This window comes from Aythya marila, assembly GCF_965140915.1.
Source record: "Aythya marila genome assembly, chromosome: 2".
Lineage (NCBI taxonomy): Eukaryota > Metazoa > Chordata > Aves > Anseriformes > Anatidae > Aythya > Aythya marila.
In genome coordinates, this window is record NC_139043.1 from 148,563,022 (window position 1) to 148,684,917 (window position 121,896).

Genomic DNA, 121,896 nt, shown 5'->3' on the forward strand with positions numbered 1-121,896 from the left:
ATCATGTCTATTAGGAAGGATTAAGCTACTGCTTCATTTCAAGAAACAATTTTTCAGATCAGATTTTTAACAAAACACTCATTCTTCCTTCAGCTGATCCCATCTTTTAAGCTCTGAAGTCTTCTCTTTTTTTCATTGGAAAATTTCATGTTTCTGTGGGGGAGTTTTGCTTGCATAAGGATCGTACATGTTCAAGTTACTTTTAATTTTTTATGCCATCTTTATGATTAATTATTTATACGCACTTTTTAGAAACTTTCAAGTTGGAGATTACTAATTTAATGAATCTTTTCTTCTCTATATCCCGTTGATAGTGTGTTGTTATGCAGCTCGATACAATGCTTAATGAAGCTACATTTTTTCATTCTAATTAGCTACCATATTTTTAGTAGCCTACAAAATAAAAATGATAAACTGATTTATTTTTCTTAGACAGCAATCAAAACTTCAGTATGTATATTCTAAACTGCTGTTTGCCTTTAAAGCATAAATCAGCTTGTGTCCTTTTTATTTTGTTATCCACAGAATACTTTAATGTGATGGATAACACACAAATTACTTTGAATTTCTGCAGTGTCATATGTTTTGGTAGTGGAAGAAAATTCTGGTTATAACATCAATTTCATGCTAACTGAAAGCATGCATTTACATCTTCCCCACGGCAGTCTCTGTATTGAAAGAGAATATTATCTTACTCTTTTCCCTAAATGGAAGTCACCACAGAACTCAGTACTCTCAAAAACCATTTGCTGATGGGAATTTCTCAGAAAAATAATGTTATTATGAGGAACTAGTCAGTCTGCAGACTGATTAGTTTAAACATTGGGTCCTCAAAGGTTCTGAATTCAAGTTTCTTTATGAAAGAAATCAATCACACATGAATCATTTTTCTGCTAAATCTGAAAATTTTGGATCATTTATAGATACTGCTTCATCACTGTTTTTTCTTTAAAAACTTTGTCCAAGTTGGCTAACAGATTTGAAAGTATGTTATTTATAATTGTAAGTGTCTGAATTGTCATCGATCCACATTTTTTAACTGTTTAGCTAGCGGCAGACTTTAAGGGCTCTCTGACAAAGTCTCCTATTTACTGATAGAAGTTCTAACTCCTTTAATGCCTGGTGAGGAAAAGAACAGCCCAAAACAAGGCTTGCGTTTTATACTGAAATAGTGAAACTTATGGCAAAATAAATAAAATAAGTTGCTGCACAGCCTATTAACAAATCATACAAAAATAAAGTGGCCTAATACTAAATTAATTTATCAGAATGACTTTATATTGTATTGGGATTAGTGGCAAGGTTGTTTTAGTAGTGGTTTGCTGCAAGGGTGGTCTCTGTGAGAAGAATCCAGAAACTGTCCCATGTTAGATAAGGGCCAATTTCAGCCGGCTCCAAAGGGCTGCTGCTGTCCTTACCTCAGCCCTTGAGCCCTTTCCATCATATTTTCTCCCCCTTTCCCTTTGATGAGGAGGAGTGAGAGAGCAGTTGTGGTGGAGCTCAGCTGCCCAGCTGAGTGAAACCACCACAATTATGTAAGAAAATACCATTCCACATAAGGCTGGGTTACTTTTTGACATTAGCAGATCAAATCTAAGAGATTCCTACCCCTGCTACATCTGTGTTCTTCTTAAAACACCTTCATATGGGTATTTGCCTTGAAGTGGGGGTCTGGTCTCTCAGTACAGGAACCTACTGAGTTGCCCAAGCCCATGTTGATGTAAAATGGGCTGGTATACCTGGAGGACTGCCTGGAGTATCAGTGGTGTGATTGGGAAGAGGGAGGAGAGGAGCTCTGCACAGATCACCATGCAGAAAACAATCCCATCGAGAGGTGGTGCTGTATGTTCAGTTTAGGCTGAAACTTTGTTTTATTTGATGCTCAGTGCTGGTTAGGAAAGGGGTGCGAAGCAAGTGCTATCCATGTACAACACAGTTGTTAGAATCAACACACTGAGTTCTTTATAAGAGCATTACAACACTTTGTGCCAAACTGATGCTCAAAATACTCTTTGGCAAAATTCATATCCACTCTGGAGAGACTTGTGCAGTATAAAGTAGATGTCAACTGACTTTAACTTGTACATTATATCATTTGTGGTGAGATGACTGATCTCCTCTCCATGCAGTCTCCTGTATTACAAAATAACCTGGCTGCCCTTTCCTCCTCACCCATGGCCCTGCTCCAGCGGGGACCCTGCCCTGGGCTGCAGCCCCTCAGGAACACCCTGCTCCCACAGGGGCTCCCCATGGCCGAAGCTCCCTCAGGAAATGTCCCCCTGCTGCAGCGTGGGCCCTGCCCTGGGCTGCAGGGTGGAGATCTGCTCCAGTGGGGGCTCTGCAGGGCTGCCGGGGAATCCCTGCTGCCTGTGGGCCTGGAGCCCCTCCTGCCCTCCTCCTCCTGGGGCCTGGGCCCTCTGCTGCTTCTCCCTCGCCCTGGGCCTCCTCCTTGGCCTGTGCCTGCTCCGCCCTTTCGGAAATCTGTTTTCCCCAAGTGCCACCAGCTTGGTGCTGGGCTCAGCTGGGCCCTGCCATGGGGCTGCTGGAGCCACCAGAGAGGCCCTGCAGCTCCCCACCATCACGTGGGCATGGGCACATAGTGCAGTACTGTATGTGCTTCTCCCACCTTCCCTGCACAAATACAAATATGCTCTTAATTATTCAGGTTGTTCAACACTTAGGTCAAATCCTAGGAGTCTGAGAAACTTGAACTCCCATTGCTGCCCCTAGCGGGAGGCATTACTAAATATAGAACTTGCCAAGTGGAAACTAATGAACAAGATGGTTTCTTCACCCCCCTTCATCTTAATCAGATATTGAGAATCAAGATTGACTTCCCAACATGTATGAAATTAAACAGAAAAGACTGCAAATCATCTACAAAAAGAAGCTGATTTAACACACTCTTGATTTAGTATCATATGAAATATTTTCAGATGAGATTAACCTCCTAAAGAACACGTGTGTAACATTTTTCTTCTGTGCCTACTTTAAGATTAGTGTCTACTTTGGACATTTATAAATGTGATTATGATTTCTTTGGTACACTATTTCAAAAAGTATTTTAATTGGTTTATGGAAGTATTCCATTAAAGACAAAATGAAACAGAATGCATTGCAGTGTCTAATTTGTGCTATGAAATATGTTTTCTGTACCTTGTAATGTGCTTGTTTCACAATATGTGCTGTTTCTGGAAAAATTAGTTGTTTTGCTATATTAATCCAGTTTGAGCTGCCACAATTAATATGCAAATTCTCCTAGGCATCAAGATAAATGCTCAGAACTAAGTTGTAAGAAGCAAACTTCCTTCATTTGCGTAGCAGGCTGACCTTGGCTGGTTGACAAACACACCCAGCTGCTCTCTCCCTCCCCTGTCCTGCTGAGGGGGGCTGAATCCAGTCTGCAAAAGGAACACCACAATTCAGAAAAACAGAATGCAAACAAATGAAGGAGGGGTGGACCTCAAAGAACTAAAAAATTATGTAAAATATGAAACTATAAATAATTTAATGTAAAATTATGCTGTGGTGAAAAGCAGGCTGTGTACTAAGTTCTGTGATTATAGACAACTCATGGCAGTTTATTCATGTATTAAAGCTGACAAGCAGATTTTTAGAAATAGAATTTCACATAAGATAAGTCACTGACTGTCATGAATAAAAACTTGACATGAGACATAGGTGTAATCTTTACACTCAAACATCTGCAAAGAAAGAGGAAAAATCTCATGTTTGTTATTATTGTTTAAATCTTACAATAGTTAAACTGCTCATGCTTTGGGAGAAGCAGGAAGAGAAGCAGGACAGATTAATAGGTTTTGAGTGCTTGGATTTGCTGATATGCCATAAGAGACCAGGTTAGTAGGTAGGAGGATATCCAGTTTTTATATCATCAAAAGACCTTGCTCCAGTAAAAGTGCTTTTCATCAGTGGAAGTGAGTGTACTTTATAGGGGATGTAATGTTTATTGACATCATTTCAAATATGGGGAATAGGAGAACAGAAGATGTAGTGTCTTTCCTCTAACCACATGGGGCAGTCATACTCTTGAGTCCCTGCGCATGAAGAATGCGCATTTATGGAAATAATAGTTTAGACAAGCTATATTTTTCTCATAAATTTGCTATAAACTGTTCTGATATGAACTTTGTTTTCTGCAGACACATTTATTAATCATTAAAATATTTTTGCAATCTTATTATGTATGGTGTGTTGTAAGGTAACATAGGAATTAGGCATCAGCGTCTCATTATATCCCTAGAGTTTTTGAGCTATATTTATAACTGAGTTACATTCTGAATTTTAGTAATGGCAAGGGATGTTTTGTATGAATTGAACCATATTGTTATTCTAGTGAGATACTGTCTCACTAAAGGAAAAGCAGAACTGAGTCAGCCCTACTAAAATCAGAATCTATGTCAGGGAGAGGGATAATGTTGTTCCTTAATCATTTTTGAAACTTTAGTTTTCTTCCTTGTGGGCAAAACACAGGGGATTTCAGTCTGTGAAATGCAAATATTTGAAGACCAGTGACTCCTTCCTGCTTTTTGTCCCAGTTCTAAATGTGCCTTATAGCTTGCAGACATGGTCTCCTGTCCATCTCTCCTTGCATTTCTCTTACTCCCACCAAATGTGAGTCTCTAAATGGTGGAAGAAGTACTGTGGCCTTGCAGATGGTCTAGAGACTGAAGCTTTCTGATGGAGATAAAGAAAAGCTTTGGCAGAAACAGTGTAGGTGGGTGATAAAAAAGTGGTACTAATGTTCCCGTAACCCTTTATGTTCTTCTTACCCCAGCTTTGTCTTCCTTGCGTCTGTTCCTGAGACAGAAGTTAGCAGAATATGGGGATCTTCTAGGTAAGGTAATGGAACAGGTCATCTTGAATGCAATCACATAGCATATACATGACAAATGGGGGATCAGGCCCAGTCAGCGTGAATTCTTGAAAGCCAAGTCCTGCCTGACTAACCTCATCTTTTATGACTGGGTGACCCGCCCGGTGGATGAGGGAAAGGCATTTGATGTAGTCTACCTAGGCTTTAGCAAGGCCTTTGACACAGTCCCCCATAGCATTCTCATGAAGAAACCGGCAGCCCATGGCTTGGACAGGTATACTCTTTATCGGGTTAAAAACTGGCTGGACAGTGAGGCCTAGAGAATGGTGGTGAATGGAGTGAAATCCAGAAGGTGACCAGTCACCAGTGGTGTTCCCCAGGAGTCAGTGTTGGGGCCCATCCTCTTCGATATCTTTACTGATGATTTGGTTGAGGGAATTGAGTGCACCCTCAGTAAGTTTGCAGATAATACTAAGTTGGGGGGAAGTATCAGTCTTCTGGAGGGTAGGAGGGTCATGCAGAGGGACCTGGACAGGATGGGTTGATGGGCAGAGGCCAATGGGACAAGGTTCAACATGGCTAAGTGCCGGGTCCTGCACTGTGGCCACAACAACTCCATGCAGCACTATAGGCTTGGGGCAGAGTATCTCGAAAGCTGTGCAGAGGAAAAGGATCTGGGGGGTACTGATTGATGCCTGCCTGAACATGAGCCAGCAGTGTGCCCAGGTGGCCAAGAAGGCCGAGGACATCCTGGCATGTATCAGGAATTGTGTAGACAGCAGGACCAGGGAGGTGATTGTCCCCCTGTGCTCTGCTCTGGTGAGGCTGCACCTTGAGTACTGTGTTCAGCTTTGGGCCCCTCAGTACCAGAAGGACATCAAGGCCGTGGAATGTGTCCAGAGAAGGGCTACAAAGCTGGTGAAAGGCCTGGAGCACAAGTCCTGTGAGGAGTGGCTGAGGGAACTGGGGTTGTTTAGTCTGGAGAACAGGAGGCTCAGGGCAGACCTTAGTGCTCCCTACAGCTACCTGAAAGGCAGACATGGGGAGCTGGGGTCAGCCTCTTCTCACAGGTAACCAGTGATGGGACTAGAGGGAGTGGCCTCAGGTTGCACCAGGGGAGGTTTAGGTTGGAAATGAGGAGACATTTCATTTCAGAAAGAGCAGTCAGGTATTGGAACAGTTGCCCAGGGAGGTGGTGGACTCACCATCCCTGGGGGTGTTCAAGGAAAAGTTGGACGTGGTGCTTAGGGACATGGGTTAGTGGGTGACATTGGTGGTAGGGGGGTGGTTGGACCAGGTGGTCTTGCAGGTCTTTTCCAACCTTTATGATTCTATGATTCTATGAAAACTTAATGAAACATTGGTATGTGAGTTAGTCTCAGAAATGATGAATTGTGAACCACTCATCACTTGTATTCAAATGTCCTGTTCACTTCAGCAAATAATACCAATGGGTCTGTAACTATGTATTTTATAAACATACAATTCTATGATGTAGTTACAGCATTTGTTACCACATCCTTCATTGTGCTGAAACAACTTGTACCTCAGTAGGACTTAGGGGAAAAGCTGTGCAATAGGTGGTCTTTCTGAGCTGTTCATTTTGAATTCAAAGTCACAATATAGCAGCCTCAGTGACATCAGTTCTTGGTCTCAGTTCTGTCCTTACCAGACTGTTTGCCATATTTTCTATGTGGCAACTGTTCAGGTCAGATTTTCATTTCCTATGGCAGTCTCCCAGTTTGTTAGGTATCCTGAGCAAGGCATGGGACAGCAATGTAAGCAGGTTAACTTTCCAGGTAGCTAGCCACCTCAGCCAGGGACATAGCTGGGAGGAGGAGCACAGGCTGAGATGACTGAGAGAGCAGCACTGAGATGTCACAACTAGTCCTGAAGTCCTCCCCCAATTCTTACCTTGTCTCCTGGCTGTTATTTTGTCCCTGCCATAGCTTCACCTGGCTACAATCCTTGTCTATTCTTTGTGGCTTACCTCTTGTGTGAACAAACTGAAGAAAGGTAAAGAAATAATGTAAAAAGCACTACGTAGGATGTGTTTATTTACTGGTATCATGGTCATATATTCTCAGAATTAAAGAAAGCAAGTTTCTAAACTTTTCTGATCAGAAATGTTATCTGTAGAAGAGCATTTCAAATACATGAAGTGTTCTGAGCAAATATTCTTCAAACTCAAGTCAGACATGCAATCACATAAACCCATTCATAATGAATGCTGTGAGAGAATAAATGCAATCTTATATTAAGAAACCATGAAAACCAATCATTTCCACCTGCTTTGGAGAGCCATTTTGAAACTCCCGAACACAAGCCTGAGAGGCTGAAGATAAACTACAGATGGAGTCCTTCAGTTGCTCAGCCTCCTTTGAGAAAATGACTGGTAAAATTAAGGATGAAGTTAAGATAATTGTCAATCAAACAACTGTTTCCTTCTCTCAGTTTTAACTTGCTTCAGATGCAGGTTATTGCCTCTCATTATTCTGATTTGTAAGCAAAGTTGCTTCATGTCACTACACAAGAGTTCCTGGAAAAAAAGAAAATAATAAAAATGTTCCTTCATTTATTTTTATTCTTCCTTGTGCTTTAAGAAGTTTTGCCCTACGCAAGGAAGAAAGAAGATAATTTGTTGCAAGTGAAGTGGAAAGGTATAATTTTATGGACTACTTCTCTCTGGAATGGGACTGATGAGGCAGGCAGTAGCGTCTCTCTTGTCCTGGTACAGCACCATAGCTGCAAGGGAAGAGAGGATTATACAAGCCCATTCCTCTAAAAAGGTCAAATGAGACAAAGTCTTTCCTTCAGGATGGTTTTGATTATGTGACAGCAATGCTTTCAACGTACTCTTCGAAAGAGTGTATAAAGAATACAGGAAATACTGAAATATCTTCTGAACTAATAATAAGTGGATGCAACATGAAAGTTACTGAGTAATCACATCAGAAGTTTGTAATCGGTGACAAAAATCTGTCTAAAGGTAGTCAGAGTAGATGCAGGTCAAGGTAATCTTTTGTATTTTATGATGTACTGGAAAACATTTTACATAGCTTGCTTTTAATCTTTCAATTAAGTATTTTGTTTTAAATATAATAAAAAATTATTTCACACTGTTGCCTTTTACCTAACGATCAGGTACGCAAGTACCAGTTATAAATTAATGGTTGTAGAAGGCTGTAGAAGGATGACATCTGAGACCACAGCCTGCTGGTGTGCAATCTGAGCATGTTTAGACTTCCTGACAGACATCAGATCAGATATTTTTGAACACCATCCAAATTGAGTCCCTGAATTAGGAGATAATGGCATTGCCAGTGTAAATTATACCAAAGATGGCTTAAACTGTAAATGCTTTGATAAGTCTGGTGGTTATCCAGATGAACTATGAGGAGTGCTGACCAACCTGCTCGTGGAGAGGCTAAACCTTGACTGATTTATAAGCAACTCTATCTATAATTGGAAGACTTCTGAAGGTGGTCATAAAACAACTGAAACAGATATGAATTATATCATGGTACAGTATTTTTTGTTCTACCCTTGAGTTTCTCTCCAATACACATCTTGATAGTTGTGACTTGTTTTAAATGACTGATTTCTTCTTCTTCTTTTTCTTTTTTTTTCTTCTTCTTCTTTTTTTTTTTTTTATATACTTTAGCCAATGCAAATTTTAGTATTAGCAAATTTCTCCTTTTACATTAGAATATAGATAAGATCTATTCAGCATAACGTGAAAAGCCAGATGGGTGCAAGACAGAACTTCTATTCTGCCAAGCCTTGTTCCTTGTAAAATCAGATTTTCTGTTTTGAAAAACCATCAGGAGACAGTGCTGTCAGCTGTGATTAATCGTATTAATGCAAAATATCATGGAATTATTTTCCAACAGCAGAGTGAATGTCATCACAGCTTCTGAGGAAGCTATATGATAAACAGAAAAGAGAAGGAGAGACGAGAGGAGGTGAACCTGAAAGTTCTCTCTGCAGACAAGATTTGAGTAATATTTATTTGTAAAAGGAAAATAAATAAGAAATCAGATGATCCCATTTTGATTTTATTATGGAAAATCACCAGGGAGTGACATGGCAAATATATTTGTATATTGATGCCACCGAAGCATTTTAAACAGGCCTTCCCATGATGCTATCAAAGATTTTAATAAGGTCCTGATGAAGAACCTTTAGCTCCCAGCTGACCTGCATTTTTCTACACAGACACTTTTGCCACATTGTATGTTTGCTATTAAAGTCCATTTTGTCTTGGAACCACACATTTTAATGACACATAAAAAAAGCATTGTGCACCTGTAGTATAAATACAGCACTCTGTAAAAGATTTCCCCATTAGGTATCATTTTGTCAGCCAATTCTATCCAATTACCTGAACAATAAAACCATTGTAGTGGGAGGAAATAGATGACTGCTATTAGAATAACCCAGTTATGCTTCCATAAATTAAATGTAAGAAAAGTACATGATATTGCAATAGTTACAACAGCATATACTGCTTCCAGGACTCCTCTGAGATAAAGGAATAGATTTTCACTTACTTAGTTCCTTACCTCTGAGGATTCAAAATATTACATATAAAATCTATATTTGCAAAATAAATAAGTAAATAAATAAATCTGCATTCCTCCTTGCACTGCAGAAACTTGTGAATGAAATCCTTGTTCTGCTGAAAGAAGATTTCAGGAAGATTGTGATTTTTTCTTATATCCAGTCTTATGCTATGGTAGCATCTCCAACTGTACAATATGAAGGATCACAAAATTAAATGCAGTTATTGCTGCAAGAGTCAGGAACTAGATTTGAGGATCAGGCAGAGAAACTCTTTTCATCACTGACTGCTGTGAGAACAGAGTCACAGTATTATTTGAACTCAGCTTCTGCTAACTAGAATTTCTCATATTTATTTATTTATTTATTTTTGCCTTCTTCAATACCATGAAGATTTGGGTATAGAAGATTAAAAACACATGCAAGATCTCTTGCTTCAGAAATTCTGAAATGGAAGCCATTATTTTTTTTTTTTCAAAATAAAGCATTTATTCCTCAGAAAAGTGTTGCCATTGCTGAAATGAAAGTAATTTCCTTCTGTAGGCTATCTCCAAAAAAAAAAAAAAATAAGGAAGCAAATCTATCTTTCATGCTTTCTGTAGAAAGACAATCACAAGGCCAACAGAAAATAGAAGCAAATGGAATATATAAGCAATTTAAAGATGCTTGCTTAATCTCAGTAATTACCTATACAGAAAAGACAGCATTGGTTGAAAAAGGTTATAGATATTTTTGCATTTAAAACTGTAAAGACTTTTCTCAGATGTGCTAAACAGGTTAAAAATGCTATATCTGTTCATCTGTCAGAATTGTACCAAGATAAAGGACAGAATATGGTCAAGCAACTGATATTTTCTACACAGCAGTCATAATGGATGAAAAACTCTGAGCTACATTTTGCTCATTCACATATATGCAGTCTTGCTTACTGCAGTAAACTCCCAAAAGACAAGGCGATGTCAGAAATTGACCCTGTCAGTTATTTTCTGAATATTATTTCTTAAAGTGATTTTAAGTCAGTAATGTCAAAAAGTGGCATTTTAGCACTGTGTTCTGTCACATTTTCTTTTACATTTCCTGTTTTTATTTTTTACTTTTTTTTTTTTTTTTTACTCAGGTTGCATACTATTCTCATTCCTTCACTGTCTCTCTGGGCATCCAGATTAGTTTAAAGAAGTCAGAAGGATCTGAGATTCCACCAGCTCCCACTGAGCAGGGTCAAGGTTCAGGAGATTACGAACCATGCAGTAGGACAAGGGGCTTGGTTGCACAAGTCCTAGATCACTTTGGGCAAAAATAAGGAACTCCGGTGACTAAAGAAAAACGATATGAATGACAGATAGCATCAGGCTAGTGTACTAACAGCAGTCACCTAGCTTTGGAAGTGCTGGCCTTATTGGCTGCCACCTCTTTGATCAGTTTTGGCTGAAAGAATTTTATGTCTTCAGTGTGACACCTCATGTGAATACTTCTCAATGAAGGACATATGGTTTGCAGAACTGGGTTGTACGCACACAGGACCAGCTGGCATACTTTAGAGCAAATCTGAAACTAGTTGATAATCACAGATGTGATGTGGCGATGTGATTGTATGACCCCTTCCCAGGCTGCTGCCTCCAACACAAACTAGATAAAGCAACATCTTTATCACAATTTTGTATTTGTGAACTTGACATACTGATTTAACTAAATGCATTAAAAAAAAAGGGGGGGGGGGGGGGGAAGAACACAAAAAAGGGAAAGCGCCAGGAAAGGGAAAAGGAAAGGGAAAGGGGAAAAGGAAAGGAAAAGGGGAAAAGGAAAGGAAAAGGGGAAGGAAAAAAAGGGAAAGGGAAAGGGAAAGGGAAAGAAATAAGGATGCTGAAGTAGGAAAACTCTCTTTAGTGTATATCTGGTGATGGTGGCTGTTATTCAGCTTTTCAGCCACAGGGCATAATTGAGCTTGGTGGCAGTGGCAATGTGTGTTGGAAATCACAAGAAGGAAGAAGGTAAGAAGGAAGCTGGTGGGATATGACTAAAGAAAAGGATAAGATTATGTGTGCACTGGGCTGGGACGTCCTCTGTTCATGAGGCAAGCAGATGAATTTGGGTGGACTTTTGATGAGGGATACTGGGAGATGTCAGCATGGCACTGGAGGACTCTGAGATACAGAAGGGCAGGAGTCTAGGTCTTCACTTTCTCTTCTCCTCTCCCTTGATCTCCTGTGCTTAGTCCCTCTCTTGCTCAGTTCCCATGGGCTGTGGGATTCCCATGTCTTCCATAACAGACCCTACCTTTTCCTTAGCAACTACTTACATTTACTCACATTTTTTTCAGTAAAGAAGCAACAACATCTACTCCTCTCCACACTTGTTGCTGCAGAGGGAGTAAGAAAGAAAAAAATAGACTTTAGTACTAGGAGACAGAAAGGGACTGGGAAAACACAGGAGATCTTGGGAGTGAGCAGACAGGTATTGGCAGCAAATATTTCCAAATGAGAGCACTTCATACAGCAGTAGCAATGACTGTCTAGACAAATACTCCAAAAAGATTTCTACATCTCGAATTCCATATCCCAAACCCTAATAATTCCTCAGTTCAAATGAGATAGTGTCTTATCTACTCATCTGAAAAAGGCGCTACATAAAGCAAATTAACACATTACATTTTGTGAAGAACACAGACAAGTGTTCTTCAAGCACTATGACAGAAGTCCAAATCGAAATGATGTTTTAAAAGCAAAATCTAAGGAGTAATAAATGCTTCATTGGGACATAACGTTGAACAGCGATGAGCAAACAAATTGAAGAATAGCTTGGTAAACCGTAGTTGTTATGTATTTAAAACATGGCAGAAGTCCAAGTGGAAGCAATAGTGTGTGGTCAGATACCTGTGATGCAAAACTCAGCGCCTCAATCTGAGGGAGCAAAATAAGTAGGCTCACGCCACCTCCTGGCATTTCTTAAATAGAGATTGGTGACTTATTTCCAACATTATAAATTTGCAGAAAAATGGGTTTTCTTCTTCGAGTCATTACATACTTGACATATATGTCTGGAAGAAATGGAAAAAAAAAAAAAGCAAAAAAAAAAAAAAAAAAGCTGGGTCTATGTTGATATTTTCTAAATGGAATCTACTGATTTTTTTTTTTTTTATTTTTTTTTTTCCTTAGCATATTTCAAAATTGACCTAAAAAGATAGGAAGGTTTATAATGATATAAATAATCTGAACAAAATTAATTGACTTAACTGAAGTCAGAAGTGCAGGAACACCTTTATTAAAAAGAAATAAAATTATTTGAGTTCATCCAAGTCATTTCTTAGATAGCTCTGTTCCCAGTATTTCCAGTTAACCAGTACTTTAAAAAGACCAGCTAACAACAGAGGGTTGATGGGATTCATGGGTCTTAAAGTCTATTCCTGACACAGGGGAGGAGGATGACCCTGGGCATTTCAGCCAAGCTCCCATCTCCTAATGCCCCCCTGGTTTTCACCATGCTGCCAACTCCTTCTCGTGGTCCCATTCTCCTCCCTGCATCCATTCTTTGGACTGTTATTCCAGCCCAGGTCTTCTTGCCAAAGTAATGGTAAGACTATTCTTCAGCCTCCTGTCCCTGTCTTCCCATTTCTTAGTCTTGTGCTTCCCCTCGTGCTTAGCCAGCTCTTGCAGGTCCTCCATTTTTTGATTTCTTCTTCTGTCTCTTTTTCATGAAAACTATCAATTCCCTTCAGTCCTCTCATGACTATTATCCCTGCCCACGTTAGTTCCTCTCACTTTAATGAAAAATAGTATCTTTTTAAAAAATTATGTCCTTCAGTTCTTTGACCTCTTCTATTTTGTGTACTGGTTTCTTGCTTTTTTATTATTATTATTTTACACCTAAAAAACATTACATGTTTTACCTTTGCAAAACAGGCATAGATTAACAGTCATTCTTTTAAAATAATACTATTCCTTTAACGGTCTACAAAAAAATGAGAAATGATTTGAGATAGTAAGGGATACATCTATTTAGTTTTGATACTAAATCTTAAAATAGTTAACATTTTACTTCCCTATCATTCTTGTATTTCCTATTACAAAGTGACAGCTCTTTATATTGTAATTTTATGACCATTTTCCCTAAACATACTCCTTCCTATCTTTTTTAAACTTGTTTGGAAGTACTTCTCACATCCTAGAACAGCATGCCAGCTGGCATTAAGTCAGCAGAACTCCATTCATCAAGCTGAGAATCTGATCCACTGTAATATGAAATTAAGTCTTCTATTATTTTTTTTTTTTATTTCTTTCTTTCTTTTCTTCCAACAAAGGCTCTCACCCAGAGGCCTTTTAGAAATTTATTTGGTTATTTCAGTGGATGTGACATGTCTGACAGGGAAATCTTTCTCTGAAAGGCATTAACAGGAAAAGTATAAATAAAATTGTTCTGTGATGGGTAGAATGAGTGAAACCTGATTTCCCACACTGCTATAGTCCCAGCTCCTCCTTTATTTTCATCATGACCCATATATCTCGTAACACTTTCAGTAGTTCCCACCACATTTCCTCGTGACCAGTTGAGAAGACATCAGCATGTGTCAGGCTCAGCTCGAGCTGGCTTACACACAGAGCACATCTGACCAAGGTAGGCCAAGCAACACAAAAAACCACTCTCAGTGAGCTTACTAATTCATTTCACTTTTCTCTAACCATTTACAGATATTTATGAAACTTCCAGAATCATTTTTACTGTAAAACTTCTGCTTGTGGCAATTACGGCTGAAGTTGGGCTGATCGTTCCCATGTTATTAGGGACTGACAGTGTGATTGTGTAAGCCTCAGAAACCAAAGAAAAAGAAACAAAAATAAATTGCATGGAACACAACATGCATTATTTGTTATCAGTACTTTAAATGAAATGGAATAAATGTTCTTTGCAGTGAGACTGGAGCACATTCATTCTTTTCTATAGGGTTTTAATCAATTCTCCAAAATCCAGTTGAGACTGGAAATGGAGAAGAATAATTAGGTTCTATTTTGGGATGTTATGGTAATGAAAAACCTTGACATTAGTCTCCTGTTACACAGCAGAGGGAAGAGAAGGCTTCAAGTGAAGATGTACAGAATATACCAAGGTACATCAGCTCTGAGGAATGGAACGGGAACTTGACTAATATTTAATGTCACTTGGAGTAAGAAGAACTGCAGTGTGATCAATTGGGAGTCATACATCTAGCTAGCTCTCTTACAGGTAACACTTCAGGAACTCAGGGTTTCGCATCCAATATTTAATACATCTCATTGCCACCTACTCCATATTGGAAAAGGTTCTGTACTTCATTCTCCTTCTGCCCCCAGTCAGACAAGCAAATTAAACTTTAATAACTCAGACTTTCTTTAAATATGGTTTTATAAAACCATTTACTTTGTAGAAACGCTACCAATCCCGAAAATAAAATCTATCAAAATTGCTCCAATCTGTAAAAACATTATCAGTGCAAACACTACTAATGCCAAAAGCAAAGCATAAAAACTATGTAATGGTATAATTAGAATGTCTTCTTTTTTTTTTTTTCTTTTTCTTTTTTCTTTTTTTTCTTTTTTTTTCCGGTTTGAGTAAAGTTCTCGTAAAGCAGGTCCTTTGCCTTAAGGACAATTAATGGCCTAAAAACAACCAAGCACCTATACATCGATTATATTATGGACTATTACTGGTCATCAACTCCATACATATCATACAAGAACTTTTCTTACACACATGAGGATTTTGTAGTATTAAGATCTTTAATTCTTAGGTGAAATTTACTCTCCAACTACTTATAGCCATAGTTTTGTAAAGTACTTGGGATTTTGGAGGCAATTTGAAGATTCTTGCTCCAAGACATCTGCAAGACACCAACTTTTCTGACAGCACTGCTCAGCACTTTCTGAGAATTTCTAAAAAAACATAATCATTCCAATCTATTTTTGCTGTCCCCCTGACAGCTGTCTTCCTAGTGAGCAGAGCTGTCACTGAGAACTCTCACTCAAGAAGAGACAGGAAAAAAATCTACCAGGAGCTTGGATGGTTTGGGGGCTGAATTGGCACAAACTCTGCTCTGCTTCCAGGGCTGGTTAATGTCGTCGGTTTGCATCCACTTTGCCTCCTGCCAAAATGAACAATGACAAAGCAAATACCTTATCAAAGGCCCCGAGGATCCGATCTCTGCAATCTACTCTTGGTAGAAACATCTTCTATCATCAGCTGCATTTGGCTGCTCATAAAATATTGCAATTACCACCTGTTTATAGAATCAAACATATACATATGAGATTGGAAAAATACACTACAAAATAAGCATTAAGAAAAATTTAACTGGCAACTGATGATGAAGATAAAATACATCCCAATGAGATGCCCATGAAAGGTTTTCTTTACTTTCGGTTGAGCAAGCCGTGCAGTCATTCCAATAAAACTACTGTTTTGTTGTTGGTGGTGGTTGTTTTTTTCTCTTGGAAGATAAAAATTAATTGCTACAATAGATTTATACAATGTAGTGGTGAGCAGCTGCATATTATTCATCAATTTAGCCTTTGGTTTTGATGTGTACCATATACTTCCTTACATATTTTTCTCTATGTACATTAAAATTAGGGAAACTAAACATTTTAAATATAACTGTATCCTTATACAGGTATAAAAGCAACATAATTTTCTGCCTTTTCTACCTTATACTGCTCTTGGGATAAATTTGGTATTTTATACTTTTTTGTTTCCATTAAAAATCCTTGAAAACAATTCATATTCAGACTGTCTAATGCTTACTAATCATTCCTGTTACCCTTCTGAACCTCCACTGGCATTTTAAACTGAGGTAATTTTTGCTGCTTGCTGCAGACACTGAACCTTTCATTGTACTTTTATGTGAATTTGAAATCTAATGAGAAAACATGTAACTGCAATTACCAAATTACTAGCACAGTTCACATTTTCTTATTACTGGTCATGGAACAGAACGTTGCTGTCTCACATTTTATAAACTTTGAACGTTACAATTCTAAAAGTTGTACATATGTTATGAATATCACTTTAAAAAATAATAAAACTCAGGTTACCTGGGACACAAAGTTCTGGGCACGTACAGATCAATGTATGCAAGAACTTTAGCTTCAGAAGATTTATAAGATGTTCTCAGTAAACCTGGCCAGTGCACTTAGATGTGCACTGAGTGTGCACTGAGTGCACATCTAAGATGAGTGGAAGTAAAATTGAACAGTTTGGCTATAAATTAGCAATACAGCAATTTAATACGCACTTAATTCAACTTCATAATCTTTTTGGATAGTTTGATTATCACTCTAGATGTGGTCAAAGGAAAATGTCAGTCTTTCGCTGACAATGAATGAATCGTAAAATGGCTCGGGTTGGAAGGGACTTTAAATTCACCTTGTTCCAATCCCCCTGCCATGGGCAGCGATGCCACCCACTAGATCAGGTTGCGCAGGACCTCATCCAACCTGGCCTTGAACACCTCCAGGGATGGGGCATCCACAGCTTCTCTGGGCAACCTGTTGCCATCCCTCACCACCCTCTGAGTGAAGAATTTCCTCCTAACATCTAATCTAAATCTCCCCCTTTTTAGCTTAAAACTAAACTAACCTGATCATATCATTATCAGTAAAAAGTTACACTCCATCTTTTTTTATAAGCCCCCTCTAAGTATTGAAGGACTGTAATGAGGTCCTCCCAGAGCTTTCTGTTCAGAACCCCCAAGCCCTTCGCTGCATGGCTGCTCTCAGTGAGTTCTTCTCAGTTGTCCCAGTCTTCTTCTTCCCAGTCTGTATTTCTGTCTGGGATTGCCCCGACCCAGGTGCAGCACCTTGCACTTGGATTTTTTGAACCTCAGTAGGTGTATGTGGACCCACTTCTCAGGCTTGTCCAGGTCCCTGTGCATGGCATCCCTTCCTTCTGTTGTACCACCCAGTTTGGTGTCATCTGCTAACTTGCTGAGGGTGCAGTCGATCCTACTGTCTAGAAGGGTGGCTGGATGCTCTTCTAATGTCCTCACTGAAATTAAAAAAAAAAAGTACTCTACAATTAAATTTTTTATCCATTACATAACACATAATGAAACTCACAGAGACCAGTACATACATATTCACAGACTACAGCTGTTTGCTCTGTTTTGAAATTGAAATAGGAAAACAGTTGTTTTAAACAACAGCACTACAAGTAGGCTAAGGGCTTTATTGAACATTAGTTACTACATGGTTTATACAAAAGTGTCATAAAACATATCATCTCTCTTCTAACAAACCACAATTCCAACAGTGTATTTACTTTATGATTTCGGCTTTCTATGTCTACTTGATATTCATAGATGTTTGTGATCCAGTAAAGCTGGAAGAAAAACATTTTTAAAACCCTCAGAGAATAAAAGATATCACAGACACGCGAGATGTAATGTCTGACAACTGGAACTGTCATTTCAAGTTGTTTTAATGCTTTTTAAAACAAAAGAAAAAGAGAGTAATCAGGACATGTCACTCACTGTGTTACATTTAAAATTGTGAGCGGTAGCTGAATGAGCACCAGCTGATCTTGCTGTTTGTCGCATTCAGACAACTACTAAGGACTAGTAGCTGCACTATTTGTCAGCATCTTCCCGAAACCATATGGCATTACAAGTACATTGGAGCTTGCTCTCCCTTATGTACAGCTAATAGAAAAATAAGGCAAAAATAGCTTGAATGAAGCACTTCAGTAAAGAGATCAGGCTGCCTGTAGCTGATTGTTGGAAGAACAATCTTTGAACTTGAAGGTGCATCTCATATGATGAGTTCAGGCCATGATCATTCACTTATGCTTCTGGCAGATGAAAAATTTATAAGAATTTTCTTCTATACTTCAATATAGAAATCTATTCAAGACAGACTCTTTTTCTTATTATGGTCATCATATTCAGCCCTGTAACTTCAAAACCATGAGCAGCATTTCAGAAATCATATAAACAATTTAAAAGGACCCTTTTAACTCCATCACTTTGTCCCACATTACAATATTTTTTTTTCTTGACAGTTTCCCCAAATTTACCTATTTTGGATACAGCTAAAAACTGTGAGGTATGGAGACATCTCATGTGTCATTTGGCATTTTAGTCATTATTTCCAATTAACATGTGTTACTGATCCTGATCCTGCTTGTATTATTGTTTGAAAAGAAGGAAAACGAATTCAAGCAGTGTAAAAAAAATACAAGTTTTTCTTCAGGATATGTAACATGAGCAGACCTGAAAAAAAAAACACATGAAATTCTGAAGCCAGTAATGTTATTTCAAGGAGAATGGATTAAGAGATTATGCTGCCTTGGATCTGCAGCAGTTTTACATAATTTCTATTTGGGCTATTTGTTATTGTGCGCCTGGATATGTTTGAACACTGGTTTCAGCTGCACTGCGAAAACACAGCTTGTTGGGCCCATCTCCCTCCTGTCTTCCAGCAGCGACTGTTAAGAGGCACGAACACTTAAACCAAACATAACAGCCAGGCCAAGGATCAGCTTTTCTGCCAACACCCCGTTGCAGAGTCCAACTTTGACCTCACTTATTCCCATCTGGGCATGCTACCGCCCTTCTGGACACCACATTTCCTCATGCAACCTCAGGGCTCAGACCCACCACCACGCCAAAACCAAGGTTTTAGCGGCAGCACTGCCAAGAAACCTCTCAGTCAGAGCCTCGCCCTCAAGGCTAGGGCTCATCCTGGCCCCCAAAGCGGACAGGCGTGCCTTCTGAAGCTGCAAACCCCTTTGCCACTGTGAGAAACACTCCATAGCCAATAACTTAGGCTGAGGTGAGGATCTCAGTGAAGTAGTAATTTATTCGTGATTGCAATGGCAGGCACCCCACAAGCAGGAGAGCGCAACTACTAGTTCCAAAACACAGTTTATATACTTTTTGATGACAGGACCCTCCCCTGTTTCCCCACTGAGTGGGTAATCCAGGTTCACAATCTATCTGATGCTTCACAAACAATGCATGGCCTTCAGTAGCCGGCCTGTCAAATTTCAATTTCCTTTTGCCATTTTTACTGTTTGAAGTGGTAATGTTTCCTCACTTATCTGACTTAACACCGTGATTTTCACCTAATTGTCCTAAGGAGTCTGGTTGTCTGCATTTTACAAGGTCACCTGATCAAGCTTTCTTATCACTGTAAGCATATCTCAGTACCACATTCCTTCCTTCTAAACAATGTAACTCTGCAAAAACAACATTTCTATTCCTACACCACCATTGCCTCCTCCCCCTAAGATGGCCGCCACCGCCACCTCCCCCTAACATGGCCGCCACCGCCCCCTTCCCCCGAGGGAAGAGGCGCAGTCACGTGACACAGAGAGCGGGGGAGGTGCCTACGGGGCGTGGGCGGGGCCTCGCTGTGGGGCGGGGACAGGTGCCCCGCTAGCCCCGCCCCCTTTGCCTCCGGGCCGTGGCGAGCCTTTGCCGCAAAGGAGGCTGGGAGTTGTGGTCCCTGGCTGCCTCTCTGCCGAGACTTCGCGCTCCTCAGGCGGCTCCTGGGCGGCGGGCTGCTGAGCAGTCCCAGGGGAATTCCTTCCCCTGCCCCGATCTCTCCGTAGTTGCTCCCGTGAAAAGACCGATGGGCGGGGAGAGGAGAGCAGGGCGGCCAGAAGGACTACATCTCCCGGCGTGCATCGCGCTCCGAGCAACTTAACGCGGGGGGGCTGGGGTGGGGGGGGTGAAAATGGCGGCGGCTAAAGTGAGGAGGAGAGGTGGCTGAGGTGAGTCGGGGCAGCTGCGGAGCGGCTGCTTACCCCGCTGCCACCGCCTGGGCCTGCGCTCCTCGTCCCTTCCCTCTCGCCGCGTCTGGGAGCGGGGAGTCCGGAGCTGGGGGGCTGAGGAAAGGCGGCGGGGAGTGGGTTTGGGGGCTGTGAGGAGATCTGGGGGGCTCTGAGGGGCTGTGAGGGGACCTGGGGGGCTCTGAAGGGAGCTGGGAAGCTCTGAGGAGATCTGGGGAGCTCTGAGGGACTTGGGGGGCTGCCTGGAGGAGGACTGGGAGAGGAGAAACCCCCTCAGCCTGTCCTCCTGTGAGCCCCCTGCTGTGCTGCTTGACCCCTCAGGGGGACCCCCAGCTCCAGGAGGCCTTCTGTGAGGCGATCATACGTTAAAAAACAAAAATATATTTAAAAAAACAAAACAAAACACCAACATCTTTCTGTCAGTAGTCTGGGATGTGCTCAAATATCCCTGTGTTATCAGTCTGCAAGCAGGGAAGGTGTGTGGGGGGTGTGTTTGAGTTTTTCCCACAGTGGTCTCCTTCAGCCGGCCCATAACACATCTCGCTGAGCGTTAATTAAACCCGTGTAACTAACTGTGCAATACAACTATGCTGCCACAGCATTCTTAAAGAGCTTCATCTTCTACTCCAGAGCTGTTACATGCTTTGCTGCTGCTGTCAGGGCCTCTGTCATAGCAGTGCCTGGCAGATTATGGTCATTTTAATGGACAGTCATTACCGGATGGATTTACCAGACTGCTGTACTTACCAGTAAGCGTGCTGCATGGAGCCATACTTAAGATAATTGAGGGGCAGGTTCCCAAATCCTGTTACTGAGAGCTAATTATATTACAACTTTTTTCTTTAAGCTTAATACATGTAGCAAAGTATCCCATCGTACTTCGGGCTGAGATACTAGGAAGGCAAAAAAGCCTTGAGTGGATTATGAGATCTCTGTGCTTTGTTGGCGAATTAGTGGAAAAGCCTGTGGCTGAGAGCCGAGGCTATAATTTCAGTATCAAAATCAAGTTAGCTAGCCCACGTTATACCTTGTAAATCTACAAAAGATGTTTGCCCTGCAAATTGTATAGGAAAGATAAGACCATTCAAAGCTTTGGCAAGGCATGGGCAATCTACTTCCTGAAGTAATGTAATGTACTAAAAATCATTTGAAATGTTTTCTTGAGTAACTTTAGTATTTAAGACATCTTGCCAGAAGACTCATGTATGGATGCTTTTAAAAATGTTGGTAAAATTTTCTTGGGAAGTTGGCAATTTGACTTAAAATCTTGACAGTAGTGCCTTGATGCTTGCAAATGCTTATGCACAGATTTTGTGCAAACTTATTAATAACACTTACAATATTTTTCTAAAAATTGTTAGAATGGAATTAATTTCTGATTCATGAAAAAAAAAAAAAAAGAATTGGAATGTAGCTTGTAATTAATATTTAATTATAAGGTAACTGTTTTAAGTTGTGCATCATGTTATGAAAATGTTTGCAGTTAATGATGAACATTAACATCTCTATTTCTGACCCAGGCTCATTTAGGAGAGAAGAACAAACAAATTTTGTATTAAATATAAGTGGAAGGAGACGTTGCAATATTAATCAGATTCATCAGTTGAACTTCAAGTATAATGAAAGGGAACTGCACTTGTAATTATGGAATCTAAATTGTAAAAAGTACAGGACAGAAACAGCTTTTGTTGGTATCAGCAACTTAACTGCACAGCCTAATTCTGTAATGAAATACTACTTGTAAAATTACTGTGATATTCTCAAACAACTTTGAAGATCTTTGTTTTGATATGTAGAAGCAGATCATGTGCTTTTCAGTTGAAAAAGGAAAAAGTGTTTATTTGATGGATTTTTAAGCCACCGCTGGCTGGCAACATATGTACCAGGGCATAGGAATGGTGCCTTTAACTTTATAAATGAAATGGATATTGGGTTAAACTAGCCTTTGAGAAAGGAGGGAAAGTATTACTCAGGAACACTTATTTAATGTCTCTTGTCCTGAAACCATATACTCAGACTGAATTCTGTAAGGTGAGGCAGGACAAATATCCTTTTAGATATGCCTGTTCAGGTGGGCTCTGGTGGGTGAAATAACAGAGTTGCCGCTTTAACACAGCCAGGTTCATGTGTGGCATTGCTTCTCTTCCTGAGAAAGCTAATTCAAAATCAAGTTAGGTACGTTCATAGAATTGAACTGGGCTATGTAATTCTATCTCAAATTGTGTTTTTGGGAGTTCTGGAAATTGTACTTGGAGCCTAACAGTCTACGTTTAAGAATGAGCATGTGACTTCTTAATGTTGCATCTCATTGGCCATTTGCCAATCCACAAAACTAAACTTTTTGACCAATTTTTCAAATAGAAAACATGAGTGGGTGGGGAAACAAGTGATATAAAAATTTAATGTGCAGTGTGTTTTAAAATTTTCAGCTCATGCCTGCCCAGCCTTCATTGCCTGACTCTCAGAGATGCTTAAACTTGCATTCCCTTTGTCTTAATTTGCAGGAATGGATGGGTGCCCAGCTGACAATGTCATTTTGAATACTCCAAGTTAATTATTTATAGTGTTACATAACCAAGTTAGGTAATGGTGGACTTACCAAAAGAAAATACAGTACCCTAGGTATGCCAGTTTCTGCTTCCTTCCCTGAAACTCAAGGATGTGTTACATTTTTGGAAGCACAGATTTGATTGTGTTGAATTCAGAAGATAACTTGGTTATTAATACTTTTTCTTCCCTCATCCAGCACTTGTGCGTATGAATTTAATTAAAAAAAAGATGTTTATTAAATCAGATTTGGCACAGAACTTTTTTTTTCTTCTTTCTTCTCCACTGGAATAGAGCCATATACTGTAAAATTACTGTTACAGTCTGCCACAGTGAAATATGATTCATGAGATTTTTCCATTTTAGATGTTTTACGGAGATTTTTTTTTCATAAGCCAAACAGGAAAAAAAGTTGACTGCTCTTTAGTTTTCATTTTAGTGCCATTTATGGAATCTTTGGATAATAAGAAATAGCTTCGGCTGTTCTTTAATTTTGTATCTCAGGTTATTTAAAGTAACGACGATAAGTCAAAGGTAAGCACACAAGGGAGGAGATGATCAGGAACAATCAGTAGAACAAAGTGTTTTTTTACTCCTGTGATAAAGCTGCTTCAATCTACTAGAACAATGGATTTCCTTATCCTTGCCAAATTGTTCATGACCTTTTTAAAACTGAACTGAAAGTGTTTGTTAAGAAAAATGACACTTATGTGTCACACAAGTATCGATCTGCCTTTTAATATACAGTGTATTTACATGTAAATACATTGTACTTAATTTTTAGTTGTTTAGAATTACTACTATCCTTAGGAAAGCAAAATAACCTGTAGGCCTTGGCAGAAAACGAGTTATAACTCCTAGTTACCTCTTTTGCAAATCTAGGAGTTGGTTGCGTTGTGTGTATTGTATGGGTATGTAGCCTTAACTTTCCTCTGGTGGTCGGTAAAATATCACAGAATGATGTAGACACGTTAAACACTATTCCCTGTTTAGGAAAACTAAACTATGGCTGCCTTATTGTGGTTTGCTGTGTCTTTTTTAAATTGTAGTTGAGTTCTAGTTCAAAAAATTGTGTTTTTTCTTTTTCCTCTCTTGATCTGTAAAATCTAATTCAGTGACAAAACAGCAAATCAAACTCATAGTGGGAAGCTTCTTATTTTAGTTTAGTTCTGTTCTACCATGTCTATTAGAGGAGCTACTAGCATCAGTGGACTGAACTTTGCTCTATAACTAATCAGTCTGTGATTCAACGCTTTGTTGAGAGGAAATTGTGGATTCTGTTCTGCATTTAAATATCACAGCACCTCCATATTGAATTCTTTGGACCTGTTACATGTCATGAAGTGTTTAAAAAGCAGCGAACTATATAAAAACAAAACCAACAATTTTCTCTTTGAACAGCTGTCTGGAATGTTTAAGCAACTGTCTGGTAATTTCTACATTAACATCTTCTGAAGTTAGTTGACTGACTTAGCAGCAACAGTGGTATTGTACTAGCATAGTGTTTTGAGTTCCTGATTGCTAGTGACAGTCAGCAAAACGCTGAGTCTTTGTCACTTGACTCCCATGAACCTCTTATCAGGCTTTTTGCATTTTTATGTAGTTCTAATATCTCAGTAAATCTGTCTTCTGTAATCTCTCAGCTAAATTCTGTACTGCACTCTAATTCTGCTTTTCCAGGTTACTGCTTAACATCACAATCCACATATTTCTGCTTATCAAATTATGCTGCTTCTCCCTCTGTCCTTGGAGAGGGACGTACAGCTTGATACCAGGACAGGATATTTTAAATAAATTACTTTGAAGCACTGTTTTTAATCATGGTTGCTGTCAGCAAATTGGAACCTTTTGTTGAAATAAGTACACAGTCAAATTTATTTTTAGTAACTATGAACATTGCTTTGGTGTATGATTATTTAAACATACTTGTGACCAAATAAAATGTTTGTTCCAACATTGTCAGTGCCTTCAATAATAATCTTTGTTATATACACCTATAAACAGATACTAGTTGTATTTTTTCCATGTATATTCTTTTTTTTTTTTGAAAGCAATAGCACAGTCTGTTTAACTGAGATTTTTTATTTTTTTTAATTTATAAAAAGGTATGTTTACAAGAAGGTGGTGGTTAATAAAACCAATTATGCTGGTTTAACATCAAAAAAAAAAGATGATTTGCATTTTAATAATAATTGCTTAAACATTATATTAGGGTATGTTTATCCCTAAAAAAAGGTTGTTATAAATTTGTTAATTGCGTAAAAATATGTAATCACATCAAAAATATGCCAAGCAGCCTTTGTTTACAGTAGCTTGCTCTCTGGTCTAAGATCTATCTATTTCTTTTTAATACCAGGAGAAAAATGTACTAGGAAGTCCCACATGGATTTTTAGCATAGCTTTTCTTTGCTATGCTAACAGAAACCTTTCAGAGCCCTTTTAATTAGGTAGTGCTGTCATTTCCATTTGAAGTAGAAGTATCCTGTAAGGCTATACACCATTCAGCACCATAAACAGTGACAGTGGGAAAGGTCATCCCAGTAAACACAAGGAAAATGTTTAATTGGGCATCAGAAGTAAGAACAGAATGACACATTTCAATAACAGATTTCAAGAGCTGGAAAAACCTACATGTAGTCTGGTGAGATGAAATGATATCTGGATTTCTGTGGTAACAGCCTCTGATGTTGGAGCTAAGGAATGTGACTTGGCTCATTTTTTATAAGTTTCTACATATGTCTGGATGCAAATTGTCTAAAGATATTGTCTTGACTTACATTTCTGTTTTCTTTATAGCTTATATTTTGTGAAATTGAAGACAGATTCCTGATTAACAATGCCTGCTAGTAAGTATTGTTGCCTTCAGTACCTTCAGATAATGTTTAAGGGGGGGCTAAAATTCTAACAGAATTAACACGGGGGTAAAAGGGGTTGGAAACAAACAACAACTGATGATCACTTGCAGTCGTTTTAAAAATATTTAAGATCTTCATATTACCCAGCCTCAACCTTTGTAGATCTCAGTGTATTTTTTCTAAAGAAACCTCGTAGTTTCTGATTTGTTTCTGTTCAGTTAGATGTGCACAGTTTAACATTGATAATTTTTATGATTTAAAGTATGTTCTGAAATATTTGTACTCAAAAAGATATTTCAATATAGTGATATCTATCTTTGGCAAATTGCAAGTATTGTTTATAGTAGGTAGAATTGCTGTTTAGTATATAAAGTGATGAGACAAAAATTTTAACATTTCAACAAATCAAATGCGATTTTTGAAGCAGATGTTTCTAAGAATCAAATTCTTATTTACTATGAAGAGTAGCAACTTTCACAAATCAAAAGAAATACCACTAATATTTTTTTTCTAGCTTTTTCTATTGTATACTTAGAAAAATCTGGTGTGGTCTCTAGCAACGTCAGTCTTTGGATAAAGCAAACTGCTTTATCATGAGAATAAAGAGTTCTTCAAAAAGTTACAGTACAGTGGTATTGAGTGTACTTATTTATAGGTTTGTCATGAGTTTCACAAGTGTTTAATTTCATTTGGAAACATTTGAGGATTTTATTTAGCTGACTTAAGATTTGTAATAAACTGTGCCTGCTGGATACTTAAATATCGTACTATAATTGTTGTGTTACATGGTCACACCTCTATGAATGTCTAATCTTTAAGAGTGGTCATATTTTGATATGTAGTACAGTTTGAGCCACTGTAATGTAAAATACTTTAATGTAAGTATTTAGGATTCTTTTAATTTTCTGGTAATAAATAAATAAATAAATAAACCCTATTCCTCTACATAGACATGAGTTTATGTAAAAAAAAATAGTGGTAAATATTAATGTATGCTTTATGTATATATTCAGATTTGTAAGTGCTGGCATAAAGTGTTCAAAGTGTACTCTGGTCAAGCTTTTTGAATATCATGAACTGTTGCTGTGTTTCAATTGCAGTTTTTAGTACTAATAAGGCCTCTATCATGATAGTCATTTATGCTGGGAGCATTTTTTGTTTTTTAAGCAATTAGACTGGAAGAGTAAAATCTTTTTTTCTACACCAGGTATTTTTATGCTGATGGTCATTTTTAACACTATTTAACCTAATGCATGTAGATAACTACAGGGTCAGGTGGAACTTAAATGAGACCAAAACATCTGTAGTGAGGTGTTCAGAACTATCCCACCATTTATTTCTCTTCTGTGTGTATTAGATCATTTTTTTTGAGTATATGAGCAAAGATAAGGCAATATAATATGCATGTATATTATAGACTGCCCTCAACTTCACCTTTTGGAATGTGCTGTCTACTAATTCAGGCTTCTTGATAGATTCCACAGGATTCTTTTCAGAGCATATTGAGGAAACATTGGTTGGCGCTGTAGAGAGTTAACTTTGAAATCGTAAATTACTTGTTTTTTGTAATCTGTAAACATTCACCGTGAAGGTGGGAACTACCACTTGGACTTCCCTTGTCCCATGCATCAACAGGTTCATTGAGCATCTTTAAGAACAGAATGTGGAAAAGGCTCTGAAATATTTTCCAGAAATGTTTTCTGTTCTGCTAGGATAAGTTTTAATGGAAGTAAATAGTAGGATATTTTTACAAGGAAAGCTTGATGGAGTTTTCAGATCATCCTGACCTGTCTTCCAGTGTCATTCTGCTTGCTTTCATGAGTCTATATCAGTTCCTTTTAGAAGTTTTACACCTTTTTCAAGTATGCTATTGAAGCAATATCAAGGTGTGGACGCGGTAGTTTAGAAAGTCAGGAAAAGCCAGGACAGTGGTGTTAGGGAAAAACTGCACAGAGAGACTTGGTCTTTTCAGGGACTTTCACTCTTCCTGGAGACATTTTAAAACTCAGCCTGAAGTTATTACAGTTATCACTTCCCTCAGTATTAACTGTCTAAAAAATATGCATGAAGTCCAGGATAATCATAGGATAATCAGTCCTATTAATCCAGGATAATCAATTGCTAGGTGTTTGTTACATATTGGGGTAGTCATTTTTTTTAATTGATGTTGCTGTTGATCAATCGCACATAAGAATATGGAGTCACAGTGCTGCATTGAACCCTTAACAAAATAATGTTAAGGTTTTTGTCTCAATACGGTATTATTTTGCTCATAAAGACAAAATTTTCAACCTGTTCTTTTAATCTTAGATGCAACAGTGCTTGGCTTGAGCTAGCCAAGGCATGGCCTTTGCATTGACATCTAGTTTGTAGAGCTATCGTGTAATGCTGTAATTGCTGCAGCAATCGTAGGGAGCTTGCCAAAGCAGTGCTTTTGTAAATATTTGTAAAAAATATTTTTTGTAGCAATAACAATTTTCAGTAGTCTGTACAGATAATTTCATTTAACACGTTGCAGAACATGTGTGATTTCAGTGGTTTTGTTGGCTGCATTTGAGTTGAGATGACACAAATGCTTTTGTTAAGGAAAAAAGCGTAGATAAATCATTTACCAAAGCATTTAAGACTAGTTCTTCAGCATTAAGTTCCAGATGTTCACACTTAATGAGTTGCTTGAAATACAGTTTTCTAGCTAATGATTTTTTTTTCAGAAATAGCTAAACTACTTACTTAAGTAGTTTCCCTGACTTAAATTAAATGGTCAACTTAAAGGCAGTTTTCATACGAAAGTGAACTTGCTTGGAGTAGAAAAAATAAGTTTGATACAGGTGACAATGTCTGCATAGTATAGGAAGGTATTTTACTTGTGATAGCTATATGCATGGATGTCTCCTTTTTAGTCATCTTTTACATGACTTACTCTTAATTTCTTTAACATACTTAAATTATATACTTGATTTTGAAGGCTTTGTTAATAATATTACTTTGAACTGATCCTATCTGGTGATTAGCAGATCACTGTATGACTGCCTGCATGTCTGACAAGCAAATTCAGAGAGTAAATAAAAGGATTTTGACAAATGTAATTTGCCGTTATTCTTTTATTGAACTGATAACTGCAGAAGTTAGTAATCCAAACATCCCCCCTACTCTTTGCCAGTTAGAAAGAGATCACTTGATCTAAGAGCTTCATGTATCAGTTACGGGGAAATTTTTCCACAATCTGACCTGTTTCTGGTGCAGTAAGTTTTGGTAACTTCACAGTGCTTCCCAAAGTATGCTGAGTGTCTCGATTCCTTCTCCTTAAACTATGTAAAATTTTGTTTCCTCAACTGTAAAAATACCGTGTGGCTTTTTGTCGGTCTTTTGTGGACAAAAAACTAGTCTGCAGCTGCGTTGTACTGGTAACATCCGTAGTCTGGGTGATACAAAAGTAAGTAAAAGATAGAACAGTTAAATAGAGTGATTATCTTTCTTATTTCTTGGATGTTGCTGCTTTGAGATAAGTTACTTCATAATCTTTATAAAAAAAAAAAAAAAAACAAAAGTTTTTTCTTTTTAAATAGGGCTTCTTTGCTAAGCATAGGAAGGAAAACAGCATTTGAAATAGTTACTTGAAATATGAATGAATCCTTAGCTCGTATTAATGTTCTTTACTCTTTTTAAGAGGCATGCAGTGTTTTCATTTTGAATTTCTTTCCCCTGCAACAACTTAGGGAAAATTTAGTTATTTATCTAGGTTTATTCTATAGTAATAAGATAGTTAATAAAGGGAAGGTTTATTTCCCTATGAAGTACAGTTCTACAGTACCCCATGGTGGTTGGAGATGTATTCCTAATTCTGTCCCCATAAATACTTCATGCATTCTGTTTTTTTTGTTTGTTTGTTCGTTTGTTTTTAGCAAAAATTATGTCACAGTTCTAATTAATATCTGTGTCCAATCCTTCCACCTAACATACTTTTTCTCATCTGGTGTATGCTTCTCATATACCCTTGGCACATTAAAGCCCCAAATGGGACCTTCCACATAATGAAATGTTTTTCATAATTGCCTTAATTCATTTTGTATGCAGTAGAAATCCTATTAGCTCTCTAACAGTATTGTTGACTACTTAGAATGGTGTTAAAATAAATACATTATAACACTATAAAATTTTGGCTGTTATGAAAGAATTACATAGGGAATTATCTCACATCATCATCTGCTGCTTGATTCTAGCACCTGAGAGGAAGAAGCAGCTCTGTTATTGTCTGTCGCTGGAAGCTTTTTAAATGAAGTCCCTCTTTGAACTGCTTAATCAGACCAACACAAGAACTTGAAAAACAGATGCTAAGGGAAGGTCATCATTTGCGCTACCTTGGCAGTTTGCCATGTGTTAGACAGAGGCCTGTAAGGGAAAATAACTGTTTGTCAGGATGTCTGTGACTATTATAATACTGTGATCACAAAGTATATAATGGATTCTTTTCATAATAAACAATACAAGCCTCCAATATGTAAACATTTAGATACAGGTTTTCTCGATCTGGTTTTTAGCTGATCGTATTTTCCACACTGAAAAGAAAAAGTAAGAATTCATCTTAATGTATCCTTTGATCATGATAAGAAAAAAAATCCAGGAATTTATAGCTGAAAGAATTGTACTTTGTGGCTCTATTTCACTCATGATAGCACAACCAACTTTGTGGCCTAGTGGAGTGGCTGCTTCCATACTTTTTAATGAATCTGCATGATTTCTTTAAGACTTCGTAATTTTTGAATAGATATTTAATTTGTTGCTTTCTGTTGGCTCTCAATTTCCTCCATGTAAGTATCATCCTAAGTCTGCTTGGGAAGGGGGAATTGCATGCTTCATAGAAAGTGAAGATCACTTGTACTAACACATTGCAAATAGTATCTAGTGATGTCATTCCTGCCTTCATCATCTTCCATTTATTTTGGATCACTCTTAAGTATGGCTAAATGCACAATTTTTCTAATACATAGGTTGTCAAAACCTGGAAAGTACGTTTCTTCAGCTGTTGTTAGTTTGGTGTGTGCAGTTTGGGCATATGATTATTGAGTTATGTGTAAGAGCTGAACTTAATACTGTCCACATCAAAGCCTAGATGTGCTTTTAAACTGTATGTAGACACCTCACTGATTGTTAAAAGGTAGCTTAATATTTTTTTTCCCCAGGTTTTATTAAAATATTTTATCGTTGTTATTTACAGAAATTACTTTGCAACTGGTTTTTCTATCAGTCGATTAACCTTCATGTGCAGCATTGTTTGCTATTGATTTCTCAATCATGGGACGAAAGGGTAAGAAGTCTGATGCTGTTTATGCATGCGAGTGCCCTGATTTCTTTTTATGCATGACAACAAAGAAAAATTGATTTGGGGAGGAGTTGAGTTTTGCAGTCTGTGATTAAATGCATGCATCTGTGGAAAGACAGGGTAAACTGTGCTTTTAAAATGTTTTGCCAATCTCTTTACATGGCATGTGGACTGTCTTTCCTGTCACCATTATGTCACAAGGATACCCAGTGGTTCTCAGAAAATCAGGTACTTAGTGAATTGCTGAAGATGGAAATTAACCCTGTATGTGAAACTTGGCTTTCAAGGAGCGCTATTTTTTTCCTAGAAAATGACATAATTCAAAATTAATTCTTACAGCAATTAGACAGAAAGGAGTAGAAAGCTTGGGTAAGTAGGTGAATGAGACTTTTCCTCATACAGTAAGTCGTAGATATCAGCTGATTCCGGATTTTCCTGTTTTGAAGGTGCTTAGGTGAACAAAGTGCTGCTTGATTCCTTATTTTTTGAGTTCATGTCCCTAAAGTATCTTAGGAAATCCTGTTTGTTTGTAGCTGATGTGCTCAAGGGAATGACCTGTGGCTCCTACTAGTATCCCAGATAACTCAGACAACACAAACTTTTTGGTACCTATGTAGAGGTCAGTATGAGATTTTTCCAACATAAGGAGTAATTGTTCACATTTCAAAAGTTAAAACAATTACAGAATTCTTGTCTTGCAGAAATACAGGTAAGAATCTTGAGATTAGCAACTTAAATTAAGAAACTACTTAAGTTTCCTACAAGTAAAATATAAAAAGCAAATTGGTTAAATCTACTGATAGATTTTTTTTTTATTGAACATGTGTTTAAATAAGTAAATGTACTTGTGTAGATTGAATATTGCAGTAGTCTGACATGCATGCTCTTAATTCATAGGAAAAAAAGTTTCAGGATAATTTAATTGCCTAGTCTGTTAATTTACATGTGCAAATAACTGTGCTTATGAAAAGAACATTACTGAAGTGCAGCTATTTTAAGTTTAAGAACTTTGATTTCTTTAAAATATGGTATGCTTTTTCTATACTAGAAACATGGCAATAAAAATTAATCTTTTATAAAGATATGCAAAATCCCCAGCAATTATGTGGCAAAAGATAAATATGTGAGTTTAAAATAAGCACATTTTTTAGTTCTTTTTAAATTCAGTGGCTTAAAAAATAATAGAACTGTAACAAAAGTAGAAAAAAATGAAAAATAAGGAAAATCATGGCCTCTGAATGCAGTCAAATCTTCATCCTGCTTACCTGTTAAGTGCAGTAATTTAAGTGTATGAGTTGTGAAAGATGTAATATTTTTTCTCCATAGTTAGATTTAATTTCGTAGACTAGAACAGTTCCATCCCCATGTTTGCAGGGCAAGAGTTGCCAGCAGTGTTCTGCATATTCAGTATTCATAAGAACTTTGTGAAATCAGATGTGTGTGTCTTGGCATGGGTCAGGTCTATTGCAGACGTTTAATCTGTGTGCATTGTCCTAACTATAAAAAGAACAGACATCGCTTGCCCAAATAATATAAACAATTGAAAAGCTTTAGATTTAGACTGGAATTGACATTAGTTTATTGCCTTGGTTTTGTCTGGGATAGAGTTAATTTTCTTTTTAGGGGCTGGTATGTGCCAAGTTTTGCATGTACGAGAAAAATAACTCTGATAGCACACCGATGGTTCAGTTGTTGCAGAGCAGTGCTTGCACAGAGCCAAGGACTTCTCAGCTCCTCGTGCTGCCAGCAAGGTCCCTGGGGGTGCACCAGGAGCTGGAGGGAACACAGCCAGGACAGCTGGCCCAGAGTGGCCGAAGGGATGTCCCATGCTGCATGGTGTTGTGCTGAACAATAAATGTGGGCTGGAGGCAGGGGCACTGCTCGGGGACATGTCAGTGGGGGGTGAGCACTCTGCATCACTTGCTGTGTGTGTGTATATGGAGAGATATATAAAATTCTCATTATTTTCCCTTCAATTCTCTCCCCATTGGTATCTGAGTTTATATATAAATATTCTCATTATTGTTTTCCCTTCAGTTCTCTCCTCCATCCCACAGGAGGAGGGGGAGGGAGTTAGCAAATGGCTGTATGGTGTTTAGCTGCCTGCTGGGTTAAACCACAACACCAAATTCAAAGAGCAAAAACCTAACTTATGTTCATATAGCTTAATTATTTGCAGAATGTGCTTGTTATATCAAGTCTGAGAGTAAAAGGGTGTTTTTTTTTTGTTTTGTTTGCTGGAAGTCTGGCTTTAACAGAAAACATCAGACACCTCGAGGTGGTTAACAACATGCTCACATATATCTGCTTCTTTGTGTATGATTATAAAGCTGTCTGTCTTCCAGACTGAGCAGCTTGGTGGGAACAGAGTGGCAGCAGCAAAGGGAGGTAGCCTCTAGGTAATGAAGATGTACAGAAGAGCAATCAGTTGCGTATACATTCCTTGTGTACCCCATGGCTGATTAGAAATTACAGGAGGGGGAAAGTTGCTTTTAATTAGCTGGGATACATGGTTCTTCACAGAGCCTTCAAGGTGCATATCCTACCACTAGATTTACTCTTTTGGAGGGGAGAAAACTGTTCAGAACCTTGTAGCAGCTACTTTTCAGTTATTCTGGGACATCTGAATTGGAGCTGGAGCACTTCTTTCGAACTAATGGGGAAAATTAATGGTCGCAAGGATATTTTATAATTCAGATTAATCTAGAAGGGTTATTTTAAATGCAACTTCCGTCCTTTGTGTCTGTGTTTAAAAGTGTTAATACTGAAATGCTGTTCCATGAACTTCTGTTTGCTAATTTTAGCACAAAGCTGGTCTTCTGTGAGGGCAGGATGAGCTGGAGTAAGGCTGTCTTCAGAGAAGAAAACATGTAAAATGATTACAGGCAGGACTGGAGACTTGTTCTTAATAATATATAAAGATTAATTTTTTTAATTTCTAGCCCCAAATAATTTTAATGTTCTATGTGTTCATCCACATGACCAAATGGGAATATCCCTTTTTGTCAATTCTTTTTGAGAAGAACACATGTGTAGGGATGGACATGAGCAGAGTTCTTAATTGTAAACACATTGTATTCCTTAAACAGGAACAGAGATTTTACCACATTTTGGGCCATATCTGTATTCAGCCATGTACAGTGGAAAAAAAATAATCTAATTTATGTAATGTGGTATTAAACTACTTGTATACAGAAAGTTTTGCTTTTAATTAGGAAATGATATTCAAATTTGTGTATATGTTCTGAAGTCTACCACTGAGTATACTTAAATGAGGGTAAATAATTCTTGTTTGTAAAGCTGTCTGGCCATGTTTACATTGGTATTCAGAGTGTTTTAGTAGAAGGAAGGATGTATAGATCAAAACACTCTTGCCTGTCTTGTATGTAATTAAGTGATTTACTCTGTATTTGTTCAAATCTAGTTTCCTCAGCTAAACCTATTCACTGCACAAGCTTTGAGATTTCCAGAAAGAGGCCTGTGAGCCTTTGCTTCTGTACCATCAGGATTCTTAAACATGATGCACGTGTCTTTTTCACCCATGGAAGTCTTCTAATGCTTTTTTTTCCTTATGCAGTTCAAGTGACAACGTGACGTGTACTCCCTGATCTACTTCAGCACGGTGCATTTGGACAATGTGTGCTGCAAGGCACTGCTGGGGAGGAGTGGAGAACTTAATCCTCCCAGCCTATGTGCTGCAGTCATAGGGTAGCTGTGGTAAAGAAATGTCAGTTTTCCTAAGAATCATTTTCGCTGAGCAGAAAGATGGTCCGAAGTATAATGTTTTGAGAATTTTTGCCTCTGCAGCTGTATTCCACCTCGTGGTTTAGATGAAGAAAATGAGTTTGAATTCATGTAGTTGTGTTGTTTTAAGGATTAAAAATAAAAGTAGCAGTAGTCTACGAGACTTCTTCACATTTCTCTACATTCAGATTTTCAGTGCATGACGCTTCAGGTGGTTATTGCCCAAAAGCACTGCGACCCTGGCCACTTGCTGACCAATTACTAGCTGGTTTGAAGTGAACTTGTCTTCTGTCGGGCAGGTGGTGGTCAAAGTTTCCAGATGTCATCCTTCAGGACCCTTCCGATAGGGTAAATAAATAGTATTGACAAAACCACGCATGCCTTTGGCCTTCATGACCATACACAAATTGGTAGCACTTGACACAGTTCCATCTGTTGCTACAGCTCAAAACCAGAAGAGGCTACTGTGTAATACAGATTGTCGTTGACTAGTACATCTATAAACATGCTGGCAACTTTCCCACACATCAGGAGCCGTTCCAGTTTCTTTCATGATTCTGCCCATGGATTCAAGCTATCTTGAATGGCAGAACTGTTCGTGGTGTTTGGGTGACCAGTTGTGGTGTAAGAGATGCCAAATGAGACTAATTGTGCCATTAATTGTACCATTACCACATTTATGTTGGAAGCTTTTATCATTTGTTATCGCTGCCAGATGGATGACTTTGCTCTAGCCCCTACACAGTTATCATACCATGTCATGGTGCTCTGCCCAGACATTCCTAGCTGGGCTTCTTCAGTTGCAGGATCTGCCCTGTGTGAACCTGTAGAGAGCTTGACTTCTGTCTACCATAACATGAAAGATATCTAGACTCATGCTCTTGTACCAGCTTTCTTCTGATGCCTTCTTCCCTTCTACTCTCACCCTCAGAACACACACAAATGTGAGGTACTCCAAAGGTAATGGATTAGTTTATGTGAGTATCTGTAGCAAAACAGGAGGGACCAGCAAGTGTTCAAACAGCAAAGTAACTTCACTCCTGGCAGGGGGTGAGGGCTGTGACCAGGAACCTAGGAGGAAATACAAGGGGAAAGGAAGCATGAAAAACCTTGTTTAAAACTTGAAACTGGAACTGGGAGTGGGGAGAGTGACACAGAGGAAGTTCTGTCTGTCTGCCTTGTCTGGAGCTGGGACTGCCATCATGTCCTTCCTCTCCTTCAAGCACAACCAACGCCATCTCCTGCAGAATGGTCTTCCAGGTTAGATGATGTTCCTTCCATAACTGCTGCAATGTGGGAACAAGGTGATTCGAAAAGCAAGGTGGTCAAAAGCAGTGGGGCCAGCGGGGCAAGGGGGGTGGTTGACCCCTTCTGCTCTGCTTTCATGTGACCCCACCTGGAGCCCTGTGCTCAGCTCTGGTGCCCCCAGCACTGGAAGGACATGGACCAGAATGAGTGCAGAGGAGAGACACAAGGCTGGTCAAGAAGCTGTTGCACTTCTCCTGGGAAGACCGGCTGAGGGAGCTGGGGTCGTTCAGCCTGGAGAAGAGAAGGCTCTGGGGAGACCTTACAGCAGCCTGCCAGTACCTAAAGGGGGATACAGGAGAGCTGGGGAGGGACTCTGTTTGGGGGTGTAGGGATAGGACAAGGGGGGATGGTTTTAATCTAAAAGAGGGAAGATTTAGGTTAGATAAAAGGAAGAAATTATTTACTCTGAGGGTGGTGAGGCCCTGGCACAGGCTGCCCAGAGAAGCTGTGGATGCCCCATCCCTGGAGGTGCTCAAGGCCAGGCTGGATGGGGCTTTGGGCAGCCTGGTCTGGTGGAAGGTGTCCCTGTCTGTGGCAGGGAGGGTTGGAACAGGGTGGGGTTAAAGGTCCCTTCCAACCCCAAACTCTGCTCTGGTTCTTTGATTGTCCAGAGGGAGTTATAATGCAGACAAGTACATGCAGGCGAATGGTTTGCCTACATCCACACTTTATACTGATTTATGAAACACCTTACTATGAAATCGGTATGTTTATAAGTAGGAGTATCGTGACCTCTTTTTTTCCTCCTTCACTGAGTTTATCCCCCAGAACTCATTTCCTGCCCACAAACTCCATACTGAAAGCAGGAATGAAAATTGTACTTGACCAAAATATTTTTACTGTGGATGTGTTCTCAGTGCCAGCTGTGATGGGGAAAAGTTAAGGAGATGTATATAGATGTGTATTTCCAGTTGTGTTTTCTGGAGTGGGAGTGATAAAATTTCCCTTTTCAGTTGTTTTATTGATAAGAAGTAAACGACCTTGCTGTGGCCAATAGAAATAGAAGTAACAGTAAGAACTAAGAAGCAAATTGCATTTTAAGTCAGAGAGGTTCTTTCACTGGGACCAGATTAATTTTAGACATTGTTAATAACGTTTTAAAAATAGACAGCTCTGGTAGTATCTCATAGTAAGAGAAGAAGAGGCGGTGTTGAAGAGAACAGAAATGAGCAAGTAAAACAAAGTTCCCATGTGAAAACAACAAAGGTGGGAGAAAGAAGAGACTGTATGGAAACACTGTAGGCAGTGGAACTTGTGAAAAAGCATGTAACCAGAGAACTTGCTGTAATGGAAAACTTCTTTTTAATGGATTAGAAGTCTTTAAACGCACCGTCCCAAAGATATCATCGTCCCTGGGGATTTGTTTTAATTGCTAATGGTTCAGAAAAGAAAGCTTCACTGAAGAAGCTTAGTGGTAAGCTTTATTTAACTAGATTTTTTTTTTTTTTTTTGTATTTCTTGCTAGTAGCTTGATGTGCATTTTCATTTCTTGTTTTCACAGAAAGCTGATGTTCCAGTTATTTTCACATGCTTTTTACTGTAGTTTTCTGTATGTATTGCCATGTTGATTCTACTGTAGACGGACACATCTTGAACTCTTACTAAACCAGAATTAGCTTTACTGTAAAAATATATTCTAGGGAGAAAATTGTTTTGTTATGTTTTGGTTTCGTTTGCTTTTGAATTTCTTTTAAATTGACTGAGCACGGAAATATGTTTATTTTTAAATGTCCAATTGCCAAACCTAAGTATTGGGTGGACTTTTCCTCATTTGCAGTTGAGTGAGATTTTGCTGTCATGGGGGTCAGAAGTGATGTCAAGAAGACTCGTGTTCTTGAGAAATTCAATCTGAGTGTTGGACATTTTCTTTGCAGCTTTTTAGTGGAGAGAGGCTAGAAATCGGCCATCTAGAAGGCAAATGGTGCAAGAGTAAGAGGTGGAGAAAAGGAGAGGTTGATCTGGGGGATGGGACTTCGTTTGTCTACAGGATAAGTCCTCCATTCTCCCTCAAAGTGCATCAGGGGGACGCTGCAGTGGCTGATTAGTGTCCTTATTGCATTTCTTCTTTTTATAGCAAGGTGAAGAATATTTTTAATTAACTTCCTTATATGGCCAGAATAATTTCCTTGTTCCAAAGTATTTGATCTATTTTAATAGCAGATGGGGATTGTCCTTGAAAATAGTTTTAGCTCTGAATTAAATGCATTAACTGGCCAGGTATAGTTAGTGTACAGGTCGGTGTTATTTTGCACACTTTGCCCTATATTTGAAACAAATTTGTTTGCGTATATTTACCATTTCAGATAAAAGAAAACCAAAACAAAAGTTTATTATATAAAAGTAAAGCACTCAATTTTTATGTACTTGTATTTTAATATATTGAGCATCCAGATGTAATTTCAATACTGTTCAGTTTTTGTCTCGATGATAGCAAAATACACATTGATCTGTAGACACAGACTTCAATGTTAATTAGACTTTTTAAAAGAACAAGAGGTTTTGGAAAATCTCGAGAGATAATAAAAATCTGAATGACCATATCCAAGCTTGACACATAATAAAAAATATTCATTAAGTGAACATGGGATATTTTTTCAGGCTGTTAATGTTCTACTGCCAGAAGAGCAGTATTAGTAAATGTTTGGAAGAAATTCTAGCATAAGATAAATAGTACAGTCCAATTCTTTTGTTTTGCTGGGTTTTGATAGAGGAAAATAATTTGGCTGTTTTAAACTTGATGGAGAGAACTAGGTGCTTGATGTCAAAAGCCAGCTTCAGGTTTTTGGTTCTTTTACGTGAATAAGATACAGCAGTGAACATTTAGACAAGTGCTTTTGACATAAAACTTCTTTGTCATGTGCATTCATCTAGCTCACAGTGTAGGGTTTCTTTAGTAAGCTTTGTGGTAACAGTTCAGTGTTTTCTCTCAGTTTCCATGCAGTAAACAGTAGCTTATCACGTCTGGAATTGTAATAATTATTATTTACTGGAAATTATTATTGGTGAACTTACAAAAAAAAGAGTACCTTAATTTTCAGGATGTTTAATATACCTATATGAAAATCCTCGATTTGTATTGTCCAAGTGGATGTAAAGTAGGAAATAAAACAATGATATGATGAAAAGTTATGGGAAGTTCAACTTCAAAATTGTTGAACTCAAAATGGAATTTCTCCCTGATGTATCATACTCTTTGTGAGTATGGATGTTAAGGAGTTAAATTCTTTAACCCTTGCTTAAATTCCTAGGTTTTAATTTCATTAACCTATATATATTTGAAGTCTTTTTTTTTTTTTTAATCTTAAACCCTTATGTTTAGAAAGCCTTTTTGGTTAGCAGTCTGTCTTAAATAATATATATATATTTTTTTTTTTTTCTGGCCATTATTCAACAAGACTGGTGAGCTTCTCACTGCTGAAGTAGTTATGTCTACAGTGATATGTGGCAACTGAAGGAACACAGGTTTTTCTGAAACTGTACTGATACTTTTCCTGGTAGTCACAGAAGTAAAAAACTTGCGAGTTCCAGGGAAGTTTAATTGATGGACCTGACTCTTCAGTTTCCTTCGGTGAGCTGTGAATCCCATGTTGACGATATATATTTTCTTTTTCTTTTCTCGTGCCTGGCCTCGTTAGCAGAATCTGATACTGAAGTTTTTCACGTGTTTGTTGGCTTTATGTAGATGTCACAGAGCTAATCAGATAAGCTTACATTGTTGCAGAGCCCTCGCGGGAAGTAGCTGTCTCTGTGGTAGTGCGAGAGCACAAATTTCTGAAAAAGGACTGAGATCCCGGGGAGTGAAATCCTACCCAGGATGAGGCAGTATGTTCAAGTTCCAACTATTGAGCAAGAAAAAGCCTATGATTATAATTCCGCTTTTGAACCGAGACCGTGTATGTGTTTGGGTAGGTGAAAATACCATTTTCTGATTAAGTAGACTATGTATTTCTTCTTATTAATGTGTAGAATAGACGTGCGTAAAAAGAAATACACTTACAGCTGGTAAGTACGTACGGTCTTAACATGAAAATCAAGATTATGTTTTTTTTTTTTAGCATTTTTAAATGTGGAAATCCCACTATTGCTGAAATAAAAATAAATATTGTTTAAGACTTTTATGTTGACTAACTTACATCAGCATGAACTTCTCTGTAGAAGGCTTTAACCTTTGTATTTCCTTGTATAAAATGGCTTAACGCTGAGAGATGGTTAAAATGCAAATTATCCCTGACATTGTAAGGAAATTGTCATAGCAGTTTGGGTGAAAAAATGCTTAAACTGGAGCAGGTTCATTTTACGCTGTTCAGTGGCAAAACAGCATTTATGTGTGAGGTGAATCTGTTTATTTGTATCAATTTTATTATGTTTAAATGTGCATCTAAGAAATAATCAATTTTCAGTGGCTTAGCTTCTCACTACCTTATAAAGCATTCATCTTTCCTGGTATATTTAGTGTAGTGTTTCAAGACTTATTTATATTTAAAATCTTTTAGTTCAATCTATTGTTAACACTTAGTTATCCTGATTTTTTTTTATGATTTTTATCCATAATTTTTATACCTTACATATTCCTACATACGTTTATATTAATATTTCCTGATTATTATCAAAATGCTGAGCAATGATAAATAATTTTCCCACTAAACCTGTCTCCTGACTGTTAATTGTTTTGGTTGCATTTTTTCTTCCGTTCTTTGGAGACCCTCTCTCTTAGTTTTTCTGATAAGAGTTCTGTTTCAATTTCCTTACTTAAAATAATTTGAGGCTGAAAGCTTTGATAGATTATCTCTAGCTTTCTGGTATCTGAATGTTTTGTTTAATCAGGAGAAATCTTATAATTCAATTCGTATTCATTTAGTTTTTTATTTTATTGATGGTAGAGTTATTTGAAATTTATTTCTTTTTCCCTGTAAATTGTACTGTAATTAAATACATGGCAATTTAAAGATACCATAGAAAATCCAGAATGGGGGAAAAGATAACTTTTTCAAATCTTACATAATAAACATATTGTTTGGCCTTTTTATATCTCAAATTGACTCTGTGCCATAAATTTGAAGAGCAGTATTAGAACACCGCTGAGTTTCCATTAACTGAAACCATTTGGTTAGGCTGGAAGAATGAGCTGGTCCTCTGTTACCTGATATTTCACCCTTCTCTAATGAGTGACTGTATCCAGGTTTTATGTTCAATTTATGTAACTACCATGCTCTAAAATACCAGTCATAGATTTGTATTGTAGTTCTTTGCAAGGATTTTCTTCTTTCGCTGGGAGAGAAACTAACTCTAAAATTGTGTTACGATATCATCTGTTCTTACTATACTTCAGATAGCTGCAGAAAAATCCTGTACTACACTTACTGTAAGAATTTGTTATTGTAACTTATACTAATCAAACACAGCATTTACCTGGGGCCAGTGTTAGTAGTCTTGGGGGCAGGAAAACACAAGGACAAAGAGTGTTGAGACAGGTGCTGAGCTGCATATCTAATTCAAGAGACATCTAACAAAGTTAAGTCTTATTTTGATGATTTACTTGAGTTTCACAATAATAAGTCATATGCTAGGCGCTTAAGAGGTACTCCTATCTTATTGTGATTTCACTTGATTTTGAAATGTTATAAAACATTGCTGTCAATAGAAGAAATTCCTACAGCTGAATCAGATCTGTTTTAAGACAAGCAGGTTTTTAAACTATTTTGATTCAGTGATACCTACATTTTCTAATGACATTTGAAATAACCTTTGATTTTATCTACTTAGTACCTACATCTTTTGTGTAAATGTATGGTATCACGTTGATTGGACCTCTGTGAGTAGATGTCAGTAGAAATAGACATAGGAAGAACTTGACAGTTCTTGACAAAGTACTATTTCACACAGAAATCCCCAATATTGCAGTTGCTTATTGCTTGAGTGTATTTTTGTTTTCATAGTTCTGTTTTGACGTCATAAATCTGTGTTCCTCTTACTGATGATATTCGACTCTGTAAGTCATGGACTGAGTTAAAAGACCACCAAAGAGAATTTAGAGTCAAGGTCTGCTTTCAGAATCGTAGATCTACCTCTCATCAGTATTTCTGATTAAATACATTGTGAGTGAAGTTGTCAGACAGAGTAGAATTCAGGTTTTTCTTGCAAAAAAATAGCATCAGAAAACAGGTGGCACAGAGAAGCAAAGTCTACTCATGTAGAGTCTTGTAATAAAAGAGTACAGCAGCAGAAGTCTTAGTCTTGAACTTCCCAGATGTTCTGAAAAATATGATTCCAAACAACTGTAGTTTCTTGGATATCTTAAGTGAAGAAATATCAAATCCTGGTATATTATATTATATACTTTTTAGCAGGCTGAAAAATTTTCAGATACATTGTAAACAACAGTTATCCCCAAGATAACCTTTATTCTTTTCTCTATTTTGAATTGTCTGTGACTAACCTTTGGAAAATTTACTATTTTTAGCAAAGTTTTATTATTTTTGCGTACATAAATGGATATCTTTCATTAGATATTTTTAAGATAGTTAGCAACTGTGAATGATGTAGGTATCATGTACTTATGATCATATACTTCCTTGTGCAGACTTGGTATATTATTATACACTATATTATTGCTATAGATTCAGCACAGTGGCTCTTGTACATCAAAGCTGCTTTAATGTTGATCTGAGACATGACTAGTGAATTAGTCTGGTAATATTTCCACAGAAAAATTTAAAACTGGATTTGTCGAAACACATTCCTTGGGAACACACTGCACTGACGTGCAAAGAATGGGATAGATATCTGGAAGCTTTTTTTCTTCATGCTGATTTTTTTTCCACTTTATATGCTATTTTTAATACAAACTGGAATTATTCCAAAGATTTGGTAGTCCTGAATCCTAGAGGGGAAAAAAAAAAAGAAAAAAAAATACTTCATACATTTCTGTCTTGCTAGAGTATCTTTTTAAATTAATAGAATTACAAGTTAACGTGTGTTGTTCTGACTGTCATTGTATGTGTACAGTACAGAGTAAAAATGATGTCAGAACCTTTCTTCACTTCAAGTGACTTTTTCTGATGCCAAGTAAAATAGTGGGATAATGAAGTTGATTACTTGTTTTGTATATTGTAGTTTACGGCACTTTATATGGTTGCCTGTAAAATGCGATGAAGATTTTATTTCTGAATTTTTAAGAGGAGTAGACATAATGTGTTTTTAGTTAGGTTTTGAAATGATAATTTAGAATGAAGATAGAACAGCGAAGAAATAGTTGTAATTTTTGATCTTTCTGCATATATTTAAGTATGGCTTGATGACAGGTGCATTTCTGATATCCAGCATGTGTGCATATCTTCTCATGTATCGCATTATAATAGCTTTACTTATTTGACTTCCCAGTCATTTTCAATTACTGTTATTTTGTTTAAGTGCTGAACGTAACAAGCAGCTACATTCATTTTCTTTTTCCTTTTTTTTTTTTTTTTTCCTCCTTGCTTGTTGGCTACTCAGTTAGAATGAAATTATTGAAGTTCCTGAAACTTTGTTCTAAATTCTGTTGGATAAATCTCTCTGCAGGAGTGTGCTGTTGTTGTGCTGCTTTGCGACCTCGCTACAAGCGTCTGGTAGATAACATATTTCCTGAAGATCCAAAAGTGAGTGAGGACTTAAAATTGTAACGGGATTGGTTATTGAAAATCTATTCAGAAGCTAATGTTTTAGCATTTTGTTTTTTTATTTCACAGTAAATTCTGTCTTAATACTTTGTATCCTTAACAGAGATTGGTAGAAGAATTTAACTGGAAGGGGCCTGGTGCAGATCGTTTTGTCCAAGTCCCTTCGCAAAGCAGGGCCATCACGTGCTGAAAAAAAATAAATAAATAAATAAATACATTTTGTTCGAGTAAATAGAGGTTTAATTAGACATGGTATGCTGCAGCAGAGGTAGCACTTAACTTCATAATGATTTAGAAGTATGAACACCTCTTTTGCTGTGTTGACAGGTATGAACATTTCACTTGAACAATCTGGGAGCTATATTAAAGCCCAACTGTTACTCTCTGGAAACAGTTTCTGTGTTAACATTAGTGTACAGTTACTTCATGTACAATTAACATTCTGTATATATCTATACATAATCATGTGATAGTTCAAAGTAATCAAAAGCTTATGTTTATGCTGCTGTGTTTTTTTAAATGTTACCAGATTTTATTATCTTTTATAATAGTATATAGGTGAGCAGAGCAGTCAGCGTTCATATAAGGTTTGGTTTATAGAGTATCTGAGCTTCAAAATTATTTTTTTTAGAATTTTAAAGAAATGTATTGATACTGAGTGTTAGTTACTATGTTAGTATATGTTGTCGGCTGCAAATACAGTGATTTCTGTTCATATGGTACGCTTGTTTTAACCTACTTGTTTGTGACACAGGTATAGAAACACCTCAGGTGACTACAGTTGTAGTTGTAGAGCTGTAATAGCACTTGGTGGCTCTGCCTTAGTCTACACTTGTGTTAATACTCATTGGCTCAGTGTAGGACACAAGACAGCCTTAGATGTTTCACTGAATCCTTGTTTAAAATATTAGAAGACTTGCTTGATAAAATGCATTAATACTGACTGTCTTTAAAGCTTCAGTAACTTGTTTGGAAAACACAAAGCTTTGGAAACTTACAGCAGGAAAAAAAAAAAAAAAAAAAGGAAAAAAAGCCTTATTCTTCTTACCTGACAGTTAAAGTTAGTACCTGTAGTACCTCACCTAAGGATGCCTGTATCACAGTTCAGACTAAATGGGTATGTGTAACTAATTTGTTAATTACTGCCTGATCCTGTTCTAAAAATTAGCCTTCAGGTACCCTATGTGTCAGCCTTATCCAAAATATGACACTGACAAAATGAACAAGATTATAGTTTAAATCTTTTGTGTAGACTGTTAACTTCTCAGAATTATCCATCAGATATATGATGACATTTGGGGGGTAATGGAAGACGAAAAAGTGACATTGTACCAGTGAGGACAGTGTGTTGCAGCACTGATAATGTAGGTCAGTAAATACCTGCTTTTGGAATACTTGTCTGTGTCCATGTCTATTTTTCTCCACCCCCCAAATGATGGGAGAAGTTACTTCATTTATTTCAAAAATATCTTGCCTAATTTTTTAAGTTGATGATTTTTGCAGCTTAGCTGTTGACAATTTTGTTCAAAAGTTGCATATTTTGAGTAGTGTGTACAACTCAGATCTTTTGCTTTGAGTATCCAAAAGGCAAATACTTCAAAAACTTCATAATTTTTCTGGATTTTTATTTATTTATTTTTACTTCTGTATGTCTGCTCTTAGGATGGTCTTGTTAAAGCTGATATGGAGAAGCTGACTTTCTATGCGGTTTCTGCACCAGAAAAGCTGGATCGAATCGGTGCTTACCTGGCAGAGAGACTGAGCAGAGATGTTGTCCGGCATCGCTATGGGTAAGGAAATAAGTCGCAGCGTTAAAAATAGGTGCTAACATGTAGCTGCATTTAGGTCGGAGCAAATACGAGTTTAGGAGGTAAGATACAGAGTCATAAAAAGGAAGATTTAAAAAAAACATGTAAATGGCATAGGAAACTATTGAGTGCAAGAACTGCAAAAGAAAAGCAATATTCATCATGGGATATCTTTGGCATTCATGATGTTAAAAGCTATTTTTATAACTTAGAATGGACATCATACAACTAAAAAATAAAAATAAAAAAAAAAGATAAAAAGCTTTAATAAAGTAACCTCAACTATTGTCTCTTAGAGAGGGGGCTCTGCGCCCATAGAATGGACAAAAGACCATTCACTAGGATACCTAGTTTGGCTTCCTTCTTTTCTCATTCATTTAATTCTCTCACTGTGCAGGAGAATGGATAAGTTGATGGTTTTCCATACCAGGGTTTGAGTAGAGAAGTTGTAGACTAGAAAGCTAAGGTCTATAATTGAAAACAAAATGTGCTAGAATAGAAAATTAAACTACCTTTACTCAGTTAGCAAATATTATGATATTCTTTCTAAGAACGTTGTGGTTTTTTAAAAGAAGTCAGAAATACCATTTGCTTCCATCACTTCCATTTTTAGATCCTATGAAAGATGTGCCTTCACCCTTTCTTCTGTAATTTATTTTAGTGATAAAGGCATAATAATAAACTTAGCACATATATTTGAGTCTCTCCACAATTAATTTTCAGGTATGTCTTAATCGCCATGGAGGCATTGGACCAACTTCTAATGGCTTGCCATTCTCAAAGCATAAAGCCGTTTGTGGAAAGCTTCCTTCATATGGTGGCCAAGCTTCTGGAATCAGGAGAACCAAAGTTGCAAGTTCTTGGAACTAATTCTGTGAGTAAACCCAGATTCTAATTGAAATCAGAATACATCTTTGCTTATTTGCTGAGGCAAAATAGTTGCAGAATTCACAAAGTATCTCCCATTTAACATGAATTGAGCAGATTCTGTGAATGGAACGATATGCTGTCTGGGCCTAAACACAGAACATAGACCAGATGGAGACAGAAAAACATGTTCCCATTTATTCTCTAAGACTCTTTTGATGCTTGGGCTCATCCTCTGTGGTAATAACTTCTCCTGGAAGAAATAGAAAAGCTGTTCTGTCAATTCATATTTTGAATCTTTTTAACAGGCCTCCTGAAGCCATTGGTGTAGGAAAGGCAATGTTTTCTTGCTTTCAGCAACAAGAGAAGTGGTGGGAGAAAGAGGAGATAACATCCTTCTCCATTGCACTGAACATTATGGAGAAAGACTCCTATTAGCTGAAAAGTAGACAGGAGACAAAAGCTTTCAGTATTCTTAACTGGCTATCTTACCTGTTCCAGGATCCATATCCTGGCTTGAAAGGCAAAACTAAAAGTATTAAATGAAGATTTGGAGATCTGGTTTCCTGAATAAGAAGTGGTGGATGCAATTAATGTTATAATTCTGTTATGCTTCCATTTTAACCATTGTATTTCCCAGATAGTACAGCATGGTTCTGCGAAATATCAGGATTGTGGTCTGTTTTCACCTGGAGTGATTATTTTTACAAGAGTAAAGAAGTAATGCGTGCATTTTACGTACATTGCCATTGTTAGCAGTGTGGAGGTTCTGCGGATTCTATAAAAATATCGGTCTTTCCTTTGGACATGGTTCCCGGTTGGTGGAATTAAAGTGGAGTTGTGGTTCTGAGAGAGAGTAAGATACACATGTATGTATTAGTGATACTGCTCTGGAGTAGAATTTCTTATAGTTGAATACAGAGGGTTCTTGCTGTGGTGGAGGGAAGGAGGGTCCCCTAACCGCAATCTAACAGGGCAGTTTTACTGATGGTAATCATATATACACACACATTATATTTTCGTTTATATACATGCATAATACATACATATATGTCCCTGGAGAGGGACTCTTTATCAGGGGGCCTAGTGATAGTGCAATGGCTTTCAACTAAGAGAGGTTAGATGTAGATTACCTATTAGGAACAAATTCTTCATTGTGGAGGTGGTGAGGCAGTGGGACAGGCTGCCCAGAGAAAATGTGGATGCCCCATACCTGGAGGTGTTCAAGGACAGGCTTTGGCCAACCTGATCTAGGGGGAGATGTCCCTGCCCATGGCAGGGGTTTGGAATTTTTTTGGTTTGTTTGTAATAACAATACCTGGATGGGGACCCCTTTGAGAAATAAGAAACAGGTATGAAACTTACTTTCTGGAGTGCATAAAGGAAAATGTATGTCACTTTCCAGTTGTTTGAAAACCTCAGTGGTAAGCAATTACTGAAAACCTCCACTTTAATATACAAGGCGCGCATCTCTTCTAAAAGAATATCCTCTTGAACAGAGGTCACATTCTGGTCATCTGTTTGATATCCCTGTGTGTTCCTAATAAGGCTTTTTATGTGCAAAGTGGATCAGTGGAATTCCTAATCTGGAAAATAACTTCTGTTTTTCTGTTGTACTCAGTAACCAAAATAACAAGAAAAAAATCCTAAATAAGATGTTAAATTATGTAAGAAGAAGAATAATGAATATGTGGCTTTTCAACAGTATTCCAGAGACTCCTTTTAACCTAATTACGCTTATTTCCCTAGGTGCCTTCTGTAGTCAAGAAAGAGAAAAGATAGTCTTCTTGTGTTAACTCTAGAGGAGTGAAATATATTGGCACTGACAGATTTTCTGTTACCGAGAAAACTGGCCTGCTATGTTCTTAAATAAATTTGATGTCAGACATGAAGAAAGTTTATCATCACATTTAGCCTCTTTTAGATTTTCTTGTAGTCCCTAAGAAGGAATAAAAAATGAGTACAGATGGCAAAGAGAAAGTGGATTATCTTTTATATGCTTTAGTTACTCTAATGTATCACTGTGGAGAGGAAATGTATTGCCTGGAACAGCTACAAGTAAAATAAATTGTATACAAAGTAAATGTCTTTAAACTGCTGAAAAGTCAGGCAACCTTTGGGAAAGTTCCCCTTTTTTGTTGTTTTATTAAGCTAAATTTCACACTGATACAAATTCATGGTCTCTTTTTGCTTTACAAGGGAAACGATGATAATTTCCATATCATTTTAAGTGTATCTTGATTATTTTCCATTCCAAAGCTGATTTTTAAAAGCATCACTGGCATGCAAAGGCAACTGTGTCTTTCAAGTAAAATTCAACTGCCTTAATTGAGTTGCAGTTTATTCTCAGCCTCACAAGCAGATTTTACTTGAACTGTGAGAACTCTTGTGATGTTTCATTTGAAACCCTGACTTCTGAACCAAATTTGTGTACTGAATGATTCCTAGTAGTTTAAGGTCTTGGAAGGACCTGAAAGGTGCTGCTGCCTTCAAGGTTTTTCCTTGGCTTGCAACTCTCAGGTTCTTGGAGGCAGAACTTACTCTATTTGGTGCTCTATATTTTACAAAAGAAAAAAGAATAAAACCATAGAAGTTGCATTCAGGACTTTGGCTTCTGAAATTTTTTATTTTTTAAAGTTATTTTACTTTTTAAAAACAAAGCTGAAGATTACTGTTCTGGAAAAAAACAGCTGTTTCTGCTTTTAATTTGTGTACTTATGTGCATAATCTTCAGATTATATAAAATTAATTCCTATGTTTTTTATATGTTTATATTGCGTTGTAAATTACGTTAGTTTATTTCTTACAGCAGCAATGATTTTTGTATAATACAGTTGTAAATCTACTTATACAGGCAGATACTTGAGAACAGGTGAAATTCAATAGTGAATGTCTTGAACTCTATTTTTTTTCTTTGAAATCGACTGCATTTGAAATTGGCAATGTCTATAAAGTTCAGAATGTCTGTTTCTATCCTGGAAGATATTTTTATTAACCATGTGGTAAGATAGCATATGCTGGTGAGGAAGCTGAAAAAAATGTGTAAAAAAACAGCTGAGACTTTGTTGGCTTAAGTATTATAGAATCTGAAAGCTGACTGCAGTAAGTCTATTACTTAGAAGCGTATGGAAATACTAAATTTCTCTCTTTATCCACTTTACAGAATTTCAGTAACCAAATATCATGTCAAATGTCTGTACATCTGATGTACAAATAACAAGATCTGTAGTAGCTATAGACCAGAGTTATACTGGGGTAGAATCAATTATGTTTGTTCATCCTATCAAGTAGCATACAGATCTAAAATAGTTGAATTTATGGTCAAGATTTTTGGGACAAGAGGGAGATTTTATTTTTTAATGTTTTAAATTGCCTGCCAATTTATTTAGAGAAGGTCCAGAAAATTTATTTAGTGATCAGATGGTCAAAAGTGGTGGGGGTTGTAATTTAGTAAAATTTATCTTAAAATATGCTGAGGCAACTCGGTTGAATATAAACCATTTTTAAGCTAGTTCAGAATGCTGACTGGATGAATTCTTCTCTGCATTTTGATAGTAAAATGTATTTTTAATTAATCTGTAAAGTTGTGGGTATGTGTATAGAACCCATTATTATCACGTTTTAAATTATTTACAAAAAATATTCAATTTAGATCTTTCTTTAGTTGATAGGGTGCTTCGTTTTGGAAAGCAGATTTATTTTCAGCATGAGTGAAATGATCATGCTATTAGTGGCAGCGTTGTGCTTCCTGTGCAGGAGGAGCAGGTGACTGTTTGCCAGCTGTCATCTTGTTTGGTGTTTAAAAGAAGATGAGCAGCATCCTAGGTGGAAAAGGGACCAGCCAGTGCCTGATAGAGCAACGAGATTTTTATTTTTGTTAGTTTTGGCTTATGATAACACTTGTTTTTGGCTGAACTGAAGTGCATGCTCACATAAATTTAATTCAAAATGTCAAGACTGTGAAATTAAAGAATGTCAGAACTAATGTTTCCAGTAGAGTACTGATTTGTTGGTCTTGCTTGTCTTTAGCATACTAATCTGGAAGTATGCATGGCACCTTATTTGTAGTACAAGATCCTTTCATTCCATGTATCCGTGTGGAATTATATACTAGTAGTGATCTAGAATACAATGAAGTATTTCATCTCTAGAATCCCTGATCTGTCTTCTTATGCAGGAGTTAAAGGTACAGAGAGAGGCAATTACCCTACATGCCCTTTCTCATAGAATGGCTCAGATTGGAAGGGAACTTAAGGATCATCCAACTCCAACCCCTGCCCTGGGCACGGACACCTCCCACCAGACCAGGTTGCCCAAAGCCCCATCCAGCCTGGCCTTCAACACCTCCAGGGATGGGGCATCCGCAGCTTCTCTGGGCAGCCTGTGCCAGTGCCTCATTACACTTACAGCAAAGAATTTCCTCCAAATGTCTAGTCTAAATCTATCCCCTTTTAGTTTAAGACCATTCCTCCTTGTCCTATCATTATCTACTTGAGTAAAGAGTCCTTCTCCATCTTTTTTATAAGACACCCTGAAGCTGCAGTGAGGTCACTCCAGAGCCTTCTCTTCTCCAGGCTGAACAGCCCCAGCTCTCTCCGCCTGTCTTCACAGGAGAGGTGCTCCAGCCCCTGATCATCTTTGTAGCCCTCCTCTGGACACTTGAAGAGGTCCACAAACAGGATATCTTCCTATGTGATAGTTTCCTAATAATGAAATACAGTAGTTTTTCTATAAAGGATGGTAATTACTGGCATTATCATCCCTTCTGGCTAAATGAAACGTGAAAAAATTTCAAGCTATTAAAGACAAAATTGGGAAGCTCAAATATCAGAAAATACTGCTCAGAACCAGCCTACACATTCTACAGATAGATGCTCTGAAGTAATGTAATTCAGAGTTAAATACAATGAATGCTGATAGTTCTTGAACTACTGCAAAAAAGCTGACCTCCTTTGAAGAAATCCAGAGGGTATCAAAAGTTCTGTTCCTACTTCTAATTTTTCTGCCTATGAAGTATGAGCTACCTAAGAGTGATAAGACAGCATAATTATATAGAAGAAATCATGTCCTTAGGAATTCAATTTCAGAACTTGCATGATTTACTCAAAGGACTTGCACAATTTGCTTTTCCCTGGTAATAGGATCCCACTTTCTTGATGCAGTCCAGGACGAGCATCTTCTCAATAGCTAAAATGTTCCTGCTGTATTTAAGGGTAGATTTATAAGGTTTTACACTGATTGAATGCTATTGGTTTCTAACTTAATGGAAATAAGATATTACCAATGTAAGTACCTTTTTGTACCTTCTGTATTATACCAATGCTGAAGATGCTCCTAGTGGTAAAGCTTCCATAAATTATCGGTGTGTTACTGCAAGCATTTAGTATGACTGAATGACATGTTTACCTCTGTGAAAATTTCTAAGTATATCCCCGGCAGTTGCTTGGAATTTCATAAGAGTTTTGCCCTTTTTAAAGTCAAACAGTTCCTATAATTGTGCTATGCTTGGAAATATCTTAGGTGCTTAGGAGTCAAACATTTTCTATTTAACAGTAACTTCTAAAGAATATCACTGCTAGGCAAGCAGAAAGTGTAGACTAATGTGTGCTGTGTAAACTTTCCATTTCTGTTTCATGACAGTGCAACTCAGAACAGCCCTGTGACAGTTAGCTTTCCGGTGACCCAAATATTCAGTCACCCAAATGCTAGCCCTGGAACAGATTTCAGAAGTGCTTTATGTTCAGTGGGTGAAATTGTTACGATGCACAGGAGGGAATCAAAAATTTCTTTGTCCTTTGTGGATGTTTTACTGTTAATTTCATTTTGAGGGGCATAATTTCTAAGTACTTCATCCCTGCTACAAAGCTACGTTCTGATGCAGGATTAATTTCCAGAGAGAGAGTTGGAGAAACTTTTGTGGCCTAAATTCTTCATTTATTCTGACAAAACAATTTCCTAATACAATAAATCTTTCCTCTAGCAAAAGTTATTAGAGTTATATTACGTTTTTGTGTTGGAAGAGCCTGTCAATCAGATAAGTCGCCATGTATATTTAGATTGTTTCTGCTGATACCAAATTACAGATAAGTTAATATCCTCAGGGCTGTTCCCATAGTGTTTTCTGTTCTTTAAACTTTTTGCTTCTGTTCATGTTTTTGTGGAAGATTGTTGCGTGAATCAGTTGTAGACTTGAATGTTTAAAAAATACTAAGGTCATATTATTCTTTGTTTTCCCCCTGAACTTTCTGCTTTATTAAATTTTAAGGACTAATTAGGTTCTAGTTTAATAAATAAATAAAGTCTACCTCTCTTTTGTAATTAACAATTTCGTGAAACAAGCCAGTGAGACACAAGATACTAAAGCATTTTTTAGAGTCCATTGGGAAGGAAGTGATTGCTTTTGTAACTGACCGTATTGAAAAAACAGCATGGTTGCTGCTCATTTTGCTCACAAACTCTGGCAGCAGAATATGAAGGACTATTATTTTTTTTTTGCCTGTATGTCAGTTTCTTATCACGTAACTGTAAAAGATATACATCCAGAAAGATGTATAAAATGAGCTAGTGTTATACAATTTTGCACCTTTCTAAGTAATGGCTGGGAATATAGTTCTAGAAACTGTAGAAATCTCAATTTCATTTGTAGCTTTCTGTGGGTGAACTGATAGCTTAGTTGCAAGGGATAAGTGCCCTAGTTAAAACAGAAAAAAAAATATTACAGAGTAGAAAGTGTTTTTTTGAGGAATGCACAGATTTCTCTTTCAGCTTGAACACTTATCTCAGAACCTCCACAAATCAGCATACTGCAGATCATACTGAAGTGCTTTGGGTTCGTCTGTATGTATGTGGGTAATGCGATGATAAAAACAGCTTCTGCATCTTGGTAAATATACAAGAAATGCCTCAGCTTGTGCTTAGCAATTGGTAAGAAGAATACATTGCGGAGGGAAAAGTAGAGCAATCGTAGTGGGATGTTGCTGTTTCAAGGCAGAATCAGTGCTGTTAAACCTTTCCTGACGGCCTTTCCTTGCCCTTTTTTCTTCTCTGTGTGATCTGTTCTTACAGTGATAGAGAATCCACACTGTTTTCAGGCAATCTTCATTGTAGGCAGTAAAAAAAAATAAAAAAATAAAAAAAAAATTCTAGCTTAAGCAGCCTTTGCTGCAGTGTAATCCTACTATTGCTTTTCCTAGTAGCATTAAACAAATACAACTTTCTTTTATTTTTGCAGATACCTTCTGTACACTGTAAGACTAGTAATCTTTTGGGGAGTTCAAGGCTAGATAATGTGTCTAAAGTTTTGTTCATCCCTAGGATGAAGGACAGTGTTGGTTAGTCAGTGTCTCCAGCTGTGATGCTTAACCTGGGTATAGTATCTAAAGCTTAATAGTGCCAATTAGATGGCAAAATTTTCTTCATAGATCTCACAGATAGTACAGACTTACCACAATGTATATATATATATTTTTTTGTGCCAGTGTAACAGCATTGACTTGCATTGAACACAATTTATTATAACCTAAGCTTTTTTTCTGCATTCAGCTGTGTCTGGCTTGTATTTGTACAGCTGCCTTAAAATGGAATTTTGCATTTGTCATTCCTAAATTACTGCTTTAATTTTTTTTTTCAGGTCCTTTTTCCAGTTTAGAGAGTTCCAGGCATAAAGTTTACTTCTAGCTCTCGTCAGCTTAAGTGTTCTTTGCAAATTTGCTACGCCCACTCTATTATTTAAATTTCTAGTGAAATTCAGAAATTATTGTATTCCAGACAGGCCTCTTCAGAAGTTCACTCAGTACCTTATTGCAGTTTGATGGTTTAAAAATGTTGGCACGTTTTTAAACCCTTTTGTATCTATCTTATGGGGAGTGTACTTTTGACAATGTTTTTCTAGCTTCTTTGAGATTTTTGTTGTGTTCTTTTTGTTTTTTTGTTTGTTTGCTTTTGTTTTTTTTTTGTTTTGTTTTGTTTTTTGTTTTGTCAGCAGCATCACTGAAGTTAAGATATGACAGGTGCTGCTTCATCTGGATTCACAAAATCTATTTCCTTGTCAGAAGAATAAGTTTGGCTGGGTTGATGTGATTTGTTCTTGACAAATCCATGTTGATTGTTACTTATCCTTTTGTTACATTCTAGATGGTTTCAAATTGGAATTTTTATTTTTTTTGCAGTTGCTGTGAATGGAATTAAAGTTGACTGGTGACTTTTTTTTTTTTAAGATAAAAAGATCTTTGTAAAGATAGACAGCAATTGACAGAAGTCTTTCAAGTTTATTTCCCTTGAATTTTAATAAGTTGGGATGTTGCTACTTAATTGGCCAGTGACAGGGTACCACTGGATTGCTTGGATTGCATGAATTAATGACATTTACTATTCAAGTGGTAGATGTTTCCATGTTGCATAAGGTGTTATTTGGTGCAATGGCATCATAATAATAATCATAATGACCTAAAAGAAGTTCTAGTGGAAAGACTTTTAAAAGAAAACCCTCCAATTTGACTTTGTTTTCTCTGAGGCTAAACATTTAAATACTGTAAAATCTGGATTCTTTCTTAATGCACTATTTTTTATTTGTCTTAGATGAAGCGTAATATTCATTATCCTCTTTTGGGTAATTGCTATCAAAAGCTTTTTTAACATATTTTGTTTTCCAGTTTGTCAAATTTGCCAACATTGAGGAAGACACACCTTCATATCACAGACGCTATGACTTCTTTGTGTCTCGATTCAGTGCCATGTGTCATTCATGTGACCACGATCCAGAAATACAAAAAGAGTAAGTGCCTTACCGTACGTATTGTAGAGAACTGGCTGACTACAGTCTGTAATACAGTTTCTGATTATGATATTTATTGGAATATTTCATTCCATCAGAAGAAAATGGAAGTCTGACTTTTTAAAGAGTATTGAATATTGCAAATCTTACGTATATAAAACTTGTAGAATATTCAGGTGGAATTTTACCTGGTTGATGCTTCTGGATTGCATGGATTCTCTCCAGAACGGCACTGCTTACTACTATAAATGTGTGCGAGTTGCATAACTCATTTGAGAAACTAATGGAGCTACTTATACAAATAGCAAAAGTATATTTTGAGTCTGTTATTTGAGAATTATTCATTAAAATTGAATTTTATTAGATGTCTGTAGTATAATGCTGCGTGAAACCAAAATGCCTTCATGAATTTGTATTACAAATTTTTACATTATTATGTAACAGTCCTTTTTTTTTTAACTTCAGCTCCACCTAGTGATGTGTTCTTTATAGGAATTGTCAGTCAGTATTTAACTCCTGAGCATTTGAGAAAACCTTGTTTTTCAGACTATATGATTTGCATCTCTGCTGTACTCACTTTTTCTGATTCCATACATTAAATTGTTCAGCCAGCTGTGAAAAATTCATACACTGAACACTTACTCAACCCATGTTAGGTTAGCTGCAATGCGTAAAGATCTTAGTTTACAGTTTCAAAAATCTACAAACTGTCTTTTCAAAAATAATATATTCAATATTATTAAGAATAAAGAAAATTAATGCACATTTCAGTCCTCCTTCAGTCTTCTGATTCATTCCTCCTTATTGTTCATAATTCGCTGCCATCATAGTTGTTGTCCTGTTGCTGTTTGCAGGGCTGTGATGTAAACATCTCTCTCTAAAAAGATCTGTCTCTAAAAATATAGACACTTACAACAGATGTTTTTCACCCTGCCTCCTCTGTTTCCATTTAGAAATATTATTCCAGTGAATGATTTTACAGGTTGGCTGCACAAATTGTTCTGGGAATAACTGAAGGGATTGTGCTCAGAGACCAAAGGGAATGCAGACTTTCTGCTGGGGAGAGACCCTTTGTCAGGGAGTGCAGTGACAGGACAAGGTGTAACAGTTTAAACCAAAAAAAGGACAGGTTTAGATTAGATACAAGGAAGAAATTCTTCACTGAGAGTGGTGAGGCATTGGCACAGGCTGCCCAGAGAAGCTGTGGATGCCCCATACCTGGCAGTGTTCAAGGCCAGGCTAGATGGGGTTTTGGGCAATCTGGGCTGGTGGGAGGTGTCCCTGTCCGTGGCAGGGGGTTGGAATTGGATGATCTTTAAGGTCCCTTCCAACCCAAACTATTGTGTAATTCTTAAGAGGTGTCACTGGTGAAGCTGGTGTATCATACAACTACTTCATAACTTACAATTCTTTCAGTGTATTCATTTATTGGAAGCCAATAGTGGCAAAACAGTATTTGTAGATGTTTTAAAGAGATTTTTGAGATTTTGCCTTTTAGGCTTAATGAAACTAAAGCTGAAATAAAATACTAAACTCAGCATAAAGCATTCCATAATAGGTTAGGATTTAAGTTCAGTTCAGGATTATTTATTTTTTTTAGAATTTCTTCCACTGTTGTCGCCCCTCACAAAAGATAAGTAATTATAATAATGAACTAGAACATGGAATGAATCAAGATAAGATATAACCCTCATTCATCTGCCGAGTATGATCAACCACTCCTAAGGGTACCTTAAAGTAACATACCTCAAAGGTATGATTATCATTGGAGAAGAGAACTGTGGTAATCTTCTGATTTGTAGATTGTCAGCCTGCGCTGTTGCTTGTGCTTCAGTCTGCAGTGCTGATGTACCCTTAGGGTGGAATTCAATCCTAGTGAAGTAAGACTGCACACGACCTTGATTTAAATGTAGTCTCTGCTTTAATACCTATCTGAGCCTTATTAAGATGAAATAAATATTTCCTCTGTGTGTCAAAATTTGGTGCTCTGCACCTTCTTTTAGTACCTCAAACCTCATTTTTTGACCACCTGCACAGGAGAAAGCATGAAATTAGTGCTAATAACAATCCCAATACAGAAAACATGGCCTTTTTTTCCCCATGTGTATCAGTGGGAGTTTTTACTCAGGTTAACTGAATGTGTAGTAATACAGCTTTTTCAAATCATTGTAGATAGTTTGAATGCATCTCTTCTAAGAAGATCTTTAAAACAATGACTCCCCTTTATGAAAACCAATCATTCTTGGAGTGGGCCTACTAGATTTGCTGTAGGTACTGAGGTAATTCAACAAAACAAATGACCTGTGATTCCAGATTACAATTCTAGAAGCAGATATCAGAAGAAGTCAGTGTAGTTGATAGAACCTAGTGTGTATTTCAGCTCATCCTACCATGGACATCTGTAGCTGTTGTTCATCTGCACAGCTTGAGGTTCCATTGAATTTACTGACTTGAATGCGAGCTTGAACATCATCTAGACACGTAGTCAAATAATGTAGGTTTCTGAGTCTGAAACAGAATCTCACCTGGTAAGTGGCATTTCCCTTTCAGCAGGGGAGCCTGCTGAAAAGCCACAGTATCAGCAAAACTTGATTACCTGAAGAATTAATAATTAAAAAGGAACTAGATTCTGACAAAAGAAGAAAAAAGAAAAGTTGCTGCTTCTTAAATTCATATTGGAGTTATATGTAGGTGACAGTAGTTGCCTGTGTAACGTGTTTCAGTGATGGAATTTTGGAAGCTCTCTGTCTTAAATGTCAATCTTAGACTCTTAATATTGGAAACTTAATATTGAATACTGCACTATATTTGTACTGTAGGAAGAGCAAGTACTTTTCTAGTTGTTTCTGTATCCCCCTCCTTTCCTGATATATATGTAAACCTATTAAAATTGTACTGAAAGGTCTAGAAGGTCTAGATTCCTGATATTGGATCCTATTTGAATACACCTGAATTTGTACAAATATGGATGAAAAAGAGAGGGATACAGTTTCAAGTATTTCTACATTTATAAAAGTCAGCTCTGAAGGTCATCTACTAAATGTTGCAATGTAGTGAGTTTGACTGAACAAAGGCGAATGATGTGTTGTCCATAGTGAAGTTAAGATTTCCATTTTGAGGGATTTATTTTCATAAAAATAATTTCAAATTTTAGCAAAGCTTTGCTGTGCTTATTTCACTTGATGTCTGTATCATCCTTTCTTCTACTTGTTTTTAGGAAGTAAAATTCTATTCCTAGCCTTTATAATAATGCCTAATGACTATTATCACTTCAGAAAACACTGTTTTACCATGCATTTCATTGTACACATTCTCCTTTTTGTTCAATGGAGTAATGAAAATAGCTAATAGCTAGACTAAGTCTTAGAAGTTGCATTAAATTTTCTTTTGTTGTTGATCAGTCTCTGTTAATTTAGTTCAAACAGTTTTAGAATAAAAGTAATAGTTCCTTTGGTGTGTCAGGCTTAAGCTGACAGAATTATCTTTTGTATGTTTTCCTGTTGTTTATTTATGACTGTTCATCTTCCACAAATATTTAAAGATCTGTGACTAATCCACAGTCTTAACTTCACTTAACTTTAAGGACTTGATCACATGATTGTGGTACCTCTTGCATCAACTGAGCTGTGCTAATTTCACATTTTTTTCAACACTGGTGTAGGTTGAAATGCAACTGATGGGTAGTAAATTCCATAGAGTTGATGAGTTTTTACCCAGAAATTTCCAAATTATTGCTTTAGAGAACTTAATGGAATTCTACCCTACATAATCGCTAGTGCCTTGCAGCCAGCCATGCTGCAAGGTGATGTCCTTCTCCTATTTCATAACTCCTTTTTTCCTTCCTTAGGATCCGAATTGCTGGAATCAGGGGCATTCAGGGAGTAGTTCGAAAAACAGTTAATGATGAACTTCGAGCAACTATATGGGAACCTCAGCACATGGACAAGATAGTACCATCATTGCTGTTTAACATGCAGAAAATAGAAGATGTTGACAGGTATTTTTATTCATGGTCACTGGTGTGTTTTTTGAGCAACGTTTTAGTTTTTATTTTACTAATCTTTTTTTCTTATTAGAGGAAATCCCTACTGAAGTTTACTAGCCAACGTGTTCTTGAAACTGATAACACAGCTCTGCTTAGCAGCTGTTAATGTTTTTTGTCTTAAAGTCTTTTCAACTGTCTGTATTTATAAGTTATATATAGAAGTGTATATATAACTTATTATAAAAGTATATATAACTGTATAACTTATTCTTGCTTCTCTCAGTATAAAACCATACCAGAAATTGTATATCCATGTTCACTTTTTAAGAACTGTAAACTCTGTTTTTGTAATATGATGCGGAGATTAGTAAGCACAAGTTTGTAGGTAACTCAAATCATTTTTTCCAGTTATATTTATTAAAAATTAAGGGTTTAATTCCTGCTGAGTCATCAGTAGCAACTGTCTTTTCTGTCTACAACAGTACTTAAGTTGAAGATTGAAAATTTCTTGATATGTAGGCACATATTTTCTGCTCTCACTAGCTCCTGGGCATATTTACCTGCCAGGTTTGCTTTCAGAAAAGACATCTGTAATAACTGATGCTAAGGATTATGTCAGTTTCCTTACCTTACATGGACAAAAATAAAGCGACGTTTTCTATTGCATTTGTACCTAAACACTATGTAGGTGTAATATATGGTTAATGATAGCACTGGGAATTTTCCACATATCAAAACTAACTTGAGCTGTGCAAAAAAGCTTAAATGTTTGTGTCATGTCCAACCCCCTACCTACTCTAAAACTTGCCAAGTAGGTTCAGCAGACTTCCTATAACAACATGCTTTTCATGCTTTCTTATGACACAGCTTCTGGAATCTGTCAGATTTTTCATTCGGCAGCTTTACTTTTCTTTTATTCCTGTGGCTCTTCTCTGAAGTAAACTTTCAAACTAAATAACTGAAATTGATATTTGTCTGTCTGTGCATTCTGTAGCTATTTACTGCATATAACTTGGGGCCCACAAAGTACATGCATAAATACCACTTTGATTTTACATCTGAAGAGAGATGTGAATAAGAGCCAAAGGTTTCTGAACCCACTCTTTGAACAAGTTTGCCTTTGCTTTCTCTTAGAAAGCTTCTAGATACCCTTTCCTTCATTACCCTTCACAGTGCCTCCAAGCATACTTTATAAACCTTTATGAAGTCAAATTAACTACTGATGGGAAAACTGACTCAAATGGGATTGGGATCAACCACTTACAGCAGATGAGTTTGTATCTACTGCAGAACTCATTTTTGTCATTTGTTGAGCAATGCAGTGGTGGTGGTAGAAAAACAAATCTGTTAAAAAGCAACTGTTAAGTAAGTATCTGAACTGGCTTCTCAAAACTTTTCCTGTAATGCACATTCAACAGAAGAAAAGACTAATGGTTTTCCAAATGGCAAGTAGGGGCCTCATATAATGCACATATGACAGAAAAGCTGAAAACAATATTTATAAATTGTTGACCTGCTGGCCTTGAATGATGTTAGAGAATTTCTCATTTTGTTTTATGTGACTTCATATTTGTGGAGCACAAACAGAGGCATCTTGAAGAGTAGGAGTAAGAAGCATATTGTTCTAGCAGATGGAATCGAAGCATTATGTGAGAGAGCAGAAATTCTAGAAAATACCCCCTACTGAAGTCCATAGAAAATAACCATTTTTGGTTAAAGCTGAAGCACACACATTCAAACTTTACCTTAAATATCAGTGTAATTGTTACTTGTGGAACCTTCAGAGCTTAACTTAATATTCTGAGAATGTGTCAGATGAGACGCTTTTTTAGTTGAAGATTGAATATTTAAACACCATTTTTAAATTAAAGACAGTTGTATTTTTGGTTTATGTGTCTGCATGTCTGAATGCATATTCTAGTGAGGTGACTGTCAGACAAATTTGCTTTTGTAACATACTCTAAAAATCAGACTGCTTTTTTTCTTAGTTGCGCTTCACTCCAATCTTGTACTGCAAAAAAAATGTAATGCATACTGCAGTATAAACCTGAAAGACTCTTCTTCCGCTTTACAAGTTTTCTAGAAGATTCAGAACAGTCAATTATGTCCATTTATACACATTTCTAAAGTGTGGAAGGGATGGATGAAATGGAAAATTGAAAGGGTGTTTTCAGTTAGTTTGTAGCATATTCCTCACAATAACTGCAAAGCTAAAAGTGTCAGCCTTATTTAAGGCATAAGGACACTAACACTTGATACAGACTTAAGGGTATATTAAGAAGATTTAAACGTAATGTTCATATAAATTCTGGTTTAGAGGTAGATTAGAGTGTATTTTTTTCTCAGGGTAAGCAAAAAACAACTGTGAATCATAGTTGAACACTTCTGTAGCTATTCTGCTCAAGTTTTCCTTAATGTATCCCATCCCATCTCAGCCTATGCTGGTTTTGTGGTATTAAAGAACTCTCAGCTGTGAGCTGTTGAGTTGCTCAGATCCAGTTTTAGTCTGTGCTTAGATGTTTGCTGTAGAAACTTCTGTACTCCAAAATGACCCTCCTTCCAGCTCCTTGTTGCCACATTTTCTTAGAGATTACCCGCAAGAAAGTAAGTAGGACAGATGAAGGGAGTAGTCCTTACCCATTTCATGGCAAAATGCACCTCGTGCTTTCTTTATAGAGGAAAAATTGCTTTTAATTGAAAAAAATTAAAGGGTCATTTTATAATCTTTGTCTTTCATTTGTTAATGACGGAATATTCATCAGTGAGAAGTACTGAGAGCTGCTGTTAAGACTCAAAATGAAAATGTGATCCCTACAATGGAAGATCATTTTGAGCTTCAAATGGTTAGAATGCGCAAATCTGAAGTCTGAGATTTTAGACCAGGAAGGTTGGTTTGCAGTTTTTTCCTCTAACCTATTCTGAGTAAGACTCCAAGCAGTTCTAAGAAGTCCTCTTCTGTGGAATTGCATATACAAACATGCAGAAAATAATTTATTTTTACTGCCTTTTAACTAGAAATCTTCCACATGTTAGCTCTGTGTGTTCTGCAGTTTGCTGTCTTTTTTTTCCCCTCTCTCCTTTTTCATACTGCTGTATTCTAGGGAATCTGTGTCAAAACAGCAATGAGCATGACAGTTATCCCTGCACTGTCATTTGTATCTCCTCTGCTCTGAGGAGGATGCCCATATGTCTGCACCAGAGTCTAGGCAGTACAGGGGAAAAAAAAAAACAGGGAGATTGAGGGGCACGGCAGTTGGATAAAGCTGCCGTTTAAGTGGTATTCTTGGTGGATTATATCCAGATTTTCATGCCTTTTACAATTCTAATCATTGTGCGTTTTTAAAAGTGTTTCTCTTTACTTAACTCACAGGGTGCCTGGGGCTTTTCTTATTATTAAAATCTGAGGAGCTAGCAGTACTATTGTAACTTCTGAGAATCTGACCTTACCGAAGGCAACAGATGTTTTTTTTTTTATACTGCAACTTTTAGATTGCAGTAGTCTTGAAATACTAGGAGATTTTTTCCTTATAGGAGATATTACAGCATGCAGATGTTACATGTTAATTTGACTCACAGCATCTCAGTATTTAACTTTTTATAATGTTCTAATGCTGTGGTGATGCCAGAGTGAATATTGCATAAGCTGATGCTTAATGAATGTTTTTCTAAACCTACTTAACGTGCAAGCTTGAGCTGCAGAACTAAATATGTTTATGGCTTTAGCGTACTGATTTCTGCAGTCTTGAAAAAATAATAGTAATAAAAAAAACATTTCCTAGTGCATAAATGCATAATTTTAATGTAGGTGAATGAATTCTCACTTAAGTTTCTAGTATGTATTTTGTGGGAAAAACAAAAAACAAACAAACAAACAAACAAAAAAAACCTTGCGCCCTTGCCAGCTGTAGGTACAGCAGTTCTCAGTAAGTTCTGTTTCACCTTAAGGGGAACCATTTTCTTTCTTCCTATACCTCCTATTTCTGAAATGCTCAATTTAAATGAAACATTGGCAGTAGCTTAATAGTATGATGTGTGAAGCACTTAAGTTCAGAAATATATTTCATTTGCCTTTAAGTTTCTAAAATAACTTAGGTCTCTGTGTGCTGAGGAGGGCACTTGGATAGGCAAAGGAAAAGAAACAATAGCCAAATAATAATAAGCATCATTATAAAGGCTTGTATCAAAAATGAGAAATGTCAGATGGGAAACTTTTCTGGAAAAGCTCCATCATTCACTGCCTATAGTGCAGGTGCTAATTTTACGTTTTGCAATGCAAGAACAGGCTGTTACCTTCAAAAGTCAGTTGTAGAATTTGGGCCTTGGCTGGTTTTAGTTTGTCCAAGACACAGCATGGTTACTCCAGCTTTGCTTCTTGTGTCTATATTCTCTAATTCAGTACTCTTACTCTCTTTGTACTGTGTTGATTTTAAATGGTTGACCTAATTCCCAGTCACCAAGAGAAGAGAAATAATTGCAAACGGCAGTGTTTGAACTTCAAGAAAGCTTGGTTATTGGTACTGCCAGTAGTACAAAACATTAAAATGTTGTTTTTTACTGCAGGATTTAAGTTGTAAGTTAAAACTTACATATGAAATCAAGTTGCTATTTGCTGATTTTAATTCTTTCATAATTTAAAAGAATTTCTATTTTGGATTAAGGCATTCATTGGGGGTGTTTCAGTGCCTGAAGAAATAGTAGCTCTGGTAATAATAAATTCTCTTCACATCCATAGCTTTTTCTCTCTCTCCCATCATGTTATCATTTCTTACTGTTCTTTATTATCAGTAAATTTTCTATGAGTGAAATAACTGTGATATTAGCACCTTATAAACGAAGATCACAATTATTTCAGTCATTTAAAGGACAAATTTCCCTGCAAAACTTTGTGTAGATAACACCCTTCAACCTGTATTTTTCTGATGTAGTGCTTGATGGCCTATTTTTGGCATTGCTGTTATTTATTTTCTGACTGAAAAAGTCAGTTGCTATATTTTTTTTTTACAATAATCCAGTAAGGGACGGGAGAATTCTCCTTCAGCAAGTTATAAACACATAATGGAGAAATTAACATCGGTATCTTTATCTTAATATTTCCAAATATAGAAACGTCTATGTTACTGGTAACACTCTATGTGATAAACATAATCTGCGCGATAAACATAGTCCAGTTGCCCAAAAGTATCATAAAGGTCAAGATTCAACTTGATAAAGCATTATGTTTAAATAAGGTGAAACATTAGAGCTTTGTGTACTGATGCAGACTCTAAGAAATAGATCCTCTGCTTGCTTTTGAGTCCTTGTGGCTAAAGGCCAGACTCCTACTCAGCTGCTCTTTCCCTCCTCAAAAGGACAGGGAGAGAGTAGGATGGAGAAGCCTTGGATTCGAGATAAACACAAGCAGGTAACTTAATTTACCGGTTACCATTATGGGCAAAACAGACTTGGTTTGGGGAAAAGTAATTTAATTTATTGCCAATTAAAGTAGATTTGGCAAGTGAGGGACAAAACAAAAATAATAAAAAATAAATAATAATTTATAAAGAACTGCTTGTTCACCGTCACTCCTGCACCCTCTACCCCAGCTGGCACAGAACTCGACTGTGCTCAGCTCCCCCCTAGCACCTCTTGGCCACCCTTCCTCCTCACCCATGGCCCTGCTCCAGCGGGGGCCCTGCCCCAGGCTGCAGCCCTTCAGGAACACCCTGCTCCCGCGGGGGCTCCCTAGGGCCGCAGCTCCCTCAGGAAATGTCCCCCTGCTGCAGCGTGGGCCCTCCCCGGGCTGCAGGGTGGAGATCTGCTCCATGGGGGGCTCTGCAGGGCTGCCGGGGAATCCCTGCTGCCTGTGGGCCTGGAGCCCCTCCTGCCCTCCTCCTCCTGGGGCCTGGGACCTCTGCTGCTTCTCCCTCGCCCTGGGCCTCCTCCTCAGCCTGTGCCCGCTCTGCCGTTTTGGAAATCTGTTTTCTCCAAGGCGTCGCCAGCTTGGTGCTGGGCTCAGCTGGGTCCTGCCATGGGGCTGTTGGAGCCACCAGAGAGGCCCTGGAGGCCCTGCAGCTGCAAGCCAGCACCTGGGCATGGGCACCCAGCACAGTCCTCTCCATGGTAATGTTAGTCACCTTCTAATTGATTGTCCCCTAATTTCTACATTATCTAGTTAGAGGTAACTGTGTGGGTGACAGTGCTCTAATTAGTTTGATCAGCTTTTTTTTTTTTTTTTTTTAAACTTGCAAGCCATCTGTTTCTGCAGAAGTATTAAGAGTTTTATTTAACACCCACCCACACAGTATGGATTCAGTAGTGGGCAGGTGAATGAGATCATTAGTCTGAACAAAATAAAATTCTGCACATCTCTTGTCATGGTCTTCGTTTCTCACTTATAATGGACAGTATTTAGTCAAAATACAATGAGTAACTAGTCACATCAGTATTATTAGCCATTGTTTTTGCCACTTACATATTTACTAATATAGTCCACAGTACTGGGTAAACATGAAGATCCATATGGTCCTAGTGTTAAATAACAATGTTTTAATCAGAGTTCTGTTTTTTAATGCATATTTGTTACATGTGTGTGTTGATTCTAGCCTGGATCAACAGTTTGACAGCGGACAACAGTGTTGCAGTGAATGTTGTAGAACCAAGACGATGTATGTTAAGGAAGATGAATATTAATCAGCAGTAACTTGAATGTTATTTTGTCTTATTTCAGCAGAACTGGCCTTCCATCCTCTCCTACAGGAGGAGAGAAAGAGGAAAATCCTGCTCTGCTGGCTGAAAACTGTTTCAGAGAACTGTTGGGAAGAGCCACCTATGGAATTATGAACAATGCTGTCAGACCAGTTTTTGCGTAAGTTGGAAATTCATGGAAGATCTTAAGAGACTTTCAGATTTCATCCTCTAATTATGTTACATTAGTTCCTTCCTTCTTTTCAACCTTTAGGATTCTGCTGAGTTTTTCATATTTCTTCAAAACTTTACCCCTTTTTTAACCTCATCACTTGTTGACTCTCTGTTAACTTGAAGATAGTTAGGGAGAAACATGAGTCCCATTCTGCTGATTTCAGAAGTGTAGTATAATGATTGGGATGGGTTGTTGCCACAGCTAACATTTCTTTATAGTGGGAAACTGTTCCTAAGTATTGATGACTGTTGCAGTCAGTAAGAGAGAAACCAGGTTGCACAAAGGAGTATTGTGCTCAGATTAATAAAGTTAAGATTTCTACTTTCTTGCATTTTTTTCCAAGACCCATTTTGATATTCTGTGGACTATGTTTTTAACATCTTAGTTACCAGAGAATGGCAGATGTGTACACAGTATGCACATTATACACAAATGCACCTACAAATTTTTGCTGGTATGTCAAGTCCAGCATCTTTCTGTTTTTTTTTTTTTTTTTTTTTTTTTTTTTTTTCTGCCTGGTGCTTCTTGTAGATCTTCAAAATACTCATCTGTTATGGAAATACCTGCTTTTAGATGGTGTAGTTCTTGCTACAGACTCTAAGGATGTGATTCATACACTGTAAGACTTTCAAGCTATTGAAAGCTATTTTCAAGTTACTACTATTAAGCCCAAACAGGAATGCAAACTGAATGTAGGGAAGCTCATTTACTAAATCATGGCAGAAACCTTTTGTAACTACTTGTTATTCTCCCAGAAATATTGAATGTGAAGAACCATGCTATTATCCTACTTCCATGTGCATCCATTATACCAGTCCAATAAGAGTTTAACTATTGCAAAGTTGAGTATTATAAAGTTTCTGTGCTTTCTTGCACTTCAAAATTCACTGCACCTCCAGAATACCAGCCCAACAAAATGAACTAAGGTACTAAGGTACTAAGCAGCCCGAATGAACTATTTGGAACTATATTGCAGCTGTTTTCTTACTGCTTATACGTTCTTCTTAGGGATATATTCCATGACTTTATCAGGACATGCTGTCTTGGAAAGTCTTTGTCTTTTTTGGTCGCTATTTTTCTGGTCAATTTCAGTAAGAATAACCAAATAAGTAACTGCCGTAAAGTTTTAGTGTTTGTGAAGAACAAAAGATGTGAAAAATGAAGTTTCCAAGCTGTGCTTTTCCTGAACAAAAACCTAGTGCTCTATCTAATCAGCTTCACTTTGTGAATGAGCAGAACTGTTAAAAAAGAAAATTTGATAGTCAGGCCATTGCACTTTTATCTGATTTGAAAGAAATGGATTTAAATATGTTTATATGTGATTAGAAAACAATTTCCTTTAGCAGTTTTCAACAATTGAAAAACTTCTTAAAAAGCGCTTGGAATAAAGATAAGGCCACTTATTATGTTGATAGCAATGAAGATGCAGGTTCAATTCCTCACCTGAAGGCTTGCTTCATGTGGCACTGGAATATTAGACACGTGTTTCTTCCATCATGAGGCTGAATACATTCCAAGATTGAAGGATTATAATGAATAGAGTTGAAATCTGAAGTCTCGTGGGTTTAGAATGACCTTTGTTCTCCTTGCCTTTGGCAGAAAATCTCTATGGTTATAAGTTTCTCTATGTTTATTATCTAGAAAATTTCAAAATCTATTTTTTTAATGAAATCTGAGAGGCCTATCTGGTAAACTGCTTCAAAACATTTGAAAGTTTTCTATTAATAAGATACGAAAAAATGTATTTTATGTCTACAGTCACGAGTTACAAGAAATTTAGCATGAATTTGCAATGGTGAATAGATGAGGCAGGTCCAGAGGGATACAGAAATCTACTAAGACAAACATCTTCCCAAGTATAACAAGTTACACCCTGCTCATTTCACTGTATTTCCATTCTTATGCCAAATCATCTGTGCAAGGGTTTTGAATGTTATCAAAAGGCTGCTCTTTCGTGCTTGTTCAGCAGACATGATGTATGACATTTAGTTACATATTCCTATACAAGCTTCAGTTCTGCTTTCTAATCAGCAGTATTGATTTATCATTTTTTTAGTGTAAGGATTGCTTTCATTGGTGACTGTTAATGTGAGTGAATTCAGGATCTGTTAGTGGTTCTCACTTCATTATTAGTTATTTGCACCAGTGGTTCTGCTGTTGCTTTTCATTTGGGAAATCTAATAGTGCACATTTGCTAGGTACATGAATCAGGTCTTAATGGAAGGCAGGTTTTGACATTTGTTAACCCACCATTAAAATGTTTTTCAATTTTACTCAGATGATCTTTATTGAAAGAACTAAGATTGGGGGAAAAAATAGGCAAGATGCGACTTGATTTTAACTAAACTAAACGTGTCATGCTGCAAATGTCATCTGTGGTCTTTTTCAAAACCATAAAACTACATTGAATGCACTGCCTGCATTATGACAAATAAAACGTATCACCTACATGAATCTAATAATCCTTTTCTTTGAAGGAAAATTCCAGTACAAAAAGTATGTTGTCCATTCAGCTATTACATAAAACATTATCTCAGGCTGTCTTCTTCCCCCTGCTGTCTTCCCATCGGTTCAGCTACCTGAAGCTAATGTTTTGCCTTTCTGGAAGAAGAGAACTGTATGTCTTGTTTTGAGAGGGAAGTTGTTTTTAAACAAACAAAACCAACCTTGATTTAAGATGTAGTTGACCATAATCTGTTTGAATTGACCTTTGGGACAGATAAAGATGTGCCGCCAGGTGTAACAGAGAACACATACGAACCTAAAAGATCAAAGGATCAGTTCCAGTCAGATAAAGATAGTGGGGAATATGATGTTGTATTTGATAAGACAACAAGAAAATAGGTAAGCTAAAATGTGCTGTCATGTACAAGTAATGATGGACCCTACTTGAATGGTATTAGGGAGAAAAAAGACATGAATAAACATTGATCTGCAAAACCTTGAAGGTTAAAAAAAGGTAATTTTGTTTGTTTTTCTGATGCCAAGGTAGGATTAAATACACTTGTGTGTTTGGAATGTACACAGAAAAGGTAGCCATCCCCAACGGTTAGTCCAATTTAATAGTAATGCAAATATGCTATTACCTTGTAAGGCCAGCTTGAAAATTACACCTTTAAAATTCTTGAAAATCTTACAGATAGGGATTTGTATTAGAGCTATGTAATATGTCAAAAAGACAGTGCGTTTTCTTAGCTCTACAATGGACTGACAGATAATCTAGGACATGAGAGGGTGATTCTGCTGCTGCCGGTTTAATCAACCTTGAAGGAGACCTGAGTAGGCTGCTGGGTCACTAGGCTGGCAGCAGCTGGCCACTGAGTTAATTGAGACCTCCAGATTCTAAGTAGAGTAAGTTAAAGCATCCTGTCAATCCCTCTGTGTTCAGAGTGCTTACTTCTTTCACCTGTATGCTTTCAATTGTGTTATTCTGAAGCATCATTAGATACTTATTATGGGCTTTGGGAAAGGTCAAACCAAAAGTGATTCAGTAGCTGAGATACCTATTTAGAAACATTGCCTAAATTCAGTTTCTGTAAGAAAGTTTCTGTTGATGTCGCTTAACCTAAATCATCCTGATGAAAAAGTATCCCTAATTGCTTTTTCCAATTTTTTTTTTTTTTTTTCAAATCTAAGTTTTTCAAATTTCATATTTAAATTCTTCCAAATTTAAAAAATGCACTTGTTTTTGTCATGCTTTTCCGTATCTCCTTTTTGGAAAAGCTGACATGTGCCCTACTCATACCTTTCAGCACAATGCTTAAGCTGTCCTTGCTTGTAACTCTGACAAAGTTCTTAGTCAGTGTTTGCTTTCACATTTAAGGAAAAGCAGGAACATTTATTGTTCTGATTTTGTTTTGGCATTTCTTGAAGGTAATGTTGTGACTGAAATGCTTTGGAATTATATGGAAATGCACAGAGAATAATTCTTTTAATTTTTGGTTTCCAAATATATTATTCATGAAACCTCTTTGAAAATGAGAATAGCTCTTAGAGTCTTTTCTGGATGTAACATTCATCTTTTTGTGACTCCTGATTGAAAAGAAATTCTTTATCTTACTTGAACTATAAGTTTGTCAAGGTACAAACCACCTCTTAACCGTCTTCTTCAATCTTTTCATATAAATGTGCATGTAATACCATGTCCATTTTTATGCATGCACTTTGAATGGAAATGGTATATTCTATATAACCTTGGTATGACTAAGATTCCTTACATTTCTGAAAGCAGAAGATCAGATTTGGCTATGGGAGTTTGTGTTACAGCCAAATGTTTTGTTATTAAATATTAAACCTTGAAAACAAATTATTTTCTGAAATCCCAGTTTTCTCACCTAGTTAATAAGTCATTGTTTAGAACCTACATGTAAGGAAATAATCCCTCCGAGGTGAACTTTCAGTAAGCCGTAAGGGAAAACATTTATTATTGTACTGGGCTTATGTGGCAAGGTTTTGCTAGTGTGGGAGCTGAAGGGTGGGTATAACCTGGAGGAGGCTGCAGCCCATGGAGAGCCCCCGCAGGAGCAGGGGGTCTGGGGGGAGCTGCTGCCTGTGGGAAGCCCATGCAGGATCAGTTTCACAAGAACTGCATCACTGCATCATGTGGGAAGGGCCCCATGCTTGGATTGGAGCGAGGGCAGAAAGTGAGGATGAAGGAGCGGCAGAGTGCTGGGGACTGACCACAATCTGCATTTCCCTGTGCCTTAAGCAGAAGAGGTAGAAAAGGATGGAATGGGGAGGGTGAAGAGGAGGGAAAGGTGTTTGTAGTTCACTTTTAGTTCTCACTGCTCAAGTCTGTTATCAGTAGGCTGTAAATTACACTGGTCTCACTTATGCTGTTCCTGTTTTGCCTGTGAGGGTGAGCGATCTCCCTGTCACTATGTCAATTCATAAGCTTCGTATTTTCTCCCTCCTGTCCTTTTGAGGAGAGGGAGTGAGAGAGTGGCATGGTGGTCCTTAGCTGCCCATCGGTGTTACACCTCTAGAGTTATGTGTGTAGAATGTTATTATTTCAAATCTTTTTTTTTTTTTTTTTCCCATAGGCATTTAGACCATCATAAGCTATGGGATCCCAACGAATTTGCTGTTTCCTGCTTCAAAATCATCATGTATTCTATACAGGTAGGTTTTTTTCGGGGTTTGCTTTCCTCACATACACATTTTGAGTACATGGGTTAAATGCTTACTTCACCACGGTAATGCTAGATAGTAGATTAAGTCAATGAATCCGGAAAATCCTTTTGCTTAATTCCTTTATCTTAAACTTTTCAAATAATAACTTCTGATCGCAAAGCATAACTAAGTTATCTGATTTATTTTCAATTAATGTACACTTGCAAAAGAATAAATAAGTTATGGAATGCTTAGTTGATGGTATTGTGGAGGTCCCTCAGCAAGCTCGTGAAGAAGGAGCAGGATAACCATACTGCTCTGGAATTGTGCTTAGTAAATAAATGTCTTAAGTTGGCCGTGTCTCCATGCCAATACAGCTGTACTGTTCTTACAACCCAAGAAACAAACTTCATATAGAGCTGCGCTGCACTAACTGGTATATATATATATATTTTTTTTATTTATTTATTTTTTTTACCAGTGGACAACTACTGGGTGTCTGTTGCAAAGCAATCAAAGCCTGACTCTTGGACTGTGTAAAGCACAGACACCCAAAAGATAAAGTCATGAAATTACAGCTTTGTAAAAGAAAGACAAGTTTACTCAGTGTTTGTATCAACAATGCATTTCTGTAAGATAGCTAAGTCCTTGAACTGCATTTAGTTGAATTAAATAGTATGTCATACATCCCCTGTTCTTGCAGACACTTCTAGGTACCTGAATACCGTAAGCATTTATGTGTTGGGCTACATGGATCTGCGTGGCATCATGTGTTACGGTAGTTTTGTTAGTCCTTATTTAATCTTGAATTGAAATTTAAACAAAGTTGTAAGAATGTTGTAGAATAGGAACATGGTGATGACTGTAGCTGAATAGTGTATGAGTTTATTCTTTAATAAAGTCACAGATAAAGCTTTTTTCTCATTTTCTCTTCTTTAATAGGCACAGTATTCCCATCATGTAATACAAGAAATTCTCAGACACCTTGATGTTTGCAAAAGGGATTCACCACGAGTTCGTGCTGGCATTATTCAGGTTCTTTTGGAAGCAGTTGCAATAGCAGCTAAAGGATCAATAGGTAAGTCTTACTAAAATAATGGCATCAACCAGAGGATAGATTTGAGGGATGGTGTTTGTTTCTGCTTTGTTTTCAGACTAATAAAAAGATGCATTTTGGAGAAGGCTTTTTGTATGTTAGTTTTTTCCTCTGTGTGCTGATAAAACTTGCTTGAAATCTTACTCCATTTATAATTAATTAAATGTTCTTGGTCGTTTGACTGCTAATGGATGTATAATCCTTTGCATAAAAAAAAAAAAAGTAGATTTATTTTTACAGCCTTGAGAAAGACAGGAATTTCTTCTTGATAAGAAGTCGCAAAGTCTTGAGGGAACTGTGTGTGTCTACAAGAAGTCAAGACAACTGCTGCTTTGCGATACAGCTGATATAAGAGGACCAGTAACAAAGGAATTGAGAGCAGAATGATCTTGCAGAATTTTACCTTAGTAAATATGAAGCAGCTAAAATAAGGTGAATTACATAATTTAAGGTAGTATAGTTCCACAAAATTAGAGTATTTTTTCAGATCTGTACACACGTGTACTTCTCTGCTGTTGCTTTTCTCCAGTCTTGAGCTGAAACATTATTGCTTTAGTTCATTAACTTGTGTCTGACGTAGACTCACAAGTACAAGACCCACTTAAACACAGAAATGAAACTTGTGAAGGCTTTTATCATATTATGAGAAGAGCTCGTTATTTGATCCAATAAATGGAACTGGAGTTTAATAACTGAAATTCAGGGGCAAGCTCATACAGTTTAACCCGTTCAGCAGCCACATACCATTTCTATGTAGAATTTCTGGTGATTTGATTCCAACCAATAGTGAAACACCCACACAGCCACTTGCTTACATCCCTCTTCCCCAGGACAGGGAGGAAATAGCAGGAAGGTGAGAAGTCTCATAGATCAAGATAGCAACAGTTTATAAGTGAAGCAAAAATTGAATGCGCAGGCAAAGCAAAGGAATTTATTCGTTATTTCCCATCTGCGGGCAGATGTTTAGCAAGTCTCTGAAAGCAGGGCCTCAGCATGCATAACATAAGTTATGTGGGAAGACAGCTAGCATACCAGCAAATGTCACTCCCATTCCTTCTTCTCTCCTTGAGATTTTCTGGCTGAGCTCGAGATTGTATGGTGTGGAATACCCATACCAAAGGGGTAATTTTGGTCAGTTTGTGTTAGCTGTCTGGGTTGTATCTCCTCTCAGTTTTTTTTTTGCATGCCCACAGCCTACTCACTGTTGAGACAGAGTGGGAAAAAGAAAAAGCTTTGGTGCTGTGGAAGCACCATTGACCAGTAGCCAAAAACACTGATGTGCTATCAACACTGTTTGAGTCAGAAATCCAACGCATGGCACCACATGAGCTGCTATGAAGAAAATTAACTCCATCCCAGCCAGACCCCATACAACTTGATAGTAATGGGTTGTGCACATACACGTGATCGCGTTTCCTGATTCTGAAGTAACTTCTAAAATACCAGGATGTAGGCACACAAGCTTATCTCTAGGCTGTATCCTTCAAACAGTGAATTTCGCTTGTTCTCTGGTTAATCTTATTTCTCCTGAAAAAAGACAAACTCAAAAGGCTAGTTTTCATTTTCTTAAGGCATCTTTCCCTTGATGAGTGCAATCATGTGTTGTTTCCAGGTCCAGCAGTTCTGGAGGTTTTTAATACCTTACTGAAGCACTTGCGCATCAGTGTTGACTTTGAGTTGGGTGATAGGCGCAGTTCATCAGGAAGTGCCACTTTCAGCACAGCCTCCAAGGAGAGTGATGAGAGGATTGTCCAGAATGCTATTATTCAAACAATTGGTGAGTAATGAGGGTATCACAGGCTCATTTTTTAAGTTCTTCCTCCCACCCTTTTCTCAGCAAGGAGGTACTAAAACAGACCTTGAATTGGAAAGGAATAAAGGTGAGTGGTATCTCTGTATTTGCGTCTAAATCACAGGCTCACTTTACAGAATTGGCTTCTGAAAGACTGTTCTTATATAATATTAACTGAGCAGGCAGCCAGGAAGCTCAAAGAAAATTAAAATGCTGGTGGAATTGCAGTAAATGCGTTAGTTCCATTATTATGTATCCATTGAAATATAGACATCATTCTGTACCTTTGGTACAGCTCTAATACTAGTCTGTTAATGAAAATAAGCTGGCAAGTTGTATGAAGTAATGCAGTTTTGTAGATACTACTTGAAAGCTTGTAGAAACCAGTGTTAAAACACAGCAAGAGTGACACCCAGTGGCCAGTTGTTTTACCATGACTTAACTGTAGTACTTCTGTCATGGAATCATGGAATGCATTAGGTTGGGGAGAAACCTTTTTATGCACAGCGCTCAAAATGATAGCAACAGTGTCTGTAAATGATTTCATAAAAATAGGCTCCCTCATTTTTTTCAGATTTTTCTGTTTAACGATATATATTGCAGTGAATTTATGATGTGTGTTTGCAGTGCCCTTTGCATTCCTCCTTCTTTAAGTATCTTAAATTCTATTCCCTAGGCTGTATCTTTGCTCATTCCTTCCAGCTTTCTGGAGCAGTAGAAAATATGTAGTAGACTGTTTCTCACTATTACAATAAAATTCAAAGTTAGTTTTAATATATATTGTCTCTCCAATTCTATCACAGTTGCATTTACACTATCTCACAGTGATAATCTCAAAGTAATATAGTTATAAACCTCTGAGATCTGTTAGCAAACCCATTCTATTTAATGGTGTCATAAGAACAGACTAAAGTAGTAACACTGTGTTCCACAAGAAACACTTACAATTCCTCGCTAGTTACAGGTAAGGGTTGACAACTTCTCAATGATACATTTAAGAGGATGAGATTAGAAAATATTAAAATTCAAAGAAGAAACTGTCATGAAAAGACTCTATATGCCATTAAGTAGAAGCGAACATGTGAATATTCTGCCCTAAAACAAATCATAGTTTATTTCAAAAGATAGACCCAGATAGAATAAACTTCGTATTAATCTATTTTGACTTTATAAATGAATTCCTTGTATAAATAAGTTTTATCTTTTAAAGAGGCTCTATATTTATTTCTTTGGTCTGTGAATTCAGCCTTTTTTTATTATTATTATTTTTAGGATTTTTTGGAAGCAATCTCCCAGATTACCAGAGGTCAGAGATCATGATGTTCATTATGGGAAAAGTACCCGTTTTTGGGTCAACTTCACAGTCACTGGATACAAGTCACCTTGGGTTTGTATGAATTCCTATATTTTTGTATTTCTAATTAAAAACATAAATTTTAGAATGCTGAATAAGAAGTAGGGAAAAAAAAAAAAAAGAAAAATGAAATGCAAATTCTCACTTATTGGGGGCTACATTAAATGCCATAGAGAAACAAAACAAGCATAGCATCATCAACATGAACTCAGTCTTCAGGCATATCACTAATATAGAAAATACTTGATTGAAATGCAACTTATTTTGCACTAAAATATTTTTGCTCTCCATATCTTTACAAATATTGCTGAAATTACCTACTTAATGGCCTGTCAATTCCATAACTTCTTAAATGTGTATTTTCTGAATGAGGGAAATTGAACTCTGACTACATTTTTTCAAATAGCTGTGTAATTTACTCACAGGTTTTGCTTTCTTTTCATTCTGTATAAACTGATTTCACATTAAGAAATTGTAGAAATTACAGTGAATTTGTGTCATTTTAGATTTACTTTTTTATTAAGAAATAGGAAAAAGCTACTCCTGTAATAAACCTATAATTAAATAGCTGCCATACTAAGAAATAATACTTTTTGTTTGTTTGTTTGTTTGTTTCTGTAGCTTTAATGTTAATGTTTAAAGCTACTTTTCCTTAATATGAGGAAAGTAACTGAAAGGGTTACCTCTGTTCTGGCCAGGTATGCATGGATACTTTGTACCACATATACTTTTCTAGCAGTCTGATATCCCTGCTAGCTTTAAGTCACTCTCATTCTTCTTGTTTCTTGCTAGTTTTTCATATACTTTAAAAATTCAAAATAAAATAAAATACTGTGTCCCTGCAGTATGAGCAGTAGTGCTCCATAGAAGACAGAAATCTGGCTGTGCCAGGCAATTAACATGGAAGGCATTTGAAATATGGATTGATTTAGAATTTTGTACTTGGACTATCAGTTGCAGGGGGAGAGGAGCCCCCCTACAATTTTTCCTTGTTACTTTTTGTAAACACAGGACTGAGCAGTATGGTATGTATGTGCCATTCTGAAGAAAGGCTTTCTGACTGATGGTAGTCTTGCATTACTTACCTGGAAATTTGTTCTCTGCTACACAAAACATTTGACTAATACTACAAGTGGATATAGCCAGGGTAATAGCCAGTGGAAATGGAATTTTCTACTGTTACGCAGGAGCCAACTTTTTACTGGTAGAGGCTTGCTCTTCCCTTACACTGTTTGGTGGACAAAGGGGTTTGCAGATTAAGAGTGTATCTTTTTCACTTTCTTGAAAGACTGCTTTTGAATAGAACACTTTATTCCAATTACACTTTTATTTTGTAAGATCTTGCAAGAGCAGCACAATGTGGCTGTAATATCGATAGTTATTTAACTTCTTTTAGTACCAACAGGTGGAAAATGAGAAGAGATGAAGAACAGGTTAACTGGTGTTTTGCGTGGCTTCCTGTGGTTTCTTTCATATTTTTGTCTTGCTGATTTTGCAGATTACTTTTTTTCAAACTCAAAGTTTTGGGAGAAAAAATGTTCTGGCTTCTTAATAGAACTCAATTACATTTTAAGTCTGAAAACGTTCTGAGCACTGATGCCTATGAAAATAAAGTCAAGCATGTACCAATTGAACGCTTTAGATACTTAGATACATGGAGATTTTAAAATGGAACATGAAGATTTGAGTCTGGTTCACATATATCATTTACTATTGTTTCAGTTGTGTATGTGTGTTCATTATTTAAGGTTTGCTATAAGTGTCCCTTTCAAAAATGCTTAGGTACTGCACGGCATTTGGAGATATTTTCCTCTTACTTCTGGCCATCCTGCGTCCCGTCCAAGACTACTGTATTCGCTTGTCAAAAACAAAGTTGCTAGAATGGTGTTATAGATGAGTAGAATAATATTTTGAAGCTATGCAAAGGATTGATTTTCAACTTTTTTTTCCAATTGTAGGGATTTGGGAACTAGGAGGATTCAAATCATGTTATTGAGGTCTTTACTTATGGTAAGCCTTCTGTATTCAGTATAAGCATGCAGTGTATTATGTGTGTATTTATGCATATAAGTACAGTATTTCAAATTTGTATTATGAAATTTAACATATGTTTGTATTAAATAGATCTGTAGTTCTACTGAGAAAAATTGTGACAGCGTTTTCCCAACATGGGTTAGAAGCAGATCAGGAAATATGCCTCCATCTCTTAGAGCACTTTAGTGAGTATCAGTTACAATTGGATCTGCAGATCCAAAAGAATATCACGAAGTAGGTTGAGCTGACTTGTTCTGCTAGCAACATTAAAGTGAAATCACTTGTCTCTGGCATCAGAAAGGCTGTAATTAGTAAAATGACTAGTATTTTTAAATTGTGGGAATGGATGCCTATCTCCAAGGCTTTAGAGCCTCAGGCACCATTGTTCTTTCCTTCCTAGTATTTCCCAAATTTCTCGTAAGCTACAATTAAATGTTTTATTACAATTACACTTTTCAAATGTAAACCTTCAAAGAGTATTTCTGAAAATTGCTGGTGTCATCTTTGAAGCATTTTATGATGGACTAAAATAAAGAGAAACACCTTCTGGTTTAAAGAGACAATTTATCCATAGTTCCAATGCAGGTTTTATACAGATATTATCAACGCAAGTGTGTACCTGGGAGGGTGAGGGGTGGTCACTAGTTCTTCTTTCAGCATTAACAATGAACAATGTAGAGGGATGTTCTTATTTAATTCACATAGAATTTAGCAGTGCTTAACTCTGTCCATTGTCCATAGCATTATCTTAGAGATTTAGGCCTGTCAACCTCTTTTTAAAGATTCCAATTAGAACTTACTTGTCAGGAACTTCCTGAATGCTAGTTTTAACCCTAATACTGGCACTTGTGGGTCTTGGCAATAACAGAAATAATCTTTATTGCACTGGTTGCAGTAAATAAATAAAAATAAAATGACAGTAATCTAAAAAAGTAGATGATAAAAGAAATTGTTTACACAGCCTTTTTTTCCCTCATAATATAAATGCCACAATTCTCTTGGTTTATTCAGTAAAAACAAGGTATGTCCTGATAGTAAGATTCAGAAGTAAGTAGTATATGAGGCTCTCGCTTGTAGAATCCTGGCCTATTTTGTTAGAGAAGCTGAAAACTGCTTAGTGACTGAGGTAGGGGAAATAGTATGAAGAACCGTTTCATTACTAAAACCGTAGAATGCCTTCTGGGAAAATAAACTTCTATCCCTGCATCACCATGAAATTTGTGCATGGTGTTAAGCAAATCAGTTAAACAGTTCTTTGCAGGTCAGAATATGAAATCCTAGACTCTCTTGCAGAAGAGCTGAGCAATCACAGTTACAATTTAAAGACAGAAAGCACTTAAAAGCAGAAAAAGGAAAGCATTTAAAGCAGAAAAAGGACCTCATAGGGTCATATTGCACGCTGTCTTCATTTAAGAATCAGCTATGTCTAAACTGTTTCTGACAATATTTATCTAACCAGTCTAAAAATTCTATCCAATTCTATCCAAGAGCTGTTGTAATTGTTTGGGATGCCTGCAAGTAGGCTGTGGGGGATCCAAATTTTGCATATGGATGGATTTGAACGCTTTTGTTGATGAATTTTGTTTCATATCTTCTTGTAGGGTACAAAAGTAAAATCACATCACTCCCCAAAGATCTGAAAGTAGATGTTTTGATGCGTAATGAATTACTCTGATATTGATAAATATTGTCAAAAAACAGTGGAAGGAATTTGTGTTCAAAGCAAAAGTTTTTTATTTCAGTATATAAGGTGTGGACTGCACACATCTTAAGCAACTAGAAGTTGCTGAATCCTGCCTGTTCTGTGTGCTGAACTGAGCACTGTGCATCATCTGTTATGTAAAAAATAATGCTTCATAACACGACGAGTCTCATCTGGCATACACACAGGCAGACACCTTAGTGTTGTATAGGCAATTCAAATCTGGCACTTCATTAAATATATGAACTTTTATTTGCAGCATTACTGTTTGTAAAATTAATAATTTTCCATTTTAATAAAGATTGATCAGATTCCTTCCTGTGGCATTGATAATGCCCTCCTGCTACTTTGCCAACCAATTTCCTACCTATTCAGTTACGCAGTAGGAATAGTGCTTGCACACATTTGCATGTAAAAGCAGTAATAGTATAGAATGTACGCAATGAAGATATAATTATGTAGTCTTAAACATATGATTGTTTTTATTATAATTAATTTTTGGATTTAACATCTACTTCAAGAGATAGAAACCATTTAAACATTTCTGACTGCAGTAAATGTACAACTGATTAATATATAATCAGTTATATTAAAGTTAACTAACTCTTCATTATATATCTGCAAATCTTGTTTTAGAGAAAAAAAATGAGGTAAGTCAGCATTAGCATTAATTTAAAAAAAAATACCACTGTAGCAGATTTCCAAGAAAATGCTTTTTCCTTGGTTTCTTTTTTTTTTTTTTTGCAATAAACTGGTATCCATAAATGTTTAAAATATATGTATAGGGCTTGATTTCTCTCTCTCTCTCTCTCTCTCAGAAATTGTTACCTTCATTTTATGCCCTGCAAATCACTCTTGTTATTTCTTATAAATTTGATAAATGGTTACTTTATTTTTGCTTTTTAAGTGTTGACAGAGTAGGGATCCTAAGAAATACCACTTTAACACAGATTAGTGTGTTCATTTGAACCTGAATATTAAAGTCCGTCCAAATCTGTAGTGGAGTTAGGAATTTTCAGAACTAATACAGTACTTCTGGTTGAATCCACTTCTCAGATGCCAGCCAAGGCCTGCTAAAATGTGAGTGACAGCTGCAAGTAATTTTCATACTGTAGTAATGACACATACTAATATTCAGCTTCAACTATGAACAGGTAACTTCAGGATACAAAGCAACGACGATAACTAATGCGCTTCCCGCCCCATTTCTGGACCCATTGTTGTCTCCTTCACTCATGGAGGACTCTGAGCTAAGGCAGCTGGTCTTGGAAATACTGCATAATCTCATTGATCGGCATGACAACAGAGCAAAACTCAGAGGGATACGGTAATTCTTCTTTGTTTGCCATGGTTCTACATTAATTGAAGTTCTACTTTAGTATCTGAATGATAAGTAATTTTGATTTTTAAATATTTTTCCAAATATGAAATGTTAATGTACTGTTTTGATAAATGCACAGTGTTCTGTATCGTTTATTAATGGAAAGAATTTTACAGGTAAACAATTCATGATACATTAAAAGACTGCTCCAATATCTGAAAGTTTAATTGACTTTGTGACTGATTATCTGCTTTGTGGATAACAGACTATGGTACTTTATATACAGGAAAAAAATACCTGTGGTTGTCATAATTATGTTTATGGTTCTGTCTCTTCAACTGAAATCTGAATATCATTGTTAAACATAAATATAATTAAAATGGAAATTGCTTCAAGATTTGTTTGAATAGTTCATTTATTTCATGTCCTCTTCCCCTTTCAACTTTTTTTTTCCTGAAACGGTATCTTGGTTTCCTTTGTAGAATAATACCAGATGTTTCTGATCTAAAGATAAAACGAGACAAAATTTCAAGGCAAGACGTCAGCTTCATGAAAAAGGTAATAGAACAAAGCTAACTTTTCCATCTAGAAAGAAGATGAAGTAACTGAACCACTATCTTTGCTTTTCTTCAACTTTTTTGCAGCAAGCTGAATATATCAGTATCAAGTGATTTTAATTCTAATTAGTTTCTTGAATGTTGAGGACTTGTAGGTGCTTCAGAGATGGTTCCATGGAATAAAATTTTTATTTATGTCTTTCGTGGAAATCCTTGCATGTGTGAAATTAGAGAAGTGTATATCTAAACTATGGTTCTGAAAACCTTTCTCTATCGTTAGATCACTGTGCTGCATTTCTTTTATCCTCAGTATGGTCTTTTCATACAGATTCAATTCTCAATTCCTTAGTTAAAACTCAATTAAAATAAAAACTCAATTAACAATAGTAGTTGCACTTATTTTCTGTGTATTTTCACGTTTAATTAAGAGCTCTTCTTTAAAAGCCTTAGCAAAATGTCTTATGTCTTCTTCAAAGTTAACATTACTTCAGACATAAAAATTGAACCTCCTTACAAGGTACTGTTTTTTTCAGGATATCATTCCAATTGATTTCTGAATATGTTTGGTTCTAAAGAAGAACGGATTTTTTTTAGATGATTTTTATGTGGGTTAAAATTACTTCTTTATACTAATCACTTTACTTTCTACAATGTATTTAGTTACTAATGTGCTCTGTCATTCCTGAGTATAGCTGATCTGTGTGGTTATATTTGTAAACAAAAAATACAGATTCCTGCAGTGAGTGGAAGCAGGCCTTAAAAACGTTGATCATTGTCACCTGCCTGAGATGATATTAGTTTCTCACAGCTGTCCTTTGCTGCATTCCTTTTGTTTTCTATCAGCTATGAAATAAAAGATGCATGTCTTTGAAGTATAGATGCGGAAGTATAGGGTCTTCAGTGTATAGACTCTGAAGTAAATAATTTTTTAACATTAAGTAAATCTTTGTTAAATATTTTGGTTAGAAAAATTGGGAGAATTGATATTTAATTTGTCCAGAGGCAAAGATACTATTTCTATATAAAAGTATGCAAAATAGTTGTGCTGCTTTCAAGTAAGTTTGCAAGGTATGCGTTCTTGCTAGGTTAGTACAGTTGTTATTCCTTGCAGTATATTTGTCCCTGTTCTGAATAATGTTGGAATAAGACAAGTATAAAGAATACTCCAACATAGGCAATTAGTAGTAATGTGTCTTTTTGAAAAATGAATTATATTGGAATTCATCGATACAGTACCTTGGATTTATTTACATCAATCAGTTTGGATAAGCTGCGTATACTGATTACGCTAGCATACAAATTTTAATTGCCAAACTAAGTATTTGACAGTTAGTCAAGTTAGTTGACAGTTGACCATTAATTAATGTTCTTATCTGAAAAAGAGGGCAGGAGAGGAAAATAGACTCTAATCAGATTAAGAATAGATTATACGGTCTTCTAAAAATGTTTTAACCCTGTGGAATGATATCACTTAATAATTATCTGTGATACTGTGTTAGGTGCGTATCATAAACTTGATTTTACATACCCGATTTACATCCGTAGTCTATTCATACCAGATAATTTGTGTAATCAAAGGAGAAAGATGAAGCACCTCCAGAAGTCCATTGAGATCTGAATGACCATCTAGGCTCATTTGATATTAAGTGGGGATCCCACAGCAATTATGTATCAAACTTAAAAATTTCAGTATCTAAATTCAGGTAGAATTAAACCAGACATAGTAGCAAAGCTCTTTTAATCTCAGTCTGCCTTCTCAAAGGAGACTCCTTCTGTCATTTAAAGATTCTAACAATAGCCATTGTCTTATTAGGGAAATGTCAAGCCTCTGGCATTTTGTTATCTTTTAGAAATACTACATGGTCTAGAAAACTCTACATTATACATTTATTTTCATATAACCATCTGTCTTTGCTAATGAATGAATTATTTCATTACTTTTATTTTCCAAATATACTGTCCATTATAGATCTAACCTCTTAGCTGTCTTTATTTCACCATTTTGTGCTCTGGTAATAGCTCCATGTTTCCCTCCTTTGAGTAAAAAATTCAGTTGCCCTTCTCCTTCTGAAGCTGAATTATTACTTTCAGAGATAAAGCATCAGTCTTCAGATATTGAAAATTATCTATGTCACCTGAAATAGACCTGTATCCTCTACAGATTAAGAATGCTGGAGTGATCTTAAGCAGTGTCTTGAATACAAAACCTGCTTCTTAACCTGCCTATCTCTATTTTCATTTATTTTAGTAGTTGAAATAATAGTTTTGTTACAAAACTTTGGTTAAGCACAATGCTAGGAGGAAATTAAAGTCTCGTTTGTATTTGAGGGTCTTTGATTAGATAACTTATGTTCTTCATCAGAGTTCCGTATGTGCAGTGATAAGTGAGCCTTGTCCATCTTCTCAACCCCCCTTCTAGAAGAATTTTTTTTAGTTTGCTATTCAAGAAGACCTGCTTAATGCACAAATTTGGTGTCTACACTAGAGAACATGCATAACTCTTGTAGCTCCTCAGTTACGTGAATATGCTTGAGGATGTTCCAAGATCTACTTTTTATTTTCTCTTTTTCATAAACAGGCTTTTTTCTTTCTTTTTCTGAATATTTCAGTAAGAAATGAATGTCAGTGTCTGACACAGTGTGGTATTCATGTGCAGTTCTCTGCATTATCTTGCCCATCTGTGAACTTCTACAGAAAGTGGAACAATACTGTGTTTTGAAATAAGCTGCTGTCTTTATAGTAAACTAGTGGTCTTAGTAGTTTTCATGTACTTGTTTGTCTATGTGTGTTTTACCTATTTTTATTTTTTTTTCTAATTCTGTATCCAAAGTGATCTGTCATCAGAGGGAATTTTTCTAATTCTGTATCCAAAGTGATCTGTTATCTCCTTGGAGAAGGGAATTGCGCTAGATGACATTTAGATATAATTTCTAACCCAAATTATTCTGAGATTTTAATATTTGTTTTCACTTTCTTTGTCTTTCATAGCATGGTCAGCAGTTGTACAGGCACATCTACTTAGGCTGTAAAGAAGAAGACAATGTCCAAAAGAACTTTGAGCTGCTGTATACATCTCTAGCTCTTACCACAATTGAACTGGCCAATGAAGAAGTGGTTATTGACCTCATCCGATTAGCTATTGCTCTGCAGGTATGAGTCTGAACTAGTGCTGGGTTCACTGACTAAATTTATGTTTGTGAATATAGATGAGAATAGTTCTGTTTGCATGTTGATACTCAGACTGGAAATCATATCACTCAGTCCTAATATGATGAATGCATTGAGCAAGTATACTTTATGCATAATATTTAGTAATGGTGAAGCTTCAGCTAATCAGATTTGTTAAAAAATTCTACAGCATATTCTCTTCATCAAATTTAGCAGATGCAGAAATCTGCTGAAACATTCCCTCCAACCATTGTTATATTCATTAACAGATTTAGAAACTGTTTTTATAACCTCATGTATGTTCTCACCTTGGAAGAAAGCTCTTGGTTAATTGACTGGAAACTTATGTCACAGCAGGCTAGTTAATCTTACCTATACTAAAACTGTATCAGTGTTGAGAGGCTTTACTCTTCAACATTTCTTTTATAGTATCAAATAGGATTTCATTCTTGCATCCAGTCTTCAGTGAAACTGTTAAAAAAATAGCTTTATCTATTTACCTAAAATCAAAGCATTGCAAAAAATATTCTGTGTGCCATGAAAATTTGATAAGATTGCATACTGTGTTCTCAGTTCATTCTCTGTCACTAGCCTTATTCCCTAATGTGCACCTGCATTGTGAAACTTCTGAAATGCAGAGTGCATCCTTAGTTTTAAAATGTCACTGAACCTGATCCTCCCTTGATGAAAATGATGATAGGAATTTGACTAGAGCAAAAATAATACCATCTGAAAAACTGTAGAAATGCTAATAAGCATTAAATAATTCCCTTTATGCTATTGTATCCATGACTCACGAGGATGATTTCTATTTTTAAGATACTGTTCCTAATTTTCCTGATCAGCAGGTAGTCCTTCTGGAAGTTGCACAGAGATACAAGTCATTATTACACTGTGTTCTTTCTGAGAAACGGAAGTTTGAGTTGAGTAGATTTATTTCTATTCATAGGGGTTAGATCCTGAAGGATCGAAGACTAGGATTGTGAGGTGAAAGGTATTAAATGCCAAGTAATACCAGATAGTCATCGTAAGTCAGCTAGTGTTACTAGTACTAATGACTTCTATGCTTTTGGACAGCCTGTTAACTTTGGAGGATGTAACGCTGTCCTCTATGTTTCAGGACATTGCCATCATCAATGAGGATAATCTACCAATGTTCAATCGTTGTGGTGTCATGGCATTGGTTGCAGCATATCTAAACTTTCTGAGTCAGATGATTGCAGTCCCTGCCTTCTGTCAGCATGTCAGCAAGGTAACATGTAATTAAGTAATAAGTCATTTAGTGTAGTAAACATCCTATTAGGTAAGGAAATATATTCTTTCAAGTAATTGCTTGTGTTCTTGATCTCTGGATATTTATTCACCAACATTGTTCTTTGCCTTCTGTCGTCTTACCATCTTCCATCTTACTTGCTGAATCTTAAACTTATGCAGAGAATTATTCTGTCACCATATAGCATTTTTGTTTGTGCTACCATATATGATGAGCTAAACTGCCATCTGGGGTAAGACTTTACAGCCTCACTGGCTTTGATAAAACAGTACTGATGTAAACAAGACTATGAGAAACAGATTTTTTGTCTAAAAGGGTGAGTGCCACAATACTTTCTCTGGTTAAGAGAAAATTCTAAAAACCTCAATTTTGATGAGGTAAATATTAGTGAAGGACTGATAATCTGCTACAGTAAAACTATTTAAGCAGCTTAGTCATTGGATATGTTAGGTGTGGAACTACTCTATTCATACTATTTGTCTTGGCTTTTTTCAGGTCATTGAAACTAGAAGTCTGGAAGCACCTTATTTTCTACCAGAAACAATTTTTAAAGACAAATGCAAGTAAGTAGATATAAAATATAAATTAATGAACAGTAAACCACCTCTTATACTATTAGAAATTGCATATCATTGAAATGTGTATGTGAAAATTATCATGTGTTCAGGATAAGCAGAAAAAAAAAATCATTAGAAAGCTATATGAAAAAAAAGAATCTGATTTTTAGACTTCTTTTACTGTGGTCAGAGATAGTTACACCAAGCACCATATGATGCAGGTGTAAGTGTTAATGTAGCAAAATGAATTTCCACAGGATTGCAGAATGTGTGAGGTTGTAAGGGACCTTTGCAGGTCACCTGGTCCAAACCTTGTTCAAGCAGGGCCACCTAGAGCAGACTGCCCAGGACTACACCTGGCTTTTGAGTATCTCCAAGGATGGAGACGATGCAACGTTTCTGGGCAGCCTCTATCAAGTCACATTCACAGTAAAGAAGGGTTCCCCTAGGTTCAGATAGAACCTTCTGTGTTTCAGTTTGTGCCCAGTGCCAGAATAAGAGGCACCACTGAAAACAGCCTGATTCTCTGTGCTTTTCAGGTTCTCTCTTTCCCTTCAGGTGTTTATATGATAAGATCCTCCCCTGCACCTTCTCTAGGCTGAAGAGTCCTAGCTGTCTCAGTCATTTCTCATAGGAGAGGTGCTCTAGTTCCTTAATAATCTTCTTTGGAGGCTCTCCAGTCTGTTTTGTACTTGGGAGCACAGCACTGGACACTCCAGCTGTGGCTTTACCTGTGCTGAATAGAGGGGAAGGATCCACCACCCTTGACCTGCTGTCAAAATCCCTCCTAATTCAGCACAAGATACCATTAGCTTTTTTTAGGGCAAGGGCACATTGCTGGCAAATGGCAAATACTATTACTCTGCAGTTCTGTCAATTTAACAGAGACCATATTCTCTCAAGATTTAGCCCAGTACATGAACTTGTTTCATGTAACCAAGAATTATTAAGGTAATTTAAAATATTGGAGAGAGATTCATTTCACGTGTTACAGGGTATATATTCATTTGTAAATAACTGAGCACATTTTGTTTCTGTCAAACCATCATTGTTGACCCTTTTTGGTTGCTTGCAGACAATGGAAAAATATTTTACTTAATGAACAAATCTCTATTGGTAGATAATAACTTCAAATATATATTTTAACAGTCTTCCAATATCGTTAGAGAAGCATGAAAAAAATTTATTTTTCCTGACAAACAAGATTGCAGAATCATTAGGCGGCAGTGGATACAGTGTGGAAAGATTGTCAGTTCCTTATGTACCACAGGTAACAGGTAAGTGGTGATAAGTGGCAAAACAGCTAAGTACTAGTTATTAGGAATGCTTTCTTAATGTGTTGTCTGTCAGCACATCAAATAAATGTAGTGTGACTGCTTGGCAACAAAACTTGATCATAGTATAATTTTGTTTTCCTGAGATTCTTTTTCTATCATGAGCTGCTCTATTATTGCAAAGGTATTTCAACTTTGTGTCCTTTTAACATTTTTTATTTAAATTCAGGAGGTGAGGCACTAAGTTCTTGAGCCCACTTCAACTCTTAAAAGAAAGTGTTTTGCTTTCCAAATAATACCTATAATAATGCAGGTGATTATTTCTGTTTCTATATTAACTTGAGATAGGTGAAGAAGGACTATAAAGTCAGCATACTTGATTCTTTTTATGCAGTCAGTGAATGGAACAGAAGCTATCCTTTTGCCATCTGGCCTTCTGCTGACTTGAGATCTTGATCTTAGTCAAGTTCTAAAGGAGCAGATGTTATTTTAACCAAGAATGTGATGATTGCCTCCATCGCTAACTTAGTGTCAGGTAACACAATAAAAAGTATGCCTGAGGAAGATTTGTGCTAGTTTGTGCTTCCTAACCAGGATGTGAGAATAATGCATAAGCAACTATGTAGTATTTGACATTCTTGCTTTTCTGCTTTTAATATATTTTTTTTTTCAAAATTCTGTTGAGGAGCATATGGAAAATTTGTTTGAAGAATTTGTTTTACTAACCATGTGTGTTTTGTGGCTGTGTTTAACTCGTTTTGTGGCTGTGTTTAACTATAATGTGGCTATGGGCCATTCCAGTCTGAAGCATGTCTTTTTTTGCAAAATACAAGTACCTGGCAAGAAAGTGATTCCTATATTCTGTAGATTAAACATAGAAACATAGTACACATGGACAGTGAATATAATCAAATCATGCTTGCAGAATGGTTCAGCTACATTCAAAGACAATGACGTTTGCTGAATCTTTTGGGATAGGTGGGGAGGGAATGAGAACAACTGATGTGGTTTTGCCTCAAGTATTAGCAAATAGACTAGCGATACATTCGGAGACACAGCTGAAATGTCTGTTTTCTCTCCTTGCTGGGTATTCTCTCCTTGCTGGGTATCCTCTAAAAAAGGGAAAGATTTGTACTTTTTTTTTTGAAAGTACAAGGGTACTGTTTAGATTATTTCTTCTGGCATCCAAAAACCAGTTAACATTGTATTTTAGTACTGGCAGAAGAGGTAGGTACCAAGTAATGAAATGTTGTGTTTTCAGATTTTTACTGTTTTTTTGAGTGAGTGAGAATGGAATGAGAAAGATAGCATGGTTGGAAAATTATGTTGAAAGTTACGTCAACCCTCTTCTAGAAAATAAGATGCATTTGTAGCTAACTGACCTTACTAGGATTTACTTGGATACTTTCTTAAAATACATTTCTACACAGGAATTAAGTATGTTCTGACATCAAGAAGGGTTAAGTGAGTTCAGGTGGAAAGTAATACCTGCTTAACTGCTGCTTGGGTGATGAGAAATGCTTGCATTTCATGATAAATGTTAGTGTGTGTGAATCAGATGGATTTGTTTTGTTTGCTTGTTATAATGTTCTGCAGAGAACTGTAACCAATACTGATTTCATATCTGTTATTATACCTGATTAGAATCATTAAGCTTTGATCCTGTGGAATATTGCACTTCCGAGGTTTTCACTGAACTAAATCAAAGCCACAGTGAATATTTTGGAATTCTGAAAATTTTCATTTTGTCTTAAATGAAAAGTTTCATTTCTACCATTATACTATAAAGTTACAATACAGTGTTCAAAGTATGTCAGTAATTTTAGTAAAAGATAAATCAATTTTTGACATATTCCCATGAAAGTTACGGTTGAACTGAAAAAGCTTGTAAAAATTTTCATCTCAAATGTTTCTAGTATATTTAAATATTAATATTTAACAATGACATATAGAGAGAATCATCATCTTCCCCCTGTTTGCCTGCTAATTTTTGGCGCTTCCTATCAGTTTGAAAGACACTTTTTTTTTGTTCTTGTTCTCTTCTTTATTGGAGGGTGTGGAGAGGTGTTGCAGGGGTACAGTGGGAAAGCTGATATTTAAATGTGCACATATATATATATGTAAATGTTTTAATTTAGCTCTGTTTCCATTAGGTAAAAAAAAATATAAATGCAGACACAAGTCAAAAGGTAAAACTGAGTTGTAGGACATCCCGCTCTCCTGCTAGCTGTGGTGTGCTTGGATAGGATGTTCCCAGTCCAAAAAAAAAAGTGCTTTTAGAAGGCTTTTAGACAAATAGGCCATAAATTGTCTTGTACTTAGTGTGTCATTCTGCTTTTTTTGTTTATCTCCTTCCTTATATGCCTGTAGCAGTGTTTGCAGCTGCAAGGTCTGCTTTTGTGCTTGTTCTTAATTTAGAACTCGAAATTATGGTAGCTTCCTATTTTCATTCCCTGAAGGTGGTAGGGCGGTAGGTGTCATTTTTTTGTGACGGTACTAATTACCTCTTTGAGTGAATTACAAGATCTTGCTTGAAAGTTGGAAGAAGCTGTCAACAGCTCACAGAATGATGATTCATCTTACTCTAAGTCTGCGGTAAACTACAAAACTGAGAGTTTTATTAATGAAATATGAAGATGAGTAAATAACAGCACTCACCAGTTTTGCTTTCATTCAATTCTGTTTATTTCAACTTCTAATTCAATCCTTTAACTCATTTTAATTTCTACTTGATCTATGTTAAGTTAAATAAGGATTTTATCACACATTTTCATGCTCTAATGTTCTCTTTAGCTTTTCCCAGTAGCATGGTGAATTCAGCATAGGGTAGATTCTATTTTGTAAACCAAGAATAAATTCTCTCTGTAGGTGCACAGTTTGTTTTTATTCCTTGTACACACCCACTGTTGCCAGTATTACTGTGGCAGAGTGCAAAATCGATTTTTTTTCTATCCCTGAGGAAAAGAAAGTTCCTAAACAAGTAGTTCTGGGCATCTGCATGGATGCAACTGGCAGCACAGTTCAGGATCTGGCACTAAGCTTGCAATGACACACTCTTCAAAACAAGAAATCACAAAGAAGAAATGTCTGGCTGCATAATATTGTATTATGAGGAAAGTGTTTTTTTTTTTATCTGCTACCATCCAAGTAATATTGATTGAACTACATAGGTTCTAGATTCTTTTTACTTAGGTTTAGCAATTGAAGTATATTTTAAGTGCTTATTGTGAATTGAATTGTGAAGATAAAGCACCTAGCATATTGATTTGAAAATCTTTATTTCACTTTAATAGTTACTTTGATAAGTATATATGTTATATATATGTATATGTATTTATATGTTAAACTTCTAGTCACTTGTGAAAGAGATGAAAAATACAGTAGACAAGGTTACTTTATTTCCTCTCAGCAAAAATGTTTGCTGCACTCTGCACTGTGTATCTCCAGTCCTGTGCTCCAGGTAGTGTTTCCTCTATGCTGAGTTTAAGGAAGGTGTTTTGCTCAAGATGTGGAGGCACCAGTCTGATATTAGAAACAGGATGAATCAACATTGCGTGTAGCTCAGAATCTTCAGGAGATAACTTTTGTATCATAAAAAATGAGCACGGAAAAAGGCTGGAGAGAAAGCAGTCAAGATGGTGAAGCAATTAGTAAATAGTGATATTTGGAAATTATCTAGGTTCATGGAGGAATAAACTTTGCTTCTGTTGAGTAATAAAAAAAATTAAGCCTGGAAATTTCAGCTCATATGCGTTTTTTCCAGAAATTTTGCTTTGGAGGACAAAAAATAACACAGCCCATAGGAAGAACACTTTCAGGGAGAGGGTTGGGGCTAGGGAGGTGGAATGGGACTCAACACTTGACTGGAAAGGCTAGTTTCATTCTTAGCACAGTGCTGTCATTTTAGAAAACAGTCTGTGAAGAAATGGTCTGTCTTAATCAACTTGATGAAAAGGATGAGGGTCTCTTGACTCTGACTAGGGGTATTGGGGAGCTCCCCCGCTGCCTTAGTGCCTCTGGGATCCTTTGTGTGTGTGGAAATAAGCTTTGTATCATATAACCTAACAGCATTGGACATTGCACAATTTTTTACCCACATAATCCGTTGTTATTAGAGAAGAATGGCACTTATTAGGTGAGAACAGTGAGACACCCACTATAAAAATGAGTTCTGTCCAAAATAGTCCCCAAAGCGTGCCTTGTGATGTTTCTGTGTCATTTATAGAGAGAGCAGCAAGATGGCAGCAAAGACGTGCGTTTGCCTTGTGTTTACCCTTGACTGGTTACGGTGCTCTCCTCTCTGCATGTGTTGGGTTGTGTACCAGTGAGCCAGCAGGGATTAAAAATAAGTAAATCCTTCAAAATGCCACTTCAGATGCTCAGAGAACTTGGCAAAGATTGCTAAGCTTCAGGTGTTTTTCACTGCGCTTGTTCTTCCACTGCCTCTTGATCTGAAAATGGCATTTCATTTAGATGACTGTTCTGAAAGTTATTTCTTGATTTATAAAAGCCAAGTACGTTCAGCTATGAATGAACTCTTTTTGTGATACTTGCACTGCAAAAGCCCTTTGCTAGAAGTGGTTTAAACAAAGAATGTGAAGGAACCAACGTAAATTACCATACCACTGGGGAATTTTACTGCCCTTCTCCTTATTTTACCATCAAGTGCCTGTAGGTGTTTTAACCCAGTACAGTAGAAGTCTGTAATAGTAACAGCCACTTTCCAATATCTTTATATCAGCTAAAATCTAAAATGTGACATCAATTCATGATTTTGTAAATGAGATGCATGAAAATTAAGCTGTTCTTGACTCCGTTTGTTAGAGGTTCCTCGTGACGTGTCTTTAAATGTTTTTTTGGTGTTTCTTATCTTATGTTCCTATATTAAACGTCAGAATGAGAAACGATTATTGGTGTTTTGCTTCAGAAATGCAATCACAGAAAGAAAACCCATCTTGTGATGGATCATTCATTCATAATCTGCTTCTGCATTAATAAAATTATGTTCCTTTTAGTATCAGCATAGTTGAACTTATTCTGACAGCTTTTAGGGCAATTGGACTTGCTAACATTTGTAGAAAGTAAGAAGCTAAAATTTTTATTTTTTTTTCACCAAGTAGATTTTAGACATGCTGAGTGCGTTATTTGTAGCAACAAGAATAAGGAAGGGTTATAGTTCATTTCCATTCAGAAATCTTTATTTTCTCTTGTCAGTGAGTCATCTTCCAAGAAGCCCTTTTCTGTTTCAAAATACCTTCAAATTGAGACCTTAACATTTCAATTTCACAGCAAAGATAAAAAATGTTTATGCTTTTGTAAATTACTCTTCAGCAGTGTATCATTACGTGCTATGCTACTTGTTCATTTGAATAAGATCTCACCTCATTTTTTTTAAGTGGTCTTTCAAGGGAAAGTTAGAAGGTTTGGGGATGGGTGGGGGAAGGAACAATAAAGAGGTTATTTCTCTTTCCTGTTTAATTATTTAGTCAGAAAGTTAACGCATTATTATTCACAACAATCCAAGTGATAAAACAGGTGATCTAGGGTTAAATAGTCATAGGAACAAAACTATCTGATGTGTAGAAATTCTTATAACAGCTGAAACAAGAATAATCATAAAGTTAGTTATGTTGTTGCCTGTGTTGTGTTTTTTTCATAGATGAGGACAGACTATCCAGGAGAAAGAGCATTGTGGACACGGTTTCTATTCAGGTGGATATTCTACCTGGCAACAACACAGAGGACAAGGTATGAAAATCACAGGATATTTTAAGGCAGCATTTTCAGCATTGGTGTGGAGGTAGAGGTGGGGGGAACAACCTTCAAATGAAGTTTCCCCCAAAATTCTAGTATTTAATCATTCTAGCAATGTTAAATGCTTTCTTGATGTGTTTTTTCTAATTCCCATACTTGCAGAAGTGTGTTGTCAAACACGCTGATACTGATCTTGCTGTATGAAAATGTGAATAACTTTTCCATTATAATTTTTACAAGTAGTATTGCAGAGCATGTGTGGCAATACATAAATATGCCAAACTACTGATATTTTATTAGTAAATACTTTAAGTAAAATATTTTCTTTGCATTTTGAGGTATTAAATAAAATTCCTGCATGTGTATCCCTACATCATGTGAAATATCCCTGAAGGTGGTCATCTTCAACATGGGGCTGACAGATTTAAGAATGTTGTTGAGACAGGCAGGTGAATACTAGGCAGGCTATTTACAACACAGTGTTACAGAGTCACACACACAATACTGTAAAGACACGGGAAGGAAAGGAGTGGAAACAAAAGGTTCATGTGTAGGGTACAAGAGCTGATGCTAATTACCTCTCATGAAAACTGTGTTATAATTAAAATCATCGCACATCTTTTGACACCTCATTTGAAGTGTTTCTTAAAATAAATTTCCATTTATTTCCAGTGAATCTTTCTCAAAGCTCTCGTGATTTGTTTGTTTATTTATTTATGAACCAAATTTCTTCTGGCTACAAAGAAGATTTGCTGTTGTAATTGAGGTGTTTGTGTCTGCAGGTGAATCGCAATTCATCACAATTGTTAGCTTTCTGAAGAAAGTCTATATTCCTAATAAGGATGATGCTCCTTTAAATTTCATGTGTTTTATATGACTGAAGAATTCTCTCTTGAATATAAAATTGAATGAGGGAAAATCTCATTTCAGATTTCAAGTGATTAAGTTATTTTAAACATTGATCTGTAGCCATTTATGGCTATAACTATAGCTGCATATATAGCTGGATGCAGCAGTTTTAGATGAATTAAAATCTTTGCATTCTCAGTTGAATGCAGTACAGCATCTTGGATGATGAATTACTGTTTGTATCTTCTAAAAACAAGAATTTTATTCATCAGAAAGACATGAAATGGAAAATTCTTCCTTTAATTGCTTAACAGTGTCATTCCATTTTTTTTTTATCATGCTGAGGGGAAAATGGTATTTTCTGATTCGCTGATTACACCTTGATATCTAATTCAAAAGCATTTGCAAAACTTTCCTTCTGTAATGGTGCTCTGTAATTTTTTGCTAATTATTGTTCTATTATAGTGGCTATTTTTGGCCACTGACAACATAAGATGGTACGCTGTTTGTAGCTTAAGAGCAGGGAAAAAAGTCTATGGAAGTGTTAAATCTGAGTCTCTTGCTGTGTAAATTAGTAACTATAATATCCATAACGTAACAACACACAAACAATAAGGAGAGGATAAACTACCTTTGTTGTTGTTTGGTTGGTTGGTTAGTTAACCTGTAGTACTGATGATATGGAGTATTGTTTCTACACTGTCTGAGGACTTTGTGAAGACTGCTCATCCTTAAAATACTTACTTATTACCATGTACAACACACACACGGTTGTCAGCACAATTGAAGTTTCTCATTCTGACATGGCTGTAAGTGAATCCCATTTAGGAATGTGGACTGTTCTATAGGTATTTCCTTTTATATGTGGAAGCATTTTATTTGTGAAAGCAGCTAGTCCTATAGCCAAAAATAATGCTAGTTGATATCAGAAAGTATTATGGCTGTTACAAGAAATCTAAAAGGCTGCAATAAACAATATTTACCAAACATAAATCATATAAAAGGTGATTATTTCAAAACCTGAGTACTCTGTCTCTAGCACTATCAACGAACATTTGACTAAAAGGAGACTTTGCTGTCTATTATTTTTTGGTGTTTATTATTTTGTTGCTGTTTATTATTTTTTGTAGTTTATTATTTCTTTGCTTTTTGTTTAGTATTTTGCTGTTTATTTATGTATTCAAAAGTAGAGAATACAATGCTACTGCAGTAAAATTTGTTAGAAAAGTATCATTTACAGCTGCACTTCCTCAAATAATGCTTGATATAAAAGCAAAGCTACTATTTGTTAAGGCTTTTTCATTTACAGTAGATCAAGTGAGTGAATTAACAAACAGAATTCAAAGAGTCTTCTGAACTGGGTGATGCAACATCTTGATACCTTACAGGTCATTCATATTAAGTTAAATTAGAACATTATAAACAAAGTTTATAAGGAAAAATAGTTGTGCTAAATATTTACACATAGTTTTGAAGAGTTAAAAGTATGTAGGCTAAGCTGAGAAAGCATGTTATATTCAGCTGCACACAGTTCTCTTGTCACAGCATTCTTCCCTAACATTGTTGCAGTAGTTTCACTGTAAAAAAGGCTTCCTGATACAGAAACACTTTGTAAAGAAATGAAACACAAAGATCCGTGAGACGGAGCTCTGCAGAGAAATGTTCATGCATCTTTGGTAATTTTGCAGCCCAGAGCAATCCCTAATGAATTACATCTACAGAAGCAAATGGGTGTTCATATTGGTAAATGAACAGATTTTCTCAGTGCATCAGACATAGTTTGTTATGAAGAGCCCTTTAGCTCCAGTGCTTACAACATAAATACTAAATTTCTTGGAGTCTGTACTGGTACAAAGTCAGTCTAATGCAATAAAAATTTTCTACTCTACCCTCAACCACCAACTCTTATTTTAGTTTCACATTGCTAATAGTTCAACTAGTCTCAGAAAGGACTTACATTATTCTCAAAAGATGTCTAAGAATCAATTCTGAGGTTTACAGTACAAGAAACATAAGTGTATTCCTGACACAAAGGAGAGAGCCACCAAAATTGAAGTTCTTTTCCAAAGTATTATTTGTTAGAGAGCATCTTGACCAGAAATTTGGAAAGTTTTCCTTGATCTCACTTCATTAAAAAAAATCCTCAATAAATAATCATGACTTTTAGGACAGAAACTTCAGCCTGAATGATCTGTTGTTGGTAGCTAGAAACAGGTTTGTAATAAATAAATAAACCAACTGGCTTTAAGTGAGGCTGGTAGTATCAGTTATCAATATACAAAGATAGTTGCTTGCAAAGAACTGCCAGTCAATCCAATGGCTAAGAATTAATGGACTGTTTTCTATAGAAACTACTGATGAAAGTATTAGAAACTTTTAAGGTAAAACATGCTTTGTAGCTATTTTGGCCTTCTGTTTTTTGTTTTTTTTTTTACATTCCACAGTTTTTTGAAGTTTGTGCCAGTGAGGTTTAAGATATTTTTGTATTTTTTGTCTTTAGGTTAATAATACTGAAGAAATCACCTTTGAAGCTTTGAAGAAAGCAATTGGTAAGATTTATTACAATTGTGTTTAACAGCATACTTCTAGATTACTGTGGAATTACTAGAGAGAACATGTTGCCAGAATAACATAATTAAAATACTATATTTGTTTCTCATCAGCTAGTAAACTGATTTAAAATTTCAACCATTTATTTCTAAATATCTGAAATGAGATTTTGATAATTTTTGTGAGTTCATTCTCTGAAGCTAATGTGACTGAATGAAACCATCTGGAAGTGCCTATCATCTATTAAATTTGCCCTTACAGACCAATCTATAAATAACGTGAGATTTTCAAATTCTGTTGAGTGATTATTTGTAAATGAACGTAATTTTTTTTTTACTTATTAGGAACAGATTTTTAGGTCTTCAGTGCATTCAGGAAACAGATTGTAAGACTTGAAAAACACTCAGTGTCTGAGTTATTGTATTGATACAATTGTATTCGGTGTGTTTAGAGGAAGATTCTTCTGAACAAGGATCCAGCTAGTAGAACTCTGAATTAAAGTTTCCTTATTTCATACTGCTATAAGTAATTACTAATTAATGTCCACCAAAATTCTGCCAAAAACAGGAATTGAACATGGACATTTTAAACAATAATTCAGTCTGACCATTTTCCAAAGCTAGTTGCTGAAGTACTGTAATTTGTTAGATGCTGGAAAGTTCCAACTGTTGTTCACTCAGCCTATGGAGGTATAACTCACTTTTCCCAAATTCTGATTAAAAAATCATAATAATCCTGCCTTTTTGTCTGTGTGATGCTGGGAGGGAGGATACTTCCTTCTTTGAAGCTGAACCTGGATGCAGTGAGTGAGAATTGCAGTCTGGAGCCCAGATGATGCAGCAGAAATAGGGCTGACTGTCCTAGTGATTAAAGCACATAGTGAGAAAGGGTCAGAACTGGCATCCTCAAACCAACTCCATGAAATTGTATCAGCATTTTGCTTTAGAAGCAGTGACAACTGACGGCTTGTTTGGGTATGGTTGCATCACTTCAAATACAGTGCTTGTTTGCTTCTGTAGTGCACTTTGTTTTAAAAACACGATGTAAATGAAGACAAAACACTGACATTTAAATCAGGTGCACTCGATAGGCAAAATTACAATTATATTTTTTTCCTGTTTATTTTTTTTAAGACAACAATGGACTTGAAGAACAAGAAAAAGAAAAAAGGCGTCTTGTGATTGAAAAGTTCCAAAAAGCACCATTTGAAGAAATTGCAGCACAATGTGAAACCAAAGTGAGTTTCTGTAATATGTTACACTGTAGTGAAGATACCAGCATACGCATTTATAGAGATATGCTGCCTAAAGATGATTTATGATATTATATCGTTGCTGCTGTTGTTGCTAAATAACAGCATTCAGTTCTTTGTCTTCAGCTATTGTCTCCACAATAATAATTATCTATGTTGGAAAATTCCAGTTATTCCAGTTATAAAAGTATATTTTTTGTTGTTCCTACACCATTTGGAAAGGACTGGAAATCTTACACAGTCTTCATCTCAATGTTATCCTTACTGTCTTTGAAACCTAGGTTCACAGTCCACCCCTATTCCATCCCAGGATAAACGGAGCAGTATTTAGGTCATTATATATATTGAATAATTAAATGTGTAACTATCTTCAACAACAAAATCTGCTATATAATCCCTTATATTCCAAGGCAGGCTCACTCAATTTCACATGCCTCTTCAGGGTTCAGAATTCTTGGAGCAGTGGGAAATTACATCTAAATTGGAAATGCTGCCTCGATTTGCCATGTAGCAAAGTATGGCCTGTCACATTCATTTTAGCTTTGTTGAAGATGCAGTAATTATTAATTTTTTTTTTCTCCAGGCAAACTTGCTTCACGATAGACTTGCACAGATACTGGAACTCACCATTCGGTAAGACTTTATGCAAGAAGAATATGGTGAATGAAAAATGAGTTATAAAACTGTTGTGATTACGTTCAGGTGGTCATGTCACAGTGTTCTTAAACACACGTAATAGGCAGAAGATAATTGACTTATCTGAAAACAGTAGTCTTAAAGAGTCACTTTGACTTTCTTGTTATTATTTTGAATCTTTTAGGTAGTGGAAATTATCCAGGAACCATGCAATAGCATAAATCCTACATCTATAAATGCCTCTTCAAAGTTTAATTGCTCACTTGAAATTTTTCAAGAGTTTATCAAAGAGAACATAACTGCCCCCTGACTGGCAATATGAAGAGCTTTTATGATGTTATATTACATTTTAACAAATTTGAAATATTTTTATACTTGTGTTCTTAGATTATTTTTATTTATCTCAGTGGTATTAAGGAACGTTGTTGTCTTCCCAGAGCTACATTTGTTTGAGAAGGTAATTAGAAATTGAACAACCAAAGTATTACATGACATTATTGTAGGGAGCTTGTGCACATCTTTGGTGCAGCCTAAATAATATTTGTAAGTAATAAAATGCAGTTTTGTAATTCTGTAACATCAGTGATATGTTTATTTAGAAAAGAGCACCGTTAAAATTGAGGCATTATAATGTCGTTAGAATTTCAGGAACAGAATAAAATACTGAGGGGAAAAAAAATAGATAATTTTTGTTTCTTAGATATTAGTGTATAAAGTTGTTAGGAAAAAAAAAAAAAACAACTATCTGTATAATTATATATATTGATTGTTCTTCTCATGCAGTCCTCCACCTAGCCCCTCGGGAACCATGACCGTTACTGCTGGACATGCTCATTACCAATCTGTTCCAGTCTATGAGATGAAGTTTCCAGATCTTTGTGTGTATTAAGTGTCTTCTGAAGTCTGCTGGAAATTATTTAGAGTAGAGTACAATAGAAAGAGCAAGATGAGTTTTCAAATTTTATTGTTTTTCATTTAAGCTAAATTTAAAATAATGATGAATATGAGCCAAAACCAGATTATTTTAGCCAAACTCTTGAATCTGTGCTGAGTTATTTTTTTCTGTCATATAATTTGTTAGGTTTTCATTTAACGTTTCTTCATTTTCATGTTTCAGTACATGTACAAGTCAGATATATAACATGTTTTGCCATGTATATGAATAGTTCAGTTATTCTAGGAATCTGTATTTCTGTAAATTCCTTTAATTTGTGTCAATGTAATTGAAGAACCTTATTTTCCTTTTTATTTTTTGTTTCCTCTCCTTCTCAGTCATATATCTAAATGCTTTTGGCTTGCTTCATCTTAATATATGTAACAGTGGAGCGCTGGCCTAGCTCCCTTTTGTTCCTGCTGTTACAGTTAGTTAACTTGTTTATTTTGGAATATATGGAAAAAAAACAAAAACAAAACAACAACCTTACATGTGTTCAAGTACAGTAAATGAAAGAATGGACACTTGTTAAGTAGTTTTAATGCATAACATATTATGCTTTTTAGATACATATTCTAAACATGCTCCAGTATATGTCCCGTGTTTCTTGCTGAGAGCTACTGCTTTACGTAAGAGAGGAGAAATCTCCTCTTGAAACACTGAATTGTGCAATATTTTTCATGTCTTAAAGTGTATAGTTTACAGACTGTACTTTTGAAAATGCAGTAGTATTTTACTCTGTTTTAGTATAAATACATGAGAAATATATTTAGTATAGCAAACAATAAACTGAGGGCATTTTAAATCATAAATACAGAAAGTACAATTATATTCTATGGGATGTTTCTTTGTCATTTATTACAGCTTTTTTAATGATATTTTAGAAATTGAAAGAAAAATGGATGAAACCGTTTAAAGACCAGGAATTTGTTACATGTGTTTTCAAGCAAAAGCATTTTTTTTAGAGATGTATCTGTTTGTCTGGTTTTGTTTCGTTTCTCAGATCTTTCTAGATATAAGGAAAATGTGCTGACTTTCATAGGTTTATGTATCTGAGCATACTATTCAAATGTAAATAAAACTGATACAGTAAATCAGTGAGCTTTTGATGATAATTGTCAAGGCTGTCTTTGACTCACTAAATTCTGCAGGTAAAAAGAAAATGCAGGAATAGTTGATGCTGTGAATCGCAAGCTGGAAGTCTCTTAGTCTATCTGAATCTGAAGCAACACAAACATGAACAAACAGTCTCAAATGTCAGACATTTGAAGTAGCCAGCATTTATATAAATGATGATCAGTCCACCAACCAAGTGATCTAACTTTGCTTAGCCCTGCTTTGAGCAGGGGCTTGATTAGATGACCTTCAGAAGTCCCGATCTAAATTAATCTATGATTGCATAAGTCTACGAGCTGAATGGTTATTTTTTGTCAAGTAGGCCAGCTAATTTGCTGACTGTTTGGGGCATTTGAAACCTACTGTAAAACAGACATGTAAGTTTTTGAACTGTAGTACAGTACGCATTCCACTAGACTACTCTCAAATGTGACAACAGCGAAATTTCAGCTACTTAAACCTATGAGATAACATGCTGATACTTTCAGAAAGCATTCGCAAAACTCAAAAGGTAATTGAGACCTTCTTTTCAGTTTAACAGTGAAATCACAGCTGTTAGTGGATGACGAAACAGCCCCTTATCTACAGCATTCCGTTGTGATTTTTACTGCTGCAGCGTATCAGCCTGATCAGACCACAGTCTACACATAATTAGGACTCGTTGTCACTCTAGCTTTTAGTTTTCACTTTTTTTTTTTTTTTACGGTAAAATGTAATAGTTTTTTGGCCTATATAAAGAGTGTAATTTTTTAAAGAGTAAATCTAACCTAGAGTTACAATGTAAAACACTTATCCACTCTGTCATTTTTAAGAATAACACTGTGCACTTTTGTACAAAAAACAGAGTCTAAAGAATCAGAAATAAAGAATGTACTTCTGTTTGCACTCTTGCAGTATGCAGACTGTGCTGTAAATACTGGATTGTTTCAGTGATTAAATTCTGTTGCATGAATGCTGCATGTGAAAATAACTGAATTCAGCATTTCATTTTCTGTTCTGTTTATGAAGTATCATTTATGCAAATCATAGGTTTCCATGTTTTCAATGTTCAATCTAGCTTTGTTTGGGAAACGCAGGTGTTGTGCAGGTATTGTGCAGGGACTGAAGAGCTTGTAACACTCTGTGATCACATGATATTTAATTTCTTCCTTTCGGGAAATTCAGGGAGTCTGTAAGTTGATAACTGGTTCACTCTGGCCATTTTAGACAGCTGGAAGATGAGAGTCACTGTAAAATGTATTGTTTTGAAAGCTGTTTTAATACGATGATGATGAATGAAACCAAATGAATTAAGAGTGCTGTTTTACAATGATGTTGCTTTTTTTCACTTACCTCTTTATGTTCTTGACACAAGTTGCAGAACTTAGAACCTCTTTTCTCTGAACCTCTACTGGCCCTGTATTATCTGCAACACATTGAGTAGTCTCACAGTGTTTATACATTGATATCCAGTTCAAATGTATTACAGCTTTTGCTTTGAGTTCTTTCCCATGGTGTCGTTTTGAAAAATTATGGCTTTTGGTAGTGGGTCACTTTTGAAGTAAATGAATTCCTTGTTAATTTCAAAAAATAGAAATAGGCTGTTGTCCAAAATCAGAGTAGGGCTAATTTCTCTGTTGTTCTGATGGTCATATATTCTGTACTGTATGTAATGAACCAGTTCAATAAATGTAAGAACACACTGTGCAATCTATATTTAAGCAATAAAATAAACCAAAATTTAAAATAAATCTTCTCTAAGTTGTCATCTGATTTTTAGTATTTTCAGTTAAAACTTAAATTTTGTTTTGCATTTAATCTAAACTTCATTTTACACACCTGTTTTTCTGCAAAAAGTCCTACAGCATTGTTAAACTACTACTTATACTTACTTTTGAACTATTACTACTGCAAAAACCACCGAAATTTGAGAAAGTAATAATTAAAAAATCATTTCCCTATGACAAATAAGCTCCAAGAAAAGTCATGCTTTTTCAGGGCTGTCTCTCTGAGGTATTGTGATGTCCGTTTCAAGGAATGATGCAAGAGTTTTTGAAGATCTGTATTCTCCCCACAGGTACCATTTTTCAAACCATGATGCCGTCTAGTAGGTTTGAGTTTCTGTTTGTTACCTTCTGTTTTTGTAGCCTTCTCTTATTTACAAGAAGAATTTACTTTCCTGTTGTTATTTTACTTTGAGGAAGTTGGGACCTTCTCTTGTTCACGTAAGATATATCTTAGATATAGACAGGATTATATATATATTTTTTTTAAAATTTGTTCCTCTGTTCTTCATTTTTGCAATCATTAAAATTTGGAATATATTTACAAAATGTTAATAGGGTAGGCATGTTCTTTCTATTTGTCATTATGGCTTATTGTGGATCTCAGAACCTTCTATTAAGATGCATGGTCAAGGTTTTCTCTTGCTCAGGTCAGTGAGAGCAGGATTTTGATGCTTGATACCTCAAAAAAAAAATCCAGGGAAAAAACATTAACTACACGTGGAAGGTTCTGAATTCTTTGTTGTTGGTGGTGGTGGTTTATTTTTTTGTTAATTTGTTTGTTTTTAAATCATATCTAAAGAGAAAATGTAGAGGTAAAGGAGAGATTCTGTCACTGTACCACATCAGACCAGTCAAGGGGAAAAAAGTCAGCCCCATTTAACACTCCGCAGCTGTAACACAAAACCAAGACTTGTAATGGGCTACCTTCTGGGTTTTGGAGGAGTTTGTAATCTAAGCAAAAAGAGATTTTTGCCTTTGTGTGAAAGACTTACCTAATTCGTTCTTCCTAATTTTAATAACATTGTGTTGGAGATGTCCAGTACACCTGAATAGTATTGTCTTTCAAATTTTCCAAAGAAGTTTGAAAGTCTTCCTAAATTATTTCAAATTTTTCATAAAATCAATTTCCTAAGTCTTTGTTTCTGTAGCAGGTTACGGACAAAGACTATATGCTTAAAAATAAGTAAATTGGTATCTAATTAAGTAAATAATCTTTTTAAATGAGCACATAATAATTAGTTGTTTGCTTTGTGGATGCAATTTAGTTTTGGGAAAGTATGTCCCAAATCTTTTAAAACTGTAGTGTAAAGTTACAGTGAGAATGAGGGAAGAAAAAACCTATGATAGATTTCTCCCTCATTTTGTTCCATTTATTTATTTTTATTTTTGGAGCTGATCTCTGAGAATGAATATAGCTAATCATAGCTAGACTTACTCTTTATCAACAAAATTTTTTATGGTAGCAATTATAGAACAATTTGAAAGTTATTTTTTCCTGAAATGAGATACTGGAAAAAAACTCCCACAGCAGTTAATTACAACATCACCTAAATAACAGCATATTTATAATGTAATCTTTGTTACTTGATTGATTCAAATGATCCATCTCTATCTCTGAAATTAAAAAAAATGACATATTTCAGTGAATAAATGCTTGTGTTGATTGTATAACCATGAATGTAATCCTAGTTTCTAATAATTAGCTGTAAGGGATTTTTTTTTTTTTTTTTTTTTTCTCTTAAGTGTGTATTTTAAATGCAGGCTTCAGAGCAGCAGCACTTTTTTCATCAATCAGAGAAATGAGACTGTGATTTTATAAAGTAGCGATGCACTTAATTCGCTTGTTTAAAGGCCAATTTTTCCCGTTTCAGGTAATTAGCCATCTGACCTTTTAATTATCATTTTTACTTCTAAATGCTCTGAAACACAAAAATAGTTTTCCATCAGTATGATAAAAGGCTGATAACTCAGAAGTTCCGATTCTGGATTGAGTAAATGTATCAGCTTGGTGCAAATTTCATACTCAGCACTGCACAAAAATGAATGAGCACTGATCTAATCCTTTCCAGTTTTTAATGCAGGAAAAATACTGAAATCATGACTAACCAGAGGTCTGTAGTGTTGACTACTTGCTCAAGAGCATTCAGTTGCATTTTCACCTGTTATCATAGTGCTGACTTGTAAAAGGAGACCAAAATGATGTGGTCAATTAAGTACTTAATGGTAGGGAGGAACATGGGCAGCATTTCTATCTCCAGCATTGGGTTACAGTCATTAATCTGTAATGAATACTTTTATTACAAAATTAGACTTCTTAAAGCAGGACTATAGACAAGAGCCTTAGACTTTTCAGAACAACTGAATCACCAGGCAGTTTGTAGGAACTGGTTTTGTTTGAAGAAATGTTAGTGGTCATCTTTTGTTCTGGGGGAAGGTTATAGAGAGAGGGAAATTTGGAAAGCTTTTAATGTTTATTAAAACATGAAGTTGCTTCCTGATTAGCATTTTCATATTTCTTTTCAGTCAATAATAAAAGCCTACTTTTGTTAAGAAAATTGAAGTGTGAAAATTGTTAGAAGCCTTCCTAGTTCCAAGGCAAAATTGAGACAGGTACGACTAGCTTTTTTATTCTAATTTTTGTTGCTCTTTTTTTACTCTAGTTTTGCATTAGATACTATACACTAGTTTCAGTTGTTCCCAGAAAGTAGAACCTTTAACATCCTGAAATCTCTCAAAACTGGAGATAACTATGCACAGTACCCAGGGCTGGGGCACAGAATATACCTTTTATTGCTGTGATCTAGCAGACCAGCAGAAACTCTGGGGTGAAAATTTCAGTTAGGGAAGAAGCAATACATTTTAATGTGATTACCTTAGATTCCTGCTTTGCTTGCTAAAGGAAGAATGCAAAAGGAGTTGGAGTAGTTGCAAATTGATTTAATTAAAAATCTGAAATATTTAGCCACCATCAGTAAGATCCAGTCTGAGCCAACTACACAGTTAACAAAAATCAGAGCTTTGATTGGAAATCAAATAAAGTGATGCAGAATGCCATCAAACAGTTATTTAAGGTAACAGCTGCTCTACATAGATGGACCATAGTGATGACTTCACTATGGAAAGGAGAATACATCTTAGCTTTAAAAATCTAGCCTATGATTATGCCATTAGCATGCTGGAAAATGTAAAACTGCGTGCAGAGTGATAAGAAAGAGTAAGGGCTGGCTGTGAAATTCCCTGTGCCATTTCTCAAGCAAGTGGCTGTGCTCGGTTATCTGCCTTCGTGTTGCCCAGTCCTGGGCTCTCCAAAAGGACGCCCCGTGTCTCTCTTTGCTCTCCTGAATGTGCTCCACAGGGGACCTTCCTCTTCGCTGCTCTCCTCAGAGCTGGAAATCCCAGCACCCGTTTCTGTGCCGATTGGAGGCCTTTCATAAGGGCCACTTTGGCATGAGACTTTCTCCTCTTGGCACACTTGCCCTTGTGGAAACTTAAGGCTTTCATTGAAGAAGGCAGAAGCCATGCACTCAGCTGCCGTCTTGTCACAAGCACATAGGAGTTTCTCACACAGGCTCCAACCAATACCTGAAAGAGAAAATTCAAAATTAATATTCAAAAGCAGTTACAATTAGTCAACGTGTAATTTGTCACAGGTAGATGAGCTTTGAAATAAAATTTTCAAATTCACTTTTAATCATCTAAATATGCCCGACAGTGAGGTCGGAGCAGCTGAAGCTGTGACTGGCTTTTGCTGAATTTGTGAATGTAAAGACACTGACAGGTGTCCTTTGTCTTCAGTCAAAAAATACGAATGCAATTCTCTCATCTTTCTCATCTCATCACATCTTGCACAGTGATGTAGTAGCCTTTACCTCAACTAGGAAAAATACTTCAGCTTTGGAGTAAACATTGATGAAATGTTGTGAGCCATTTTATTTTGTCTTCCTACTCAGAGCTAGCACATCACAGGTATGGTGGTACTCAGTCTGTAATACTTTGATACACTGTCATCAGAAAACAACAAACATCCTCTAACCCAAACTTACATTTTGGCATGTGATCAAAACATACAACTTCAGATCTTGAGGTTCTTTCTGTATGGCATCCAAGTTTCTTAACTTGTTCCATACAACAGTGATGAGAGAAGCAGCACCTAAAATAAAAAATAGGTATAACTGGACAATATTTCATTTTCCTGCATCAATCACAGTGCATTCCTAATTACTTTATCTATTTATTTTCAATGACCATTAAAACTAAGAAATTACAGTTTCCATATCATGGAAAAAAATTTCCATGAAGAAGAAAATAATAACATCTGCATTTTACAACCATCTTCCTAATTCATTTGGTATAAAGTGCTTAAAGGTGTTGTAGTTTTGTTTGATAGTTTAATTTCAAGATTTAAAATAGAAATTGCAACTGTGTCCTAATGCTCCATTAGCATGGTCTTGAAGTGTTCAAATGCTGTTGGCTGAATGAAAACTGCAAGATGACCAGAGCCTTCACTAGCCTTGATCTAGCCTACTTTATCATGTGTGGGTAGTTTTATTTGTGTGCAAGTTTAGGAAAATTTTTTGTGCTGTACACTATACTTAGACCCCATGTGGCTCCCAACTATTATGACTTTCACCTAAGGAGAAGGTTAATTTGTAAATTAACTGATGGCAAAAGGCACACTGATCTTCATTGGTCCGTAATGCCCAAAGCTAACTGCAGGTTAGAGAAGAGCCCACACCTGTCCAGGGCATCAGTAGGATAACCTCTGCCTTCTTGTCCACAGTAGCAACCGTAAGACTCAAATTCCTCTGGGCACCGCTCAGTTAAACAGAACAGCATTTCTCCTAGCTGCGGCAGCTCCCTCTTCACTCTTCCATTTCCTCTGTCTTGCAGAAAGGTTAATCGTTCGCATACTGTAAAGCAAGAAGATGTTATTTCACATACCATGTTTTCAAAAGTTGGGGGCTCTCTTCTGATGATAAAAGTATTTGGGGAACCATCAATTATTTTAATTTATTTTTATTTTCATTTTTTAAGACAATGTAATATTATTTCAAAATCAGTGCTTCAATCCACGACCTTTTATAATACCACTGAGCAAGTCAGCAAGAGAAACGGGGGGAAATATTTAATGGAAAGAGGGATTCCCTACACAAATATAAAATACAAGTCAAAATGGGTTGCAATGAGAGTAGTTTGCAACCCTTTGTAATCTTTCATATTTAAGTATTACTTCCAGAACATTCAAGCCCAGCTGAGAGAAATAAGAATTCAGTAGCTTCTCTCTTAGCTAATTCAGAAAACTAATGACTCTATATCACTCCACAGTGATAGCTGGGCAGTGACTAAGTTGTGCTGAAAGAAACAACAAATTTTGTCCTAACCTTTCAAATTTTTATCTGAAATATCATCCATGTAGCATTAAGAGTATATTCAAACAAAGATGTGCACAATTCCTTCATGGTACATGTCCATATGCATGTGTCTGACTGGCTTAGAATAGCTATAATCTTTATGGGTAATACAATCCTACTTTTTAAAATAAAGGTACGTTTTTCATTAGATGTAACTGAAAAAAAAAATAATCTTAATTTACCTTTTCCTTCAGGTCCATTGGGTTCCCTGTCAGATGGTGCCAGGTCCAGAGCTACCCCAGTGGAAGCTGTGCCCTGGACACCTCTTGCAGGGCTTGTTTCTGGAGATTACACATGCACAGGTTAGACATATAAAGATTAGACTTGCAAATCTAGAATAAACTTCTACAAGTAATGTGACCAGAAGTGCATGTTCTAAGCCATAATCAATTAGTATTCTTCCAACATTTGCTTAATTAATAGACTGAAGACTATTGATGGTTAATAAATTTTTCCTGGTCACTGTTAGAGAGTGAACTGCCCCTTTCAGTGTTGAATACCCTGTGTCCTTCTTTCCCTGTTGAACACCCTGTATCCTTTGTAACCTAACCAGCTTTAGGGAGGAAATTATGAGTCGGTGAGAAATGCTGGTTCTTCAGGAAGCTCTGAACAGAACGGTGTAAATTATGTTGGTGCAGATGCAGTGCAGCCTGTACTTGCCTTTTCCTTTCACCCGTGTAGATGTGCCTGCAGGAATATTCTCAGTAGGGACAATTTTGACTTCCACCGAGTTAACATCTGCTGGGGAGGAGGCTGGGGAGGTGGTTCTTACTCCCACAGGGACTACAGGTTCTGAAAATCTGTCCTTTCCTGAATAAGCAGAAAGAGAAAAGCAGAAGCATGGAGCAACTCAGATTTCCATTTCAGATAGCAGGTCAGGGTAATATCCTGGGGCAGGTTTGCTGTGAACTGATGGTCATAGAGAAAAAAATAATCAAGATGAAGATTAGAAAAGCAAAGAGTATCCACACTGATCACTTCTTCACATATCTTGCCTTTCAGAAAAAAGTTGTGCTTGTTAAATATGACCAATGTAACTGCTAGACTGGGCAGGAAGAGATTGGTTGGTTAAGAGATTGGTTACTTTTTAGTTAGTTAAGTTTGTTATTATTTTTATTATTATTATTATTGTATTTGTGGTTTTGTAAATTTTATATGTTGCATACTGAGGTAAAGAACTATGCCAGTTATTAGGAAAAAAAAAATGGGTTGCTGATTAGTCAGCCGTACTGAGAGAAGAAGTGCAAGTGAGATAACATGAGATGCCATTTCTGAGTAAGCAGCCTAAAAAAACATACAGTGTCAGTTCATACAAGGGTACCAAAACTAACAGCATTATTAGTGAAGGTAGAAAATGATTTGACTGATGCAGAGCTGTGCAAATGCAGGATTTACTGCATTGTAACTGTAAGGAAATATTAAGGGGAAAATACTTCGAGGTTAAATAGCAGAATAATTTTAGGGAGGTTCTTTATCCTAGAAGTTACATTGGTCTTTATTTTTAGATTATTTTAAGCTGTAGCATTGACCAGGAATGTTTTGTTGAATTGGGGTGTTATTTATCTTTTTTTCTTCTTCTTTTTAAAATTTCACTATTAATATAAGCTAATTTGTAAATGAAAAATCTATTTTCAAATAGAAATCAAGTTGTTTCATTTTTTTTTTTCTAAATGTTAATACAAAGAACATGTTATTTCACATACAAAATAGTTCATTTTCAAAGTGACTATGTGTATGGTTTCCACAATTTGAAAGCCCTTCCTTTTATGTACCCCAGCTTAACTAATTAATTGAATTCAACTCAAATTCATTAACTTTATCCCTCTGAAGTTCTGTTTTTAGTACACATTGAAAATAACCTGTCTGAGGATCAGAGAATGGAAAAAAAAGGGTGAAAATACCGCTAAGAACACAGGGAAGCCCATGAAAGGATGCAGGAAGGGATCAATAGCAACATGCTGGTCCTAATGGCTCAGCAAGGTGCTCATTTCGTGATGCTTTGTTTGACAGTGATGTATTAAAATGAAAGTGATTCCTGCTAAATGTAGATAATATAACCAGAATTTGGGCTATTCTGCACTTTGCCAAGAACAGACATTACAGATAACCTTCTAGTAGCCATGCAGACCTCCAACACAAGACATGCATATTCAGATATGTTCAAGCTCAGTGATTCTGAGCAGCACTCAGTACAGCAATGCCATTTTTCTGGTCTAGGAAGGAGGACATGGGTGTTATCCAGAGAGTGCAATCTGAGTCAGAGAGTGCAATCCAAGTCAAAAAGCATCTCCTTCTTTCCTGCCATATTCAATGTCATTTGACATTTTCTGGTGTATTTACTTCTTTCTGAATGATCATTTCCACATAAATGGGCCATTGAAAACCTCCAAGACATGGTTCTCCACTTACTTTTAGCTGTAGCTAATGGCGTGAGTGTGCTTGTAGCAATAATAACTGTAAAAGGTGTAAAAGCTGTTAGACCTGGAAAGAGTTCCATGAAATTCTATGTATTAAAGGAGGAGGTAAAATCAAAATGAACCCTTCAGGCAGCAAATGCTATGAATGTAATTTAAAGGATCAACCATTGTATCAGAAAATATATTACATGAAGAGGTTTTGCAAGTACTTGCATGAGGAGTGCAAGCAAGTGGCTGGAGGCAATGAACAGCAAATACTTCTCAGTGTGATTTTACTGACTGTGTTTCTGCCACCTGATCCCAATCTAAATTTTCTTCTCCAGCAGCCCTGTCCTCACCATGTGTAATTTTGAACTGTGATGCTTCAGGTAAAGTATTGCTATGCCAGTCAAAGGAAAAGAACAGCTCGGAGGCACTGACCTTTCAGCAAGGGGACAGGAGGAGCAGGAGCAGTACCTCTGGGGTTCTTTGTGATAACTAGACAAAAAGCAGAGGCATCGTGGTAGTGGGATGATACCTGCTGCATCTCTGCAGTGTGTTTTCTGAGTGATTTTTAGTGAGAATGTTATATACTTTAACCAAATATCATTATTAACCTTTCTTTATAAAGAGGGTAACTAGGAGAAACAAAGTAGTTTGCTCAAGAATATTCAGGTCAGCAGAAGAACTAGAGGTATTATCCAGAAATCCTGAGGTGCCCATGACAACAATAAAGCCTAATAAACCAAAACCTGTTATCACCTGGAGCCAGGAGTGCCCAATTTATCAACAAAAGTATAAGCAGACTCTTACCTTCCACAATGAAAGTCCCCAGGACCATCTCCTTGGGCTCAAAAGAAACCACTGTTGAGGACAGAAAATGTAAACTCAGAGAAGTTGCCAGCACAGACTTATGAAAAATCAAGCTGATGAGAAGAGATTTTTCAGCAGAGAAGGAAAGATCCCCAGCATTTCATTTATGGAGATTTGCCTGGTCTTGTCTGCAGTACATTGATCGTTACAGACAAAGTGATACTCATAAAATAAGCTCATTGTACCTTTGAATAATGTGCTTTCAAAGAAGCAACATAAATATGAATGAAGCAGAAAATTCCTTATTAAATCCATCTGACAGACTACACTGGAGAGAATTAAGTGTAAAATCCCATTGTTGTGCACAGAACAGATGCATACTCCTTGTGAACACCTTGTGTTTGACTGCATTGAAAATCAAAAATGGATGGGCAGCTACAAACCCAAATCCTTCCTTAACCTCTGATTTATTTGTTTACCTCACATGCTGATTTTTATATACCAGCTTATTTTTGATAAATTATAAACAGAGCTACCAGGTAATAAAAAAAAAATAATATTAATCTCTGCATCTTTTGTGTGTGTGTGTTTTAGGATGTTGTGATATAAGGAAGTAGGTCTTTGTCTTTGAATGCATTTCTGCAGAGTATTTAGCTTTGGCTTAATATGGTTCACACAGCAATGTTGAAGCTCCCATGGTTTAAAATGGGGACACAAGTAGTTAAATGGAAATGGTTCTCCAAATATTTCCTTTGCAGTCTGACTAGATATGTTATCTGTGTTATAAGTTTAGCTTTCTAAAATTTCTATTACAGGCTTTTATCCCTGGGCAATATATCGAGCTTTATGATGAACTATACCAGTTCAGAGAGCACGAGTAATTGGTTTGGGGGAAGATTGGTACAGATGTGCAAATACTGCGCATAGCTACTGTTTCATTTTGTATGATTAAACTCTTTTTCAAGACAAGGAGTATGCAACTGGCTGTGGGTGCAGAAGTTGGCAGCCACTCAGCACAGCACTGCCAGGCAGCCTCCCTGCTGCAACGTCTCTTCCCAGGGTATAAAGGTCTGTTCTGATGAAAGCAGGTTTTGCCACAGAGTTCTCAGTCTCAGCCCTTGGGAAACTTCGTGTAAACACCAGTTAAGCACGTTGAGCACACAAACTGAAAAATTGCACCTTCTCATTCAGTCCTGAATTGGATCACCAAAACATTGTGTCTACTTTTATATCCAATCATCTAGAAGGGCTGTAAGAAAACAATCAGCCTGTTCTGTTTTGTTCTTCCAGCTTTTGGAAGCTGAAAGCAGTGCTTCTTGCACTGTTAGTTGCAAACCTTCTTCTACAGATGCTGTTGCAGCCAGTGTTTTGTCAGTCCTGTGATGAGGGAGCTCTGCAAAAATAAAAGTATTCTTACTGCAAAGAGAATTGTGGCTTAGGATGCCTGTTAGACAGGAACTTGGTGTAACATGGTCAGAGTCAGCAGAATGAAACTTATTTCCAAATATTATTATGATTGTACTTTTCATAGGGCTATATTTATAACACAAATACAACAGGTATTAATCGAATTATTGTTAAAGTAACTATTAAAATACTTCCTTACTATCTATTGACTGCTGATAACAAATCCTACTCAAAGAAGTACATTACAATTAGAAAAAGCCCTCAGTCTCTATCACAGTTTTAATCTAAACAAGAAAACCGATCAGCAGAGAGCATTCTTTACATTCTCATTTCAGCAAATGCTTAAATATGTGTCCTGTTGTGAAGATATGAAGATAAGAATTAAATATTTATACATGAAAAATGTTTTAATCCAGGCACTTGGCTAAGAATCTTACTGAAGCATGGCTTCCTAAATACTCGATTTATTTTTCTCAATGTATACATTCATCTTGATTTAATATATTCCAGTCATAGAGTTAAAGAGGTGGGGACGTACCCTCCATGTGAAGTGTTGTCAGCTCTCTCTTGCTAGTTGTTTCTGAAAAGGAGAAAGCTCTTAGAGACTAAAGTGAAAGAAAGGGCTTTGTCAACATTTTATCTCAATAGTACAACAAAACAGGAGTTCACTGGATTTATTCCTATTAAAGTAAAGGTTTAGGCAAATATATCCCTATCTCATTCAAATTTTCTCTGTAATAAAGAATCAATATTTTCCTGTAAGTTTTGTCCTTTATTTTTTATTATTATTATTATTTTTTTTTACAAAGCCTGAGCTGGACAGAACAGACACAGAAAGATAATAATATGAGCAAACACTAAATAAAAATGTTTCATTCAAAGGATTTATTTTTTCCAGTAAGAATTAAAATCAGGAGCCTAAAATTAGTGGAGATATTCAGTGAAATAAACTGTCATCTGTCTTTATCAGTAAGAGTAGCATGATTTTCCTGTTAACACTTGACAATTTCTCTTTTATTTGTAACGTGTTGGAGCTGCCATATTTTATATTAGAGTCATCTGATCCCAGTGAAAGATTACTGGCTTACACAAAGCAATTTTCTGGCATCAATGCAAACTTTGCTGTGGCATTTTCTTCTCCCTTGACTTCTTCACTCAGGGATGCACACATGCAGAGCCCTAAACACGTATAGCTGTCCTTAACGTTGACAAATATAAGCAAAGGGATGAGAAAAACTAGCAGAGCTTTTTCATATCTGTCTCAGCTTGGGTGTCTGAAGGTCCTCCCCCAACCATGCTCTGGTTGCAAACCATATGAATTAAGTTTTTAATCCAGCTCTGTTCCCACAGGCTGGGTATTCAGTCTTACCAGGTTGTAATTTCAGCTACAGAGCACAGGTCAGCGTATGACAATGGAGATAAATATCCCCTTCACCTTTATAGGGGATTTTTCCTTCCATAATGGAAAACAAGTAACAGAGCAGACTGGGTCTATTTTTTTCCCTTATAGTTACTTTTTGCATGCTTTAAGGGGAGATCTAGCTAGCAATACTGTCAGTTTCACATTCCTGCTGGTGACCTCAGCAGGTTGCTATAACCCTAAGTAGTACCCAATAGCCAGATTGGCAAAAAAATAAAGAAATGCTCATGTCTAATTGGACTTTCCCTTTTGCGGTTGTGTTCCTTGCCTCTTGTCCTGTCCCTGTGCACCTCCAAAATGAGTTTAATCTCCTTCACCTCTGCACACTTCCACTTGGTAGTGGAGGAGAGCAATAAGACGCCCCTGAGCCTTCTCCTCTTCCATCAGATTCTCCAGCCCCCTTCTGGCTCTGTAACCTCTTCTGGCCTTGCTCCAGTATGGCAATTAGCCTTCTTTTTCTCTTCTTACATTAATTTGAGTAGCAGTAAATGGAAAGGGCACATGAAATGGAGAACAGGACAGACCGCCAGATTTAGTGCAGGAAACCACCCAGCTACTGCTTCCTTCGCCTTCGGTCAGATCCTGATTGTTACCTGTAACCAGAGCTGGACAGAGGGAGACATCCAGCCCATTCAAGGAAGAGTTAATATGGGTGCTCGCAAAACACTCAATGGCATCTTTGTCGCATGTGCAGAGGAACTGTTCACAGGGATCCCCAGTTTCTGGAAACAAAACAACAATCCAAACAAGGTGCTATTGATATATCTTTTCCCTCCACCTGTTTTTCCTCCCTGTAAGGCTTGTGTCCATATTCATTAGCGCATACCTATTTATACTGTGATTCTTCACATTAAACACGTTCACGTTCTGTAGTTTGGTTTTGAAACACGGCTCTGTGTAGCCTGCACAGCTGGCACAGAGCACTGGAGCAGCTCCTACTACAGAGCAGCAAGGAGCACAGAGCAGGGCTTTGCTGCGTCTAATTTTTCCATGGAAAACTTAAGCCAGCTGATACTGAGTTTGACATTTCACAGACTTCATTAAAATAGTCTGCCTAACCCCAGGACTTCACAGTCCTCAGGCGAAGTCTTTCATATAAAATGTGTTTTGCTCCTTATAAAGGCTATGAAAGAGTTTCCTGAAAAATACTGTTTTCCTAGTTCAAAGCCTTCTACCTTTCAGAGCTTCAGAAAACATTGATCTTTCAGAGGGTTCTCACATCTTTCACATTTTCGACAGGGACTATTCATTTAGTCACTTTCTTTTTTCTTCCTTTTTTTTTTTTTTTTTTTTTAAAGTTTGAACAAAATGTTTTCTGATTATTAAGCATAGAAAGAGCTAGAAGAAACACTACTGATGTTTAAATGTGCTTGGGTATTTATAGACTGGTTCAGAAAACCAAATTGGTTTTAATTTGGAACAAGAAGTGTAAATTGGATCAGATCATTATTTAAACAAGCTGTGAAGATCTTGGTTTTGTGATTCTGCTCTTCTTTGCTGGTAACCTCAAATCCTGTTCTAGAATATAGTCTTTCCTGAGTGCTAATACTAGGTGAAAAATTATATTAAAATGATTAGGGACACTCTACACTCACTGAGATTTTCCTAGTAATGCATGGAGTAGCTCCTTTCACAACAGTGTGGTCTCTGCCCTTGCTGTTTATGCTGTTGTGCCTGAGGAGTGTATGTGACCCTGTGGACAAAACTTCATAAGGAGCACTGCTTTTCAGATCATTCCTCAGTATCATCTCTGTTCCTGATGTGTGGAGATATCTCAAGCAATGCTCCATGGTCCTGCAATGGAGCCTGGAAACCTCATTAGGAGGCTGCCTGTTAGAGGAGTCCTGATAAATTTCTGGCTGCTGGACCTCAGCTCTTCTGTTTATCTGGGCTTTGATACCTCCTTGTATTCCTATCGCCATTCTCCCCTGAGCAGAACACTTAATCCCTCAAGAATCCACAGAGATGTTTTCTGCTTAATTTATATGTGGTTTTTGGTAGATGGACCAGAGTGAGCTTCTCAGCCACAGTGCAACTCTAGTATCATGCTTTTGTGACAAGTTAACCTTACCACAGGTCAGGTTTTCAGTAGAGCAGCTGACATCTGTAGAAATTTTTGATGGGTCCCACGTGCACTCCATCTCCATTGCTTCCTCGTAGCATTTGCGGTGCTGGAAACAGCATCTTAAAGAGTGAAACAACACAAAGTTCAGACAATTTATTTTCCTTCCCATTCAAGATCAGCCTGCAAGATCAGCAATGGTCCCTAGGAAAAAGAAAGGCTGAGTACTGCTTTTCCCCAAATCAGTCTGGTGGGATTACAAATACAAAACTCAGTGGTGGGAGCAGGTCTGCAGGCTGTGGGACACTACGCTTGCATTTCACTACTGCTACAGTACTTGAGGTCCCACAAAGACACTAGAAGCAGTTTCAGTAACAAATCCAATGCCAATGCCCAAATATCTGCTCACAGCACACTGCCAGACAGAGCCCCACAGCTTGGCTCTGGAGGTCCTGTCTCCAGCTCTGGCACAAAGTTTCTCACTGCGGATTTGGAGAACTACGCAGGACCCAGCACTCAGAGGTAAAGGTCTCTGCAGTGCCTTGTGAATCACTGTGTCTCATTGGGGCTATTTAAATGGGTGGGGTGTTATCCTCTCTTTCTTGTTCTTTCTCCTCAATGCAACAATTAGAATTAAAATAAACCACTTAACCATGAGAAGGGGCCTCAATGTGTTTCTTACAGCATAGTGAAGCAGCTTTCTCCTACCACTATACTACACAGGCAGCTAGAAACCTCACCTTGTCCTACACAACTGCTGTCAGGCAAACCCCAAATACCTGCATGGCCACTTTAGCCGTGAGTAGCAATGAAAGTTCAAACAAAACAAGATCCTCATCAGTTCTCTCTTCACTTCTCAGAAATATAGGTAGTAACCACTCTTTGGGAGGGTGTCTTGAACCAAGAGACCATATCTGTGCCAGTGGCAAAAGAATCATCAGTCTACATTTGCTGCAAACTGCAGTGGGGTTGCCATGCAGCTAGGGAAACCTCACTGAGGGACTGCTAACATCTCTGTGCTCTTTTTGTACTGGTGCTGCTCTGCATTGAAATAGAGCTGAGTGAAGCAAAAGCCCAGGTGCTCAGCTCTTCAGGTATCAATCCATTGAGTTGCCTCGAGCTCTCATTTCAGAATGTCATTGTGTTTATTTATTTATTTATTTATTTTCAATAGCAGGGTTAGATCTGCATTTTCCCAGCCATCCCATGCTGGAAAGTGGATGGACTAATTTCCATCTAGCTATAGGCAATAGCCATTGGTGTCTTCACTCAGGAAATTATTTTATTGCATTGCTGTAAATGCCTTTTTTTTTTTTCTCTCTATTTAGACGTAGATGTATCTCAATTTTCTTTTAATTTATTTTCCTAACTCCTGCTGGTAAAAGTGTATAGCCATTTGATTTTCTTGGCTGTTTTTCCTGATGTTACGTTTTATTTCTCACTAGCCCAGCCAGCGTCTGGAGCAGTATATCTTCAAAGCACAAACTGGGGTTTGGATGGTTTTGTTACTAGTGCATGGTACCTGGAAGAGCTTTTGAGCTACATTGCTCTTCTCTGTGCCCAGATGCTTCAGTGTCTCATACCTTTGGCATAGACAATCAGGGCAAGATTTACTTAACCTCTTATCTGCCACTTGAAGTCACACTTAGCTGTAACCTGGTTCTGTTGATGCTTTATATCCCCCAGATGCTAATATTTCCATTAAAGTCTACGTGTGCTTACGCTGCTGATGTATTATCCTGTTCCCAATAGCAGCACTTTAGTAAGGCTGTAAACCCACTGAGAAGCTCAGATTCACATAATCCCACTTGTCTTATTAACAGACCCTCCGAGTTTTGGCACCACAGTGTGATTTCAGGGTGAGACAGAATTCCCCAGCACAAAGAAACAAATGATGTTTTGTTCATAAAGATATGCTCAGAATTTAGAGACACGTGGGTAAGGGATACCAAGAAGTTGGCTTTGATGCTTACTCTATTGCAGGAGTAGCCATTCTTCACCACCAGTTTAAACCAGCTGTGCCACTAGGCTTACACTGGTGAAATTATATGCAGGTGTGGGAGGCTGTTTTTATTTCTAGGAAGTGTGCCTCCACATTGAAGTGTAGTGAAGTCCTTAAATCATATAGGCAAGTGTTATGCTTCAGGACATCTGACATGCATTAGACTTACTCATCAGCTTCATCCACGGGGAGCCCTTCCATCTCAAACCGGCAAGAGCAGCCGTAGTCTTCAAAATCCCTGGGACAAAAGCCACTAACACACTTCATTTTGTTCACGAAGTTGAGCAGGGCAGGAAAGTTAGTGAAGATGGACTGTAGCCAGGTGAAGTGAGAACCCAGGCAGTCTGGAAAGAGAGCAGCCATAAATGCCTGATGCACAGAGGTGAGCCAGGCCTGGGACACACCTGGGTGGTGGGAGCATGAAGCAGAGCCTAAACAGTGCACTAAATGGGGGCATCAAACAGTGCTTGATATTCATCAGTTTTCAGTATTATTATAGTCAGCGGGGAGATCTGCAGCCTCAAAAATCCTCATCACTTTTCACTATATATAAAAACAAACTCCACAGCTGAAGTACAACTGGAACACATACTTACCAAAAAATAATGCAACACTTTCCACATTTTGAAAGACTCCATTCAGTAATGTGGCATTGTCTAAATGAAAAAAAAAAATGTATATATTTTTAAAAAGTAGGTGACAAGAATGGCCCCCAGAGCACCCCTGGCCTTGCTTCTGTTGTCAAAACACTTTGAGATAAGAGTTACTATCCATTTGCTAACTGCATGCTACCCTGCAATATTCTGGGGCACGAGTTATTCCCCTCTGCAGTGCAATACTATAGAAAATAAAGCTTAAAACATTCTTACTCAAGATTCTTTCAGGTGTGTTAAGAAGCTCTGGCAGAAATATCGGTGGCTCCAATTCTTGGCCACCTACCTCGGCAAACAAATTTGAGAAGAAAAAAGATTTTAAAATTGAAAACACAATAACATACTTCATTATGACACATACACCACATGCATTTTGAATATCTTCCCTACACCAACAAGCTGATATAGCAAAACAATGAAACACTTTCTTAGCTCCATGTATACCCTGGGGAGTCCAGAAGCAAACCTGTAAATCACATTGGCTTCAACTTAAAAATCAGCCTCTGTTAAACTGTGGTAGTGCTAGTGAGGATGTGCTGAACCTCACTTTCCTGTGCTCTTCTGAACAATAACACCTGCTGGAAATCATTATTATAATTGTATAAAACTGCTTTAGTTGCCCAACTACTTGCATTGTTTCAGATGTTTCTACTTTGTAACCCTGTGCTCTTCAGCTGTTGGAAGTCAAGAGGTTTGCACAGACACCTCCACAGCTGTGTTTGCTGCATGCCTCTAGAAATCTTCCAGCAGAGATGGGAGCTGTGACTCCAGTGCTTGAGTTCAGGGGAAGCACTCAAAGCCTGGTGGATGGAGCTTGGGTGGAATCAGTCCTTGGTTATGGAGAGAAGCAGCAGCTGATTTGCCTTCTCTGTAGCATTAACTGCATCTCCCAGGCAATTACTCTATAGATAGCGAGACAGCTTTTGTATTAGACATATTAAGTGCTTCTCCACATGATGTTTCACTTTGCTGTTTCACCAAGATGCATAAGGGTTTACTGTCTAGATACATCTCCAACTATTTCAAGCCTTTGCTCTTCATTTAGCTAACAGGTCAGGTCAACAATTTTTCCCACCAAGATGATGTTTGCTAAATGATACAAACGTAGAAAAGACAGACCTTCTCATGTAAAAGTGGAAGCTTCTCAGATTGATTTTGTGGAGAACTTATTGCCTACAGTTTCTTCATATTAAGTCTATATATATATATATATATATATATATTTTTTTTTTTTTCACATTTGAAGATGCCACAGTATATTTTCTGCATTTTTTTTTATAATACCTTGAATTAAGATAAAATATAATACTCTTTCTTGCCTGTCCCACATATTGTCCTTGTTCTTACTTTCTGTACATTTTTAGGAGAGAATGTGTTACTTTGAATTGATTTAAACTTAACGTTATTATTATTATATTATTATTATTATTAACAGATGAAAACTCAAGGGTATTTATTGGCTCGAGTATCTAAAGACTGAATAAAAAAAAATGATTTTAAAATCATGGCATAGGTTATCTCTCAGAATAACTGGCATTAGTAACTCTGTCCATTTTTTCTGTGAAAGATTCTGCGAAAGAGCTGACAGTTACTTTGTTATTCTGTTGTATTTTCCTGCAATAAATATAGGTGTAAGAGAATGAAGAGGAAAATGAGTAATTTTTTATTTTATTTTTATTTTTTAGATAATCCTTGACTTGAAGTTTAGCAAAGGATTAAGATTTTTTTATTTTTATTATTTTTTAAGACTATATAAATGGATCTTCTCAGGAATCTCAAGTTCACTACAACTTGTGGAGTGATCAAGATGTCCTCAGACATTGTCAGTATACCTCCAGCACTACATTTGTCAAGTTTGGTGGCAGAATAGGAAGACATTTTTCCTTTTATGTTATTGTTTTCCTGAAAGCCTTAACCCCAATTAAAAGCTTTTAGATGAACAGCACACAACCAGAAACATCCCTCATTGCAACAGGATGGAGAGGAAGAGACTGCTTTCCACAGACCAGAAAAAGCCTCTCAATAAAGGCTGGTATTACAGTACTGGAACAAGTCTATTGAATGCTTGACAGCCACAAGAAAATCAGACTCGAGCAAAATAATGATGTGCCTACCAAGAGAAATAGCATTTAGTGCTATAGATACGTGTACACATTAAGCCATGCTTGCTAAAGAAAAGCTGCCACTTATTTTGGGGTTTAAAACCTGTATTTCTTCTACAATCACAAACATCCTTGCCCAAAGCCATGGTCTGTCAAATGTATGTAGAGCCAGGTTTTGAAACACTGTCTATCTCCATAGCTCGAACTCATTGTTGATATGTAGCCATTGATCATCTAGGCCTTTCATCAAAGTTTTGGAAAGCATGAAAACTCCATAGACTTGAAAAGAGACAGTGAAGAGGATTAATAAAGGCACATTACAGAGCTGCTGGAAGATGTCATTCTTTCAGCATCCTCCATTTGCATGTAATTCTTCTCAGCAAACTTAATTTGCACACACCAAATTAACTCATAAGTCTCTGACATTCCCCTTGAGAAAAATTCCTACCACAGGGTCAGCTGCTTGGTAAACTTTTATTTTTTCTAATCCTTTTGTTACTAAGAATGGTATTTCTGATTGTCAGTGAGTCAAGATCAATGAATCAATGTTTGCTAACAAGATTGTTTAATTTTGTTTAATTTTTGGGGTAGGGACAATGAGAAAATACCTTCTGCATTAATCATGCTCTTTTCTTCTTTTTCTATCATGTCTTTTGGGGCTCATGTTCCCATCTCGTTCCTTGTATAGTCAGTGAAAGATTGCAGTACAGAAATAAATCTTTTAAATCACAGAACACCCTGGGGAGGTCAGCTTCTCTCACCTTTCTGTACAACCTGCTAAATGACTTGGCACATGTCCTGAAAAGACTTGTGTGATACATCAGCCCTTGGGCTTTCCAGTTGTATGCATTAGCCACAGAGTTTTGTTCATCATTCAGATGCATGTAAAAATAGATTCTGGACTGTCTGTGATGTTGATACCCTGACAATGCTTTTCAGAAGTGTTATACAAACAAAGCCCATAGAAAAATAAATAAATAAATAAATAAAAATATCAGTGTGCCTCCAGTTGTTCTTGCAGTCATGTTTAATTAAAATGTCAAAATATAGGGCATGGATGCATTCATTGTAATACTTGGGGAGCAGAAATTGATTGTGCTAGGAAAAACAAGGGTGCAGCAAACCCAACCTATATAATTTATTCAAGGTAAATCACATTAGCTCCTCACAAAGATACCAATTCATGCACAGATATTTGTTTCAATCTCAACATAGAGATTTTTTAGAATGGATCCCACGTAAGTATAAATCAAGAACTCTTTCCAAACCCACAAATGGTCTAGGGTAACAATTCAAAGCTTTGTGCTTAGACTGTGCTTAACTGGATGAAACATCTAATAACCGTGGCACAGTTTTTTGAGGCTTTGAGCAAAAATGTCTTTCAAACACAGTCAGGAAAATTTCTGGGTGCCCAGATATTTCTGAGTGAAATAGATATTCACTATAGACTTACATAGATATTCAGACTAGATATTATCAATATATGTAGTCACATTTACATCTGGAGACTAAAATCTCTTCTTTGAGACTAAATATCCCTTCTTTCTTCTTATTTATTTACTTTTATTATTTTTTTCTCCTGTAAAAAAAAATGGTGCTTGCATTTTGGCATTCCCTATCT

At 36.7% G+C, this 121,896-nt stretch overlaps 2 protein-coding genes across 6 annotated transcripts; one reads left to right on the top strand and one right to left on the bottom strand.

Moving 5' to 3' along the window:
• The first annotated feature begins 20,099 nt into the window (after window positions 1–20,099).
• Window positions 20,100–101,967, top strand: EFR3A (EFR3 homolog A). 5 transcript variants are annotated; one of them, XM_082754522.1, is made up of 25 exons: window positions 25,496–25,545; window positions 30,770–30,859; window positions 43,484–43,560; window positions 45,244–45,371; window positions 46,113–46,263; window positions 54,908–55,029; window positions 58,877–59,026; window positions 65,721–65,858; window positions 70,955–71,033; window positions 71,967–72,102; window positions 73,733–73,897; window positions 75,185–75,299; window positions 77,225–77,276; window positions 80,157–80,329; window positions 80,806–80,881; window positions 83,869–84,030; window positions 85,169–85,300; window positions 85,817–85,884; window positions 87,028–87,155; window positions 92,812–92,900; window positions 96,256–96,304; window positions 97,439–97,542; window positions 98,141–98,190; window positions 98,977–99,071; window positions 100,777–101,967. In XM_082754522.1, exons 2-25 carry the CDS (start codon window positions 30,847–30,849, stop codon window positions 100,779–100,781), a joined length of 2,457 nt encoding a protein of 818 aa, XP_082610648.1. In that variant the 5' UTR covers window positions 25,496–25,545; window positions 30,770–30,846; the 3' UTR covers window positions 100,782–101,967. The 5 variants fall into 5 exon arrangements, with proteins under 5 accessions (XP_082610646.1, XP_082610648.1, XP_082610645.1 ...); XM_082754520.1 differs by lacking the exon at window positions 30,770–30,859 and adding an exon at window positions 20,100–20,134 and having other exon boundaries at window positions 98,977–101,967; XM_082754519.1 differs by having other exon boundaries at window positions 98,977–101,967.
• Window positions 101,968–105,280: 3,313 nt separating this feature from the next.
• Window positions 105,281–120,923, bottom strand: OC90 (otoconin 90; the record flags this gene model as incomplete). Its single annotated transcript, XM_082755400.1, has 14 exons — window positions 105,281–105,591; window positions 106,053–106,159; window positions 106,745–106,919; window positions 107,603–107,701; window positions 108,081–108,230; window positions 109,830–109,901; window positions 110,630–110,680; window positions 112,575–112,616; window positions 114,050–114,178; window positions 115,528–115,640; window positions 117,690–117,864; window positions 118,117–118,176; window positions 118,390–118,455; window positions 120,884–120,923. 14 exons carry the CDS (start codon window positions 120,921–120,923, stop codon window positions 105,281–105,283), a joined length of 1,590 nt encoding a protein of 529 aa, XP_082611526.1.
• Between the last annotated feature and the right edge of the window lie 973 nt (window positions 120,924–121,896).

Excerpts from the sequence above, each read along its gene's own strand:
- EFR3A (XM_082754519.1), top strand. Across the intron at positions 77,277-80,156 it reads TATTGAGGTCTTTACTTATG|GTAACTTCAGGATACAAAGC; the intron begins GTAAGCCTTCTG and ends AACTATGAACAG. Across the intron at positions 85,885-87,027 it reads ATTTTTAAAGACAAATGCAA|TCTTCCAATATCGTTAGAGA; the intron begins GTAAGTAGATAT and ends ATATTTTAACAG.